The sequence below is a fragment of the Tasmannia lanceolata genome, unplaced genomic scaffold, assembly GCF_043159265.1.
Source record: "Tasmannia lanceolata isolate RefF3 unplaced genomic scaffold, GAP_Taslan_0.1 ptg000003l, whole genome shotgun sequence".
Taxonomy (NCBI): Eukaryota; Viridiplantae; Streptophyta; class Magnoliopsida; order Canellales; family Winteraceae; genus Tasmannia; species Tasmannia lanceolata.
In genome coordinates, this window is record NW_027518680.1 from 9050286 (window position 1) to 9193492 (window position 143207).

The 143207-nt window shown below is 40.0% G+C and overlaps 9 protein-coding genes and 2 long non-coding RNA genes across 20 annotated transcripts; 3 read left to right on the plus strand and 8 right to left on the minus strand.

Moving 5' to 3' along the window:
* Positions 1 to 3269: 3269 nt before the first annotated feature.
* LOC143861011 (uncharacterized) lies at positions 3270 to 4080 on the minus strand. Its single transcript, XR_013239849.1, has 2 exons — positions 3599 to 4080; positions 3270 to 3499 (listed from the first exon to the last, which is right to left on the minus strand). It is a non-coding gene; the product is annotated as an uncharacterized LOC143861011 (long non-coding RNA).
* Positions 4081 to 6589: 2509 nt separating this feature from the next.
* Positions 6590 to 22713, minus strand: LOC143850198 (plant intracellular Ras-group-related LRR protein 4-like). Of its 7 annotated transcripts, XR_013235965.1 has the most exons (9): positions 21251 to 22712; positions 19082 to 19995; positions 18799 to 18992; positions 18584 to 18710; positions 16836 to 16976; positions 16315 to 16602; positions 15398 to 16175; positions 14380 to 15256; positions 12478 to 14054 (listed from the first exon to the last, which is right to left on the minus strand). XR_013235965.1 is itself a non-coding variant. In XM_077359479.1 (4 exons), exons 1-3 carry the CDS (start codon positions 21879 to 21881, stop codon positions 18846 to 18848), a joined length of 1689 nt encoding a protein of 562 aa, XP_077215594.1. In that variant the 5' UTR covers positions 21882 to 22713; the 3' UTR covers positions 18348 to 18710; positions 18799 to 18845. The 7 variants fall into 7 exon arrangements, 2 of the variants coding, with proteins under 2 accessions (XP_077215594.1, XP_077215581.1); XR_013235967.1 differs by lacking the exon at positions 16836 to 16976 and having other exon boundaries at positions 12479 to 14054; XR_013235966.1 differs by lacking the exons at positions 12478 to 14054; positions 14380 to 15256; positions 15398 to 16175 and having other exon boundaries at positions 16188 to 16602.
* A 12161-nt stretch (positions 22714 to 34874) lies between these two features.
* LOC143861016 (uncharacterized) lies at positions 34875 to 36252 on the minus strand. Its single transcript, XM_077371905.1, has 3 exons — positions 36110 to 36252; positions 35585 to 36027; positions 34875 to 35495 (listed from the first exon to the last, which is right to left on the minus strand). The coding sequence occupies exons 1-3, from the start codon at positions 36207 to 36209 to the stop codon at positions 35031 to 35033; spliced, it is 1008 nt and encodes a 335-aa protein (XP_077228020.1). The 5' UTR covers positions 36210 to 36252; the 3' UTR covers positions 34875 to 35030.
* Positions 36253 to 46436: 10184 nt separating this feature from the next.
* LOC143850232 (cysteine protease XCP1-like) lies at positions 46437 to 49464 on the plus strand. The gene is made up of 4 exons (XM_077359500.1): positions 46437 to 46920; positions 47952 to 48187; positions 48452 to 48589; positions 49126 to 49464. Exons 1-4 carry the CDS (start codon positions 46461 to 46463, stop codon positions 49339 to 49341), a joined length of 1050 nt encoding a protein of 349 aa, XP_077215615.1. The 5' UTR covers positions 46437 to 46460; the 3' UTR covers positions 49342 to 49464.
* Positions 49465 to 50269: 805 nt separating this feature from the next.
* LOC143850219 (Tetratricopeptide repeat (TPR)-like superfamily protein) lies at positions 50270 to 54159 on the minus strand. Of its 3 annotated transcripts, XM_077359495.1 has the most exons (6): positions 53455 to 54159; positions 52301 to 53355; positions 51534 to 51975; positions 51243 to 51411; positions 51007 to 51140; positions 50273 to 50919 (listed from the first exon to the last, which is right to left on the minus strand). In XM_077359495.1, the coding sequence occupies exons 1-3, from the start codon at positions 53946 to 53948 to the stop codon at positions 51662 to 51664; spliced, it is 1863 nt and encodes a 620-aa protein (XP_077215610.1). In that variant the 5' UTR covers positions 53949 to 54159; the 3' UTR covers positions 50273 to 50919; positions 51007 to 51140; positions 51243 to 51411; positions 51534 to 51661. The 3 variants fall into 3 exon arrangements, with proteins under 3 accessions (XP_077215604.1, XP_077215610.1, XP_077215598.1); XM_077359489.1 differs by having other exon boundaries at positions 50270 to 50919; positions 51007 to 51155; positions 52301 to 54159; XM_077359483.1 differs by having other exon boundaries at positions 52301 to 54159.
* Positions 54160 to 55177: 1018 nt separating this feature from the next.
* On the minus strand, positions 55178 to 68078 carry LOC143850239 (plant intracellular Ras-group-related LRR protein 9-like). The gene is made up of 3 exons (XM_077359509.1): positions 67099 to 68078; positions 56307 to 56473; positions 55178 to 56215 (listed from the first exon to the last, which is right to left on the minus strand). Exons 1-3 carry the CDS (start codon positions 67825 to 67827, stop codon positions 55567 to 55569), a joined length of 1545 nt encoding a protein of 514 aa, XP_077215624.1. The 5' UTR covers positions 67828 to 68078; the 3' UTR covers positions 55178 to 55566.
* Positions 68079 to 69007: 929 nt separating this feature from the next.
* Positions 69008 to 70442, plus strand: LOC143864886 (uncharacterized). The gene is made up of 2 exons (XM_077375758.1): positions 69008 to 69366; positions 69947 to 70442. Exons 1-2 carry the CDS (start codon positions 69008 to 69010, stop codon positions 70440 to 70442), a joined length of 855 nt encoding a protein of 284 aa, XP_077231873.1.
* Positions 70443 to 72541: 2099 nt separating this feature from the next.
* On the minus strand, positions 72542 to 95141 carry LOC143850245 (damage-control phosphatase At2g17340-like). The gene is made up of 13 exons (XM_077359512.1): positions 94781 to 95141; positions 91373 to 91438; positions 89202 to 89268; positions 89004 to 89072; positions 88775 to 88915; positions 87015 to 87143; positions 85727 to 85813; positions 74033 to 74107; positions 73869 to 73946; positions 73650 to 73727; positions 73473 to 73535; positions 72661 to 72855; positions 72542 to 72630 (listed from the first exon to the last, which is right to left on the minus strand). Exons 1-12 carry the CDS (start codon positions 94948 to 94950, stop codon positions 72772 to 72774), a joined length of 1107 nt encoding a protein of 368 aa, XP_077215627.1. The 5' UTR covers positions 94951 to 95141; the 3' UTR covers positions 72542 to 72630; positions 72661 to 72771.
* Positions 95142 to 97780: 2639 nt separating this feature from the next.
* LOC143850252 (putative inorganic phosphate transporter 1-10) lies at positions 97781 to 100498 on the minus strand. The gene is made up of 2 exons (XM_077359520.1): positions 99629 to 100498; positions 97781 to 98960 (listed from the first exon to the last, which is right to left on the minus strand). The coding sequence occupies exons 1-2, from the start codon at positions 100369 to 100371 to the stop codon at positions 97985 to 97987; spliced, it is 1719 nt and encodes a 572-aa protein (XP_077215635.1). The 5' UTR covers positions 100372 to 100498; the 3' UTR covers positions 97781 to 97984.
* Positions 100499 to 107730: 7232 nt separating this feature from the next.
* On the minus strand, positions 107731 to 118038 carry LOC143850258 (HSP20-like chaperones superfamily protein). Of its 2 annotated transcripts, none has more exons than XM_077359527.1 (3): positions 117852 to 118038; positions 111534 to 112533; positions 107731 to 108201 (listed from the first exon to the last, which is right to left on the minus strand). In XM_077359527.1, exons 2-3 carry the CDS (start codon positions 112459 to 112461, stop codon positions 107942 to 107944), a joined length of 1188 nt encoding a protein of 395 aa, XP_077215642.1. In that variant the 5' UTR covers positions 112462 to 112533; positions 117852 to 118038; the 3' UTR covers positions 107731 to 107941. The 2 variants fall into 2 exon arrangements, with proteins under 2 accessions (XP_077215642.1, XP_077215638.1); XM_077359523.1 differs by having other exon boundaries at positions 117841 to 118038.
* An 8423-nt stretch (positions 118039 to 126461) lies between these two features.
* On the plus strand, positions 126462 to 127642 carry LOC143861025 (uncharacterized). Its single transcript, XR_013239855.1, has 2 exons — positions 126462 to 127078; positions 127381 to 127642. It is a non-coding gene; the product is annotated as an uncharacterized LOC143861025 (long non-coding RNA).
* Positions 127643 to 143207: the final 15565 nt, after the last annotated feature.

Below are 143207 nucleotides of genomic sequence, written 5' to 3' on the forward strand. Positions count from 1 at the left end.
AGGGTGTCCCCATCCTCTTCGGGGGTGAGACTATTTCCCTACGGATGCGCACAATCACCCGGAAACCACGCGCATCGGGTAAGCAAGGGGGGATTCAAACGCTCGTCCTTGGGAGCAAATCCATGACTTTACGCCAAAGAGCCACACCCTTCCGGGTTCATTTTATATGGTGTGTTGCCATATAGTCAAAAGTATTTTTAAAAAAGTACTCTACAGCCCAATTGATAGGATGATCTGAACCGTTCATTTTTTGGGCACAAAGTAAATAATTTGCGCCCCTAAAATCTTTTACATTGGATGATCCTAACCCTCCGATCTATAGAGGGACTGCACGTTACGGAAACGTAAATAGATCAAAGGGTTATGATCATCCTATGAAAATGATTTTTGGGAAACAAACTATTTACGTTGAGGAACAACAAATTAATGGGTGTAGATCATCCCTATGAAGTGGATCTTAAAGTACTTTTAGAAAAATACTGAGACTATAAAGGTACACACCATATAAAGTCTAAGAGGTTTGATATGTTGTCCTCTGAGGGAAGTCTAGTTTTGAAAACACCTCATAGGATGATTCAAACCATTCACTTGTTGGGCCACAGCATAAATAGTTTGCAACGTGTAAATCATCTCCATAGGTGACCCTAACCCTCAGATCTATAGAGATTTCTATAATGTGCAGTCATTTTACCAGCTAGGATCATCCTGTAGAGATAATAAATAATATCATCTGATGAAGTATCCCCGTGGGAGCTTTTTCCATAGAAAAAATTTATTGGAGTTTTTTTTTATTTATTTATGGTGGACTACTTATTTTAGAGTTGATGCCTAGCATGCTGGGCCCCATCATTTTATAATAGATGTTTTGAGAAAGTGAGGCCCATCATTTTACTAGCTAGGTCCCCAAACGGTAGATGGAGACACCACTGGTCAAGACATTGAGTGTAAAATGGCTGGCCCAACATGCTATTTGGAGTAAAATGGTGGGCCCCACCCCATCAAAATGTAAAGTTTAATGGATACCTTCTCTAGTTATTTCTAATAATTTGTTGATTAATAGCTAAAACCTGGATTGTAAAATGTACTAGAACTGATCCAAATGCTAGTTTGAATGTTGTAGTAGAGGACCAATTTTTTATCAAACTGAGTTAGTGCTTAATTAGTACCTTCAAATCCTGTAACCAGAGAAGGAACCAATTTTGGGTCATATGCCTGGACCTGAGTCATGGTAATCTTGGTGGCTCACTCTTCCTCTTAATTAGCTCATCCATCACTAATCTGATTATTGAAAAGGGAGATTTCTAGTGGTCTTTAATTGAGTCTGTATTGGATACTATCAATTTCTAATTGGATGCTACAAGTTTTTACAAGATTAATGCAACAGAAAATCTCTTATAAATGCCTTTTGCAGAAACAATTTTAAATAGAACTCCTAAAAAGTATGAGGGGCTTCCCTTCATATATACTATATAGTTAGGAGGGCTTCCATTTATGTATAGCTTTTATGGTATATAGATATCAGGGAGCCATGTTTTGGTATTTGCACTAATCCTTCATGTCTTTTATAATTTAAAGAGCTGTTAAATGTTATTACAGTTCCCAAAAACCTCTCACAAGCCAGTTAATAAAGAAAAGACAGGCTGGGTTTGTGCAATTATTAAAACATGGTTGTGCTGAAATCATTTCCCAAGATATAAATGTCTTCAATACTGTATAGATATAAGAAGGTCAAATAACACACAGGCGACAAGCTGGGTTTGTGCAATTATTAAAACATGGTTGTGCTGAAATCATTTCCCAAGATATAAATGTCTTCAATATTGTATAGATATAAGAAGGTCAAATAACACACAGGCGACAAGCTGGGTTTGTGCAATTATTACAAATGGTTGTGCTGAAATCATTTCCCAAGATATAAATGTCTTCAATATTGTATAGATATAAGAAGGTCAAATAACACACAGGCGACAAGCTGGGTTTGTGCAATTATTAAAACATGGTTGTGCTGAAATCATTTCCCAAGATATAAATGTCTTCAATACTGTATAGATATAAACCCCCCCCCCCCCCCCTCCCCCCACCCCAAACGTGATTTGAGTACTGCAGGGGTGAAAAATATCATCTCCCTTTGTTTTAACCAAGGTTTTAAATTTTGACAAAAATTTCAGGTTTCGGTCGAGACCGAAACTTGAATTGGGTGAAGTAGAAACGTTACAGAATTTCGACCGAAATTTCAAATTTTCGTTTTCCACGCTGGAATTTAACGGATATCACCAACCAAAAAATCTGCTTTTTATTCATTATTTAATATTATCCCGAAATTTCAGCCGAAATTAATTTCTGTAGTTTCGCTGAAATTTTGTAGGGGATAAAATTTTAAGTTATTTGATTATGTTAGATTTCGCACGAAATTTCAAATTGTGTGAGGACCGAAACGCATTCCAAAACCGAAATTTAAAACCTTGGTTTCAACCCATTTTAACTTGAAGGAAAGCCTTAATGGGAAGCAAAGACATGACACTTAGTCTTGTACCATGGCCCATGATCGCGCATACTTGCATGACTTTAGCATGACGCATAATGAGCATAGATAATGTTTCAAAACTCATACTGACAGATGATCCTAACCGTCCAATTTGAGTTTTTTTTCCATTCACCACAAATTGGAGCCTAATTTAATTTCAATCCGTCCATTTCAAGGAAGTTAATCGAATGGTTGAGAAACGATAGTCAAGCAAGCAGTTGATACATCCTTGATCCTCCCTCACACGGCACCTTCCTCTCTTTCCAATCAAGCAATGTGTAAATTTTTCTTTGACTTGAGATGCCTTTTTTTCCTTCTTTTTAAAACAAGATGGGAAGCATGGTTTCCCTATGTCTAAGGACACCAGATCCCTATCATGGGTTTGGTTAGTATGCTTTGTTGGGGATCCACACCTAAGCAAATATCCCACATGTAAAGAGAGAACCGGCTTATTAGGACTTGGGCACCCTTTCCTTAACGGCTGGCTTTTAAGAGTGAGTTCTACGCGGGTCAGAACATGCTTGAGATCCCGAGGTTAATGATTTTTTCACTAGTCTACTCTGAGATGCTTCTAAATTCTGCCATGCATGTGTCTCCAATAAAAAGAAGAAGAAGAAAATGGAAAGAGAAAATGTGTTGATAGGACCCATATCTCTTCTCTACCAAATCTCTCTAATTCCCGATTATGAACATAGAATTCTTGGACAAAAAGAAGTAGGGATTTTTGCTGAGTAGTCCCTACATGGCAAAATAACTCCAATTGCATACACACAGAACACTTCTACATTTACTCATCTTTGTTCCAAGATTAAAAAATAAATTAACAAATAAAATTTCCCATAAACAAATAGACATACATGTAATATACGTAAACTCATTGCAAACCAATCTTGCTAAGATAAATTTAGACAATCTCCACCCTTGATTTCCATGACCGCATATTGGAGGGCTAGGAAAGGTTGTACCCCTGCCAATCTAAAGAATGATTTCGAATAACATGAATCAAACTCTAATCAACCCTTTTATAGATTCAACATACAACACAATTTAATGTCTTCTGAGCACTGATCTCACCTTATAGAATACATGCCTCCAGCTTCCTTTGCTGTCGAAACCGAGCATTCTCGTTTCCTCTTCATTAAACTCAAGATCTCTAGCAAAAGTGGGCTTTCTAGACAAGATCCAGGCCCATCCCCAGTCCCACCATTTTCTTATAGAGCTCCCTTCAAATTCTCCTATAGAAGGCATGGATTTGGATGTCCTGAAAGCCCATGAACTGGATCCACAAGAGAGGGGTTGGAGCTTAATTGAGAGAGATAAGAGCCTTTTTCTGAGACCTTGGTGTTGTGGGTCTTTTGGGTCCGAAATTGGGAGGGATTCTTCCATGGGTCTGGATGGGAAGAAGCTTGTTTTCTTAAAATTGGAGGTTTTGGTCGTTGTAGAGGCCATGGAAATGAAGGAGAGAGCTTGGCTTGGGAATGTTAGAATGAAGAAGAAAAAGAACTAGAGGGTTGGATGTTATGTTACACAGCTCTAGAACAGGCTGGTTTATTCCTTTTGGGGTTGGTGGGCCATGCACCATTATTAGAGCAACATCTTCTTTTTGTTTTTCTATGGGAAATGATTTAATTGACCAATTTTGTTACTTGGGACAGCCCCTCTAGTCTAAAAGATTAATAAAAAATACACTAGATGGGCTGTCCAGAGCAAAATATGGGGGGAGAATATATCACTTTTTTATTCGGTAGAAGAATGTGCTTGCACCGTAGTCACAGGAGAAAGTTTCGGCAATATCTCCGCTCATGTCATGGATGATTTAAAATTTAAAATCTCGACCTCACAATATAGAAGAGAAGGATAAAAAAAAAAAAATACAAAAAATCAACGGTTTAGATTTTCTTGGCAACACCTTGAAGGAGATTTCATGAATGGAACTTGGGTAGATTGTTTTGTAAGAATAAATGATTTTAGCACTTCCTTTGATAGGGTTTCTATTGCTCCCAATACACGGTTAAGAATCAATTGATAAAATTAATGACCTAGACCATTCATTTTATGGGCCCTACCTTACTTTCCTGTAAGAATCACACTGATCAAATAACCCTAATGCAGTTTAGTCAATTAATAAAAACATTAAGGCCCTGTCCGTTTCAGGTTGTGACCACCGATTGTTCTGCCCAAACCAATTATTGGCCTCAAAATTGAACATGTATTTGAGTCCAGAGGAATTCTAGACTGAAGGGAGCCCTTGAAAAAAAGAGGTGAAACGGCTCTCCCATTGGCTGCAAATCACCATTATGTTTTACCGAAAACATGATGGTGATTTGCAGCCAATGGGAGACCCCTTTCACCTCTTTTTTGCAAGGGCTCCCTTCAGTTTAGACTTCCTCTTGAGTCCAATAATTGGTTTGGGCTTAACAATCGTTGGCCACAATCTGAAACAAACTGCGCCTAAATCTTCATTTAACAACAAAAGATCTTTGGATCAAATGGTCTAAGATCATTTGATCGATTGTAGTTTTCCTCGATTAGGATATGCACAAGCCATCAGCCAGGGCGGTAGTGGAGACATTACTTCATGTGAGCCCATTATAGGACCCATAATTTATAGTAATACCTAGTTTTAAAAACACGGATGCAAGTCAAAAATGAGGCCAAGAAAAATCCTTATCAACAGGGTGCGGACGCGGTAAAGAACGCAGTTGATACGATCATAACTCGAGAGTGAAAGGAGTTTCAAAATGAGGAACATGGCAAAGGGAAAAAGGAGTCGACTTGGGAGGAGTCCACAATAACACGAGGGAGTTTTAAAACCTATGTCCCATCGATTGCACCTATAGAGATGAGTGGGCCCAAAATTCCGAGTGGGACATAATTTCAACCCATAGCTACCCTCCAATGGAGAGTCAAAGTGGGACCCATTAATTGCACCCAATGGAGGTGAGTGGGCCCAGGCTGGTTGTATTTACAAGTAATTGTTTTTTCTTGATTATCATTAAAATATCGCGAGGAAGGGATTTTGGTTCAAAATGTCGAGAAATTGGGAAGTTCCTCATACAGTGTTTAACTCACGAGAAATTGCAGGTACGTTGTGAAGTAGCTGTCGGTTTCAAGGTCCGGATCCGATAACAACTTCTTTTAGTGCTTGTTTTTTTCCTGCCGCATGGCGAAGAGCGTGTACACCGACTCAATGGTGTATAGTCCAGCTGGTATTCATAAATATTTATAAGTAATCAAAATAGTGGGGGCATACACCTTCCTGGCTACCGTATATACACCGACAGAAAAGCTGAAAAGGTATACATTGGGAGAGTTGAGGCATAGGTGCAGCTGAGATCCTCATTGGGACCCACAAGCAACCAACATTGACATGGTTGGGCCCAATTCCGATTCAATCATTTGGAATTGGTAGAATCAGGCGGAATCGGAATACGATTAGGATGCATTTTATTGCAGGAAGACGAGGTAAGGATGAGGAGTTGTACTCATTTTATTGAGGTAAATGACAGAATCAGGTGGAATCGTAATAGGATGGTGATGCCAGGGATTGTTTCTGGCAATCCAATTCCGATTCAATCATTTGGAATAGGCAACCTATTCCAATTCCATTTATTTGGATTGCCGATCAGGAATCAGAATCAGCATCCTATTCTAATTCTGCTTGATTCCAACGCTTGATTCAAATAAATGAATGGAATAGAGAGGCAAAATTGATACTGTGGTGAAATAGATGGGGGAATGAATGGAACCATCTGTTTGATGTTTCCCACCGAAGTAGTGGTATTTTGATTCCAGTGGAATTGAAATAGGAACACCGAAGTAGTGGTATTTTGATTCCAGCGATCCAAACGCACCCATATATTGAAATATTATTTTTAAAGGTAAGTATGATTTATCTGCAAATACTAATTAAAATAGGTTTAGATCTGATACAGTTGATGGCATTTAAAGAGGCCTTAATTTCAATTAAGAACAAGGCAAGATAACCATATTTGCAAATAAAGACCAATTTTGGTGGCGATTAAGCCCTTAATTTCTCCTGTTGTTATGGTAATACTTTATCCAAAAAAAGGCTCCTATGAACAGATGATAACAAGCCTATCTAAAGATAAAATAAATCCTTGGCTTGCAATATCCCCATGGAGATTGATTACATAGCCTTGGACACATTTAAGTTTCTAACCAGAATTTCTAGGTGGTCTGCTAGAAAGTTACCTATCAAACCAATAGTTTTTAAGTAGATAAGTGTTCAATTCATCATAACATTCAGACAAACTAATTCCCTGGTTTCTTCCAAGTTTTGGGTCTGAATGAGAAATAATCACTGAATCTGAAAGTTTCAGTCTCTGCATATCTGCGGTCAAGATCGAAGAGTCAATGGCCGCAATTGTTAATCGCTGTTTCACATAGTAACTTCAATGAGAAGAGACACTGTAATTAACTTGCACAAAAATGGTAATAATTCAATGTGTAACTCAAATGGTAAAGTTCGAGTCAAGCAGTGATTTCTTCCATCTACAGCTTCAAAGAAAGTCTGTGATCGCTTACAAACCCAGGAAATGAAAATGAAGTACTTAGTTCAGAGAAATTATTAGAAATACCTCAAAAATACTATAGAAAGTACCTGAAAAATCCTTTATATTGAAGGACATAGCATTGTTCTTATAAAGTTACATACCACATAAATCACAATCTAAATGTCTGGGAACATAACCAATGAAGGTCTCAGAGCTCAACGTTCTACATGCCCCCCAACCTCCTACAAACTTACAAACTCAAGTAAACAAGACACATATCTCTCAGAAATCCTTCAGATATAGACATGAGGTGTTTAGGCACATTGACTTCATTATACATGAAATAGCCACACATCAAAATAACTGCAATGAAAAGTCATATGGTTCCAGATATAAAACACTAAAACATAAATATAGAGGTACAAAGTGAAAGAAAGGAAACCAAAAAAGAAGAAGAGAAGATTGCTCAAAATTCTAGCCGTGTGTAACGTATAGATAGCTATGCAAGATGTGATTCAGACTAATACATGCCTTTCGTATTTCTATATATTCTGGTTTCAGTTTTGGTTAAACAGTTGAAGCTCTATTTTTCTGTTGGAAGGTAACAAATTTATTGATTAAAATCACAACTTACATATTGCAGGGACGTGGATAGCATTGCTAGAATGTGGTGAATGCATACTGCAGACGCTTATGCATGGGAGGGACTGTTTTATGAAAATTGCACTGGTGGGACAGCTTGCCCCCAAGGATGTAATTCTGGTTACAAATTTATTTATAAAATTTCAGTTACTTTTAAAAAATATATATATATTGTAGGGTCGAGTTGTCCCACAAGTACATACAACAAAAGCCTTTCGTCCAGCCCCTAAGGCTCTGCCCTCCTTTCCTCTAGATTATGATACAACACCGCCGTCTCTTCCTTTTCCGCTACGCCTTTGGCCAATTTGTCTGCCTGTTCATTCGCTGACCTTCCATACGGTTGAAGGTAGGATCAATAGTCGCACGAAGGTCTCTAATTTCTGAAATTATATCAGCTAATTTCCATGGACCAGCCACTTCCACAGTATTCCAACTAGCAAACCACCTCAAACCCCAAAGGGTGCTCTAGCTTCAGCCTCATTTGAGTCACTTCCCTACCGGACCGGAATAGGTGAGTATCGTGCTGCCGCTAATATCTCAAAATATGCCTCCGATGTCATCACGACCCGGTTCCTAAGGATACCTCTCCCAAGCAGTAAGCAGCAAAGTTCTTATTTTTACTTCCCCAAGATGAGGTTGATTTTGATATCAAGTGCTACCCATTTTGTCTCCTTGAATATGCAATTGTTCCTCTCCTTCCAAATGTGCCGAATCACCGTATAGGGAACTAACCTCCGTATGATTTGTCCAACTATTCCAAAAGGCCCAATGCACCATCTAGAGATGATGTTCTTTACCCACAAAATTCCAAAGCTTTTGAATATGATCCGCTATATTTGATGAGCAAAAGAGCAATATAGCATAAGATGGTTCAGTAACTCCTTGTTCTTACAAAGAAAGCATATGCTAGCAAATTGGAATTTTTATTTCCTTTTCATTCTTTTTTGAATGATTGGAACTTCCTTTTCATTAGGCAGTCACATGCATTGATCTTTCTTTTTGCTACTGCCCAAGCAAAAATCGTTACAGGCGGTGGAGCGATCGATTCCATAGCCTTTATAATGCAAATTGTAGGCCAAATAAGTGGCATATTTGCCCATTAGTATTTTTGAGATTTATTTTCCATGTTATTTAGTTTCCAGGATTTTATTTTTCATGTTTTAGTTTTAGGGCTTTTATTTTCCATGGAATTTTATTTCCATTGCCCATATATAGGCCTCATGTATTAGGGATTTTAAGTTTTGATGATTAATTGAATTGATTGAGATTTCTCCGCTCTAATTCTTCTCTTCGCCTTCTTCTAGTTTTCTTCTTCTCTCTTCTCTTCTCCCCTAATTTCTTCTTCTTCCTTTCCACCTTTCTCCTCTTCTTCCCCTATTCCTCTTCTATTCTTCTCCTTCTCTTCTCTTCTCTTCTTCTTTTCTTCTTCCCCTCCCAGCCTATATCACTTTCAAAGCGTGGATCCATCTTGTTCTCCTCAACTAATCTGTGAAAGAATCAGCAAACAGAAAAAATTCCGTGAGTTTCTGGAGTCCAAACCCAGTGGTCCTATAAGTTTGGGGAGCAATACGCTGAACACAAAAAACCAATAAGAGAGGAAAACTATCTAGCTCGGAATCCTTAAGATTTTACCTCAGCCTAATAGCCCGGTCTACCCCCTCGCACCCACCCAACCAACCCCCACCCAAAAAAAAAAAAATCCCATCCTTCCCATGTAGTCGCACACCCTTGCCCCTCTATCAGTTGCTAGAAGGAATAGGTTGGGGAATACATAGCCTAACATTTACTCAAGAGATCTACCCATAACCTTATCCCCTGCCCCCTCGCCACTTTGAATCTGACAGAAGGCTCATATAAAGATCTACACACACTGATGAACTTCCATGCACCCGAACCCTTTTCCTATAGTTAGGTTTTGGTGTGGCTCACGGAGATTGGGGACTAATTTGCGAAGGAAATATGTGAAGAAAACTCGGAAGTAGGATGGATTTCAAACAACAACAATTCGGCTTCTAGAAGACTGTTTTAATTGCGAACTTGAAATGCTACTGTTAGTTAAGTTCAGTGGTGGTAGATCTGATCTAGATTCTTGCTAGATGCAAGAATCAAATTCAGATAAAAATGGAAATGCAATTACTGACACTGGATCTAAAGATTTCAAATGAAATCAAGCTGCCTAAAGATGTTCAAGAAGGAGCTGCTGTCAACAAATGATGCTGGATCAAACACAAGAAAACAGCAGATAACAAAAGATGTTCAAGAAGGAGCTGCTGTTAACGAAAAGAGATTACAATAGAAGCAGAAATGAAATCACCTGATCTAACAAGTGATGGAGAGTGGAAAGGAAGGGCCTTCCATTCAGGAACTTCTCTTCCGGCAACTCTCTTTCCTTCTTCCAACTTAGACTCTCCAAAAGTTACCCCAAACCAGCACAAATTTTTTTTTTTTTTTTAAATCAGAACTCACTCCAGGAAATTCATTCCCTCCTTTGAACCCCTCATCCCTATTTATAAGTGAGGATTGAAGAGGTTTGGACCCCCTTGCCAGCTGGTTGGTTCCCATGTGGCAGTCTACAATTGCTTGTGAAATGATCCCCCATGTGCTAACCACCACGGCTTGCCATGTGTTCTCCAAGTAGGCTGGTCCCCCACTCAAACTCAATGAGAACTTGCCAAGTGTCCATGCCCTTACCCTTACAAGTGTTCCTCACTACAAGAACCCCTCTTTCACACTCAAATTACAATCACGGCCCTACTACAAATGCCACTCATATGTACAAAATTACACTACAAGCACACCACTCTATTTCCTCTCTTGGCTGCCTTGTTCTTTAACCGCTCTGACCGACTTAGGATATTCGGGTGCTCAAGTCCTTGCATCACCATTTCTTCTACATGTTCAGCCTTGTCAAGAGTGGGGTCCACATGAGGTTTCTACTCTCCCAGTCCCCCCCAACCATGCCCATACTTATCCCCAATGACTTTGCGATAAGGCATCTTTCTCCTCCCCAAATCTCCATAGTCATTTCCCCATTAGAGCTTTATTCCCTTTTCTTATGTTATCAATTCTGACTGGGAAGAGTTTGTAAGCTCGCTGTGATCGTTTCTGTACTAGAGTTGAGGAGCGAGTATTGATGGTTTAAGGATGGCAATATTAGACTATCAGAGAGTGCTAGTGGGACATGGGTCCTTAGATGCTTGGGGGTTAATTTTGTCCCTCGGAGTGGAATTTTGTTTTCTTCTTGATCGGCATGACGCCTCAGAAATGAGGATGGGAAGAGATACCTGTAATTGAATCCCGTTTGCTTGAGAGACCTTGGCCTTTCGCTTATCGGGTCATATGCTTCCATTGTTTCCATGTTTGGATATTAAGGCTGGGGCAGAAAAGCATGGGGTTTTTTTTTTTTGGGGGAATCTTTTTTGGCTTTTGTTTTGGTTTTTCCTCATGTAATGGGGTGGGACTACTGGCCCCAATCTCTGTATATATGTTGTTATGAATAGATATGTCAATTTTCAAAAAAAAAAAAAATTCCAAGCCGCCATGTTACTTCCATCTTAGGGGTGCAAGTTTGGCCCTCACCCGCCCTGAGCCCAAACAGGGTCTGGGTTGGATTTTCCAACCCTGAGGGCGGGTCAGAGTTCATTTTTTAGGCCCTGACTTAGGGTCGGGTTAAGGGTTAATACCTCAGGTCGGCCCGACCCGACCCTAAGTTTTCTATTATAGAATTTAACTATCTGTGCATATTTCTTTTGCTAATGTTTTCTATTATCTTGGATTGATATTTCTTTAGATTATTATTATTAATTGTCTCCGTTGCCCGTCATGTTGTTGAATTCATATTGTCTTATTTTGTTCCCTTTCTCAGTTTATTGATCATTTTGTTCTATATGATATGTGCTTGCTTTATTTTTGGCACTCTTAACAGGTATTTGCACTAGGGTCAATCAGGGCCAGCCCGGCCCGACCCGACCCTAAGTTTTCTATTATAGAATTTAACTATCTGTGCATATTTCTTTTGCTAATGTTTTCTATTATCTTGGATTGATATTTCTTTAGATTATTATTATTAATTGTCTCCGTTGCCCGTCATGTTGTTGAATTCATATTGTCTTATTTTGTTCCCTTTCTCAGTTTATTGATCATTTTGTTCTATATGATATGTGCTTGCTTTATTTTTGGCACTCTTAACAGGTATTTGCACTAGGGTCAATCAGGGCCAGCCCGGCCCGGACCGACCCAATCAGGGCCAATCAGGGCGGGCCAGGGCCGCGCTAAGCCCTGTAGGGCGGGCAATGGGTTGAGGTTTTCCGGCCCTGACTCAGGGTCGGGCGGGTCAGGGCCGAGATAATGGGATCCGGGGTTAGGCTAGGGTTTTGAAAAACCCGACCCAACCCAACCCTGTTGCAGCCCTATTCCATCTACTCCTATTTTTTATTTCATGCCTCCTTGAGGGCTGTACATTTTGCTGGTCTTCTTTCTCTTATTTTAACTGTTTTCTTTTATGTATGGCTCTGTTAGCTGTATTACTTGTATTGATCATCTCTGTTGCCACACCTAGTGAATCGATCTATTATTGAGAAAAAAAGAAGAGAAGATACCAATAGATGAATAAATTCACAGATCTAGCCTCAAAAACATCAAATAATAAAACACAAAAAATAATACATCAAAAGATGAAAAATTATATATAAAAAAAAAAAACTATGAAAAAAAACAGAAAAAATGAAAAAATATCTGTAGGTAACCACTAAATATCATAAAATTTAACCAAAGGATGCAAAACAATAAATCATGAAAGATTTGCGCTTCAATTAACATCTTTAATATTAGATTCAAGTAAAGTTTAGTAAGATATGTTCATCTGTCACCTTACACACAGAAAATGGTTGAAATTAGTCAAAGAAAGTGATGAGGAATGAGCTTCAGGTTTCATTTTTATACAACCAAGAAATCGTGAGGTTTTGACACTGATACGGTATCATATGATACATATCAACCTATGCATGCTAATATGGCTGATATGCAACCCAGTATGAGCGGCGGGATTTGTGGAAAATACTGATACGTGGGGTCCAAATCATAAGACCCCCAAAATTCTGATATGGATTGAACATACCAATTTTGGCCAATATTTCAAACCATGGATTGCTTTCCTTGATGTTGTAGACTGGAGTGGATCCCACTGTGGGAGATTCGACACATCTTTTATGAGCTTATGTCCTATGCAACATACCCATTACTCCCAGTCAACAGTGAAGAGTGAAGAGTGAAGAGAGGAGAAGAGAATAGTGAGTTGGGGAAAACTCTCCCTCACTCATATATTTATATAAAGAGAGAACATTACAAATTACCACTATGCCCTTAGGCATTTACATGACATAACACACATCTAACACTCCCCCTCAAGCTGGAATGTAAATATCAAGCATTCCGAGCTTGCTACAAATGTCACTCAATTTAGCTTTGTTTAATGGTTTGGTCAACATATCAGCTAATTGATCCACAGATCAAGTAAACACTGTGAATATCTCCCCTTTCTGAATCCTATGCCGGATAAAGTGGCAATCGACCTCAATGTTTTTGGTCCTCTAATGGAAGACCAGATTTGTGGCAATGTAGATTGCAACCTTGTTGTCACGATATAACTGAGAAGGAGATGATGGAGGAAAACCGATTTCTGACAAAAGAGAGCGTAACCAAATAAGCTATCCACTCATGTGAACCATGGCTTTATATTCGGCTTCTGCACTGGATTTAGATATAACATCCTGCTACTTACTTCGCCATGACATAAGATTACCTCCTACGAAGGTGCAATATCATGTGGTAGATCTCCTATCAGCTGGAGATCCTGCCAAATCTGCATTTGTATACCTTTCTATCTTCTGATGCCCACACTTCTTAAACAACAAACCTCTCCCTGGAGCACTTTTCAAGTATCGAAGAATTTGAAGCACGGCTACCCAGTGTGAAGTGCGAGGTGAGCTCATATATTGGCTGACAGCACCAACAGCAAAGGAGATGTCTGGGCGAGTGACTGTGAGATATATACATGGTTTTAAATTTCGACCAAACCTAAAATGGTATTTTATTTCATCCGAAATTTCGGAATTTCGGTCGAAATTTTGGAATTTCGGTCGAAATTTTGTTTTTTCAGGCCATTTTTTCCATCTCCGGTGGCTTGCTCCATTTTTTTCCCGGCCCGTTTTCTAGAAACAAAGAGAGAGTTGTAATTTCTCACGTAACGTAAGTCCACCTTACGTTACCCATCTCCACGTGACCTAAATCTTGAGGTGTCACCATCAAAACAACAGAGAGTTGTAATTTCTTATAAAGAACCCATCTCCACGTGACTAAGTCTTGAGGTATCACTATCAAAATAAAAGAGAGAGTTGTAATTCTCATAAAGAGAGGAGTGTTGTACACGTAGCTGTTGAGGTGTGACAGATGTCACAATCAAGTTATAAAAGAAGAAAGTGGGTTGTAATCTGAAAAGTTTGTAATATTTTACCGAAATTTCGACCGAATCCGAAATTTCGGTAATTTCGGTCGAAATTTTGTATAGAATAAAATAGTGTTTTCTTTGTTTCACCGGATTTCGGCCGAAATTTTGAATTTCGGTCGAAATTTCAATTTCGGTGGGGTCCGAAACCGGTACCGAAACCGAAATTTAAAACCTTGGATATATAAGCTTACCAACCAATATCTCGTATTTGCCGGGGTCATCTAATAAGTCTCCCTCTTCTGGAAGTAGTCTCACATTAGGGTCCATCGAAACTGCGACGGGTTTCACTCCAAGGTAACCTGTCTTCTCAAGTAAATCCAAGACGTATTTCCTCCGTGAGAGGGATATCCCGCCGATGGGATAGGCTACCTCAATGCCAAGGAAGTACCTAAGACATCCCAAATCTTTGGTAGAAAATTCTTTTTGCAAGAAGGTCTTCAACTTCTGGATCCCAACTGAATCACTGCCAATAATGATAAACATCAACGTAAGGTATCAATAGCACACAACCAGCTGCAGACTGATGACTGAAAATAGAGTGATCAACCGCACTTTGCTTCATGCCCCAAAACACATAATAGCATCGCTAAACCTCCCAAACCATGCTCTAGGGGATTGCTTCAGGCCGTAGATGGACTTCTTCAATCGACATACGAAGGACATCTCCCCCTGAGCAACATATCCTGGAGGTTGCTCCATGTACACCTCCTCCGTGAGTTCACCATGAAGGAATGCATTCTTGACATCTAACTGATGTAGGGGCCCCATCTGTGGTTGACAGCAAGAGATAGGAGAACACGAATAGATGGAATTTTTGCAACTGGAGAAAACGTCTCACCATAAACCACGCCAAAGGTTTGAGTGTACCCTTTTGGCAACCAAGTGCGCCTTAAGGAGCTCAGCAGTCCCATCAGGTAAGTGTTTGACAGTATAAACCCTACAACAGCCAACAGGACAAACCCCAGGAAGAAGATGAACTAAATCCCAGGTCTGATTGGCATGAAGGGCCTCCAACTCAAGATCCATAGCCGCCCGCCACTCGGGGTGATCAAGTGCCGCTCACAATGACTGCGGCAAAGAAACAGAGGACAAGGAAGACACAAAACTATGAAAAATAGGGGTGAGTGAATCATAAGAAATAACAGAAGAAATAGGATGAGCAGTACTAATAGAACAAGTACGAGAGACAATGGGAGAATCTACAAGTACCTCTAAAATTGTGGGCGTGATCTCCTTCTGAGCTGGCGCAGGCAGAGAGGGATGAGCTGCAGATTTTAGCCGTATGGAGGAGGAGCCTCAGGTACCTGTAAGGGAGGAGATGGTTCGCAAACAGGAACACACTCAGAGACCGGTAAGGGAGGAGATGAAGAAGGAGCCATTATAGGGTCTGGAAGAACAGGAACAGGGAGAGGGAGGTTGGAATCAGAAGAGGTGGGAATACCATCCTGGGGGGGTGACAAAGTAAGACTCAGTCTCAAAAAAAGTGACATCCGCCAAGATGAAAGACCGACGCAAGCGAGGGCTGTAGCAACGATAACCTTTTTTGGGTCCATGAGTAATCCAGGAAGATACATCATTCAGATTGAGGGTCCAACTTATCAATCCCAAGACTAACGTTGTGGACAAAGCACACACAACCAAAGATCCTAGGAGTGAGAGGGAAAGGATCATGAGTGGGATGTAACATAGGAACCACCAAGGACCGAGGAAGGAAGCCGATTGTCGAGGTAATTTGCAGTATGCACGACATCACTCCAATAACTCTTAGGAACCCGCAATTGTATAAGAAGAGTGTTGGCGCCATCCAGTAAGGATCTCATCTTCCATTCAGCTACACCATTTTGCTGAGAGGTGTGAGCACAGGAAGATTGATGAAGAATACCTCGAGTAGAAAGAAAAGCATCAAAACCATTGGATTTGGAGAAATACTCTCTTGCATTATCAGTGCGCAAACATTTGAGGGTACAATTAAATTGATTTGTAACCTCTGCATGAAAAGTACGAACACAAAGAAAACTTCAGACCTATCCTCAAGTAAATAAAGCAAGTCATGCGAGAATAATCATCAATAAAGACAACAAAATATTGATGTCCAAAAATGGAGGTAGTTCGTGCAGAACCCATACATCTGAGTGCACTAAATCAAAAGGGTGCAAGGCCCGACTAACAGGCCTAGGAGAAAATGACACACGATAGTGTTTTCCAAGTTCACAAGCCTCGCACTGAAAAGACTGAACAGGTGAAGAAACAATAGAGGTCCGCCGTAAACGCTCGATGCAAGGATGATGAAGGCGACAGTGCCACTGATAGACGTCGATGGAGCTGTGCAAAATGGCATGGGAAGGGCCACAGTCCAGACGACAAAGCCCATCCACCTCACGGCCCAAGCCAATCATCCGCCCAGTCGAGAGATCCTGAAACAAATAGTAAGATGGATAAAATGAGACAGAGCAGTTAAGATGCTTAGTAAGCTGACTAACGAAAAGTAAGCTAAAGGGGGACTTGGGAACGGATAAAATCGAGGTCAATGTGAGGTCAGGGCGAGGGGATATGTTCCCAATATCAGAGATAGGTGTAGAGCTCCCATCAGCAAGGGTAATAGTCAAAAAACAAAGAGGACGAAACGAACTAAGAGAGGAAGAAGCACCTGTCATATGATTGGAGGCTCCGGAATCAATGATCCAGGAGTTGGAGTTAGTAAGAAGAGAGGTAGGGGAGCTACCTGGCTGGGCAAAACCGGCACTCGGGGGGTGGCTGGTCAACCTGGGGCGCTGGAACTCATCACAGTCTGCACGAGAGAGAAATAGAAGAGGGAGAAGTTAGGGTGTTGGGTGGAGGGGAAGGATGGAGGTCAATGGTGATCCCTATGGGTCACAACCCTAAGGCTCTGATACCGTGTCAACAATGAAGAGAGGAGAAGAGAATAGTGAGTTAGGGAAAACTCCCCCTCACTCATATATTTATATAAAGAGAGAACATTACAAATTACCACTATGCCCTTAGGCATTAACATGACATAACACACATCTACCACTCCCAATCAAAGGGAGGAATTATCTAAATGATGATCTTGCTAGTGATGATTAACGTCGCACCTCCATCATAATATGGACCCAGGAAAACCCATCATTCGAGTCCCCTGTTTATTATTCATAACGTTGTTTCTAGGTAACTGTTGCTTTTGTTTACATAGACAGGTTTTAAACATTACTCAACCATCTACTTCTGAAAAGACTTCACATTCAAATTGCATGTGCTACACGTGCCACCAAAGTTTTATCCATAATTACACATTATAGTTAGGGACAGTAATGGTGACAGTTAATCCACATACATAGATATTGAAAATCACATGTTTGGGATTGGTAACAATAATTCTTTTTCGATTGAGCTAGAAGTCTCTTTATCCAATTGAACGAAGTCCTATTCATGTCTGGATCATAGTTGTGGAGAGCTCGGCAGTATCGGAAGATTCCAACTACTATGTTTTCTTTGGAACCTTATTCTGTTGATTGAAAAAGTTCAATGGATCTTCTTTCTTCTTCTTTTTGAATCGAAGTTTAATGGATCTTTTAACGACCACAAGTAAAGTACCTTGCCCAACATTTTAGGGAAGAACTGCACAACTGCCTGATGTTTTGGGAACCAATATTAATCAAATTATTCGAAACTAAACCTTCAACCCTCAAGCTCAATGTGAACTAAACTAAAGATCTTAAACCATTAAACGAATGAAACAAGGATATTCCACTTTAAAACGTAATATTCCATGGCAGTTACATATAACGCACTCATCAACACCGCTATAATGCAAAAGAAAAAAATCTATCTTTTTAGTTAATTTTTTAATGTTTCGATGTATCCAGTGTGTTTCTCTATACATTATACTTTCTGAACTAATATTTATAGAAAATATCGTTCAGCATTACCATATAGTTGCATGGACATCTCTTGTGTTCTTGTCTAAGCTACATTGCTTGGAAGATGGAAAATTTTCAAATTCTATCATTTGATTTAAAAATAAAAGGTCTAGAACCAATATTCTTAGTAACCTGCTCAAACCAAATGCAAGTATTTGGTTTAGCATAACATTAATGAATTCAACAAATATGCAGAGCATTTGTCAAAAATAATAGAATCCAACACTGAAAAATTGAGAGACATAGAACTCCCATGGGACAGAGTATAGATTAGCTCCAATGGGTTACAAGTTCCAATATATAACTATAGCAATGGTAATCTCAGATTTCATTTAACAAAGAAAGGTAGTTGGTACACCATACACCTACAACATCTGTTTTGCCACTTGAAGTTAATGGAACATCTCATTGTAGTTCATGAACATTAGAGATACAGGTAAAGCAACAGATTGAGATAACGTGGAAGAGGATTTACGGATACAGATTCAGTGGTAGAGATTGGAGCCAGATCTTCCAAACACATCATATTCAGAGATTTGGAGAGACATTTGCCCTCATGACCATATATAATATGCTACCAGATTCACAACGGATGTATTTCCCTGGAAATCATTTGGTGTGCACGAGAGTTAGAAAAGAAATAAGAGAAAATGGGGTACTAACAAAGTCAAAAAAATCAAGACAACTTACCCAACCCAAGTGAGTCATGCTCAGATTCTAATCCAAGCTCTCAATAATTAGGCTTTGACATATTCTAAACCATCGTGCTTCCTTTTGTTAGGCCTGAAGAAAAAGCAAAACTGAGCCCAACTCGTTTTTGCCTTAACTGGTTGTGCCTTGACATCCCTCTTTGCAACGAGTTCAGCCATGTACTGTACGACTGCCTGAAAAAAAACATGACACTTATCAGCCCCAAAAAGGAAGTGAATTGTCAACAGTTAATTTAAGAAAAATGCAAAGTGAAAAGAATTACTTGGGCACCCATTTCAGCTACATGCCGCGGCGGCACCTCCAAAGGATTTTCTTGGGCACGGAGTACACGCAACTTTGATAGCAAGTGGAAAGAGTCTGGAAGGACCCTTATCTGATTATTGCTAATATCCAACTCTTCTAGCATCTCAAGGTTCCCAATGCTCCGTGGTAGTGACTGTAAATCAGCGAAATTATTTCCTAGGTTCATCTTGACGAGTGTGGTAGCAAGACACAAGCTCTCTGGCACAGATTCAAGTTCGTTGAAGCTCACATCAAGTTCCTTTAAGTTTGACATGGACGGCATCGTAGTGGGAAGTGCTTTAATATTGTTGTAGCGAACAGACAGGATTTCCAAGCATTCAAGTCTCCCTACAGCTTCTGGCAAGGCCTTGACGCGATTGTAATCTGCTCGGAGCTCACTGAGACAAGAACAATTGCCAATGGTATGTGGGATCTCTTCAATATTATTCGTTTCAATGTTCAACTTCTTCAAGCTAACAAGACTCCCGATAGTATCTGGGAGTGATGATAACCGATTTGAACTCAGATCAAGCTCCACAAGACATGATAATTTGCCAAATGTAGCCGGTAAAGATGTTAGTTGGTTAGCCCTCAAGTCCATATAGACCAGCCCCAAAATATCACCAATGGGATCAGGAAGTTCAACTAGACGATTTGAATGCAGGTCAAGTTTCGTTAAGGAAGAAAGGCCCCCGATCGTGTTTGGAAGGGCAACGATCCGGTTCTCGGACAAATCAAGAGTAATTAGACTAGACAACTTCCCTATTGAGTCAGGTAGCCATTCAATTTGATCCATCAATTTATTCTGTAGGTTGAGATCCTGGGTACCTTTTTTCGCAGACACCTCAATCAAGCTAGCAAGTTTTATCAGAGACAGTTTCTCACCGGCTTCTACTACACAACATACGATGACACAAATTAAAAATACTACTACTAATATCAGACTCAAGTTTCTCACCAACTTCACATGCATAACAGATGATGAGAAAAGTTTAAACTGCTGAAAATTTGTAAATTTGCATATTATAATAAGGCCTTGCAAATGAATGGTTTGGATCACTCCCCAAAATGTGGGACCCATGTGATTGGGCAAGCTAGCTCACCATAAGTTTGGTGAGCTCACCAACAGTTTCCTCATATATATATATATATATATATATATATATATATATATATATATATATATATATATATATATATATATATATATATTTGTGTGTGTGTAGTCATGTACACATATTCAAAATAGAAAATAAAAAAATAACTCGTGTACAATTTTTTTTTGGCAATCATCTGTCCTCATGTACAATAACCGCACTAGAAAATTCTGATGATGAGGAAAAAAAAACAAAAAGATTGTTAAGGGAAAAACATTAAACTTATAAGATGACATTTTCCATTCCTAATGCCAAAGGTCACTAATGACAACAATAAAAAGATAAAACAAAGGTCGTCATTTATTCCTAATAATAGTAGAATCATGATTGCTAATAGTAGAATCATAGTTGCCAGAAACTCCTTGGGGAGGTGGTGTTTCCAAGGAAACAGGTTTCAGAAACGTTTCCGGAACATGAAAAAAAATTGGGAAAACATGTGTGAAACGCATGAGAAACGTTTTGCAGAAATTACACCCAAAAAAAATTAAGAATTACATATTAAAAAGGAAAACAATAGTACATGTAGTAATAAAAATAGAAATAAGTAAAAAATTCTATTAAAAAACAAAATATCTAAGGAACATATATAAGTCACCCATCTATGCCTCTAATTTTAATAAAAATTATGAAAAAAGTTAGGTGCATTCCTCTCACATATTTCTCTCGCTTTTCTTTTGTATTTCATGTGTTTCCCTTGACGTTTTTAACATTTTATCGTTTCTGAAACGTTTTTAATGTGTTTCTAAGATGTTTCTTAATGCGTTTCTAATATGATTTTCTATTGGTTCTATGTTTCTTGTTTCCCCTTTTATTTATCCCGGCATTTCCCAATTCGAGGAATTCATTTCCTAAGCCGGTAACTATGAGTAGAATATTAAAGCAAGACTCCCACCATAAAACACAGTTAGAGAGTTCAAAATGCTCTACAGACGCAGACAGTCGAGAAAAAAATGATACAGCCACCCAAGTAAAAAAAAAACATCAAAGCTTACGAGAATAAGTTGCAGATTTGATGGAGAAACTCGGCAAAAGGCCTTTTGACTTATCAGAGGCAACATCAATTCCATCTACATAAAACTTAGTCTTTGCTTTCAAGTAACTGTCATCTCTAGAAGACAACTCAGTGCTCCTTTGAATCTCTTTGTCAGAATAAACCCCAAATGAAGTTGAAGAAGAATCAAAACCAGTAGTACTAGAAGTACCAGCACTAATGTTAGAATAAACCCCTGAAACCGCAGAAACAGATCCATTCGAATATTCTATCTGATTTGAATTGTTATCAGAAGGAATGCATTTCGACGCCCTCTGTACTAATTCGTCAAACAGCGAATGAATCCTCTCAAGATCAAGCAATTTCAGAGCTTCCCTCTTCTGATCTTTGCTCTGAAACAAAACCAAATTTTTCTGCATCTCTTGCAAAACTAAGAACAGCTCATCAGGGACAATAGCAGCCTTTCTCTGCTTCGAAATTGCCTCAATTCTCACATTTTGTTCCTTGTCAACGTTCTGAATCAAAGCCGTTGAGGCTTCGATCTCGTCGAGACTGGGTCTCGCGGGCAGAGATCTGTGAATTCTCATTAATTCTTCAACAATCCCATCTATAGATTGTAGAAAATGACCCATCTTTTATAAACCCACTAACCCAGATCAGAAAGAAACCCAATTTTTGTATGAATCTAATCCAAAAAGAAAAAACAAAACCCTACTTTCACACTAAAAAAAAGGACCCAAATCAGAGAAACAACTCTAATATGTTCTTAGATTGTAGAAAATGACCCATCTCTATAAACCCACTAACCCAGATCAGAAAGAAAACCCAATTTTATATGAATCTAATCCAAAAAAGAAAAACAAAACCCTACTTTCACACTCCCAAAAAAAAAAAAAAGGAACCCAAATCAGAGAAACAAACTCTAATTTGTAACTCTTCTCTATCACTCAGAAACAAAAACCCAGATCAGAGCAAACGAAAAAAGGCTTACCATTTTATAAAAAGAGAATAATCCAAATCTCCTCTCCCATCTCTGTAGAAATTACGTGTACACATAAACAGTAGTAGAACAGAACAGAACAAGAAACAGACAATCAACTGAAAACAAAAAGACAAAAGGAAATACTTTCCAAATCTAACAACCAAAAACCCAGATTAGAAAAAGACCAAAACGACAAAAAAACATTTAATCTATCTCAGCCCCCTTCCATGGACTCCTCTGTTTCTCTCAAAATTTCCAGTGAATCAATTTTGGGTACACAGAGCTGAGCCATGTAAAGCATCACAGAAAAATCGATTCTTGGTTTCCAATGAATCGATTTTTTTTTTCCAGCTATTTGGATGCTCTGCAACTTCCTTGGCCGAATTGGGATTTGTGTAGATTTTTCTCCCTCTCTTCCTCCTTTTTTTATTCTTCTAAAATTTTGTTTTGATCCTAAAAACCGTGAAAGCTTTTAAGACCTACCAGTTTTAGGAAGACCGACCTCATGCTTTTGTCATAGTTTCCCCAAGGTTCACAACATTGCCCTGAAGTTTCATTAAAATAACCAAATTGCATTCAAGGTCTGCCCCATTTTTAAGAAAAAATTGATGAGGTTAGTTGAAGGTCGAAACAAGGTCTATTAAACTATAAACTCTAATTTGATTTTAGTTCTCCAATTGTAAGTTATTATGCATTGTATCTCTCGTATGGGAATTTAATACAAATATTGAATCTAATGATATGACACTCACAGATGAATATGGACATCTTTTATTAGGATTTTTTTTTTATCAAATTACAATCTCCCCATATGAGCCCATTCACCTTTCCACGAATGAATGAATGAATGAATTAAAAAACCTTCTTTTCAGTTATACTAATCGCAGCCATTCACTTTTGACCCAAAAGTGAATTGGGAGATATGGGGCAACACACTTAGTCATGACAGGGATAAATCAATCCACTCTATTAAATAACCCAAATAGTTGACTAAAAGGGGTATGTTCTAAGAGAAAAGTGTTCATGTGCTGTAGTGCAAAGAGTTCCCTAAGAGTTCCCTGCACTTTAGTTGTTTATAACGCCTCCCATTTGTCACACTTTTTGTGAACCCACAAAGGTGGACCCGCTAAACGAACCAGTAGGAGGCTTTATAACACAACTAAAGCGCAGGGAGCTCCCTGCGCTATAGATCAGGAACACTTTTCTCATGTTCTAATGCATTTGAATATCTTAATCCTAATGAGTTAAGGCCACGTTTGGATACCCACAAGATTTAGATTTGGATTTCTCGCATTTGCAGTTGAGATTTGGATTTGGATCATGTTCTAATGCATCTGAATATCTTAATCCTAATGAGTTAAGGCCACGTTTGGATACCCACAAGATTTAGATTTGGATTTCTCGCATTTGCGGTTGAGATTTGGATTTGGATCGGATCCTTAGATTTGTAAATCAGCTACAACAATGAAAAAATTTGGATTTTCAAATCTGTTCACCAAGACATTATTTGGAAATCAATATTTGTGGCAATTGCTTCACCCTCTCTGCTCCTCGACCTTGCTGCAGGAGTAGTAGCCAGACGCTCTCTCTCTCTCTCTCTCTCTCTCTCTCTCTCTCTCTCAACATGTACATGAGGATGGTTGATGATTTGATGTATTCTGTATCCAAATCCAAATACAAAAACATGAGTTATCCAAACGTGGCCTAATCAACTCTACAAATTTGTATGGATGACATATCACATTTACACAACACTCCTGGCCAAACATATACATGAGTTTTGCCAAATAAATTGCTCATCATTAAGAAAATTTAAGCCATCATCTTATTGTTGAATTTTAACATTGAGTCATAAATATAAAAAAGACTTACATTATCCGATGACTTCTTTCCAATTTGAACATTCATCCTGTTATTACAAAATACTTTCCATGATATCCATTAAAAAAAAAAACCCATTTTATATGATACATGATACCAATAGTGAAAATATTATCTATTTTACGTGATACTCATACTGAAAAGCATTTTATATTGATACCCATATTGAAAGGCATTATCAATTTTATGAGTCAAGGTAAATCATGGTATGAGTTAGGGTTAATCATATGTTATAACTCAGGGTAAGTCATGAAGTTCTCAGCGTAAGAGATATTGTGCGTCAGGGTAAATCATGTTACGTTAGGAAAAAAGTATGTTATGAGCCATGGGAAATCATGTTATATCTTTGGATAAGTTATGCTATTTCTCAGAGTAAGTGATCTTAGGTCTTAGGCTATGTCATGTTAGATCTTGGGTGAGTCGTGTAAGAACTCTAGATAAAGTCATATTAAGTGCCAAGGTAAATCATATTATGACTTGGGATAAATCATGTTAGGTCTCAAGATAAGTCATGGTAATTCTCAAGGTAAGTGGTGTTAGGTCTCAAGGTAAAGTCTGTGTTAGGTAAAACGTATAAGGTATCGATTTAAGTCATGTTAAGTGAGGTATGTATTGGGGTAAGTTGTGTTAGGAATTGGGGTAAGTTATGTTGGGAAAAGGCATGTAAGTTCTTTGGGAAACTCATACTATTGTGGTAAAGTACATTATATTATGTCCCAGGGTAAGTCGTGTTATTTCTCAGGGTAATCCATGTTAGGTATCGGGATAGGTCATGTCAGGTGAGGTTGGGCCTGTAGCTCAATGGTTGAGCACTATGCAAAAGGGCAAAGAGGAATAGAGAGAGAGGGAGGGGAAAAGGAATGAAATTTTTGTCTTTTCACATGTACAAAGATCCTAACTATTTTTAACATCTACCTTATTTAGATATTTTAGCAACCTAAGCTATTAGTTGGTAAAACATCTTTTTTTACTAGGACAAGCATACAAATTTCCCTATATTCTAAGTTGGTATAAATCATCTTATGAAATATATTCTCATCACAAATACAAACAAATCATTTATAGAGTATCAATGTTGTCAAGGAGGGAGGGGGGAATGCTCTTGGAGAGAAGGCGAAAAACCGACAGACATGGGTCAGGGTACCTCTCAAGGAGAGGAGTTAGGGAATTGAACCGACTAAGAGAGGTATTTCCCATTTGCATCCAAACACCAAACACGAAGAACTACATAATGCATTTGCATATCCGTTCCCCGCGCATAACTATAGAAAGTATATTAAAGTTAAGAGGAATGATAGATACAAGGGAGCCCTTGCATAAAGAGCCGAAAAAAGGGCTACTGATTGAATCCGCGTCGTCAATTGTAACTAATTTTTTACTTTTTCAACCGATTTTAAAATGTAACTGAAAAATGACGTGGATCCAATGAAGAGCCCTTTTGCGGCTCTTTATGCAAGGGCTCCCTTGTATCTATCATTGCTCGTTAATTTAATTTTCATTTAATTATTTATATTGACAATTTCCAAAATGTCAAGTGGGTTTTTGGTCATTTTAGATAGAAGGATTTTGATAATTTTCTAGATAACATCATGTGAGTTTCACTATCAAACTTCACATTTCAATTCTTTTCTCTTATCAAAAGAGAGAGAAATCCAACCTCAACATGCTAACCACTTTGACACACTTTAACATGTTGAAATAGTTAGTTGGGGAAGGTGGGTACCACTATTTGAACCAATTGTGACAGTTTGTGACATGCCAAATTGAAAAAGGTGGGTCCTAGTATTTAGACCAATTGTAACATGTTGGTGTATGAGTTAGCATTCTATTTTTTTTTTAAAAGTTAAAATTCCTTTTTCTATAACATATCCAAGTTATCAATTGTAGTTACTAAAAGGAGAAAGATAAGGGAAAAAAGATACAAAAAAAGGAAAAAAAAATAAGCTTTCACGTGAAGGAAGATTTTCCATTAACTATGTTGCTGAGTTGTAAATGAAATGTCAATTTTATAAGATTGTGATCATCCATGTTTGCCTCCATTTAATTATTACTAGCAAAAAGGCGCACAACCATGATTTATTTGCTACCTTTTCTTCCCGAGGGCAGCCCCCTCTAGTGTATTTATGGCTTTTGAACTACAACTCTATAAGTGGCAGTGGGTGACCCAAGTGAGAAAAAGGGGCCAATATTTCTATTTTTTTGTTGTTGGTAAATTGGGATTGAAAGTCCGACCGACCGCAGGGTTGAAGAACATAGTCTTTGTCAATTGAGCTAGAGGCTCAATACCTGGCCAATATTTCATTTCTCAATAAATCTTATAATTTTATTAGGATGGCGAGGATGGTCGGTCCACCTCCCCACCTCCAACTTAGGAAATCGATATTAATTAGACCTCCTAAAAATTAGGAGGGCCCTTCCTTTAGACATAGTATAGATAAGGGGAAAAAAGAAAGATGAACGTGAACAAGAACAGATAAGCATGGAAATGGAAAGAAGATTGAAAACAATTGCTACTGATTGCTACATCTCATCCTAACGAATCAGATATACACACACAACCCTCTTTTTCTTAAAGGAAATCACGAAAATTTGTATTCGATTTTTTTATGTTTTTCTTCTTTTTTTTTACTGATCTTTGACTAATAATCATGGTTTTGGTTACACACAAACCTCTTTTTCTTGAAGGAAATCAGGAAAATTTGTACTTGATGGCGTCTGAATCCGGGTCTGCAATCGCGCGGTCGGTAGAGGGCCTCCGCGGGGTCTGCAATCACAAACAAAGGAGGTCAGGGGGGTCCAGGGTGGGTCCCGGACGACCACTTCGACACCCAAGTCAGATCCTTCGACCAATCAATATAAAGGACAGCGAGAAGACGAGAGGGTTCGATCAAGTTTACCAGGACCAAGGCGCAGGTTCTTTCCTGGGTACACGGATGGATGGGTCGGAGGGGACTAACAGGGAGAGTATGATTAAGTTCCTAGTCTCCTCTGTCGTTGCCTTGCTTCTTTTTCCGGTTGTTTTGTGGGAACTGAGAAAAAATGATCCTTCTCTTCTTCCCCTCTCTTCCTTTTTAAAGGGTGGCGTGCGGACCTTTTCATCATTATGGAGAGAAAACCTTCCTTGGTGGGATTAGGCCGTTTCCCTGCCTGGACGGCGTGCGGACCTTTTCATCATTATGGAGAGAAAACCTTCCTTGGCGGGATTGGGCCGTTCCCCTATCTGGACGGCGCGCGTGGTTTCGCTGGATAATCCCTTTCATAATTTGTGATGATGAGGTTTGGACGGCGAGAAGGTGATACGTGTTGTAATCCCACGGTCTTGCCGTTTCCCCTCGCCTTTCTTTGGTTAGGTTTTATCGGTGCATGGACGACACGTGGCGAGATTTGGGAGTGGCGCCGTATTTATGTCCCATCAGTACTCAATTTTTTTTTATTTATATACCCTTTTTCCTGAATTTTACTAATAATGATGATTTTACAACGTAAGCCCCGCATTTCATTGCAAGTCATACAGACAATCACAGCTAGGAAAAGGAAAAAAAAAATTAAAAATTAAAAGAAGAAGTTATGGTTATTAAGAAGACAATCTCGTAGTGGAGGTGGATTCCCAATAGGATTGAGGGTCATCTGGTTCGTTTTCATCATGTTAGGAGGTCAGTTATCGCCTTGCTCGATCAAGAGTGCGTAGAGCAGCTTTAGAGTTTGATAGGGTGTGAAAACACCAGCCTCTCACAGGCTGCCACCTGTTTAGAGTAGGTGAGATCCAGCCTCTCACAGGCTGCCACCTGTCCCAAAGTAGGTGAGACCCAGCCTCTCACAGGCTGCCACCTGTCCCAGAGTAGGTGAGACTCAGCCTCTCACAGGCTGCCACCTGTTCAGAGTAGGTGAGATCCAGCCTCTCACAGGCTGCCACCTGTCCCAGAGTAGGTGAGACTCAGCCTCTCACAGGCTGCCACCTGTTCAGAGTAGGTGAGATCCAGCCTCTCACAAGCCGCCACCTGTCCTGGACACCTGTCCAGGACACCTCAACAGATCTTCCCTATAAATAGGGGACTAAAGCTCAGACTCATGGGTAATGCGAAAATCCCTTCTCTCCCTAAACTCTTAAGATATCTCCCCTTCACTCCTGCTCATACTGACTTGAGTGTCGAAGGGCCTGTCCGGAGTAAAACCCGGTCTGGTCTTCTGACCTCGCTTGCCTTGTGCAGGACTAAACACTCACCGCAGGATTCATACTCAACCTCCCTTGTCGCTCGCTCTCAGCTCTTACGCCACTGCTGTACCTGTTACCGATTTTTGGTCTAACAGATTGGCGCCATCCGTGGGACCTAGAACTAAAAGCTGTTCTTACATCTCACTTACAAAATGGCAGGGCGCAAGAGTGCGCGGTTAGCTTCTGCGCAGAACGACCAATCCGCGCTACCTCGCAGGACCCGGAGCGGTCGAATCGCCTCGATGGTAGTGGCAGCTTCTGCCGACCAAAGCCTTTCTCGCTCGGAGCACCACAATCCCGTGCCCACCTCGGAGCAAGTCCAAGCCCTCTTCCAGCAGATGACGGCCCTTGTTGGTCAGTACCAACAACTACTTCAAGCACCCCCTCCACCTCCTCCGGAGGCCCCGCGATCTGCCCAAGGAGTCCACAGGGGAGAGTCATCACGTCATGGGGAGGGCAGAACTCATCACTCCGCTAGACAAGTTTATCGCCCCATAGTGAGGCACGCCCAGACAGAACCTCATCACCGCGAAAGATCGCGGTCTCGCTCCACGCAGAGGCACCGGCCTCACGAAGATCGTTTGCCACCGGCAAAATCTCGGCCTCGTCGTAGGAGTCCGGAAAGTCAGTCCGGTTCTGCGGCAAGCCCATTTGCGGGAAGAATCAGGTCCCCAGACCGCAGAACGGATCCGCTGCTACAGAGAATGGAGGAGATGAACCACCGGATAGAGGAATTGGCGAAGGATCAGAGCCGGCCCGCCTCTAGAGCGTTCTCAAGCAGAACGCCCTTCACTAAGGATGTCCTGAGTGCTCCAGCACCCAGAGGATTTAAGATGCCTGCCGTCCCTCAGTACGACGGCACTACCGATCCCGTGGATCATCTGGAGACATTTAGAACAATGATGCTCCTCCACGGCGCCTCCGACGGCTTCATCTGCAGAGCCTTCCCAACGACGCTCACTGGCGCGGCAAGAGACTGGTACTCCAGGATCAAACCAAACTCCATCAACAATTTCGATGATTTTGGAGAGGACCTCGTCCGCCACTTCATGAGCAGCCGCAGGCCAAAGAAAACAACAGCTTCCCTGATGGCCTTGCGACAGGAAGACAATGAGCCCCTGAAGGTGTTCGTCCGCCGCTTCAACAGGGAGGCACTACAGGTGCCCAATTTAGATCCCTCAGCGGCTATGAACGCACTCCTCACCGGTGCAAGATCTGATGATTTCCGTCGAGCGGTGGCTCGGCAAAATCCGCGCTCACTGGCGGATCTCATGGCCGGGGCAGAAGAGTACATAACAGTGGAAGAAACACTGGCAGCTCTTAATTCAAACCGGAGGATAACCTCTGAAGAAAAGAATCTGCCTAAACAGCGTAGGGAGGATAAACCTCCCAGGAAAGAGAAGTCTCCACCCCCTCAGAGAAGAGAAGAGAACTTCACACCTCTCAATACCTCTAGAAAACACATACTGGCGGCGATCAGTGAGGAGGAGTTTGTGAAGTGGCCGCCTAGAATGATCTCCAAAGGAAACAGAAGAGATCCATCAAAGTACTGTCGGTTCCACAAGGACCACGGCCATGACACAGAGGATTGCTGGCAGCTCAAGGGAGAAATTGAGCAGCTAATCAGCCGGGGTTATTTGAAAAAATACATCCAGAATGACGGCCGCACCCAAGGGCGCAAAGGAAAGAGTCCGCAGGGCCGTAGCCCTCGAAGATCACCGCAGCCGCCTCCTCAGGATAAGACTTCTCAGGTCACCAACGCGCAGCCTGAGGCACCCCGATCTCAACCAAGGGGGGTTATCAATACAATCATGGGCGGACCAGCCGCCGGGGGCACCTCCTCTGCTGCTCGAAAAGCATATGCACGGCAAGTTAACGCCGTTCACTCAACCAGCAAAAAGTCAAGAACGGAGAATGAGATCTCCTTCTCAGACGCAGATCTGGACAGCCTTATTTTGCCCCACGACGATGCATTGGTGTTAACCATGCTCGTTGCCAACTGGGAGGTAAAGAAGATTCTTGTGGACAACGGGAGCTCAGCGGATATTCTATACTACCATGCCTTCGAGAAAATGATGATAGGCGACGACCGTCTAAGGCCGGCGAACTCAGACTTGTTCGGCTTCTCCGGAGAGGTCGTAAAAGTGGTAGGGCAGATCGAGCTCCCTGTTCTTGTCGGAGATTCACCATGTCAAGCGTTCGCCATGGTTAACTTCCTGGTAGTGAAGGCCACCTCGGTCTATAATGCTATCTTGGGACGGCCTGGCCAGAATCTGATCCGAGCAGTCGCCTCAGCCTACCACCAAAAAATGAAATTCATAACCCCTAATGGTGTGGGGGAAGTCCGCGGAGATCAGCCTCAATCAAGGGAGTGCTATGCAATGGCACTGAAAGGAAAAAACGCAGTGGAATCACTGCCAATCGAACTGCTTGATGTAAGGGACGAACTCAGGGGTACTCAACCCGCTGAGGACCTACTCTCCATCCCACTGTGCCCGGAGGACGGTGAGAAAGTCGCTCTGATCGGTTCCTCCCTTAGTAGTAGCCTTCAACATCAACTCACCGAGTTTCTCCAGGGCAATGCAGATGTCTTTGCATGGGTTCCTGCCGATATGCCCGGCATCGATCCAGAGATCAGCACTCATAGGCTTGGTGTCGATTCAACCTGCAGACCGGTGAAACAGAAAAGGAGACACTTTGCTTTTGAAAGGCGACAGGCAATAAAAGAAGAAGTGGAGAGGCTTCTGAAGGTTGACTTCATTCGCGAGATTCGATATCCGGACTGGCTAGCAAATGTAGTCCTAGTCAAAAAGACTAATGGAAAGTGGAGAACCTGCGTCGATTTTACTGATCTGAATAAGGCTTGTCCCAAGGACAGTTATCCGCTCCCGAAGATCGATCAGCTCATCGACGCCACAGCGGGTCATGAACTGTTGAGCTTCATGGACGCCTTCTCCGGATATAACCAGATCAGGATGTACGAATCGGATATACCAAAGACCTCATTCGTCACAGATCAAGGGACTTATTGCTACCGAGTCATGCCCTTCGGCCTCAAAAACGCCGGAGCTACTTACCAAAGGCTGGTGAACAGACTTTTTCAGAACCAGATCGGCCGAAATATGGAAGTGTATGTGGATGATATGCTGGTCAAAAGTCGAAGCGCACAGGACCACGTGTCTGATCTCAGAGAAACATTTCAGGTCCTCAAGAAGCACAACATGAAACTCAACCCCACCAAGTGCACCTTTGGTGTCAGTTCGGGGAAGTTCTTGGGATTCATGGTGAGTCAGCGAGGGATAGAAGCAAATCCCGAGAAGATCAGAGCTGTGATAGAGCTTACCGCCCCAAGAACCATCAGAGAAGTTCAGCGGCTCACCGGAATGATAGCGGCGCTGGGTCGCTTCATCTCCAAATCGGCGGAGAGATGCCTGCCTTTTTTCAGTGCGGTTAAGGGCCTCAAAACTGCGCCCTGGACGGAAGAATGCCAGATTGCCTTCGACGAGCTGAAGAGGTATCTGTCCTCCCCGCCTCTATTAACAAAGCCGGAGCCAGGTGAGGAGTTATTTCTATATCTCTCCGTTAGCACCACGGCACTGGCAGCTGTCCTCATCCGCGAGGAGCACCGCCAACAAAAACCAATCTATTATGTCAGCAAGGTTCTTCACGACGCAGAAACAAGGTACCAGCGGGTCGAGAAATTGGCTTACGCGCTGGTAATGGCTGCAAGAAAATTAAGACCGTACTTTCAAGCTCATACTGTAAAGGTCTTGACTGACCAGCCGCTCCGGCAAGTACTCCATCGACCAGATATCTCCGGACGACTTGTGAAATGGGCCGTAGAGCTGAGCGAGTTCGACATCCAGTACGTTCCAAGGCCAGCCATCAAGGCGCAAGTTCTGGCAGATTTCGTAGCAGAGTGCACCGTCCCCCAGCAAGTCGCCGACCCTGAAACGGTACAACTCCCAGTTGCAGAGAAAGCGGTTCCTGACGAATGCATAGCAGAAACTCAGACAGAAATCTTGCAACCGCTGGCAGAGCAGGACTCCATGACCAGCACACCAACTTGGGAAGTATATGTCGACGGTTCTTCAAATAAAAACGGCTGTGGAGCAGGCCTCATCCTCACTGGGCCTGAGGGGTTCACTGCGGATTATGCTCTGAGATTCGGATTCCGCGCGTCTAACAATGAGGCAGAATATGAAGCCCTCCTTGCCGGAATGAACCTAGCAATTCAGACCGGCGCCCGGAAATTAAAAGCATACTGCGACTCACAGCTGGTAGCAAATCAGATCCAAGGGGTCTACGAAGCACGAGATGAGCGTATGGTTAAGTATCTTGCCAAGGTTCATCAGCTCTCCAGTCGGTTTGCCAGTTTCGAGGTCATCAGGGTACCACGGACAGAAAATGCCAAAGCAGATGTACTGTCGAAGCTGGCTGCTTCTGGATACACCACTCTTGGAAGCATACGTATGGAATTTCTACAAAGATCTAGCATCGAAAGAGAAGCCGCAGATATAATGCAGGTGGAGAACGAGCCGTGCTGGATGGATGAGATCGTTCATTACTTACGGGACGCGAAACTTCCCGAAGATAAGAAGGAAGCCCGTAAGGTGATACAGAGAGCCGCCCGATTCTCCCTCAGCGGTGACATTTTGTATAAAAGGTCCTACACTCTCCCGTACCTGAAGTGTCTGGGACCAAGTAACGCCTCGTACGCATTGCAAGAGACTCATGAAGGAATCTGTGGAGAACATCTGGGGGGCAAAGCCCTGGCGATCAAGGTACTCCTCAGAGGATTGTATTGGCCCACCATACGACAAGACGCGCTGAATCTGGTTAAAAAGTGCGAGAGGTGCCAGAAATTCTCCCCCACCATCCACCAGCCTGCTGTGGCGATGGCTCCGATTATCAGTCCACTCCCTTTTGCAGTATGGGGGATGGACATTCTGGGTCCTTTTCCACCGGCTTCCGGAAAGCGCATATTCGTAGTAGTGGCAATCGACTACTTCACCAAGTGGGTGGAGGCAGAACCTCTAGCCCAGATCACTGAGCAGAATATACAGAATTTCTTCTGGAAGGCAGTGGTCTGCAGATTTGGGATTCCCCGTGCCTTAATCACAGATAACGGCAAACAGTTCGACTGCCGGAACTTTCGGAAGTTCTGCTCTGACCTAAAGATTGAACAGAGATTCACTTCGGTAGCTCACCCCCAGACCAATGGGCAAACGGAAGTAACCAATAGGATCTTGCTTCAAGGGATAAAGAAAAGGCTGGATGAAAAGGCTGGCCGGTGGGCAGATGAGCTCTACCATGTTCTGTGGGCTTACCGCACCACTCCTCGCACGACGACTGGTGAATCACCATTCAACCTCTCTTTTGGAACTGAAGCCGTGATACCTGTTGATATAGGCACCCCATCTCCCAGAGTCATCAGTTTCCATGAGCAACTGAACAGCGACGGACTCCGCGCCAACCTCGACTTACTAGAAGAAATCCGGGAGGAATCTCGAATCCGGGTCGCCGCTTATAAGCAGAAGGTGTCGAATTATCACGACTCCAAAATCCGCCCCAGAGAATTCAGGACAGGGGATCTGGTCCTAAGAAAGGCAGCCGTCTCCCAGCCGACGAAAGTAGGGAAACTTTCCCCAACTTGGGAGGGACCCTACCGAGTGAAGGAAGTTATCCGGCCAGGAAGCTACAGGCTAGAGACACTGGAGGAGCACCTATTACCTCATGCATGGAACTCCAAAAACCTCAGGAAATATTATCAGTAGTCGAACTATCCGGCATGAAAAGGTGATCTTGTAAAGTTGTATATTTGTATATTTGTTGTTATGAATAAATAATCTTCTTGCAAATTCAGTGTCATTTTTATATCCGGAAACCCAGTTCACAAAACTTGGGTACGCACTGGAAACCCAGTTCTTAAACTTGGGTACGCACTGGAAACCCAGTTCTTAAACTCGGGTACGCACTGGAAACCCAGTTCTCAAACTCGGGTACGCACTGGAAACCCAGTTCTTAAACTTGGGTACGCACTGGAAACCCAGTTCTTAAACTCGGGTACGCACTGGAAACCCAGTTCTCAAACTCGGGTACGCACTGGAAACCCAGTTCTTAAACTTGGGTACGCACTGGAAACCCAGTTCACAAAACTTGGGTACGCACTGGAAACCCAGTTCACAAAACTTGGGTACGCACTGGAAACCCAGTTCTTAAACTTGGGTACGCACTGGAAACCCAGTTCTTAAACTCGGGTACGCACTGGAAACCCAGTTCTCAAACTCGGGTACGCACTGGAAACCCAGTTCTCAAACTCGGGTACGCACTGGAAACCCAGTTCTCAAACTCGGGTACGCACTGGAAACCCAGTTCTCAAACTCGGGTACGCACTGGAAACCCAGTTCTTAAACTTGGGTACGCACTGGAAACCCAGTTCACAAAACTTGGGTACTTGTTAAAAGACCAGTTTGTCGCAATTCGACCATCAACGGCCTCACTCACAGGTTATCAAAATAAAAGACAAAGTCAAGCAAATTACTCAGCTGAGAAGTATCAGAGACAGACAAATTTCATTGATCAGGATATGTGGGGCCTCGAGGGCCATTACAAAATTCACTTTAAACATGCTGGTAAGAGCTGTAGGGTCTCAAGGACCATTACAAAAAGAGGTCACAACAAAACAAAAAAGAAAAATAAAATCTAAGCATCTGGAAGAGAGGGGATGTCAGCAGGAGTATCAGCAGGAGTATCTGGCTCCTCATCAGTAATCTTCGGCCTGGCAGGGAGAGTCATGTTCTGCATCAACAGATTTGGATTGCAGGCCTGGAGCTCCTGGAGGCAGTCGTAGTATCCAAGACTGTAAGCCTCGCTCGACAGGCTGAAAAGTTCAGCCTCCTTTGCCTCTGTGGCCTCTTTTACTGCCTTCTCCTGTCTGTCAGTGGCCCTTCCTCTTTGAGCCTCCATGGCTTCAGCAGCCTTGGCCAGTTTCCTCTTCTCTGCGGCCAGATCTTCTTTTAACAACTTCCTCTCCTCCTCTATTCGCCCGATGCTCGTTTGAAGCTCCTGCACCTCAACGGCCAACTTTCCGTTCACCTCTTCAGATGAAGTAATGGCTTGAGAGAAGCTCTTACTCTTCTCCTTGAGGTCATTATAGTATAGCAAGATCTGAAGAAAGAACAGAAAGAAACAGGCATCAGTATGGTGAAAGAAAGAAATGAGCAGAAAGTTAGCAAATCGAAGCACTACTTCCTTACCTGGTAAGCGGAGGACAACACGGCCTCCTCTCCTGTAGCTGGCGGCTCGTAAAGGACCTGTTGCTTGTCCTTCTGCAGCAAACACTTGCTCATAAGCTCTGCTGCTACCCGGCTCTCGCCTAAGGCAGTGTCATCCTTCAGAACGGCCCAATTGGGTCGAAAGACTTGCTCACTAATCCCCGCAGGAGGGCGAGCCCCAGAACCGGCTCCGGTAGAAGCACCACCGGACTTAGAAGAGCCACCGCCCTGAGCAAAGGGGCCTATTAGCTTCACCTTAGTCTTGGGCTTCTGGGATGGGGGAGGAATGCCCTGTGACGGGGCCGGACTCCCCAGCACAGTCGCTTTTCTCTTCTGGCGCTCCTGCTGCGCCTGTTGAGCACCTTCTTGTGCCCGCGGCTGAGCTCCCTGCCTGATTTTCTCGACGGTTGATTGTTTCTTCATCTCTGCATGACAAATGAGCAGCCAACGGTCAGAAGCAAGTATATAAAAAATAAACAGATTGCATAGACAAGTCTAGCTACATACGTCCTGGAGTCGCGGCACTCACGCCCAGCCCGACCAGAATCGCCTCTTCAGAAAACTCCTTACAACGGATGAGGCCCGATTGCTCGATCTCCTTCCGCATCAAGGCGAATGTTATCCTGTCCTCACCTTCGAGGAGCGGCTTTCGACTCAGTTTTGAGGTATCTGGAGTGTCCCATACTAGAGGGACGGACCAGGGCTCACTGGCCTCCTGATCCACAACATAGAAGAATCTATTCTTCCACGAGTGAATCGACGAAGGAATGCCAGTGATTATCTTCCGTTCAGGGCGCTGGCTAATGTAGATCCAGCCCCCTTCTTTATGCTTCTTCAGGTGTGCACAAGCACGGAACAGTGACAAAGTCACACTCCTCTCTAACCGACCGTGGACGAGGTATAAAAACCCAACTAATAATCTCCATGAGTTCGGAGCTACCTGGGCCGGGGCTAGTCCGTAGTAACGTAGCACCGCTGAGAAAAAGGGGTGCAACGGAAATCGGAGTCCTGCCCTCAGTGACTCCTCATAAATACAGAGATCCTGGCTCTCGTTGCAGGCTCTGTCTCCCTCTATAGCTGCCCTCAATTCAAATCTCGGGGGCACGCAGTATTTATCCCTGATATCTCCCAGCATAGACCTGGTGAGGTAGTTCTCCTCGACTAGAGCTCGCAAGTTGTATTTTGGATCGGCATCCATCCGCGCTCTAGCGATCACCTCCACCGCCCGGCCAGGACGGAATGTTGTGGACGCTTCATTAACGTCGCTCTCAACACTCCCTCCTGCTTGCGGGAGACTGCCAGTCAAGGGAGGAGTGGCATTCAGGTCTAAGATCACTTCATCCCTATCCCCTCCATCGTCACTATCTACAAGGTCTATCCTATCAGACGGACTAGCCAAAAAAGGCTCCTGAGGCATCCTAAACTCCGAAATACTGCTAGTGGAGGACCCCGTACCGGACTCGGAATTGGAAGTACTACCAGACATAGTAAAAGGAAGGGCTGAGAGGAATACCGGTGAGTGGAGCCCTTAACAGATCTTGGAACGCGACTGCGAGCTACGAACTGCGACTACGAACTGCGAACTGCGATCTGCAATCTGTGGACTGCGATCTGCGAACTGCGAACTGAGAAGTGGAAACTCCCAGAGCAAGAAGAGGAAAAAGATGAAAGGTAAAAAGTAAAAAATGAAGGGGGGTAAACCTCCTTATATAGTTTTTCAGAGGCGGTGGGGTAATAAATGCGATGCACGCATCTCGAGGCCACCCGGATTGCGCCACGTGTCCCCTATTTATGACGGACACATTCTCCCACCATCAATACGATCAAGCACGCGCGTAAACATTTACGTCCCAAAGATGAATCTCCGCACTCCGCACTCCGCACTCCGCACTCCGCACTCCGCACTCCGCACTCCGCACTCCGCACTCCGCACTCCGCCCTCCGCACTCCGCACTCGGCATTCAGTCCGGAAAAAACCGTACTGGATATAACGCGTTCTCACAAGACGACAAAAATCAGTCCGGTCCGCACCGAACTGGCCGCTAGAAGACAAAATTCAGTCCGGAGAAAACCGTACTGGATATAACGCGTTCTCACAAGACGACAAAAATCAGTCCGGTCCGCACCGAACTGGCCGCTAGAAGACAAAATTCAGTCCGGAAAAAACCGTACTGGATATAACGCGTTCTCACAAGACGACAAAAACCAGTCCGGTTGAAGCCGTACTCCGGACTGCGAACTCCCAACTCCGGACTCCGGACTGCGAACTCCGGACTGGATATTTGACTCTGTGTTGCGCCAGGAGCCAGTCCGGTTGAAGCCGTACTCCGGACTGCGAACTCCCAACTCCGGACTCCGGACTGCGAACTCCGGACTGGATATTTGACTCTGTGTTGCGCCAGGAGCCAGTCCGGTTGAAGCCGTACTCCGGACGCCGGACTGCGAACTCCGAACTCCTAAATCCGGACTGCGAACTCCGGACTCCGTGCTAAATTCTTCGATTCACCCCCGAACGTCTCCCCATCCAGAAAAGCGAGTGATCACACTTTCCCAAGTCCTTCAATGACTTGGAAAACTGGGGGGCAACTGATAGGGTGTGAAAACACCAGCCTCTCACAGGCTGCCACCTGTTTAGAGTAGGTGAGATCCAGCCTCTCACAGGCTGCCACCTGTCCCAAAGTAGGTGAGACCCAGCCTCTCACAGGCTGCCACCTGTCCCAGAGTAGGTGAGACTCAGCCTCTCACAGGCTGCCACCTGTTCAGAGTAGGTGAGATCCAGCCTCTCACAGGCTGCCACCTGTCCCAGAGTAGGTGAGACTCAGCCTCTCACAGGCTGCCACCTGTTCAGAGTAGGTGAGATCCAGCCTCTCACAAGCCGCCACCTGTCCTGGACACCTGTCCAGGACACCTCAACAGATCTTCCCTATAAATAGGGGACTAAAGCTCAGACTCATGGGTAATGCGAAAATCCCTTCTCTCCCTAAACTCTTAAGATATCTCCCCTTCACTCCTGCTCATACTGACTTGAGTGTCGAAGGGCCTGTCCGGAGTAAAACCCGGTCTGGTCTTCTGACCTCGCTTGCCTTGTGCAGGACTAAACACTCACCGCAGGATTCATACTCAACCTCCCTTGTCGCTCGCTCTCAGCTCTTACGCCACTGCTGTACCTGTTACCGATTTTTGGTCTAACAGAGTTCATGAATTATCCACCCCCTTGAGCAGTTCTTCATCTTCTTCATTTGCTTTTTATGTTCTTTACTCCTTCCCCGATCACCCAAAATGGGGCTGTTCTACAAGGGATAGAAATTCTTTGATAAGCCGTTCTTAGGATCAGTGACGCTGTTTGTATAATTTTATCTTGAATAAATCTTTGGGATATCCTAAACATGAAAGAAGAATCAGGAGCATATTCAAGGATAAAATAGACCCGACTTGCTATCTCTATGGAGAATGGCCTCCGTATGTTAATAAACGTAACAAAGTTTGGAATTGATGGATGTGTGTTTGTCACCTAATGTGTTGTTAACCTTAATACTAGTAGAGGAATGCTAAACTGAGGGGTTGCCCTTGCAAAAAACCAACAAAAAGGGTGACCTCATTGGACCATCTATACGAAGTTCATTTATTGTTCATTTAATTTTATATTTTTTCTGTGCTAGTATAAATGCAATTTGATGAGATGGTCCAATGGGGGTGCCCTTGTACCTGGTTTTTGCAAAGGTGCACTTCAGCTTAGCATTCCTCATATTCATATTAATGGAGGAAGTTTAGGGGTTCATATAGAAATGGGAAGATAAGAAAAAGATTGCAAGATCACATCCAATTATGTCCTTTTGGATATGCACTAATGAGATTTTATATGGTGTAAGCCCTTATGTTCCCTTATTTTTCAAAAAAGTATTGTACCGACCATAAGGGTGTCAAATTTGGCTCGGGCTCGGAAGCTCGCTCGAGCTCGGCTCGAATCTTTAACGAGCCGAGCCGAGCCGGCTGGCCAGGCTCGTTAAGCTTAACGAGCCGAGGCCGAGTTAGGCTCGGCTCGGCTCGTTAAGAATTTAATATATTTAAATATATATTATATATTAATATATACACTGAAAGGGTTGTCCAGGGAGTGAAACGGAGAGGCAAAATATGTCACTTCTTTTTTGGAACCCCATTTGTTACTTGGACCACGCCCCGTAGTGTAAAAAGAGTAGTAAAAAAACACTAGATAGGGTTGTGCAGGGAAGATGAGGGGTGTGAAATTAATATAATTCGAGCTCGATAAGGCTCGCGAGCCTGACTGAGCCGAGCGTGGTTCGAGCCCAAGCAGAGCTTTTGAGCTTAACGAGCCGAGCAGAGCCTAGCCAAGCTAGGCTCGGCTCGGCTCTTTTACACCCCTAACCGACCACACTATAGGCTGATCCAAACTGTTCATGTGATGGGCCATAACATAAATAGGTCATGCCCCAAAAATCATCTCTACATGAGGATCCTAGCCCTCCTTGTATACGGACCACACTATAGGATGATCCAAACCGTCCATGTGATGGGCCATAACGTAAATAGGTTGTACCCCAAAAATCATCTCTATATGATGATCCTAGCCCCCAGATCTATAATGAATTGCATATTACGGAAACCTATATAGATCGGTGGGTCAGGATCATTCTATAGAAATGATTTTTGGGGCACAACCTATTTACGCTATGGCCCATCACATGGACGGTTTGGATCATCCTATAGTGTGGTCGGTACAAATTTTTTTGAAAAGTATGGGACTACAAGGGCTAACACCATATAAAAACTCTGCATTAAGCGATAGCCATTCCCTCCAAACAATTAGACCAGGTCATAAGCCGCACTTTTCAAGTTTTCAGTGAATCACTTTTTGCAATTAATCTCAATTGCATGGTGATCTCACCATCCATGTTTGGGGGATTTGGTTGTGATTCTGACTGCTTGAATAGTCCCATTTTAGTTGCCTAAAGGCTCATGCTAATGTGTAAATAAACAAAAGGGGGACCTCTAACACTCAAGCTTATCTTGGAGTTTATTGTCTTTTAATAATAATTAGTGGAGATCATTATTCAATTAAATTTCATTATCGCATTGATCTTCTACTTAACTTTTGATTGTCTGGGGCCCTTAAAATTGGATCAAGATTACTGCATTTCTTAAGCTTAATCTATAATTCGCATCATGCCTTCTGTATTAGCTAATCTTAAGGCCATGTTTGGCAACCTAGAATTTTTTTTTTTTTTTTTCATGGAATATTAGCTTATCCAATGGCTGAGGGAGGGTGGGAGAGTGAGACATCTGAGAGGTAGGAGAGAGAAAACACAGAAAAAAAATTCATGGTTGCCAAACATGGTCCGAACTGGGAATTCCTTTCTCCGTCCTTACGCTGTTTGGATGTAGGGTAAATTTATCTTGAAAATTTTCTTATATGGAAAATGATTTTTGCACTGGTTAACTCAATTCTAACGAAATTATTTTTCCAAATTCAAAAACTTCTCCAGTTTTCAAGGCGCAAGGAAAATTTTTATCAGAATTTTCTAATGGAAAATAAAATTTTCAGTATTTGGTTTAACTCAACTCTTTTTCCATAGAATTTTTTTTTTACCAAAATTGAAAATCTTCCCTGTTTACCAGGAAAATTGCAAACCTTGCTTTCCCTAGTTCCATAGGGCTATTTTTTATTTTTATTTTCCGAAATGATGGAATTTTTATCCAAACGGCTATTAGACCCTAGAATTCTTTTTTCATGGATTTTTTTTTAAATAACTTAGTTTTCCCTCGATAATGGCATGTCAATACTTCCCTTGATTTTCCCTTTATATTGAAAAATATATTAAAGTTCATAGAGATTATGCTCGTGGCCCTTTTTCCAAAAGAAGATTCTTGTAATTTTATAAAACAAAGTCCCACATGAAAAAAGGCCAAGGTCATTAAAGTGATCTGCACACTACCTTTGTAAGCTAATAGGGTCAAACCATAATCTTGTGACAAATGAACATGATTTGTTTCTCACCTTATTGTAACATGTCATGTGTTGTGGTGATTGAACATGATACAAAAGAAATAAATGAATGAATAAATCAAAGAAGAGAAGCAGCATGTGGGGCAACAAGGGGACCTCATGTTTTACAGTCATGAAGCAGAGTTCCAATGAGGTTGACATTGCCAACCTTAGTGGCTTGAAGCAAGAGATTGTGATTGAGACCCCAAAACTACTAGCACTTGCTAACTAGGGTTTGGCTCCAATTTATAACTGTAGCAACTCATTTAACATTCATCATCATAGTAGCACTAGTTAGGGTTTGCCTCCAATCTATATCTTTAGCATCTCATTTAACACCCATCATCATGCCAACAAAATTTATATGGAGAAATGAGGTTTACACCCCGCTGTTTTAATAATGGCACTCTATTCGATAGTTACACTTCTCAAATTAGCCTTGTAGAGCGACAAGGGGCCCACATGTTCTGTGAAACGACTAATCACTCCAAAAGCTTAAGCTGTTGGAGAAGGTGTTATTTAATCTTTTATACTTTAACACTCCCCCTTAAGTCTGGCCCCTCTTTTAGGGTGGGCCTATGCGTGGCACATGTGGCCCCTCTTTTGTGTTGGCCATTAGATGTGGATTTTTAATATCGAGGAGGTTTGAACTCATTACCTTTTTTGCTCTGATACTATGTGGAACCACCAATCACACCAAAAGCCCAATCTGTTGGAGAAGGCGTTATATATTCTTTTATACTTTAACATGTTTTACAGTCATGAGACAGTTCCATTAAGGTTGACATTGCCAACCTTAGTGGCTTGAACCAAGAGGGTATGATTGAGATCCAAAAACTACTAGCAGTAATTAGGGTTTGCCACCAATTTATATAGTCTACTCATATTGGGACTATCATGTTTTAACAATTGCATTAACTCATCTTGCCTTTCATTGTTAAACATCTGCCAAAGATTATTACAATTACCAAAATGCTCTAAGGTGCCTATTAAAAAAGAGACGACAAGCAGAGTTTGTGCAATTGTTAAAACATGGTAGTGCCAATATCAGTCGCCTTTATATATTTAGCAACTCATTTAACACCCATCATTAGGCCAATAATATTTATGTTGGCAAATAAAATCCACACCTCCTTGTTTTTTTAGCGACACTCCAGTCTATAGTTTCACTTTTCAAATTAGCTGCTATAGACTATTACAAATTGAAAGAGAAAAAAAATCTCACTTGCCAATTAGAAAAGTTTTTATTAGGGCATCTTTTGGTGCCTCACAAATTATTTGCTTGTAATCTTATATGAAAATGGAAACTTAGGGCATGATACTAATTTATGTTATGAGAAATTCCTAATGATCATGGTCATCAATGGGTACATAACAACTGTTTCAGTACAACCAAAGTGTTTCTTTTTCTCTTTTCTTTTTCTGGAAAACCAACAAAGGCATATGAACTGTTCATATTTTGTTAGAAGCATATATACCGCAATGTTGGGGTTCCATGCAAAAGCAAAAGATCCCACATCGGAAAAGTTGAAGGATTGGATGTGCTTATAAGGATCTGGGCACCCGCCCCTTAACGGCTAGCTTTTAAGGGTGAGTTCTACCTAGGTCTCAACAGGTGGTATTAGAGCTGGGGCTCGGTAACCCCGGTGTGCCTCCAAGTACGGAAAAGTCACTTGGGGAAGATCTAGTAATCCCCGTGTGCCCTTGAGGATGGAGAAAATCCGTCGGGGAAGATCTCGTATTTCCTACATCGCTCCCACGTGGTGGGGCGAGATTGCCCACGTTGCTTCTGTGTGGAGGGGAATATTGTTGGGGGTTCCACGGATTTGGGCACCCTCTCCTTAATGGCTAGCTTTTAAGGGTGAGTTCTACCCTGGTCCCCACACACAAGTTTGTATCCATTCAAAGCATTGCAGATAAGCTCTTGGGAAAAATACACTTAGACCCTCCTGTGGTTTCAATTTGTGTAAGGTAGACCCGCTCAGTTGACGGTTCGTCCACAGATTGAAGGGTTAGGATGATCCTATGGAGCTGATTTTTTGGGCACACCCTATCTATGTCAGGACCCATCAAATGAACGCTTTGGATCATCTAAACAATGCGGGCTCACTGTGTTTTTCGTAGTGTTTGGATTCGGGTTTGGGGTTTGGGCCCACTACCCACAAAAGAATCCTCCTCAGTCACATTCTTGCAACATCAAGAACCCGAATTCTTCATTTAAAGCTCTCAGATAATCCTTCGGATCATAACCTCAAGATTGCATCAAACCTCTGCCTGCTGCTCTATCACTCAGCTAAGCCTTCGAAGTTCTGTTGTTGGATCCCTCCAGACGAGCCATTGAAATTTTCAAACTGAATGCAGATGCTTCCTTAGCAAATCAACAGGGATCCTTGGGAGGTTTAATCCGTAATCATGAGGGTGAATCTCTAGCCTACTACTCTATTAACACAAATCCAGAAGAGATTTATGAGCTGGAAATTGAAGCAATTCTTCAAGACATCATTTTTGCTGAGAAGTTGAAACTTCAGAACCTGTGGATAGAATCTGATAACATCCATGCCGTTAGAGTCATCCAAAGAACCCAACGTTGCCCATGGACAAAATTAACCTCTGTGGGAGAAGATTAATGCAATGCTCAGCAACTTCTCATCATGGAAAATATCACATAACTGGAGAGAAGCTAATGGTGCCGCCGACATTCTTTCAAAACATGATTATCAGTTCAAGGGTGATCAAATTCTGCCTAATTTTCGCTCTCTTTTTGATGTAATGCTTACGGACTCTTCTGGGGTCCTATACGAAAGATTGTAATTCTCTTTTTTTTCCATTTAATGAATCTGGTCAGGGTCTGCCTAACCCCAGCTCACCAATCAAAAAAAAATTAAGGGAAATGATACATGCGCCCCTTTTCATCACCAAGGACACCCAACTGCAGTGTACTGGGAAATCAAATCCGTTGAATCCTTCTGACGTGAAGCACATCAGCCCCTTGCCTGGTGATGAAAAGGGGGCGCATTTGTCATTTCCCCCAAATTAATTACATAGTGTTTTATGTACTCAACAGCTTCATAATTTTATATGGAAACATGGGGTGGGAGCTGGGGCAGAGCAAGGAATTTACACCTTTGGGCACTAATTTACACTTGCCTACATTGGTCATTGGGGGGCCATGGCCACTAAACTAGCTATGTGTGCCTCCGCCCTTGGGTGGGAGGTTTGGTCAGGGAGGGTGAAACCAAATGGGCATTCTCGGGAGGTTAAAGATTCCGATGGCGGTATACATAGAGATTCACAGATTTGATCGATGAGATCCGTGACCATGTGGATGGTCACCCTATCTGTTTTCATGTTCATCGTTCGGTTAATAGCGAGGCGGATCGTTTAGCCAGGGAAGGGGTGAATCAGACGTCTTTGGAGATATTCGATATCGGACGTCCTTGGAGATTTTCGCACATGTAACTAATTTCATTCTTACCTCAACCCTTAGTAAATATGATATCACTGTATATCAAATATACTCTTGGGCAATGTGACAATTCAATCTATGGCCCAGCTATGTAATACACTCTTGGGCAATATGACAGTCAAGATGGGTCCCATTAGATCAAATCCACACTTCTCGACAGGTGTACTAACATATCCTCTCTCTCACCCCTAATAAAATGGCATAAAAATCTCTGCACGGTCGCTCTTTCCCGTAATAAAATTCTAAAAATGGACCATCTCACCCTCCTAATAAAATCCTAAGTACCTGTCTATGACAGGCCCTCCCTCTCATCGCACCTCTCTCTAGAAATATCAGTAAATGTCTTTTCAGAAGAAGCGTTATACTGACTTTCTTCTTATGATATTTCATACAAGGGATTTGCTAGAGTCCATAGCAGAAGGCATTTTAGCAGATAATCTGTTACCTGTCAAGTGCCTTCTGCGATGGACGCTAGCAAATCCCTTCGCACCCCTGTAGGATAATTCGCACCCCTTTGACGTGAATTGACTTTAGAAAGTGTTAATCAGCCGCATACACTCCTTTAAATGGGTGTGGGTGCGAATTATCCTACAGGGGGTGCGAATTTATCATCGCCCAACAAATTTTATGCACATTTTAAGCAGAAATATGGGCATTTTGTTTCTATTTTACGCAGAAAGAAAGGAAGCCTTAGGCTATAAGTACTTTAAAAATAATTCTTCGGGCTCCACATCTTTCCCTATTGAACTTGTGTTCTTCACGTTGGATTGACCATGGCCCAACTTTTTTTGAAGATCCTAACCATCCACAATCAGCTGTTGAGTGTTGAACATCAACATCACCCAGTATTTTTTTTCATTTAATCATCCATTTGTAAGCTCTTAATTTTTTTCTGACAGATCTGCTGATGGGCTTTGGCCTGCAGCTCCCATGTTGTATTACATTTCTTTCCTCATTTTCTAATAAATTCTTGCTTACCCAGATGTTAGATAATAAAATAAGAATGGTTGATCACTCGATCGCCTCCTTAATCAGATGGTTAGGATTGCTTAGCAGACAATTTGGGACATGGGCTTTACAAGGTGGACTCAAAGTCAATATCGATCAAAGGTGGGCCCAATCTATTTTAGCAATGCAGAGGTCCACATGCAATTCAACCTCTTTCTATTTATTTCAGCCAAGTCTGTGATTTATTAATAACATGACAACATGCTTGAAGCTAAAGCTCTTACAAGAACCAAGCTTAAAGACTCCGTTTTGGCAGAGGCAAAGATTTCAAATTCTTTGCTTTCAAGTAACATACGAATAAAAATCCTATATAAATGCCCCTCATCAGCTCTTTTCTATACATCTCTTAGCTCTGAAAAATCCGAACATAAACAACAAATATGGCTCTCCTCTCTGCTAAGCTCTATCTCTTCTCCTTTTCCATGTTCCTCATTGTCTGTTTGGCGCCCGCAAGAGATTTTTCTATAGTTGGTTATTCGGAAGACGATCTCACATCGCAAGACCGACTCATCGATCTCTTCGAGTCATGGTTGGCGAAACACAGCAAATCGTATGCGAGCATCGAAGAGAAATTGCACCGATTCGAATTGTTTAAGGATAATTTGAATCATATCGATGAGACGAATAAGAAGATGAGTAGTTATTGGCTAGGGTTGAATGAGTTTGCAGACTTGAGCCATGAAGAGTTCAAGGCCAAGTATTTTGGATTGGAGCCTAACATGTCAAGGAGGAGAGGTTCCTCTGAGGCTTTCAGATATAGAAATGCTGGAAATCTTCCCAAGTCTGTAGATTGGAGAAAGAAAGGAGCTGTTACTCCTGTCAAGAACCAAGGCCAGTGTGGTGAGGATTAACTCTCCCTCCCTCCCTCTCTCTCTTTTCCCCACTTCGTTTTGTTATTTAGATTGACTTATATATAACCATAAAGGAGAGAATAAGAAAAACATGGAAGAGAAAATCCGAAAAAAAAAAACACTTACAGGAACTGATTCACCTCTTATATTAATCCCAAATGTCTTTTCCTAGAACTGTCCTTTATAATTCTTATTTTTTTTATTTTTTTTGGAATGGTTGTTCTTTATGATCTAAGGAAGATTTAAACAATAATTTTTTTGGTTGGAAGGTTATCGTTAATAATCATGCATAAGGTTGTTAATTAGAGAAAATAAATAGGACACTTATCTTTAATAACTCATCTGCGTAAGGTGTAATCTCTTGTGTAATCTCTTGTTGGCTCAGTGCTGCTCATAGGAACTTGTAACCATAGTCACAGATATCTCCAATATTTTTGGGAAATGATAAATGCGCTCCTTTTTATCACATGGGACACCCAACTGCAGTGTCCATGGCTATCAAATCCGTTGAATCCTTCAAACGTGAAGTACATCAGCCCCTCTGCAGTCATTGATTCACTGCTGCTGGGTGTCCCAAGTGATGAAAAGGGGCGCATTTATCATTTCCCACATTTTTTTTAAAAAAATCATGATATTTTGATATTTTTGATAAAACAACAAAATCCTGAAATTTTGCCGATAGTCTAAAAAATACCTAGATATCTTCATATTTTATTTTTTATCACAAAAATACTACAAAAATAACCTGATAAATCCATGATATTATTTATTTTATTGTTTATATTCAAAAAAAAATATTTTATTGTATTGATTTTGTTCTTAATTTTTTTTTTAATAGTTTCTGTCCCAAGATAAACTAGAAAATAACAAACAAATTTAAAATATACAAAGATAAACCAGTCCGAAGAAATTCCCAAGACACATATTTAAGTATGTAACAACCAATGACAGAAGTTTAAAATATAGAGAAGGGTGTCATTGTGTCATCCGTATTAAGGTATATCAGTGGTAAACATGCAGGTAGTTGCTGGGCTTTCTCGACCGTGGCGGCGGTAGAAGGCATTAACCAGATTGTGACCGGAAACCTGACCTCCCTCTCAGAACAAGAGCTAATAGACTGTGACAACACATTCAACAATGGGTGCCATGGAGGACTCATGGATTATGCTTTCTCCTTCATCATGGACAATGGTGGTCTACATAGCGAAGACGACTACCCCTATCTCATGGAAGAAGGAGCATGCGAGGATAAGAAGGTCCAGAATAGTATAATACCCTCATTATTGATATTTCCACCCCATTTTGTTGTCTTTTTTATTTATTTTAAGACTGCATTTCTGTTGGGACCCAGGTAGAACTCACCCTTAAAAGCTAGCCGTTAAGGGGATTATGCCCAAGTCCTTCCAAGCCCATCCCGATCCATTCACTTTTGTGATGTGGGATCTTTGCTTTTGCGTGGAACACCCAAAAAACTCTAATATTTTATTGTTTGTACTGTTTTTTTTTTTTTTTTTTTTCAGGATTTGGGACTTGTAACCATTACTGGGTACCAAGATGTGCCAGCGAATAATGAAGAGAGCCTGTTGAAAGCACTAGCCCACCAACCTTTGAGTGTTGCTATTGAGGCTTCCGGTAGAGACTTCCAATTCTATAGTGGGGTACGATTTCCTTTTACTCATTTATTACTTGTGTAAATTTGAGTCAACTCGACCGAGTCATTTAAGACTCAATAAAAGCTCATGGGAAGGCATTTCAATATTGAAACCAAAAGGAAAAATCCACTAATTTATATTTGGGAGATGATATTTCCATCCCTTTTCTTAGCATTTTTATACCCCTTTTTTATCTATTTCAAAAAATTAATGCATTTCCTCCTCTGTTTTGTGTTTTCCTAAATAAAGTTATTTCAAGAAAATAAGGCCAATTCAAATTTACACTTTCATTGTTCAATGGCTCAATTCAAATTTTTATCCAGTTGAATTGACTAGACGAGTTTCGAGTTGGCTTGTTGAGTGTAACTATACATAGTATACATGCACGCGCGCGCGTGAAAATGTTGAATTGACAAATGCATTCTTTATCTTCTTCTTTTTCTGAATGGTAATGTATTCTTTATCTATAATATCAAAATTTTCTGTATTGATGAGAATGCCTCAAAGACGTATTAATTTTGACAAGAGATGTTGGTTTACAGGGAGTTTTTGATGGACATTGCGGAAGTGATCTAGATCATGGAGTGACGGCTGTTGGATATGGATCATCCAAGGGCATGGATTACATCATAGTGAAGAACTCATGGGGGCAACAATGGGGAGAAAAAGGGTATATAAGGATGAAGAGAAACACAGGGAAACCTGATGGGCTATGTGGAATTAACAAAATGGTTTCTTATCCCACCAAAAACAAGTAATGACTGATGCAGATTTATTTGCTTAATCTATACTTTTTATCCTGGGTTTGGGAGGTGTAAATGATCTATTCTCCTCGTTGAATAAAAATGATCAGAACCGTACTCTGTTGGGATTTTATGGCAGTTATGTGTCTTTGCAAGATCATTTGATTGTCAATAAGCTAATTCTCTCTTATCCAAATCCAATAAGCTAATTCTTCCCTTGAAGTTCTTAAGCTTACCGTTTCTACACAAAGACTCCATATTTATAGACTAAAGAGACACCTAAAAATAGCAAATACATTAACCACAAAGTTGTAGTTCCCACGAGTCATCTAGGAATCCTAAGCAACAAGATAGGAACTCACCATTTGACTCTTTGTTTAATCCAACTAGACTTAGAGACTCTAGAAAACACAAAAGACTTTATATTTTCCACACGGTAACTACCTAGAAGACCAAAATGATTTTTCACAACCCCATGCACTTTCATTTTGATTTACAATTTCCAACAAGTAGCACATAAATCTCACAAAACCACTGTGTTACTAGCCACTGCACTGAATTCCCTTTCGAACTTCCTTAGTTGCAGATTGCTGTCTGCTAATCCTTTGATTTCTGTTTTCAAGCTGTTAACATAGTAAGATTCTCTCCCAACAAGCCAATTTAATGAAGAATGGCTGCTCTGTTCCCGACAATGTGTGTAAAGAGAAGCATGGTTCTTCCACTATTTCACATACTAGATATAAGTCTAAAGTTGCAACCCCATTTGCATACCACAAGTTTTTCTATTGAAGATGGGCAGTCAGTGACATAACTAAGGACTCTGAAATATGAGATTGAAGAACATGCTTCTACAAATAGCGGAATCACATGCAGAAATATCCAGTTGACCTAACATACATCTCAATTAAGAAAAAAAGAAATAGCAGAAAAAGAGGAAACCTTGTTCTGGTGGAAACCATGGCAACTAGAAAAGGAGGAAGTATCACTGATTTATTTTACCTGGCTTCGATTTAGAAAGCTAAAACAATAACAAAGTTCATTTCAAAGTGTACTTAGAATAGTGACACCAAAATGTGAAGTTTCAATGCTATAGCTACAAATTGCAAGAATATAACACCATTCTAAACAGCCGACTCTGACTGCACTTAAGGAGAGGCTTACATTGGGGGTTGAAACTACTACCTAGCCAATGTGAAGCTGATTGCCCACTAATTTCGACATAAAAAAAGCAATTATAACTTGTAGAGAACTGCTGTTTATTGGCTAATTGACATTATTGCTCTGGCTTAAGAGGGTGTTGCAAAAAGTATTCATGATACTTTGATATACAGTTGGAAAATAGTACGACTGCTGAGTCCTGAATATGTATGTGCTTGCACGATAATTTTAATGCACACTCCTGCCTTCTTCCTTAGGGAAAAAAGACAGGAAATGAATCCCTAAGTATTTCTGTTGCATACCAGACATTGTAAGCTGTTGGCTCCATGAAGTTGCCCAAGTATGTTTGTTCTGACCCTTTAATCAACAGATCAAATGATTTGGAACTCCAAATAATCCATTGAATTCATCTCCATGTGAACTCATTAATAAAGTCTGCAAGGCATAAATCTACAAATTACTCATCACTAAGCAAATGCTGAAGACACAAGGAAGCAATCCCTAAGTATTTATGTTGCATACCAGACATTGTAAGTTGTTGGCTCCATAAGGTTGCCCAAGTATGTTTGTTCTGCCCTTTGATCAGCAGACCCAAATGATTTGTGACTCTAAATAATCCATCAAATTCATATCCAAGTGAACCCATCAAATGAAGTCTGCAATACATAAATCTACAAATTATTCATCACTAAGCAAATGCTGAAGACACAAGGAAGCAGTAATCACTTAAAATATGGGGTTGAGACAAAAATAGTTACCGTGCTTGCCGATGTTGAAAGATGCACCATGCGATCATCACCAAAAATGAACTCTAGCAGCACATGTGCTTCCAAATGTCACTACTTACTCTGAAATCCACTGCCATTTTTACTTCCCTAAAAATGATAAAGAAGAAAACATCCTCCCGTGGCAGCCTAAAACTCCATACTGCAAGTAGCATGAAAATATTATTGTTGCACATCCTTTACCAAGTAAATAATTTCCTGAGAAACACGTATGTCTGTCTAAATGAGTTCTTCAGAACAAGTAAGAAGTTAGTAGAGAGTCACCTGCAAGTAATTTGTATGCTAAGTTTTGTTTATCCTTCTGTGATCTGAAAATAGGCACCCGGAAACTATGTCTACTATTGAAACTCAGAATGCAGTGTGTGGAATAACACACTTTGTGTGATTAGCTATCATCCATCAAATGACTGTTCGCATAAATTAAACCAAGGATCATTCTTGGAGACTAGACCCCTTTCGCGCATTGCATGAAACAACTGTAGAATGGGCTTTGGGTTCAAAGAAAGAGCAAGAGAAGAAATAAGCTCAGTCGATATTGCTTGAAACTTTGAAAGGGACCCATCTCTGACCCATTTGATGTGATCAACAGCCATCTCAACCTCTCCAGCATCTACTAAACCCTTTAGTAGAACGACGTGTGAACCCGTATTGTCAACTTCAGAAAGGGGTAAACCACGCATAACTTTTGAAGCCGTGCTGAAATTACCTGTATGGAACATATGAACGCCAATAACTAGTAAACTTAAAAGAGGTTCAAAAATCAAATAACAGCAATAACAAAGTTACAAAACAGATAGCTCTATACCCCATGCCTTAAGACATTCTAAGACAGCCACTATTGCAAGTTAAGAAGATTTATCTGTTTGCCCCATAACAACCAAAAGCCATTAAAACAATAATCAAAAGCCAAATATCCCCAACAGACTGACATATATAAGAACATGTACCAATATAGAAATCTATTTAAACGAACTAACAAATATGGATATTATTACTATCAGAATAAATGGTCACTTTTGTACAGATCATACCTTCCTTGCATAGTGAAAGAATTAAAGTACTCAAGGTCGATCCAGCAAGAATAACATCTTGTTCCAAAGACTTCTTAAAGATCTCATACGCGGTGTCTATCTTTGCTTCTCGAGAAAAGCCTTTAATGAGTGATGTGTAGGTAACAGTATCAGGAAGAACTCCTTTCTCCAACATGTGATGAAAGAGACGTTGGGCCTCTTCAACTTCCCCTGATTCTGACAATTTCCGTATAAGGGTATTGTAAGTTTGTAAATTCCCGCGACAACCATTTGCAAACATCTCATCCCATAGCCTTTTCGCAGGGCGCAATAGATCTTCCCTGCATAAAGCTTCCAACAAAGAGTTATAAGACAAAACATCAGGTCCAAACCCTTTCTTTCTCATTTCCCTAAGAACAACATAAGCTTCTTTCACTCTCCCCGCCTTGCACAAGAATGAAACCATCACATTGTAACTCTCTAAATCAGAAAAATATCCCTTCAAAGACAGGACCTGAAAAATGTCCCACATTTGATCTGTTTTGTTATTCTTACAAAGATTTCTACTCAAATTACTTAATGTAAAAAGACTTGGGAATCTATCTTTCTCTATCATGGATTTGCAAAACGAAGCCGCTGAATCAGGATCAACGCCTGAAACTGATCCTATCAATGCATTGAGAACATCATCCTCGATTGGGAAATCCCCACTTATAATTGCTTCACCCAATTCTTTTGCTTCTCGAATCCGTCTTTCTGTGATCAACCCAAAGATAAATTCCCTATAATCGTTCGCCCTCGGTGCAACCCCCAATTTTCTTTTCTGTTTCAACACCTTATCAGCATCTTCAAATCTATGCATTGCCCGAAATGATTCAGCAACAATCCGATATGCGATAAAATCAGGTTTACAGTCTCTAACCCTAAGCTCCTCCAAAATCCACCAAGCCTCTGAAACCCTAGACGCCCGACAAAGCCCGTCGACAATCAAAATAGCTATAATTGACCCATTAATCTCATGAATTGTCTGCTTAATTCTATCTAACAAACCCAAAGTTTTATCCAATTGGGAAGTTCTACAAAACCCACCAACAAAAACACCAAATCCAACACTACTCAAAGCAATAACTCTACAAAGCATAAAATCAAAAACCCTTTGAGATAAATCAACATACCCATCTGAGGCAAGAGCTGCAAGAAGAGAATTACAGATAATTGGGTTGATATCGCAATCCAATTCCATCAATTTGGCAAAGGCGGCAAAGGCGTTGGTGGGTTTTCCGGAGAGAAGGCGAGAAGTGATTATGGAGAGGTAGGCATTGGAATTGAGAGGGATTTTGTGGGTTTTCATTTGTTTGAGGAGTTTTTCAAGGGTTTGGGATTGGTGAGAGAGGGAGAGAGATTTAAGGAGGGAATTGTAGGTTTGAGGAGTGTGGGAGAAAGAGGGTTGTTGAGAAGCCCAGTTGAAAAGGGCAAGGGAGAGAGATGGGTGAGAGAGGAGAAAAGGGTCGATTGTGTTGGAGATGAGAGATGGAGTTAGGGTTTTGGGGGATGTGAAGAGGTGGTGGAGGGTTTGTTCGAGAGAATGAGGAGAGCGAGAGGTAGTTGATGCAGAGATTAGAGCTCTGCTTAGCTTTGCAGCCGTTGAAGAAATTGAAGAGGAATGCATTGTGTATGTGTTTCTTTAAGGGCGTAATATCATTTCCCTTTCTTCTTTTCAAGTTCTTTTGAACAGTACTAAATTGCAGACATGAAGAAAGATCAAAGACGAGATGAAGATTGGGGCTTTCATGGAAATTGTTGAGGCACTCATAAATTCGCCCCCTACAAAACACCCATTCGCCCCCCTTTAACTTTTTTACGGATCTTGAGTCCTGACAACCTTCTCTCTTTCTTTGGTTTTGCCCAAAAATTATCTCCATAAGTAAGAGTTTTCTACGCTGTGCCATCTAAACTTATTTACACTTAGGGCAAACAATGGTTCGAAACTTAGAATAAGGTGAGTTAGTGTATTTTCAGAAAAATATGATGGACACACCTCGTTCGAAGATCCAAACCATTCGATTGTTGAGCACCAACGTAAATAGGCCCTACCCGAAATCGGTTCTTAAAATCCGAAACAAATGACCAAGTTGCAATCCTACCATGCAAGCTTACTTACGTACTAAAAAGTGAAAATATAGCTTTGATAAACTTTACCAATTCTACTTTGAAAGCTTACCTACATACTATAAAGTAAAAATATAGCTTTGATAATCCCAATCAATACTTTGAATCATATGATGCTCAGTGCTTTCCAACATGAAACCATGTAACTTTTGCATTTCAAATGGAAGGTTAAAATTAAGCCCTTTGAAAGGTTGCCTACATACTATAAAGTGAAAATATAGCTTTGATAAACCCAATCAATACTTCAAATCATATGATGCTCCAGTGTTTTCCAATTTGAAACCGTTTAAATTTTGCATTTTAAATTGAAGGTTTAAATGAAGTATTGAATGCAATGTATCAAAGCTACTAAATCTCGAAAAAGAAAAAATGAAGGGGGCACGGTTCGTGAGTTAGAGCTCAGCCTGCGCTAGAGCCTACAATACCCCATCTCCCATCTCCCATCTCCCATCCAACCCATTCATTTTATAGCACCTCACATAATAGGATGTTCCTAAGAAACCATCTCCATACCATAATCCTAACCATCCGATCTATAGGAGCGTAATTTCGAGCCATCCATTTTAAACCTCCACAAATCATAACCCTAACCATAAACCATAACCATAACTATAACCTATAAAACTAACGGGTTGGATGACTAAACCATGGGATATATGGTTTGTGAGCTCTAGCTCAGGCTGAGTTCTAGCTCACAAACCATATATCCAAAAAGGAATCACATGCAAATTACAACACAAGTTCTTGTTTTATTTATTGTCCCAGAAAATTCTATGAACATTTCAAAGAGGGATTTGTTAGGGACCATCGCAGAAGGCATTTCGCGGAACGGCTGTTGCATGATACTACAACCACATAGGCTCAGATTTTGTCTAATTCATTTAATTCATACGAGGTGGCTGCTCTCTCATGCACCAGCCCGCCCGCGAAATGCCTTCTGTAATGTCCCTAGCAAATCCCTCTCAAAGAACATCAACATGAAAAAAAAAAAAAAAAAAAACCAGTGTTTGCCTGGATCCAGCATGGACAAGTTCCCCAAGCACATCAACAGTGCTCTATCATCAGCTGTACAAAATATGAAAACTGAAGAAACAGAAACAGACTTAATGAAAGACAAATCAGAGCTGCTGATCAAGAACTGGGTCTCTGTAAGTTTTGTCTCCAGTTCCCAAATATCCGGCAACACTCCCAGAAACTCCAGCAACCCAATTATTCAACCATGAGGTGCTACGTGTAAGCCAACCGATTTGGGCTGGGTTGTTCTCTTGGAGCACGCTCTTCTGTTCTTCCTCCAATAAAATGTCAAGCCACCTCTTTGCCATATACTCCTTTACAGCTTCAACCCCATTGTTCACAATCTCCATGGGAGGAATGACTAATGGGTTCTGGTCCAAATTAAGCTTAGTCAGATTATCGAGCCGGCCAAATGTATCAGGAAGAGCATGGATCTGATTGTTGCTGAGATCGAGCTCCTTGAGATTGGTTAGATTACCAATTGTCAAAGGAAGCTCCGTCAAGTCGCTGAAATTACTGCTAAGATTTAGGGTTTCAAGATTTGTCAAGTTCCCGAAACCATAGGGCAGACCCCGGAGCTCATTGAAGTGGACGTCCAGATGGCGCAAAGACCTCATCTCGCAAACGGAGGTGGGGAGAGATCGGATCTTATTGAGTTGGACAAAGAGCTTTTCTAGATTCACTAACTCATATCCAATGTTTGTTGGCAAATATGTTAGAGCATTGAAGCTCGCATCTAGCTCCACAAGTGATCTGGATTGAAATAAAATTTGATTCAGAGCACTGGAAAGATTCTTCTAACTTTTGGAAATAAAGTTAAGGGAAAGCTCAATTATGGCATTACCTGCAATGGGAAATGCTGTCTGGTAAGGCCTTAAGCTTGTTTCCTGACACATCTAGGATCTTTAGATTAAGCAGCAGTCCAATGGAGTCTGGTAGTGTGAGTAAAAGGTTGGAAGAAAGATGGAGCTCCTGTAGATTTTCCAGTCCTGCTATTGAATCAGGAATAACCTGTTTTCTTGGACCCAACCACAGAAAATTAGACACTATGAAATTAAATCCCAATAAACATTGATTCAATCAAGTAATTGCCTATGTCATAATATGTATATGCATTAGGCAGTGCGAAATCCCAGTGAGAAAAGTACTTTTAAGTATTTTAATTAAATAGCAAGTATACTTGCAACATGGTTTTCAGTTCCAATCACTTCTAGAACGGTTGACCTGATATTATGCAAAACTGTGTTTTAGAGGAAAAAAGACGTAGCACATCAACTTAAAAAACATACCTTCAGTGCAGGACTAGAAATTTCATTCTCTGAGACTGTCTAATGGTGAAAACTAAGTTTAATAATACCCAATGCAAATCATGTTCATGCTGAAGACTACAAAAAATTTTAGAAAGTGAGACCCTGCAAAATAAGAGAGGGTTGCACTTATTCAGATTTAGATTTCATCTGGTAGAAATGGGTAACAATCTGTGTCTCCAAGTAAAGTGAGAGCAGCCACTCTGCAAAACCAGATCCGAGTAACTTAACAGTTTATTTAGGTCAGACTCATGGAACCACCCAACTCAACTCAACTCAACTAAGCCTTTGTCCCAAACTAGTTGGGTCGGCTAATGAATCCTTTAGAAAATTTTCATGAAGAAAGTGAAAGGATCTACGTGGCTCAAACTGACTAAGTCTAATCCTGACACTAGTTGGGTTCGTCTACATGGATCATTTTCTTCCATTCTATCCTATCCAAGGTCATGTTCTATGTTATGTTCCTAGCCCTCAAGTCTTTCTTCACTGTTTCTACCCAAGTTGTTTTCGGTCTGACCTGCCTATTTTTACTCCATCAACTTGGCACGAGTCACTTCTTCTCACTGGAGCATCCAAAGGCCTACGTTGGATATACCCAAACCATCTTAAGCGGTGCTCTCGCATCTTCTCCTCAATTGGTGCCACCCCTACCTTTTCACGAATGTCTTAATTTTTAATTCTATCTAACCTTGTGTGGCCGCACATCCATCTAAGCATTCGCATCTCCGCTACATTCATCTTATGCACATGCTGCTTCTTGGTGGCCAAACATTCTGAGCCGTACAGCATGGCTGGCCTCACAGCTATCTTATAAAACTTTCCTTTCAACTTGGTAGGTATTTTACGGTCGCACAGAACTCCTGAAGCAAGCTTTCACCTCCACCAACCTGCTCTTATTTTGTGGTTAACATCCTCTTCAATCTCTCCTTATGTAGGATGGAACCACCAAGGAGCAGAATATCAATTCTTTCAGCTCAGGCCACCACTGAACAACTACAAAAGCTTAATAAAAAAACCAGAGACAGAAATCTTTGCCAGGATAATGTAATGAACTGGCATCACGACAATTGAAAGAAAGTGGAGTGAGCCTTCTTACCAACTTAAGCCCACACATCTGCAAGTGTATAACCATCACCGGTCTTAAAACCCATTAACTAACGCTTGAACCTTTCCTCCTTATTTGGAAAGCAGAAGCATTTTTTCTACCAGTATGAAAAGAAATTCCAAGGGAAGAAGAAACACCATAAATTGAACCTCTAGATATGGCAGAAAAATATCACAAAAACAGTTGCTTAGACAAAGAAGCCAAATTGTAGGAACGCAGCACCTAATCCAGTCTGACATATCACAAAACATCATTTTATAAAGCATACCAAAGCAAAAAAGGGCCACGTACCTTTACTTTTTCCTCGGTGACAATCCCATGTGGCTCTCTAACACACCGTATGCTAGGCCGGACTTTCCTGATGCAAGGCCTTAAAGGCCCTTGCACGGCTGGCACCTCTAGTTGCTTCATATATAATCACAAGCTACAAGCCACTCGAGCCCACCCGTGCTACAAGCCACTCGAGCCCACCCGTGCTACAAGCTTGCCCTTATCGTGCACCACTTTAACCCGCTTCTCGTGATCTACCTTCAACACGAGTAACCAAACACAAGGCCTACAAGCCATGTGCAAATCTCTCGCCAAAGTGCGGGGCATGTCCCATGCCACACACGAGTCTGGCAAGTCTCACAACCCAACTCTCTAAGGCCTAGATTCATTCAACAAACCAATCAGCAGGAGACTAGAGCCATATGGGAAAGAGGCTAGGTCTAGCCACGCTCTGCCAAGTCCTCAGACTCGGGAGCTCAAGTTACGTGGCCACATCAAGGCGTGGTTCTCAAGACTGTAGCACAAGTCCACACATCCTACTCGGATAGTTGAGGCTCACCAGGGAATGAGGCATTGACTTGACCACGTCTCAATCCACCAAATCCAGAGGTTTGGTCATCCAAGACGCACAGCATGCACTATGAACCATTCTGCAAGACCTTGGTCTTGCTAGGGCAATCGAAACCACCCTGGCACGAACTCATGGAAATCTCAATTGACATATCCACAAGACTTGCCGTGGTGCTAAGGATGCAACACAGCAAAGCCTCACTACTGGTCTGTATGCCCAGTGTAAGTGGCAGCCGAACACACCTACGTTGTCTTTGGCACGCATCCATGACAAAAGAACTTGGAACATCCCTCTGGATAACTCGCAACATTCGTATGCAAAGCTCCCTTAGGGTACCTATGAGCTGCAAGATGATTCCCCGATGTGCCTCACGTACATGCCAGGTCCTCACGTAGCTCTTCAGCCATCGCCAATATTCCAACCCACAACCTGCTGGGCCCAAGGGGATGAAGCAACCACTCGTGCTCCTCTAGGCCCTTGCCAACTGCCTTCAATGCCCCTCAACTTTCCATCTCAGCCCACACAATGCCCCTATCCTTGGACCTAACATGGCTCTCAATGGCACGACGGCACACTCATGCACCTATCACGGGAAGCCAACCAGTTTCCCCATGACACTAGGCATGACTTTGTGCCTTGTCCACATCAAATTCAAGGGCAAAAATCACACACAAAAAAAAAAAACTGGCTAGTTGGTAAAAAGAAACAACAGTACTAACAGTCTAATCAAATCAACAAGTGTTGTAGCTGCAGCAAGTGTTGCACAACATCATTGCATGTTCGACACTAGCTATGTGCAAGAATTGATATGACAAAAGCAAGAGGAGTCAGTTAATCTCAAAAAGTCTCGAGGTCATTTTATAATAATCATCTTTAAGGTTCTGGATAAACATCACATAGAAAATTTACGCTTTCATGAGAGAGAGAGAGAGAGAGAGAGAGAATATCGTCCGATTCATAATTTACTCAAGATGAAAAAGATTCTATGAGACTGCCTGGTCTGTTTGGATGCGCGATAAGAAGTAGAAAGAAAGTACCATAATGTCATTTCCATGTAAGAATAAAATAGCAGTAAAAATCTAGTTTACTTTCCCTGGGAAAGTAAACTGAATTGTTTACCAAGTGGCCTGCTTAAAGGAAACTCAAAAGGCTATTATGTGGAAAATTCCTACAAACAAGGAAAGAAAATGATGCCATTTTATGTTCCTTTCCTAGACAAACACTGTTTCAGCGGTAACCAAATGGAACCTTACACATGCCCTGCTTAAAGAAAACTTCCCGCGTAAAAGAAGATCCGTTCCTAGATATATTGATAGAGCAGCCAATTGATGTTTGCATGCCCGTCATGTTGTCACATGATATTCAAATATGTTGTCAGCTCATCCCTCTCTAAACTAATTCTCTTTGGAGCCCTTCAATTCTATTTGCCACCTCCTTAGGAAGTTTAAAATTTAAACAGTGACAAGTACATTAGAAGAATACTTAGTGATGCTTTGATAAGGGTGATTATTCCACGGAAAGATAAATAGTTCCTTTCCATGTGGTGCGCTTCCTTTTTCTGAATGATACAGTTGCTGAGCTTCTTCTCCATCGTATGGGCCTATCCAGCACTAGTGCCCACAAAATTTAAATGGGCTTCCTCCTCAAGAAGGAACTTAAGGTATATGATTGGAAAATGGTCTGTCAGTGTTACACCCCCAACAAATCCGTGATATACATCAATTACTACAAATTAACTACCACCATCGACGTTTTTGCCAAGTTCATTCTTGGTGCTGAATCTGCCTCAAACCACCTTAATTTTTAGTCAAGATTCCTTGCTTGTTCAACCATTACAATGTGGGACCAAAACCCACAATGTAGCGAATATACTAACCTAGAAACATTATATATATATATATATATATATATATATATATATATAGAGAGAGAGAGAGAGAGAGAGAGAGAGAGAGAGAAAACAGTTCCTGCACAAGTGTGCGGGTAAGTTACCTGCACACGAGTGCAGAAACAAGGTGAGGGCCCACATTTTTGGGGGGATCAAAACCATTCATTTGGAAGACCCTTCCATGGATAGGGTGTGGCCCAAAAATCAGCCCCATTGGGTTAGGACGATCCAATGGGGCTGATTTTTGGGCCACACCCTATCCATGGAAGGGCCTTCCAAGTGAATGCTTTGGACCCCCCAAAAATGTGGGCCCCCACCTTGTTTCTGCACTCGTGTGCAGGTAAGCTTACCAGCACACTTGTGCAGGAACAACAACCTCATATATATATATATATATATATATATATATATATATATATATATATATATAGAGAGAGAGAGAGAGAGAGAAAATAAAGTATGTGCAGTTGCACATATAAGCTTATCTGTGCATGGCTCACAAACCAAAGGGCAGGGGAGGGGGGGGGGGGCACATTTTTGTGGGGATCCAAAGCCTTCATTTGGAAGGCCCTTCCATGGATAGGGAGTGTACCGAAAATCACCCCTATAGGATCATCCTAACCCTGCCATTTATGGAGGGAAAAAATGGGCAGAAACAGTGTCTGTCCATTTTCCCCTCCACCTTTGATTGGGTTAGGATGATCCTATAGGGCTGATTTTTGGTACACACCCTATCCATGGAAGGTCCTTCCAAATGAATGCTTTGGATCCCCCCAAAAATGTAGCCCCCCCATGGTTTGTGAGCCATGCACAGATAGCTTATCTATGCAGCTGCACATGCTTTATTTTCTCATATATATATATATATATATATATGAGAAAAGAGAAGGTACTCCCTGGAGTAGATAACTTATCTACTCCCTACCTTAAAATAACAGTTGGGGCCACATTGTTTGGGTGATCCAAAGCATTCATTTGATGCGCCCTCGCATAGATAGGGTGTGCCCAAAAAATCAGCTCGATAGGATCATCCTAACCATATGAACTGTGGAGGCAAAAATGGACGTGTATAAGCTTGCACAAATCTGTCCATTTTTTGCCTCCACAGTTCATAGGGTTAGGATGATCCTATCGAGCTGATTTTTTGGGCACACCCTATCTATGTGAGGGCGCATCAAATGAATGCTTTGGATCACCCAAACAAGGTGGCCCCAACTGTTATTTAAGGTAGGGAGTAGATAAGTTATCTACTCCAGGGAGTACCTTCTCTCTCTCTCTCTCTCTCTCTCTCTCTCTCTCTCTATATATATATATATATATATATATATATATATATATATATATATATATATATTGTTAACTTACCAACTTCTCCAAAAGCTTAAGCTGTTGGAGAAAGGCATTATTTATCTTTTATACTTTTAACACTCCCCCGCACGTGTGGCCCACTTGGCATATGGTCCCACTTTGGGCCGACCATCGCATGTGGATTTTTGCTATCCGGGAGGTTTGAACTCGAGACCTTTGGCTCTGATACCATGTTAACTTACCAACTTCTCCAAAAGCTTAAGCTGTTGGAGAAAGGCGTTATTTATCTTTTATACTTTAACATATATATGGGGAAAAGGATTGTACGCTCGAGCGTACCAAGCTTATGGTACGCTCGAGTGCCCAATCACATGTGGGCCCACTTTGTTAGGATGATCCAAAGCATTCATTTGAAAGGCCCTTACATAGATGGGATGTGTACCAAAAATTAGCTCCATAGGATCATCCTAACCCATCCATTTGTGGAGGGCAAAATGGACAGACCACAAATCTGCCCATTTTTGCCCTCCACTTTTGGACGGGTTAGGATGATTCAATGGAGCTGATTTTTGGTACACACCCTATCTATGATAGGGCCTTGCAAATGAATGCTTTGGATCACCACAAAAAATGTGGGACCCATGTGATTGGAGCACTCGAGCGTACCATAAGCTTGGTACGCTCGAGCGTACAATCCTTTTCCTCTATATATATATATATATATATATATATATATATATATATATATATATATATATATATATATATATATATATATATATATATATATATATATATATATATATATATATATATAAAGTTCATAATCTTCCAAGTTTTTATTTTTTCTTCCCTAGTGGGTAATGAGATTCAACCCATGACCTCAATTGTTTAGCACTTGGATCATAACCACTGGATCAATGACCCAACCATCGAGTTTGCAATGATCTTACGATCATGTCATGTGATCTCATTCGTCTGTGTGGGTGTGGTAAGAGTTGGGCTGGTCACCTGTGTGCATTTCCGAAAAGTATGATTTCAAATTTCTACCAAAACTGACATAAAACAACTGAAATATTTTTGTTTCCATCCCCACTGAAACAATACCTAAACTGAAATGCATACCAAAACCAAAACCATAAGTGAATTAGTAGTATATTATATCAATTGGTATTACATAATTATATTTATATGAATTTCATGTGAAATGTGGTGTGTATTATGTAAAATACATGAATTACCTATGAAATGTGGTATGTATTGAATTATCATAAATACGCGACAGCACATTTCACTAGGTGTTCAATGTTATTAAACTATTATCGATGATTGTGTTACTTATGTAATGGTTTTGAAGTGTGTATTTACCTTTATTCCAGCATTTTCTAAAGTTTCATCTTAAAATTCTATCATTTGCATATCTTTCCATAGGTTTTAGTATTTTACAGGATTTTCACTGAAATTTCCAATTGAAACCGAAATGGTTCCATTTCTGTGGCGACCAAAACCGAAATTTAAAACCTTGCCGTATTTCTCAAGGCATTTGAGCAGCACCAAGGAAACCAGAATAAAACTGTCAACTACAGACCATCAAGAAGACGATGATTTCAAGCAAATGCCAAAAGATGTTCTCCCAAGAGTTCGGCAGAAGAAATTAATATAAATAGGACCCAGATTTAGTTTTACTGGTGGCAAATAGTTTGTCTAATTTAAAAAAGTGTGAGCATCATTAACATAAGTATGACCAAAATAATAATTATGTTTGTGTGTTTCCTTTGTCATGGCTAGGACTTGTAATTCTCCTAAAGATACATCAGTCTGAATGGATTAAGTGTGCTCGGAAATGAGTTCTGGATTCTGAGATGAATACATAACGATGGTCATACATTTATTATTGGATCCCAAGATGACATTCTACAGGACCCTATCTTATTGAGATCATGTCAAAGTTTTGTGTATTGCAAGGAACACTTTTTTATGGGACAACAAACTCTTACCAAGGCAAGCCTCTCAAACATGAGATTAAACGTCCATGTTCTGAAATACTTCTACTTGCAAATGATTGAGAATTTTAGAATGAATTCCTAGTTCCTTCAGGTATGCTGGGATAAGGGGGCTGAAATTGTCAAATGGAGTAATGTTTGTTATTCTAAGCACAGATAGGGGTCAGACATCAAATGAATTAAAATTTCCAATCAAGAGATTCTCACAAATCCCAATTGAGCACTTCCCAAGTTTCAAACTTGATATGTTCGTCTCGAAAAGATTGGCCTCTCAACAGGACAAATCAACTTTTAGGTGATCCCCACTCTAGAAGGGATTCTTTTACTGAAATAGCAACAAAAATATGACTATACTAAAATCAAGAAAGGATTATAAAAGTGGTAGAAATGGTCCCAATACAACCATGAGAGAGAGAGAGAGAGAGAGAGAGAAAGATGGCCACAATACAAAATTGACCTTACCAGCTCCCTCTTTAGCAAGATGATCTACCAATAAATTAGCCTCTTTATATAGCATGAGCAACGGAAATATTTTGAATATCTATGCTAGAAGGTATTCTAGAAGAAATTGGAGTTCTTTTTTCATCAAATATAATGTTCACTATAATTGTCATCTTTCACATATACTTTTGCTTGATAATTGCTGCATGCATTTCCATCTTAGATGGTATGATCTTCTTAGCCAAACTATACCACATATGTACTGGTCCTTCACTTTTATAATCAAATTGTTACAAAGAGGTATATAAAAAAATTTATGACTGCATCCTGTGCTTCTTCACATTTTCCTAAAGGTAGTTGAATCCAAGGACATTCCATTTCTAGTTTGCTTCACAATTTCAGGGTTCCTTTGATTTCATCAAAGTCAATTGGCAAGTCCTTCGAGTGCTTCTAGGGTGGTGTGCCAAGTGTTCATGTTTGTTCTCTTATCTTAGAAACCTAGTTTTCCCTTAATTTGGTTCATTTGGAGAGAAATGACGACACATTCAAAACAGTTCTCATTTTACATGCAAATTAGTAATGGTGAGCAATCTAAGAGGTGGCTTTCCTCTCATCTCTCACGAGTCACGACTGTGTGCCTTAGTAAATTCAGGCCACCATGGTCAAATCAAGGTTGCCAGAGTGGGAATCAAAAGCGGGAATCGAAGGCTCCCGGGATGGTCGGAGGCGGGAGTCGTGAAGTCGCCGGAGACTCGCCGGGGAATCGCTGGGAAGTTGGGCATTGCCAGGGAATCTTCGGGGAATCGCCGGAAAATTGTGTTTCACATAACATTAAACCGCGGTTCCCAAAAGCAGGAATCGGGTTTCCGGCGAATCCGAACCGGGATTCCCAGTTTTTTGGGATTCAAGAAGATTACCGTTTCGGATTTGAGAACCTGGGAATCGAGGTTCCCCACTCCCAGGGAAGAATCATGCTTCCTTGGTTCAAATTAGTAACGAACATGTGAGCAATATAAGAGGTGGTTTGCCCCTCATCTCTCAAGATGTGTGCCTCAATAAATTCAAGACATCATCTCCGATGAATATTTGACTCCATCCTCTAGATGAACACATTTGAAATGGCATCACTTGAGCATGTTGGATTGAACAATATGGAAGCTTGATTCAGTGCTAAGTGTCACGAAGGCATCAGAGGGAGCCTGTCTAAGAGAAATGGATTCAAGGACCAATAAGATTGCATCCCTTATTGCAGTGCTCTAGACATCTGATTAATAAGTATCATGATAGCTATCATTGGCACTTTTGCATAGTGCTCTGCAGTTACCGTAAGTTTCAAGATGATAAATCAGACAGGATTTTTTTTTTTTTTACAAATAAAAAAGGATATTTCACAACAGATTCCATTTAGCTAGCTTTGGAATCAAATGCTTTAGCCTTATTCACCTTTAAAAAAAACTGTTTTACATTTAAATTGGACTACCCTTCCTTTTGTTATCCCTGTATCAACAATAATGACAAAATAGTGGTTTCTAGTCATCCATTCGTTCTGTTACTCAATATATTATTTTCTTTTGGTAACTAAACTAGCATTAATACATCAATATAGAAGAAAGGGAGTATAAATGAATATAAAGAGGAAAGAGAAAAACATTGGCAAATAAGGCTCAAGGTATAGAAAGCACATTTTCTATTCATAATAAGAACCAATCAAGTAACTTATAAAAAAAATAATAGGCTATACAGTCATCAAAAACTCAAGGTAAGCAAAACACTGACTTGTCCACTTAGATTATGTCTAACCAATTAGTACGTAAGGACTACATCATTGCAGAATATCCAGAATACCACGGTACATAAAATACATAGAAAATATGGTAGACATATCTACATACGCAGGTAACTATCATATTCCAAAGTACAAGTACCCAAACACGTATATACATACACAGGTAACTATCATATTCCAAAGTACAAGTACCCAAACACGTAGTATATATCTAAACAATCCTAGGCCCCAAAACCATTTTAAAACAATGCAGAATAGCCTTAACAAATGTGTCAAGCAATCCCAAGTCAATTACATAAACTTGTGCATATTGACACGTCCTAGTAAGAGAGAAAGAGGAGAAGAGCAACTTGTAGAACAACAATCAAGTACCACATATGCAACAGTCACTGCATTGTTTCTGAGATTCATTGAAGAGATTGGTGACTTGATCGGAGGTGGCAATTTATTTTTCTCATATTCATAGTAGTGCTAATGATCTAGCCGATAGATTCGCCAAGACAGGTGAAGCTAGTTGACTCTATGCATTTTGGGTCTCCAATGCCCAACGATGTTCTATTGTATTTGTAGGTTTCTTCTACTTCTAATAAATTCTTGTTATCTTCATCAAAAACCAAAAGAAAAAAAAGGATTGTTTCTGAGACATACACCGACAAAATCAAGCGAAACCCTCAACTGTATCAAAAAAAATTGCAAGTTCTTGTTACCTATATGGAATTATTCCATTTCAGTACAAATTCATTCTTTAATTTCTCTATACGCATGCTAATTTTAATGAGTTGTTGTTTATATTCACGTTCTAGTCAACATACATACATGTCCCTCCTACCTTCAAAACCAAAACAATTGATCCAAACCAATAACACGCATAACTACAATATCTCGAAAACAGGCAATTAAAGAGAGTAGTAACCTCTCAAATTGAATGCACCATATAAAATGAGATTAAGAAAAGACCTCTAACTGATTATTCGAAAGATTGAGCAAAACCAAGCCTCTAAGCGACCCAAACGCCTCAGGTAAAAACCTCAACAAACGCCCCGAAAGATCCACCATTTCCAAACTCTTCACAGACGATTCTCGCAAAATCCCAACCACTTCTTCATTCAATTCATCCTTCTCAACAAAATCCTCACAACTCCCCTTCCCAACCACACACCCATAAATCCTAACTAACCTATTTTCGGCGTCTCTCAAAAGCCTCTCATACTCCTCATGCATCTCATCCATTGCAATAATAGCCTTAAAAACACTCTTCTCTTTTTCAGCCTCCTCTCTCTTCTCTCTCTCCTTCTCCCCTTGCCATGTCCTCCACTCCAACCGATCTGTACCTTCCGGCCTCGGCGCGAGCACGATCTCTTCCAACTGTTTTGACAGCCTGGAATCTATGTCTGAGATTTTGACACGTGCCTTATCGACGGTCTCGTGATCTGGTCTTTCGCCTAGGGTTTGGAGGATTGATCGTGTTTGGGAAATTTCGTGTACGGCAGAGGTCATTGAAGAGAGGATTTCAGGATTTTTTAAGTGAGGCATTTGGATTACTAATTCGCACTCTTCTTGTTCTTCTTGATTTGGATTTGTTGGTGGTTGTTCGATGTCGATTTCTGAATCGTGGAATAGTTTTGGGGGTTTGATTCGTGAGAGTACGTATGAGAGGATTGGGAAATTTCTAGGGTTTGGTTCCATTTTCTTTTCTTTTTTCTTTTTTTTTCTTTTTTTTTTGGGGGGGGGAGTAACAGAGGATAGAGATGAGAGAGCTTTCCAGAGAAACTTAGAAATAGGCTTTCTGTTTTATAGTTTTGGAGTTGGGTTATGATAAAATTCGCACACCCTGTAGGATAATTCGCACCACTTGAAAAGGATGAAGAGAGGAGAGAGCCTGCCAGAGAAAATGAGAAAATAGGGTCTCTGTTTTTTAGTTTTGGAGTTGGGTCATGATAAAATTCGCCCCACTTTAAAAGGAGGGTGTGTGGCAGACTTTAATGCTTTTTCACGTTATGGGGGTGTGATTTATCCTATACTGGGTGCGAATTTACCACTGCTCTATGGAGTTTTCATTACGTAGGGAGGGAGAGAGACGCGGGCGAAGTGACCGATGTTAACGGACATGATGACACACTCCACTAACGACAAAGGCGACGGCAAAGTTCGGATATACGATAGAGGGGGTATCGAGATCAACAGGGGCTTTTTATTTGTTGGGTCCCACAAGGATACTTATATGAGAAATCTCGATCGTTGATCTTATACAGCATTTGGATGGACTAGTGGACATGTGGGGCCAAGTGTCTTTTCAGCGAGTTTTTAAATGGCGGAAGAAAGAATCATATTCCATTCCAATTCCTATTCTCTCCGTAATCAAATCCATTCTAATGTTTGGATAAGCATTAGAAACAAGAACGATTGGAACCCTACGACGTTTTTTTCCAAAGAAAAGCAGTAACGATTGTTTAGAGGTTACCATAAGATGCATTTCATCCCAGATCGGAGGGTTGGGATCATCCAATAGAAATGATTTTTTTGGGCACAGCCTATTTACGTTGTGGCCTATCATATGGACCGTTTGGATCATCCTATATAGTGTGGTCCACTATAGGATGATAATGCCACTACTCACTTTGTTTCGTATTTTACACCTCTTATAGTGCTCAAGATTCTATCAATATTTAATCAGAAAAATATAAAACAAAGTAATAGTGCCATGATCAAAATATGGAAATCTGAAGGGGGCTTGGGGATTCGAAGACTCCATGATATTAACTCTGCATGCCAGATGAAAAACCTGTGGAATGTTATTAATGGCAGAAACTCCTTATGGTCGGATTGGTTTAATCACAAATACTTGAAAAGAAAGAACTTCTGGACTATGAATATGCCATCCAGGCCTTCCTGGGGAGCCAGAAGCATCTTCAAAGCTAGAGAAGAAGCTAACCAGCTCATTTGCTGTGTCATTGGAGACGGTAAAGGAATTGACTTTTGGAAACAGCCTTGGCACCCTGATGGTTTCATCTCTCACTTATACCCAGAAGGAAGAATTCTGAACACTCTCCCTCAATCTACCACAGTTGATAACCTCCTCAGTAACGGCGAATGGATCCCAACTAACCAGCGCACTCTTCCTGGCCTTCACCCCATTCTAAACTCCGCTCTTATCATCCCTGGGAACCATAACCAAGTAATTTGGAAACCTCACGTAAATGGAAACTTCACTCTGACAAGTGCCTGGCAAAGTATCAGAACCCACCATCCCAAAATTCAATAGTCTTCTTCTATCTGGTTCAAGGGCCACATCCCCAGACATAGCTTGGTTGCTTGGCAAGCGCTCCATTGTAAACTTAGCACCAAAGCTAAACTCCTATCCATAGGGATCATTACTGAAACCTCATGCCCCCTATGCTCTGCGGGAAGAGAAGACTTGGACCACCTTTTCTTCAACCGCTCTTTTACTTCCTGGATATGGAGATCCTTATTATGGAGGTTCTCGATTAGAAGGAAACCAAAAAAAAACATTGCTTGAAGAAGAATCATGGATTAGAAATAACATAAATTCTAGAGGCAGATATTTGGTTGCTCTCTGCCTTGCCTTTTGTGTTGCTATCTACTGCATCTAGATCGAAAGGAACAGAAGGATCTTCGACAAATGCAATCGCCACAAGCAGAGCATCCTCTAGGATATCATCCATATTATACGATCTAAAATTCTTTTCCTCAGATTGGATGGAAACCTTGATCCCAAAGACGATTTCTTGGCTGCTAAGCTAAAACTCCCCAAGTTCAACAAACCTGAATTGATAAAAACTTGCAGCTGGATTCCCCCGGATGAGGGTAGATTCAAACTGAATTCTGACACATCTCTCTGTCAAACTGAAGTAGCCATTGGAGGGCTAGTCAGAGACTCCAACAGCAGCAACATTACAGCTTTCTCCATTAATATGCCTCCAAAATCCATCCAGGAGCTGGAAATGCAAGCGATTCTTGTTGGTCCCGCCTCAGCAAGGAAGTTAGGCCTCAATCACCTTTGGATTGAATCTGACTCCCTGTTCGCCATTAATGCTATCAATGGGAAAATCAAATGCCTATGGAAGCAAATTCCAATTCTCTTCAACCTCAAAGCTCTCCTTAGTGAATTTCAGAGTTGGAAGATTACTCATATCTGGCGGGAAGCCAACTCAGCACCAGATCTTGTATCCAAAACTAATTGTTGCATCAAAGTAGAAGATCTTCCTCCCTCAAACCTGCCCCCTGATCTAATGGCCCTTGTCTTAGATGACTCATCTGGAACTTTGTATACTAGATTGTAGTTCCCATGTCTATTTTATTCTCATTTGCTGTGTTGCTAGGGATGCTCTTGAGGAGCCCTTTTCTCGTCTGTCTCTTTATCTGTTCAATGGTTTCTTTCATTGTTTGCTGTTGGTTTTGTTGGAGCCTGCTCGACAAACTGTTGGCCTTTGAGCCCCCCTTGATTGTACTTTTTCTCTTTTTAATGATATCTGGTAGGGGTCTTGCCTAACCTCAGCTTACCCAACAAAAATAAAATAAAATCAATTTCTATTCATTAAAACAAAGCCAATAATGCCATTATCAAATTACGGTAGTGAGAATATCAGTCCCATAAATTAACTAGTGTCATTCTATATTCCCGGAATTTTTATTTTAGATATATGCGAAATATTTGTGCATGTGAAACAATGAATTGGGCCTAAGATGAATATGATTTCATTCCATGGTTTTAAATATAAGCACCTCTCTGATGGTGATTTATATATTGATTTATAAATTCTGGTCGGGGGTCAGCTTAACTCCAGCTTACCCATCAAAAAAACAAAAATATCTCACCTATTAATGAAATATTAGTGGTCTGATCAATGGACAAACAATTGTCAACCAAAATATTATTCAATGTCTTCGCTCGCACACGTCTTCCATCTATAGATGAGATTTTTGGGTCATTGATATGTTGTGGTTCCACACGAAAGCAACGTATAAAGTTTCCATTTCAACATGGCAAGCAAATCTCGAGAAGGAGCTATAGAAGGAATGGCACTGTAAAGAGAAAAGTTATTGAAGGGCAAAATGAAGAGTAACTAAGGCCGCGTTTGGATGCCCGCAAGATTTAGATTTGGATTTCTCACATTCGCAGTTGAGATTTGGAGCTGCAGTGAAAAAAAAAACTGATTTTCTTGTCTCTCTGCAAGACATTATTTGGAAATCAATATTTGTGGCAAATTAGAAGCAGATACTTTAGGAAATAAGTTTCTTTCAAAACCAAAGCAGATACTATAAAATTTATGGTGTAATATTTAGGAGGAACTAAGATTTTCCAGAGCAAATTTTACTCAAAAATTAATTTTAGATTGTTTGTTTGACATAAATGTAAATTCTGCTAGGTAATTACGCGGAAAGGGATGTCACGGTTGGCTTTGCATGATAGATCGGCCACCCCAGATGAATTAAATGAGTAGTACAAAATCTGATGAAAAGTGAGGCTGTGTGGCTGTTATTTCATGAAAAAGACAAACCACGAAATTCCCTAGCAAATCCCCATCTTTTTCATACCAAATACATCTTACGGTTAGGGGTCAGGTCACAATAATATCCCCCATGTAAAAATTTTCAAGAGAAGTGTCCTTTTCTTGCTCAAACTATCCTGAAAATTTGTACTTCATCGCATGTTGTGGCTCATATTTTATGGCTCTAGTCTTCAATTTAATTAATGTTGCCTTGAAATAGATTTTGAAAAAACGAAATTTCTACCTGTAACATGACGAAAATGCCAGAACACAATCTCTTCTCCCTTGCCTCTAATCTTTTCCTCAGCCTTACCTGTTCCTATAAAATGACAACAAATCCCCCTAACATATCCTAGGTTAGGAAAGAGCGGTCTGAGGTCCTACCATTTTACACCTCATGTTTTGATGATGGTAACCCTTGCCACACCATCACAATCTCCACCCAAACCCATCACCCATGCATAATACCATGATCATGCATAGAGTGGGGCCCGCCATTTTGCACCTCATGGTTTGATTATGGCACCCTTGCCACACCATCACAATCTCCCCACAGACCCACGTATAATAGCATGGACCATGCACCATTTTACACCTCGTGTTTCAATGATGCACGCTGGCCACACCATAACAATCTCCATAGGGCGGGGCCCACCATTTTACACTTCATGCTGTGATTATGGCACCCTTGCCGCACCAACACAATCTCCACCCAAACCCACGCTCGCATAATATCATGGACCATGCATAGAGTGGGGGCCACCATTTGTTTCTTTTTTTTTCTTGAAATGGTGGGGTCCCACTCTGCCCATAATCACCACCCACATTTTAAAGGAGCATAAAGTAAAAAAAAAAAATCAATCATCCTCACTATATCTTCATTTTCAGTACCTCCAAACTTCAATCATATGTGATTTCCCGTTGATTATTGACAGTACTTTGAGACATTTTTCACGGTAGCTTTCATGTGGAAGTTACAGTGGACTTTTACATGAAACCCACATCTCATGTAAAAAAAAGCCTTGACTAAGATAAGAGAATTACAAAGTTCATGGTAGAAGCGTTTACATAATGAATGTGAAGTAGAAAACAATAAATAGACAGAAAAAACAAGGCTGCCTTACCCATTTGAAGCTTCATTATACTTGAAAACACAGTCATAAAGCCTCCCTCCTAAGAACTGGGCAACCTCTGGATGCTTCACCTGGCAATAACAACACATAAATAGATGGATAACTAAATAAAAAACATAACTTTCAATATAGCGATAAAAAAAGAGGAAGCCTCAAGCACATAAAAAAGAAAGATGGATTCATTTCACATCATCACCATCTACATATGTTATAAATGGTTCTTGCCACACTTAATGCAGACGGTCAGCCTCCAAATGCGTGCTTAAAACCAAAATGGGTAACAGTCAATAAGGAATGGACAAATTTCAGCAATTAAAATTAGGATTAACAAAAGGGTATGGTTTATGCAAGGTGGTTCATCCAAAATAGAACTTGCTTAGATCAACAAATAGGTATGATTTATACCATGTAGTTCATCACTTCATCCAGAATCAAATCGCTACATGGATCATCTAATACTAAAACAACTTTTATGGTGGGGATGCAAAATAAAGCCAAATGAAGCCATTTGATTCATTGTAATATGCATGCCATATACAGATCTGGAAACTGAGATTGATAACAATGATTTAATTAATCGATAATCACCAATTAAATGAGGCTATAAGGTTCGGCAATCTATATTGGCTAGCACGCATTTAATGAAATTTAATTGAAAAACAAAAGATAACTGCAAGAAGGTACTTACCATTCCAATCTTGATTGAGTCACATTTTAGATGAGCATGAAGATTAGTTTCTATTCCACGTCCCTGCAATTGGAAAATGGGTCAAATACAAATAATTATTAATTAAAACCAAAACCATGAATCCCGCTACATTCCTTTTTCCATTTGATTGGATCTATTCTACTAGATATGCATTACCATTCCCTCCAAGATAACTAGGTCTGCATCACTAGCCAGGTATGCGAGCTCCTGAGATACATTTGAGAGATCGATAACCTGTAGATGAGGCAAAAAGCTTGAGAATACACATCTGCACGAATTACGAGCCTCCATTTCCCATAAGACTGCTACCATAAAAGCCATTGGAATTCATCACACTGAAAAAATCAAGAACAAGAGTGGCTGTCATCTTCTTACCGGGAGATCATTACCGGAATTGGCTATCAGAAGTCCAGATGTATCAACGCCCATTAGCTGCCCATTTTCATCCTTCAACTGAGAGACAGAGGCAAAAGGAACATGGGGATCAATACCTAAAAAAGTAGGCAATTTCATATATATTCATGAAATCTCAGCATCACCTTCGAAACAATCTCAAGCAGTTCAGGATATGTCACGTCATTGATTGATGGCAAGTCGTTAGCAGCTAGAACTACCTGCATCAACCCGAGATTTCAGCAAATGAGAATGCTAAACTTCAGCCTTGTGGCATTGATTTGGTCCAAGCTTAGATTAGATAAAGTTCCCAAGAATCCCAAAAGATAACCTAATAGAAACTTTATATGATAATGCATATGGAAGCAAATTTTGGAGAGAGAGAGAGAGAGAGAGAGAGAGAGAGAGGCAAAGCATTAACATTGATTGGCGGCAAAAGCACAAAAAATAGGATGGCCCCAGTTAAGCTCAACATTCAAATCTGGAATTGCACACGTCTACTAAATTGCACCTGACAAACGGCTACACATACAAGGGACCCAGTAACAAACAAAATTCATTAAACTACAGTTGGGTGTATATTTACATCGCCCCAACCCCCTCCCTCATTCAAGCTAGTGTATAGATTGATAGAGTTGGACAAAATCAATCGTAGTGGTGTTTTGGTCATTCGACCATATCCATATATACCAATGAACTGTCATTACGTGACATAAATGAAGAAACTGAGTTTGGACTCTCTGGTTGTCTAGACGTATTTATTATTGCCATCGTATTAGAGCGGAATAATCAAGATCAAGATCAAGATCAATGGGCGATCCTCCTCTCATCTTTCTAAAGCTATGTCTTTCTTCCTCAATCTCCACAAAATCCCAACCTTTCTTCTTCCTCTTCCCTTCTTTTGAATTGTACTTCTCTTTGTTTCTGCCTCTTTCTTGAAATCCATAATACATCATTCATCATTCGTTTTCATCTACTTTCCTTCACTTCATGAACTTTTAAAAATTGAAATAATAAAAAATCAGTTATCTTCCCCATTCAGCAAAGGCCTTCTTCCATTCAAAACCTAGGTTTTCCAATTACTACTCGACTTTTATCCTTTTTTTTTCATTTTTTTTCCCTCTCTTGGTAACGTAAGTTTCACTAAAGTGAGGTGCGCTCTCTCTCTCTCTCTCTCTCTCTCTCTCTCTCTCTCTCTCTCTCTCTCTATTATCTTCTCACTTAAAATCACTTTTACTTTAACCTAAGATTTAGCAGACAATTTGAACGTGTCCGACACGACACGCATGTCCTCCCGTGTCAACACTTATTTGTACACTTTTAAATGTATTGCTAGGAGTGTTAGAGTTAATGTGAGTGTGTGGACACATATTTGTGTAATAATCAATAATTTTATGTGCATGTATCTGTCACCATTTCAAGATTTTTAGATGTTTCCATGTCGGACAACTCATATCCGCGTCGAAACTCGACACACGTATCCATATCGACTAATTATAATTATATATACTTTCTATTTTAGCCGTGTCCCCGTTTCTAAATTTTGGGTGTTTGCCATGTCCAACACTCCGTGTCAGTGTCGACACGCGACACTCGTGTCCATGTCCACAAATCATAGACTTCTAACACACAAATTTTAAAATAGGTACATTTTAGCACCATCTTAAGAATATCATAAACCATGGTTTCTCCCTTCCCCCTTCAAAATTTTCACACACCAAATCTTCATTTGTTCTCTCATCCCTCCATTCCAGCCCAATGCACCCCTTCCATTCTCTTTCACTTGCCCTTCTCTCTCTTTTCCTATCACTTTTTTTAAAGGATTTTCCTACAACTTTTTGCCTTTAAGTACCCTTTCTCCCCATCTGTAATGGACTCTTTTGCCTCCTTTCATCATCACCCTGTTGGTTTCCTCTTCCATCCAAACTAGTAACTATTAAGCTATTCCATGATAACTTTCTCCTTTGGAAGGCCAAATTCTCCCATTTTTATGTGCCCAATGCACCTATGAATGTAGAGGGGAGTGATGGTGATAATAGAGGAGATCTGAGTTAGGGCTGGGAGCAATGGTTGATCGTCTTGAGGGCTTGGTTATATTACCCCCACCTCTCTCTCTTCCTAACATGCTTACGATGGTAGAGGGAAGCGATGTTGATACTAGAAGAGATTTGGAGTAGGGTTGGGAGCGTAACCCAGAATATGATTATTGGTAATCCAAATGATCAATTGACTCTCTCTCTCTCTCTCTCTCTCCTGTGATAGTTGCTCGAGTCCTAAAATGTGACTGCTGCTCATGATTTGTAGATGGTTTCTCATGCCTTCTACTCAAAGCAATCTGAATCTCATATCATGAAGCTATGGATTGCCCTCCCTAGGTCGACAGAATCCCTAGGGGGGACGCAGTTTTAATCTCTCTCTCTCTCTCTCTCTCTCTCTCTCTCTCTCTCTGATCCCTCTCTTTCTGATCTCTCTCTCTCCCTCTCTCTCTTTCTCTCTCTCTCTCTGATCTATCTCTCTTTTTCTGATCTCTCTCTTTCTACTCTCTCTGATCTCTCTCTCTCTCTCTCTCTCTCTCTCTCTCTATGGGCAAGGGAGAAAATGGTGGCCAGATGTTGCCCGGAGATGGGCAGATCTCGCAAGAATTGCAAAGATGGTGGCTGGAGGTGCAGAAAGGCCGGATGTGGGCTCGAGAAGGCCGGATTTAATGGTGAAAAAAAGGCCGGAACTGGTTAGGGTTGATGGAGAAAGTAGGTTGGGGAGTCGTCGGAGGCTGTGGAAGTGGCCTAAGTAAGGAAAAGGGTGGTCGGATCCAAGGGAAAAGTAGGAGGTTGGATGTGGAGGTGAGGGAGGTTGCGGTCGGCGACAATGAAACACATTAGTAGCCATGTAGGGTTAGGGTTTGAAGGAGGAGGAGGGGGGAGTATTATGATTGTTAGGGTTAGGGTTGAAGAGGGAAGGAGGAGGGGAGTATTATAGTCGTTAGGGTTACGGTTTGGAGATTAGGATTTGAAGGGGGAAGGATGAGGGGAGTATCATAGTCGTTAGGGTTAGGGTGTGGAGATTAGAGATTGGAGATGTAAGAACCGGTAAAAAAATATATATATATAAATATAAAAATGGCCTCATAGGTGGGTAATCATCGGCCATTACTCATTTTCCCCAAGTTAATCGGGCATGAGGACATCTGGCATAATGGGGCGTACACGATTCGAACCCAAGTCTAAGCTAAGATTGAACGGCTTCCTACCACTAAGCCACCGCCCCAGATGTCAACAAAAACGGAATAGATATATATATATGTTAAAAATTTCCAATAGTCACTATTCACAATTACTATTCACAATAGTCACTATGCGAGATTACTATGCAGAAATACTATGCAAGTTCACTATTGAGATACACTATTTAAAAGTATTATTCACAGTAGGACCCACCGAGTACTATTCATAAGCGGGTCCCACATCAGCGGGCCCCATACAAGCAGGCCCCACATAAGCGGATCCAACACCAGTGGGTCCCACATCAGCGGGTCCCACACGAGCGGGCCCCACGACCAGCGGGTCCTACCACCAGCGGGACCCATCCCTAGTGGAAACGAAAATATCATCGCACCGACGAAAATAATAATAAAAAAATGCAAAAATACTATTGACCGACAAAATTAATAATAAAAAAATATTATTAACTATGCAAAATACTGTTAACCGACGAAAATAATAATTTAAAATAGTAAATAGTTTTTACTATGCAAAAGTACTATGCAAAAATACTATTGACCGACAGAAATAATAATTTAAAATAGTAAATAGTCTTTACTATGCAAAAAGTACTATGCAAAAAAATGTCTATAAATAGAGGAGGAGGAGGAGAAGAAAAGGAGAAGAGAAGAGAAGAGAAGAGAAGAGAAGAGAAGAGAGAGAGAGAGAGGAAGAGAAGAGAAGAAAGAGAAAGAGGAAGAGAGAGAGAGAAGAAGGAAAAAGAAAATCCACTACCAAGTAAGTCTTTTATAATAGTCTCTCTTTCATGGTTGGTTCTACCACCTAAAATTATTTGAAAGCAATGATCTCTTTCAATGGTTGGTTCTACCACCTAAATTATTTAATGATCTCTTTCATGGTTGGTTCTACCACCTACCTATATTTTATTTGAAGTAATGGTTGGTTTTACCACCTATATGGATAAAGTAATGGTTGGTTCTACCACCTATATACTTAACGGTGAAATACTAGCATAGTAACCGTAAAGTAAACTTTATCAACTTATGGTGAAATGAATAGTGACATGATGGGGCCCACATAAATAGTGACATGATGGGGCCCACATAAATAGTGACATGCGGGGCCCACATAAATAGTGACATGATGGGGCCCACATGAATAGTAGCATGTGGGGCCCACATGAATAGTGAACACAGGGAACCTTATTTTAGGACATAAATGGACACAGAAAGGACAAGTGTTGTCTGTGTGATATTAAAAGGACCTAGACTAAAATAAGTTGACCTATTTCACTTATTTGCCTACAGGAGCCATCTCGTCCTACTGCGACTATAAGAAAAGGCAGGTGACAGCTAGACCTTGTCTTGTAATGGTGTTCAATATAATTGTCTATGCAATGTAGCTCTGCTTATAAATTGCCTGATAAATACCTGCTTAGTGAATTTATACTCGCTTGCCTGGAATCAAATGAATTGAAATGAATGCTGGAATCAAATGAATTGAAATGAATGCAGGAAGAAAGGCAAAAGGTAAGTAATTGCATACATGTTGCATACATGGGGGAAAGTGAAGGGGAACTTAAGGGTGTGGTGGAATCATCCTGGGACCTAAGGTCCAAAGGCCAACGCGAGAAGCGTGTACTGCCTTTCGTTGGCAAACCAACCAAAAAGGGAAAGTATCCCCGAGGGATAGTATCCCCGGCTCGGCAAATGCGAGACCGTAATCCAAGTCCATAACGTCACTACCTTCAGACAGGGGTAGTGGTTAGCCGTGCGGCAAGGACACCGGCAGAAAAAAAATAAAAGAAAATGAAAAAGTCAGAAAAGAACTGACAGAAAAATAAATGGGGGAAAAGCCGGATGTACCTGGGGAATGTGCTGTCTCATTTTATAAAATTGTTGCATACATGCATACATAGCATACATTGAAATTATTGTCACTCCTTTGATTTATATTGCCATGGGCATTGTAATCTTTATTCTAGACATTATTGAAATGTGGATTTTATTGTATGCACTGTTATTATTGTCTCTTTTACTTTGCTCGGTCTTTGGATGACCCTGCTTTGACGTTGATTCCTCCACCACAGGGGTTGAGGCATTAGATGGCGGAGCATTTGCAAATGAAGGAACCATGGGATAAGGGACTGTGTGATCAGAGAGTTCGTTCCTGGAGTCCTTGCATTTTGACGTCTTACGTCATGTATCATTTTTAAGTTGTAATAAGATTCTATCGGGATCGTCGTTGATGCTTATATAAAAAAAAAAATATTTCCATGATTTTTACTTTCTTTTGCTCGTAGCGACACGACGGAAATCGGGTCGTTACAGTTGTGGTATCAGAGCCCGGGTTTACGGAAACCCTGGTGCTTGTGGGTTGTGTCGTTAAGTAGGGTTAGATAGCTAATAGGTGACATATGATGTGTCACATTTCAAGGGTAAACTGGAAAAAAAAAAAAAAAAAATTGATAGTGGTCCACCATCAAAGAACTTGTGCCCCCACTGTGGAAGGATTCACGTTGGGCAATGCTGGAGAAGAAGGGATTGCCCTAAGGCACCAGCCTTCATCCAAAACCGCCCACCTCCGCCACAATATCAACCGGTGCAAACAATCAGCAGAACCAGGGAAGAAGAAATCAGTACCGCCCTCTGACCCAAGATAAGAACGCACAGCCAGGAACTGAAAAGCGTTTCTTCGCCCTAATCAACGAGGTACAGGATGGGGCCTAATCAACGATGACAACGAGGTACAGGATGGGGCAACAGAAGGTCAGAAAACTTATTTATAAATTATGGATTATGGGAAACAAGGGAATTCATAGGAGTAAAATGTCTGCCTAGAATAGAAGATTAGTAGTATTTAAGAGGCAGTGCAGATTATAATGGATTTCACAAGACGTTGATTTCTAATCAAAATTAAGATTTACAAAGTAAAGGAGATGATCTTAAATTATCATGTGTCGAGATTCTGATTATCAAGATATCTAGGTTATGGGCGTAGGAATTTCGGGGACGAAATTTTTTTTAAGGGGGGTAGAATGTAAGAACCGGTAAAAAAATATATATATATAAATATAAAAATGGCCTCATAGGTGGGTAATCATCGGCCATTACTCATTTTCCCCAAGTTAATCGGGCATGAGGACATCTGGCATAATGGGGCGTACACGATTCGAACCCAAGTCTAAGCTAAGATTGAACGGCTTCCTACCACTAAGCCACCGCCCCAGATGTCAACAAAAACGGAATAGATATATATATATGTTAAAAATTTCCAATAGTCACTATTCACAATTACTATTCACAATAGTCACTATGCGAGATTACTATGCAGAAATACTATGCAAGTTCACTATTGAGATACACTATTTAAAAGTATTATTCACAGTAGGACCCACCGAGTACTATTCATAAGCGGGTCCCACATCAGCGGGCCCCATACAAGCAGGCCCCACATAAGCGGATCCAACACCAGTGGGTCCCACATCAGCGGGTCCCACACGAGCGGGCCCCACGACCAGCGGGTCCTACCACCAGCGGGACCCATCCCTAGTGGAAACGAAAATATCATCGCACCGACGAAAATAATAATAAAAAAATGCAAAAATACTATTGACCGACAAAATTAATAATAAAAAAATATTATTAACTATGCAAAATACTGTTAACCGACGAAAATAATAATTTAAAATAGTAAATAGTTTTTACTATGCAAAAGTACTATGCAAAAATACTATTGACCGACAGAAATAATAATTTAAAATAGTAAATAGTCTTTACTATGCAAAAAGTACTATGCAAAAAAATGTCTATAAATAGAGGAGGAGGAGGAGAAGAAAAGGAGAAGAGAAGAGAAGAGAAGAGAGAGAGAGAGAGGAAGAGAAGAGAAGAAAGAGAAAGAGGAAGAGAGAGAGAGAAGAAGGAAAAAGAAAATCCACTACCAAGTAAGTCTTTTATAATAGTCTCTCTTTCATGGTTGGTTCTACCACCTAAAATTATTTGAAAGCAATGATCTCTTTCAATGGTTGGTTCTACCACCTAAATTATTTAATGATCTCTTTCATGGTTGGTTCTACCACCTACCTATATTTTATTTGAAGTAATGGTTGGTTTTACCACCTATATGGATAAAGTAATGGTTGGTTCTACCACCTATATACTTAACGGTGAAATACTAGCATAGTAACCGTAAAGTAAACTTTATCAACTTATGGTGAAATGAATAGTGACATGATGGGGCCCACATAAATAGTGACATGATGGGGCCCACATAAATAGTGACATGCGGGGCCCACATAAATAGTGACATGATGGGGCCCACATGAATAGTAGCATGTGGGGCCCACATGAATAGTGAACACAGGGAACCTTATTTTAGGACATAAATGGACACAGAAAGGACAAGTGTTGTCTGTGTGATATTAAAAGGACCTAGACTAAAATAAGTTGACCTATTTCACTTATTTGCCTACAGGAGCCATCTCGTCCTACTGCGACTATAAGAAAAGGCAGGTGACAGCTAGACCTTGTCTTGTAATGGTGTTCAATATAATTGTCTATGCAATGTAGCTCTGCTTATAAATTGCCTGATAAATACCTGCTTAGTGAATTTATACTCGCTTGCCTGGAATCAAATGAATTGAAATGAATGCTGGAATCAAATGAATTGAAATGAATGCAGGAAGAAAGGCAAAAGGTAAGTAATTGCATACATGTTGCATACATGGGGGAAAGTGAAGGGGAACTTAAGGGTGTGGTGGAATCATCCTGGGACCTAAGGTCCAAAGGCCAACGCGAGAAGCGTGTACTGCCTTTCGTTGGCAAACCAACCAAAAAGGGAAAGTATCCCCGAGGGATAGTATCCCCGGCTCGGCAAATGCGAGACCGTAATCCAAGTCCATAACGTCACTACCTTCAGACAGGGGTAGTGGTTAGCCGTGCGGCAAGGACACCGGCAGAAAAAAAATAAAAGAAAATGAAAAAGTCAGAAAAGAACTGACAGAAAAATAAATGGGGGAAAAGCCGGATGTACCTGGGGAATGTGCTGTCTCATTTTATAAAATTGTTGCATACATGCATACATAGCATACATTGAAATTATTGTCACTCCTTTGATTTATATTGCCATGGGCATTGTAATCTTTATTCTAGACATTATTGAAATGTGGATTTTATTGTATGCACTGTTATTATTGTCTCTTTTACTTTGCTCGGTCTTTGGATGACCCTGCTTTGACGTTGATTCCTCCACCACAGGGGTTGAGGCATTAGATGGCGGAGCATTTGCAAATGAAGGAACCATGGGATAAGGGACTGTGTGATCAGAGAGTTCGTTCCTGGAGTCCTTGCATTTTGACGTCTTACGTCATGTATCATTTTTAAGTTGTAATAAGATTCTATCGGGATCGTCGTTGATGCTTATATAAAAAAAAAAATATTTCCATGATTTTTACTTTCTTTTGCTCGTAGCGACACGACGGAAATCGGGTCGTTACAGGAGATTAGGCTTTGAAGGGGGGAGGATGATGGGAGTATTAAAGTCGTTAGGGTTAGGGTTTGAAGGGGGAAGGATGAAGGTAGTATTACAGTTCTTTAAAGTTAGAGCTTGGAGTATACTTTCGGATGGGAACTGAATGATTTGATTCTAGTGGGGAGGAGGATTCTGATTTTTGGGTTAGTGGAAGTAGGAAATAGAGAGGACGGTGGATGGAACAGATATAATTTTAATGGGGATCCGCCGGTGTTTGGTGGTGGTACAAGGTGGAGGCCGCCGGAGATTCTGATTTCATACAGTTGCCTCTTGATGACCCCGCAATGGCGGGAGCCTCGTGCACTGGGCCGCCCTTTTTAGTTGCCTCTTGATGAGCGTGGTTACACTCCACAAGGGCTTTGTGATGAGGATTGCGCTATGCATACTACCTCTGTTCTCACTCAATTTCCCCGCCATTTCTTTGAGTTTTGAGTGTTTACTTATTTATCATGATAGCCTAATGTCTGCACATAAGGTCAATCCTAAGCCTTCCAAGCCTTCTACTGACACCTTTGGGGTGTTGTACTCGTTCAACACCCCACCAGCAGGATGCGGACATGGACGTGACCAAGGTTGTGGACGCAGGTTTCAACAGTATCAACAATCACTTTATTCTTAAGGCCTTGTTTGTTTTGGATTTTTAGACCGATTGTGAGTCCAGAACTAATTATTGGACTCAAATTTACGTTTAATTTCGAGTCCAATGATCAGTTTTGGACTCACAATCGGTTCTCAAATCCAAAACAAACAGCGCCAAAGGCACACGTCCAAGTACCTATCATGTTAGACCAACTCAGGCTAGGCCACAACATGCCCATGGAGGTGGTCTTCCCACATTGCCAACTCACCCAGGACTTGCCTAGCACTAGCATTTCTCCCGAGCCCCAGCACACATGCTCCTTATCATGCTAGCCCCATGGCTCACGGATTCTACGAATGCCAAATTTGCAGATGTTGTAATCATACAATGGTGGGTCACTACTATCAATATGATTCCCAGCCTTGAGGAGTCTCGCCTATAGCCCTGACTCATCACATGGATCACCTTTCTCCCACCACGAGTGCCAAAGCTTCGTGACTTATAGATATGGGCATCATGCACCATATTCCTAACGATTTAGTCACTCTAGTAACATGACCTTCATTAATCCTTACTCAAGTTCTTCTCTTATTATTATTGTTGATGGCCCTTCCCTTCCCATCACACATGTTGGTTTTGCCTTGGCTTCCTCTCATTATGTTTCTTTTATTATTCCAGATGTAAATCTTGTGCCTAGTATTCAGCATAAACTTCTATCGATTTCTTATAGTTTCGTTGTTACTTTGTTTTTACCCTAACGAGTTTTCTTGCAAAGATCAGCAAACAAAGAACACCTAACTATAGGAGTATCCTGTGAAAATTGATATTTTTTGACGGACACCTCAGATTCACCGCTTTCACATTCTCCTTCCAACATTGAGGTCTTTTCAGCATTTGTTTTTCTCCATCATTGCCAACGTGGCATCCTGCCTGGCTCACACCAAATCCATTGTTTTATGGGCCCAAGGTTGATGGGACTACTTTCTGAAGGATCGTTTTATACTTTTATTCTGGCCAGCAGGAGGTCCCCTGATCTATCAGTAGAGGGAGCAAAAAAAGGGGCTTTGCTTCCCTTTACAATATGAAGAAAGAAATAAGAGTCGAAGTTTAGACCCCTCACAGTACTACCTGTAGAAAGGATCATGAAAGATGTGTTCAGAGTGGTACACGAATTTAGTGTCTAAACTCTACAGTATATTATTTCTTCATGTAATAAGTCCATTGAGTTCCCATTATGTCACAATTGTCAACTTGAGAAACACAGTGAACTCAGTGATGGTTTTTTTTTTGGTAGTTAAGCTGGGATTGAACCTCCGACCTACAGGTTGAAGAAAATAGCCTTGACCATTAAGGTAGAGGCTCAATCCCAATTTGAGCTTATAATAACAATATTAAGAAATCACTTCAGTTTGAGTTTATTCACACTAATGCTTGGGTTCTTGCACATGTTCCTTGTCATCCTAGTTCTTGTTTCTATATAATATTTTTTATGACTATTCCAGGTTAACTTGGATTTATTTCCATAGGCATAAGTCAAATGTGTTTTTGTATTTTCCACTTTCTACACTCCTGTTAATCGGTACTATGACGCATGTATCTTGTACCTAAGAAGTGATGGGTAAGTATATGGAATGTGCACATTCCTTCATCTTTTTTCTCTTTTTTAAATGATGAGTTTTATTAAGTATATGCAATGCTTAGATGGATGTGCGGCCACACAAGGTTAGATCGAATTAAAAATGAAGACATCCGTAAAAAGGTGGGGGGTGGCACCAATTGAGGAGAAGATGAGAGAGCACCGCTTAAGATGGTTTGGGCATATCCAAGGTAGGCCTTTGGAATTTGGATGCTCCAGTGAGAAGAAGTTACTCGTGCCAAGTTGATGGAGTAAAAAGAGGTAGGGGTAGACCGAAAACAACTTGGGTAGAAACAGTGAGGAAATACTTGAGGGCTAGGAACATAACAGAGAACATGACCTTGGATAGGATAGAATGGAAGAAAATGATCCATGTAGACGAACCCAACTAGTGTTAGGATTAGACTTAGTCAATTTGAATGGGGCAGATTCTTTCACCTTCTTCATGAAAATTTTCTAAAGGATTCATTAGCCAACCCCAACTAGTTTGGGACAAAGGCTTAGTTGAGTTGAGTTGAGTTGTTTTTGAGTTTTATTAAGGAGGTCATGCACGCACGAATGCACACTATTTAAGTTATCTCTTGATTACCAAGTCCAGATATTAAAGTTAGCTTGATTAACATGCCAAGATTCATATGAACATGTACAACATAAACGAATCAAGTGCGTGTTCTGATAAATAAGGATAAATAGTGTTTTGCTAACTTGGATGGGAAGTAGAAGCATTGCATGTCCTAAATATTGAAGGCATCATCCATATTGTTCATAAAAGAAGAGAACACAGAGCTTCTTCAAGCTTTGGAGTTCAAGCCAAAACAATTATTATGAATTTACATAATTCCATTATGTCATATAAAATGATTGGTGTGAGCAGAACCTGTGTGCCACGTCGGAGCAACTCCCTTGCAAATGGCAATATACCCAATATGATATCTGCACCAGAATTGTCGACAAATATGACAGCCTATCATAAAAATGAAAGGGTACAAGTTAGTGCATGTCGAAAAAACGACACATAATAACAAGTGCCTTTAAAATACTAGCAAAGAAAGGCACAACTGCATGAAAAGTGACAGATACTGACTCGAGCAAAAAAAAAGGGGAAAAGAAAATATATGCATGATTAGAACAATAGAGCCAAGCAAAAATGAAGAATTATATACTGACTCACCAGACATGCTCCAAAATCCTTCCCCACCAGACACTCCTAACCTCCAATTTGTGGGCATTTCCCTCCTAAATGTCGATCATTGTCTTATAAAACTTTAAATCATAACGCAAGCCTTCAAGGGACAGAATTGTCCGGCGGAGGAGATTTTTGGGCATGTCCATCCATAGTAGGACCCAGAAGATGAAAATTTTGTATCATCAAAAGGTGGCGCCACATGTACTTTTAACTACTCATACTATTCTTTGGATTTTGAACTGATAGAACAACATGGGTGGCGCCAAATGTACTTTTAACTACTCATACTATTCTGTGGATTTTGAACTAATAGAACCAGTGTTTCAAAAGGTGAATGTGAATGCAGGTCAAAACGCAGCCACAGAAAACCCTAGTCAACTCAGCACGACACGGTCATGTACTCGGTTGACGCGGCTGAGTACTCAGTTGACGCGGTCATAACTTGGGAGAGTCAAAGGAGTTTTGATCGACTTTGTAGGGTAAAACGCAGACTCGGACAAGGACGCGGCCAAGGTAAAAGGGAGTCGACTTGGGGGAGTCCACACGATGCGGGGGAGTTTTAAAAATTAAAACCATGAATAGAAAAACATGGCTGGCCACCATATAAACTCCAAGTAAAATTATGTGCAACAATTTTGGCATTTTTTTAGCAATAGAAGCACAAATACATCGTAGAAACATGTTTTACAGAGAAAATGTAGACTTGCTTTCTACTGATCAATATAAACAATAAGTAGGCTAAGTCACAAGAATGAGAGGAAGGATAAATAAAATGTACGTAAAAACACAAAGTGTCGGACGGAGTTCAACATGCACAGCTGTTCTGTCAAAATAAACTGTCTTTAGTCGGTAAAACCTTAGATTCAATAAACATTTGACCAAATTCAATCCCTCGAAGGCTTACAATGAAACCCACTCCGAGGTAAAAGTACCATGTGAGATTAAAAGGAAGGGCAGAGAGAAAGGACAGGAGTCTTGCCTTCTTCCAAGACTTTCTACCCCATTTCAGTTTAAATAAGTCCAAATCATCAATAACCCAAGGTCGAGGCATGAGAGTTTGACAACTTGCTAAAAAGGACATTCCATCCCTTGCAAAGACCTCTGAAAGCTACAAGAAGAAGAAAAAATAAGACATATTAAAGTTATTTTTTAGCAAAACCAAAGCTATGAAAATATAAAAAAGTCACAGAATTTTGAAGATGCTTCATGTTACATGCAAAGACTAAAAAGCTCCGAATTACCAAGGAGCTTTTCATATGCTTAAAATGATGAAACGGCACACTATAATTCAGCAAATTATACATATCTTTTTTTTTCCTGAAAGACTGATTCAGAAATTATGCATATCATCAACTGGATTCAAAGCAAAAGGTTAAGGCTCAATGCTTTGGTTCGCATTTTTTGTACATGATTCACTCGACCAATATGTTACAAACATTTGCAATTACACTACAAATATCTGTAACATACAATTTTCTTCATATGTTTTTTTTTCCTATCGAAAGAATATTAAACAGACAGAAAAGTATAAAAAAGCTACAAAATATGTGGAAATGGGTTAAGCAACAAACAACTATAGATTAACAGGAAGTTCTTATAGGTCCTAATAAATTGACATTATTGCGTTAAATATTCCCGATGTCTACAGATAAGGAATTAAATTGCATAAAATTGTCCAAAGGGTCATCGCTTCAATTAATAAATCTGAGGATCAAAAACAAAGTTTCCAAAACTGGGGTTTGGGAACTGTACTTTCTTGCACATGACAATATGACATGTCATCCTATCTATTATGGGATGAGAAGGTTCACCTCGGACGGCAATCAATCTTGGTTTGGGAGACATACTGCCAAATAAATCTTGGTATGGGAGAAATAGCAATTCATGGTTGGGAACCACTTTCTATCGATGTCAAATTTTGGCCACATCGTGATAAGAAACTCCTAAATGGTTGTATAGTGTACGATTTGTACACCAGGACCCTTTCCAAAAAATAAAATAAAGGGAGAATCTAAGAGATACAACTTACAACGAAATATCACTTCATGCTAGCTTATATTACCTACACTTATTTTTCTGTTTCTTTAGAGGGCGAGCCTTGGCGCAACGGTAAGGTTGCTCCATTGTGACCTGGTGGTCACGTGTTTGAGTCACGGAAACAGCCTCTGTGCAAACCAGGGGTAAGGCTGCGTACATCTAGCCCTCCCCAGACCTCGCAATGGCGGGAGCCTCGTGCACTGGGCCACCCTTTTTTTATTAGATTTCCAAAACAAGTAGGAACCATGCGAACTTTCTACCAATTCAAATCATTCAACCCTCCTATAACAAAAAAAAAATCTTAAGTAATATTTCATCAAGCAACCAACTTAGAGATGGCCTTTCCCTAGCCTTCCAGTCTGTGGGGGATTTCCGGCTGACTGTGGACTGCTGGCATTTGCTCTTTTTTTCTTGCTTTTACCACCCACTTACAGGCCACCAATCTCAGGGTTACGATGGTATGAAGGGGGGGAGGTTCTCGGGCATGTTCAAATTCATGGTAGGTCCCAGCAAATTAATGAGTTGGGGCATAGAACAAGTGGTCTCCACCTATACCTCTCATCCATATTCTGGGAAAATATGGTCACACATCATATACCACCTCATTTCATGAATCATTAGCCTTCAGATGAAGAAAACTCAAAAATAAAATACAACCTTGGATGTGATGCTAAACATGCCTCCTGTCAAGAATTTATTTACCTGAGCAGATCCCAAATCAAATATGTTGCCAGCAAGTATTCCTCTAATCAAGTTTTCCACACGCTTGCCTCCATCTTCAATAGCATCGTTAAGCTGAATAACCCCGCCAAATAACGAGATGGCTTTAGCATTTTCATCATCCTGTTCAAATTTAAAACATTTCAATGAAGCAAATAGAAAGCATGATGCAGATTAACATGGAATACCATGCGCTAAAGTTAACATTTACCTTAACTTTCTTGAATATATCTCTGAATCCCAATTCTCTTAGGATTTGCTCACGCAGCCTACAAAGAAGCTAGAATTATCACAGAGACGGTCAAAGTTCAGTCTCAGTGATATAAAATGCTCTTAGCCACCTATAAGAACATTTTCACCGTGGTGACATGGTAGAACTGTAGAAGCACAATAGCCATAGTTGACTTACAATGCAATCTGGTGGCCCACCGTGACTTTGGGGATCTTTTTTGAAGTCCTCGAGTATCTCCGTGTACCTTCTCAAGCCAATATCAGAGATTAACCAAATTAGAGATGTGACCCTAAGCAACACTGAAAATTGAGGCATGGCTAACATAGGAGCACAGCATCAATCCTCCTCGGCATGACATTTGGGGTCCTCTCATCGTTCCCATTAGTGGGATCAACATAACCTTAAAAAACAAGGGTGACATCCTATTTCGTGTCAATTGGTCCCATCAATCCCACCAGTGAAAAAGGTGTATGGCAACCATTGGCAGGATAAACAACTTTTTCTATGACATAACCATAAGATATCATGCTTTTACTGCCACATATTGAACCTAATAACAGATACATATTATACAAATCCCAAGTTCGGCAACTAAGAAATCTGTTTTAATGAGTGTGCAAGCATGTATACAGGTACAAGTATGGTCATGCAACTAGGAATATAAATGCTAAAATTACTGATCACAAACATCATTGGATTGAAAGTTTAAAATATTCACGAGAAAATTTCAAGATAAAGATTCAATGAATAACCAGAAATGAACCAAGAAACTGAGGGATGAAAGCACACTGCAAAGCAAATGTCACGAAAGCTGTATGCTTTCAAGGCATTATGCAATCATTCATTGAACCACAAAATAGAAGGTCATCGAAGAGAACTTATATGGTGCAGGCTTGATGCATTATCATTTACGGCACCTTGAAAAGGTGGCATGCAAAAACTAACATAATTCAATAAATAAGCCGATACATGCATTTATTTCGGTTAATTAACCATTGTGATAGCCTTTTACAGTTAGGAGGCTGCCAATAATGTGCTAGGTGGGAGACTAATTAAAAGGCAATGTCTTGCCAAAGCAGCCTTTCAGATGCTAAAACATTGGCTCTTTTAACACAGAATAATTAAAATTGTTCGAGTACAAAAGATTGTTGACCCAGTTCAAACTGATCAAGAGGTGCCCTCAAATATTATAAAAGCTTGGAAATAACAAAGGAATATACATGCAATGTTTTAAATTTCGATTTAGATTTAGGTTTGGTCATAAGAGAAATGGAAACATTTCGGTTTCGGTTCGAAATTTCAGCCGAAATCTTGTAAAATATGGAAACATTTCGATGCAAAATCACGGCAGAAATCCAGGTACGATTATTCACCACTGGTTTTTCTTTTATTTTTATTTTATCATTTTTTAGAAATATCTTAAAGGAATATTGTTGCTCTTCTCTTTTCTGCGACTTAAGTTGACTTTCGTCTAGGTTTTTTTTTTTGAAGTGGGACTTTTGTCTAGGTTTCTGTCGAAATGTCGACATTTCGACAGAAACTTTGCTTTTTTATCTGAATAATTGCATGTTTTGCATATTTCAAGCGAACTAATAACAAAGTCCCGAAATTTCGGGCAAAATCTAGTATTTTTCTGAATCCAAGTGGATTTTGTTTCGGTAGCAGCCAAAATTGAAATATTTCTGCTGAAACGTTTCAGATGAAATTTAAGACCATGATATCAAGAACACAAAAACCTTCATCAAGACTTAGGAACTCTTGAAAAAAACTAGAGTAAGATTTTTAACGACAAAACAGAGCAGAAATTAGACAACATTGACAAAATAATTGTGACTAAGCTCAACACTTAGCCAGCCAAAAGCATAGACTGGCAAGGTAAACTTATTACATTCTATGTTTCTTCTAACCAATCAATTCAAGCCAAAAATAATTCAATGAAATCAAAAGCATAAGAAGCATGAGCATAAATCAACACATAGTAACTCACACTACGGCACACAACCCAACCTAGACAAAACATGTATGGGGCAACATACTTTATTCTTCAATTGGCATGAACGTAAGCAGAATTTTAAGATATGACGCCGCTCATATTGGCATAAATAGTACTTGCTTATGTTAAAGTATAAAAGATTAAATAAACGCCTTCTTCAATAGCTTAAGCTTTTGGAGTAACTGGTAAGTTCACACCTTAATCTGAAGGAATAAAATCAAATAACTTTGAGGCTGTGGAGTAATAAACAGTAGAGCTATGCAATTTCCAATAGTAAGATCAAAACCATTCCAAATGGTGACAGCATATAATCACGATTATGCATTACTAGCAAGCAGAAAAAGAAAAGAAGCACCTCTGAGCAAACTTTTCGGCTTTAATATGAGCATCTTCAACTGTTGTATCACTCTCTGCTCGTTTCCTGCATCAAAACCAATATCGTTAAACTAACCGGTATCCTTTGATTCTCTGTTTACCGCTGGATGGAACAAAGAATCAAACTTTTTTGCATAGAAAATCAAAAAGAATTTGTCAAAGACGGACTCCCTAAAAAATGCAGGTAGAGAGACAACATAAGGGACAACAGACATGTCAGTGAAAAGAAACAGAGCACACCATCCACCATTTAAAAAACCTTTTGGATGCAGCGAGAGAAAAAGAAAATAATGGCAGAATAACAACAAGAACAGAAATAAAAAACAAACACAAAGCACAGCAGCAATTTTAAGGAAGAAGAAGATGAAAATGAGAAAAAGAACAAGTAAAAGCATCACGTCCAAGGTTCCATGTTATGGCTTCGGTATGGTTTCGATCGTGAGAAAAAAAAGGAAGCATGTCGGTTTCAATTGAAATTTTTGGTGGAAATCTTGTAAAATCACGAAAGCATATGGAAACATATGCAAATTATGGACATTTATGATGAAACTTCAGATTTAATTTTGGATATAAACTACGTTCTTCTCCGTTTTTGTAATCATTGAAATTTCCTGGAATGACATCATCTTAATATTCATTGTAATTCCAATCATCTTGCATGATGTGTTTAAAACTTATATTGATCTTCAGATTGAAAATCATTCCACCTGTAGTATGTATGTTTAGAACCACATTAATCCTACATAAACTTTGAGGGTACAATTTCTAACCTCTAAGGACATGATTTAGTGGTTGCGACATGTGTTGGCCCTTGAGATCTCCTCTTTGATTATGATAGATGACAAAAGCTTTGCATTTCTATAAATGCTATGAGCCTCTTAAGCTTTCTATTGAGGGAAAAACCAATGTCGGTAAACAAAGTACAATACCATTTCATCACTTGGATTTGTGGTTACTCAAAGACAATTTAAACATTATAATAAAATCACTTCTCAAAAAAAGGAGAATTTGATTTCAATATTTTTTGTGTGTAGTCTTCCCATTCATGCATAAAGTTTTTTTGCAAATAGCAATAGAAGCTAACTTGCACCAAACTTAAATTAGATTATGTTTTTTTTTATATAGGTTTAAATTAGATATATGTTTTTTTTCTTCTTTGCAACAAACTTAAATTAGATGTATGTTACCAGCATAATATAAGAGAATTGTATTTTCAGCCAAAAGGGGATGGGCTTTGATAGAACGAAGACAGAATGAATAAAAGTAAAGTGAGAAGAAAAGAGAGATGTAAATAAATAATGGAAGACAATGGAAACTAGAGAAGGAAAGAACAATGAATTAAATCGAGGAGAGAAAAGAGGATACAGTGTTTTGGAGGAAGAGAAAGATGGGTTTTTTTTTCGAAAGGAGAAAGATGGGTTTCATAGATGATGATGATTGGAAAAGTGGATTTAGGGTTTTGGAGGAGGAACAGAAAGATGGGCTCCAGAGATGATGTTGATGGTAAGAAAGGGAAAATGTATGGGTAAGATAAGACCTCTGTACTGTATCTACTAAAGAATTGTGGTACAAGAATCATATAAACTAAAATGATCACAATTCATAACCATCTTATGCTTCAGACTTAGGCAATTGCAAACTTAAAAGGAGGATACTTTTTTATTAAAGAAACAAAAACATTAGTGTCTTACACATGGAAGACTCAAATCCACAACACCAAGCCCAAGTAATAAGGCAATCTAAACATTTGCAATATGCACTCACATTAAATTAAACGATATTCCACTAAAGGTTAATAAACCATTGAAAGACTTCTATGTTTCTCATTCTACTAGTAATTGTGAAGAACCATAAATTTCGAGAAAGAAGAAATATTTAAATTCTAAAAGCATTACAGAATTGAGAATCATTGCATACTTAAGAATCGTGAGTCATTTAGTAATAGGACTCATCATACCTGGAATCTATGTCACAAATATCTCCAATATTTTCAAAATATCGGGTTTTTATCGCGATATTTTGATAAAACAACAAAATCCCGAACAAATCCTGAGATTTTAAAAATATAGCGAGATTTTTGTTTTTATCATAAAATCTCCCGATAATATCACAATATAATCACGATATTTTTACGATTTTTTATTTTATATTTTTTCTAAAATTTAATATTTTTATATATTTTTTAACTAATTTTATTTGTACCGTTTTTTCCCAATATAAACTATAAAAAATAAAAAAAAATAATATACCCCGAAATTTTCCCTTGCAAAGAAATTCCCGAGAATGGCATTTGTGACGTAGCCTGGAATTAAGTTGATCTAGGGAACCAGGTTGTTGTTTTCTTGAGTGGTTAGGGAACCAGGTTGCTCTTATTTGCAGAAGGACTAGGATTTTAAATCGATTCGGAACAATAAACATGGTCAGGAGTAATATCCTTGCCTAGGAACAATGGCAGAAGCTATGGGTTTGAGTTAAAATAAGAAAATTAGCAAGTTTCAAAGTCATGAGGCCAAGTAATGAAATAAATAGAGATCGTAAATTGAATTAAGATTTTGAGCATGAGAACGATTATGGGACAGAATTTGAGGTATAAATCAAAGTTCAAAATATCAGTATTGACAAGCTCGTATAGAGCCCAAATCAGTATCTTTTCTTTTTCCTTTTTTTTTTTCTTAAGGTACCAAAAATACACTGATATGCTAAGTTTCCATCACATATCGCTGCTTTTTCATGTTCCTTAATGCACTTTCTTAAGGTCACAAGTCATTAACTGGGAAAAAACTAGCCTCTAATGATATTAACAAAAAACAAGTAAATACTGGCAGCGCAAATGTATGATAGCGATGACAAGGTACAGTGAGTGGATGATCAGAGAAGCGCTAAAATTATATACATCAGCTAAGATGGCACTTAGGGCTGTTTAGTCCCATAGAGCAGCACATTACCAACTTGAACTTACCAATGAGGGAGACCGCAAAGTATCATTGTCATTAGAAATGAATTCCATGGCTCAAAATGGCAACATAAAAACCCTAACACCACAACAGAATCCACAAAATTACACGAATTTTCACATCACTATCATACTCAATTAAAATATTTTCTTTTGAGTTGATCAAGAAATGCAGTTTCAGGAATAGAACCAATTCCCAAATTTCAACAGCTATTGGATAGAAACAAACCCTAACTAGCTCAAAAATCCAAAAAAACACAATAAGATGCTTCTAAAACCCTAAATAACCTAAAACACCAAAACAGATCTCTTGAATCAACGAAATCGAGCAGAGAAACAGCGAGATCTCAATAAATCAGCGAAATGGATATAAAATTAATTCATTAAAAAAAAAAAAAAACAAAACAAAACAAAGAGATAGATCGAGAAAAAAACCTGAAGGATTGAACTGAGTTAAGGAAGAGATCGATCCAAGCAATCTCAGTAGGTGTAGCCTTGCGCGGATTATCAGAATCGAATCTGTAAGGTATAGTGCAAGCTCTGTAATTTGATTCGATTGGAGTCATCAGCAATGGAAAAGGCACCATTGCCGAAGAACTTTCCATGCTCTCTCAATCCTTTCTTAGCTTTCTTTCTGCTTTGTCTCTCAAAATGTGAGTTTTCACTCTCTCTCTCTCTCTTTTCCCTCTGGTTCTGCTTTTTCCTTCTTTGGATTGGGAAAAAACTGCGATTTTTCTCCAAATGCTCGAAGAAAAAGAGGCAAATGACGAGACGAGAAAAGTCTGAGAAGTCACAATTCACAACTCTCAGCACAAGTTATATGGAGTGCGCGCACAGTGGGGCCCACATGCATGGATGGTCTATAAACCGTTCAATTTTTTTTAGATATTATGTGGCTGAAAAATGAGGACCGTTGGATGATCTAAACTTTATTTGAGGAGATTTTGGAACTCATTTTTTTGGACTTTACTAATGAAAATCACTTCAAATTCGAAGGGTTTCGATCATCCAACGACAGGGGCCAAAAGATTTGAATGGTTTAGATCATCCATTCATGTGGGCCCTGCTGTCCTTTTTGGGCTGGGCTAGTAGTGGGTTGTACCGGCCCTCGCAAACTTGGAGAAATTATAGGATGAAAGGCGTCATAAACAATTAATTGTACGGCACAGGGTTGCTAGGAAAACTGGATTCCCTTCTGGAAAAAGGTACGGTGACATGTGCTCAAGAAACATATTAGACAGTTCGAATCTCAATGTATAAAGACCAAGGTTTTAAATTTCGGTTTCAGAATGCGTTTCGGTCCTCGCTGAAATTTCATACGAAATCTATCGAAATCAAATGAAGTAATAAGGGCAGGACAAGATTCCGATTTGGATTTCTAACATTTGCAGCACTTTTGTGTTGTGATTTGGATCCGGATCAAATCCTTTGATCTCCAAATCAGCAACTGACAATGAAAAAAAATCAGATTTCCAAATATGCCTTGCAAATAAGTAATTGAAAAACCAGAAATCTAGCAATTTCCTACACCCTCTTTGCTCCTCAACCTCTCTCCTCCAGTAGGAACTACCCGCTTTCCTTTTTGTCTCCCTCAACATGAACCGGCGGATCTACTCATTTTGTATTCAAAACTCAATTCCAAATCCAAATACAAAATATGAGGTATCCAAACGGGCCCTAATATTTTATCCTGTATCAAATTTCGACGAAGTCCCCGAAATTTCGGAAATTTCAATAATTTCGGCAGAAATCTTGGGATAATATTAAATAATAAATAAAATCCAGATTTTTTTTATTCTCTAAATTTCGACCGAAATTTCAGTCGATGTTTTGTAACGTTTCTACTTTAAGCAATTTCTGTTTCGGTCTCGACCGAAACCCGAAATTTCCGATTTCTGTTGAAATTTAAAACCTTGATAAAGACGTACTTCTATGCATTTGGAAACAATGTATGGAAACATATTGGCCCCCACTTCTTCCCCGGGCTATTATTTGTAGTGTAAAAAGAGTGGTAATAAACGCACCAGAAGGGTTGGGGCAGGGAAGAAAAAGGGGTGAATATATCACTTCCTCTACTTACAATATATTCATAAGTGCAAAATTGTTTTCGCCCCTTGTTTTTTGTTTTTGTTTTGTGCACATGTGACAATAGAGGACTCTCTCTTTTTACAAAACGGATTTCTAATAAGAATAGCTTGGGCCCGTTTGGATGCCGAGAAGATTTTGATTTCGAATTCTCACATTTGCAGCCCTTTTTGCATTGACATTTGGATCCCGATCAAATCCTGAATTTCCAATTCAGCGATTGTCGAGGCTTTATTTCTCAACCTTTGGAAGGTTCGATCACAGCTTACCTACCAAAATAAAGGGTTTAAGATGAGAATGTTTCTCATTTATTAAAAAATATAAGAGCCCGTTTGGATACCTCAGATTTTGTATTTGGATTTGGATTTGAGTTTTCAGTACAAAATGAATAGATATGTCAGCTCATGTTGAGGGAGACAGAGAGGGAAGGGGGTAATTCCTACTGCAGGGGAAAGGTTGAGGAGCCAAGAGGGTGAAGGAAACTGGCGGATGTGTGGATTTCCAATTTCTTATTTCCACAGCTTATTTGGAAATTCAAGGATTTTTTTCAATGACAGCACATATCTCTACTCGCATGCTGTCCCCACTTCTATCGAGTGTGCCAGCCTGGCATATAACTCCATTGACTCAGTCCAAACTAATCTTCATCTGGTAATTCGGTTTCTTATGACAGATGGTGCCCAAATATGGGTGTAAACACCTTTCAAGCTCGAACTGAGTTAAATCCACGTCATCATTTTTTCTAACATTTTGTCAAGGGAGAAATTATAGCTCTAGAAAATTTATCAAGAAGGAAATTAATTTTTTTCTTGCCCCAATACTATTTTTTTTATTCCCATATTAAGGGTATTTTTTCCCATTTGAGAAAATTGAAGGTAAAAAATAAATAAAAGGGAAATGATAATTCCACCCTCCTTTCTATCATTTACATCCCCTTTTATTTGTATTTTTATATAAATGACTGCATAACTATCCCTGCCCCCTTTTCTCTTTTTTGGAAAGGACTCATTTTTTTATTTTTTTTTAAAGACAAACAAGGAGAGTTGAAAATGCTGGAAAAGGGTAGAAATAGCATTTCCCAAAATAAAAATGAAAAAAAATAAAAAATAGAGGTCATTAACCGCGGATTAGTAAGATGCAATGTCAATAATATTACAGGGGCGGAGGCACATATAGCTTGAGGGGGGCCCTGGCGCCCCCATGACTTGGAAAATTCCTTTATATGATGCATGGCTATACATGCATGCCAAGCTAGTTTAGTGGCCGTGGCCCCCCATTGACCAATGTAGACAAGTGTAAATTAATCCCCCCCCCCCCCCCAACTATAAATTCCTCGGTTCGCCCTGGATATGTCATAGTGAGCAAAATTACATTCCCTTGAATTAATAAAACAAAACAAAAAATTAACATTGCTACTATTTGTATCTTGTTTTCAACAATGCAATATACATTGACACATGCCTACCAAAAAAATATATACATTGATACCTAGAGAGAGAGAGAGAGAGATAGTACTTGCAAACTTTGGTTCATTCTTCTAGCTTTTGTTCTTTCCTATAACTTCCGAGCCTCAGCTGGATAGATAGTTGGCCCATGACCAAGTTCACTTGCATTAGTAGTAGATCTCCTAAAAACCACCTCACTTATCTCATTTTCCTTTTCATTCTCCTCTAATGACCTTCCTTTGGTTTCTGGGGTAAAAAAATAGGTAATAACCATTCCTAAAACACAAATTACACCTAGAATTATTAAGGAAGTTGACATGCCAATCCCTGGGTGATAACCGTTATCTATGTGACAACCCTTATCTATGTGACAAGCATCTATCTCAACCTGTTTGTTATGACTCTTACGACACTGAGAAGCCCACAGAAACCCAATTGACCCTATAATAGCCCCTACCTTTCCTGCTGCGCCAGATATCCCATGACACGACGATCGGAACCTCGCCGGAAAGAGCTCTGCTGGCACAATGAATGTCGTGGCGTTTGGTCCAAAATTGGAGAAAAAGAAAGTGAGGCCATAGAGAAGGAAAAAAAATGGATTGGCGTGCTTGTCCCAATACGTGTCGTAAGGAATTCCGATCGCGAAGAGGCATATGGACATGAAGAAGAAGCCCATGAATTGAATTTTCACCCTTCCGATTCGATCTATGAAATAGATGGTAGCCCAATATCCGGGAATTGTAGAACAAATTGCGATGATCGCTTGGAGTTTCGCGACTTTGAAGGCCTCCTGATAGATATTCATGTGTTCGCTACATGGAAGCTTGGCCTTGTAAATTTGTGACTGGAAGAGCGTGCTACTATAAAAGACGATATCGACTAGAAACCATGCTGTCGCACAGGCGAAGAGATTTTGCCCGTGATGACGGAAAAATTGCTTTGAGAAAAGGCCATAAGATGGCGAGTCTGGCACCACCTCTGTCTCCTCCTCAATTTTATCTAACGACACATCGAACACCTTATCCATCACCATATCCATGTCCTTCACCGCTTGTCGGATATTATGCTCTACCAAAGCTGTATACCTACACGGATGATTAACGGGTTTTTGTTCTAATCACATAGGCAATAATAGTAAATGCCCTCGATCAAGGGTCCGTTTGGATGCAAGAACCTTTTCAGTAGAGTAGAAGAAAAATAAAAGAGAGGTGATAAATGCGTCCCTATTCATTACTTGGAACACCCAGCTGCACTGTATCTATGACTGCAGAGTGGCTGATGTACTTCAGAGGGGAAGGATTCAACCGACCTGATTGCCATGTACACTGCATGCATCCGGGTGTCCCAAGTAATGAAAAGGGGCATTTATCATTTCCCAAATAAAAGTATAGTATTAAAGTAAAAGTAAACTTTACTTTATATGTAGCATTTGGTTGTAGTGGAACCTTAACTTAATCCCATTTTTAAGTGAATATACTTTGAATTATAGTTTCAATTTGATCTAGTACAATTTAACGGGTAGAGCCCAAGGAAAAATATGAGACATCGCAAAAGGCATTTCGTGGAAGAAGACAGACCGTTGATTTTTTGTTTTCTCACCATCGATTTAGTCCCCACAAATTGTGATTTTACTCCATGGGGCAAAATCATTGAACAAGTACACCACACTTGTAATTTGATCCTCATATTTTTCCTTGTGCATCTAAATTATATGGGCCAATACATATTCATATATTGAGTAGATGTCTCTTACCTTGCGGTTTCGGGCATCATCATCCGCCAGTAATATGTCAACACCGCCGGTAAAGCTCCGAACATCAAGATCAACCTCCACACTAGATCCGCCTCGGCTGGAATCCTCATAGAACCCAGCGGTGATCCTGAGGAGACTAGATCCTTAGCATTTGTATAACCCGATGGCAATCTCGAGCCATATTCAAACGCCTTAGAGAAGATCATAGTCACCGCCGAGCCCGCAAGGATCCCAAATCCCTGCATGGAAAACACACCGGCAACGAACGATCCTCGCGTCCTCTTATTGGCGAATTCTGACATGATCGTGGCCGAAAGTGGGTAATCGCCGCCTATACCCACACCTAGCAAAAATCGAAAGAAGGAAAGACTAGTGAGGACGCATTTCCTCGTCCTACAAATCGAGAAACCGCACCCGATTGAGCTACAGACCATTAGCATGAGTGAGATCCCATAGACTCGCCGACGTCCGATACGGTCCCCGAGCCATCCGAAGACTAGCTGGCCGATGACCGTGCCCAAGAGTGCAATAGCGACGGTTGCCGAGACAACTGACGGAGGAGTCACGCCGGGTTTTCCGTCGGTTCCCTCGTAGTAAAGTCGTCCTATTAATTTCATGACGGGAAGAATGCAGAAGAGATCATAGGCATCAGTGAACAAACCCATGCCAGCTATTACAATTGCTTTGAAGTGATAGTATTGAGTTTTTGCTGAATCAAGTGCTGAGAGAACTTTGAGAGCCATTTCTAACAAGAAACAGGATGCTTGTTTTTCCCCTCCCCCTCTCTATATTTCAAGGCTCAAGGGGTCAACGAGTGCTTACTTAGACTGCTTCAAGGTGGCTGTGAGCTGTACAAGGAAAGACTATGAAAGTCTTTGGTGCTATGCATATACAAGTCTTTGATTGTAAACCTATCAAGGGTCTTGGTTCTTCCACATGGCTCTTATTTGTTCCTTTGTTTCTTTTTCAATGACGAATATCAATAAAGCGTGTAAAACCAGAAAAACGAGGAAGTTGATATGTAACCACCCTAGATTCGGCACCATCGTTCGTCTAGCGCATAGTTAGCAAAAATAGCGGGTTTTTTTGGTAAATTTTATCAGCACTACTGTATTTTGATAAGGGCACTCCTCACTTTATTAAAAGTACGGTATGGACCGCACCATAGGATGATCTAAACCGTCCATTAGATTGGCCACAGCCTAAAAGTTTTATAGCAAAAAAATAAAATATTAAACACGCTTTTTTTGACCAAATTTTCAACTTTACCCCTACTATATTTTGTAAATTAGAAAATTTTAAATGCGGTTTTTTTTTTGTGTTTCCGGTTTTTTTACTACATTTTTTTTTGAACCAAAATTGTATTAAACTTGAATTTTTGCCGTCCCATTTTATTGCCGAATCACGTTTTGCTAACTATATTCTAGAGCCACACATGCTGGATCCCAAATTTGTGACCGTCGATCAACTCAAGATTTTTCTAAAAAATATCTACAAACCTCCAAGGATAAATACACCACCTCATGTATAAATTATCTAATAACATTAAAGAGTCTCCCTCAATACATCTCTAAATTATCTAATAACGTTAAAGAGTCTCCCTCAACAGTCAATAGCCTGTCCTTTTTGTTTATCTAATGGGTCTTGAGTCTCGACTCTTGAGAAGGACCCTCTTTTTATTTTATTTTTTTCTAACTTGGGTTTGCCCAAAGACTGAGGTTGGAGTTAACCCAATGGTCTGTTTTGGACATCATGTAGAAACTTAAAGTAAGAAAAGAATTTGGACTTTTATTACTATCTTTTATGGGATCATACCCAAGACTCATTGTTGTTCTTGTTCTGCCATGTGTCTCTTATCCATTGGAAGATGGATTTGGAATGCCAAGGTGGTGGGTCCTATGTAGATCAGCTCATACATCACATTGATTGAATGAGATTGTCTGTACATGTTTGGTCTAAGTTATCAATTAGTATGATTGTAACATTGATGGCTGCCCAAAGTTTTGATGTACATGGAAAATTCAATGTGGGCCTCTTTGGCCTGCACTTTAGGATCATGAGAGATTGGACCTTAATATAAACTTCTGTAATCCAATATTAAAAACCTAGTTAAATATTATGTGTACTAATACTAAAAGACAACGGTGGGGAGGGTGACATTTTTACATATCATTGTATGGATTAAATAATGGTTATAAGTCATTTAAAACAGTCCACTGAGATCAACCCTAACGATCAAAGTTAGGTCCAAAACATGGGACATGTTTGTGTAATTGAGAATGTTGATCTGTGGAACATCATGAGGTGAACCATGTAGTCCTAGTCCCATGTAAAATATACTATCTAAAAGAGGGGTGTCAACGGATCCACTTATATAGGATTGGACCCGTATAATTCTCGTACTTGGTTTACTCATAGTGGAAGATCATGTTCTCATCCGTGGACATAGGCAACTCGGCCGAAACACGTAAAATCTTGGTGTGTGAATCATAGATTTGCTCCGACTTGTTTCCCTGTGCTTGATCAGATTCGGATTTCTTAACAGAAAGGATATACTCACTCTCATGCTTAGATAAAGGCACTCCTTTGATAAGCACTTTTCACTTTTCAGGAAAGATATTGACTACTTTGTAGAAATTTAACATCCGAGTGTAAATGAAGAAAGGAGTTTAATTATGAAATGTGGGAGTGTAAATATCATTCTCATTTTAAAACAATATAAATGTAATCTTCAGTTTAGCTATTGAATGTCTTATAAATGTAAATTTACTTATAGATATTAAATATCTTGTTTTAGTTTATTTTTTTAATTTCTAATTTTATTGCTAAAATTTAAACTTTACAAAAGTATATTATTATTAGGGGAATGATGTTTCCACCTTTCATTTTCAAGCTTTCCACCCCTCTTTCAATTAAAACTGGTCAAAGCAGTTACAATTTAACAAATTTTCATATGGTTGCGGCCGTATAGTCCATTATTTTTCAAAAAAAATAAAATTCTACAGCCCAAATCGTCCATTTGTTGGGCCACAGGTAGGGGTGCAACTCGGGTCGGGTTGAGGCCAACCCAACGAGATCCAACCTGACCCAACCTGAGGAACCCTTTTTTCCAACCCGACCCAATCCGAGAAACCCTTTTTTCCAACTTGAACTCGACCCGATCCAAGTTCAACCTGAACCCGACTTTTTTTTGGGCGTGAACCCGACCCGAGTTGCACCCCTAGCCACAGGTAAAAAGGTTGTGCCCCAAAAATCACTTCCATAGGGCATAGGATGATCATGGAAACCTCTGTAGATCGGAATGTTATGATCTCCTGTGGAAATGATTTTTGGGGCACAACCTATTTACGTCACAGCTCAACAAATGAACGGTTAGGATCATCCTATGTAGTGGGCCGTACATTACTTGACTATAAGACCACACACACCATATAAAAACTCTATTTTTATTTTTTAAATGGGGATTTGCTAGCGTCCGTCACATAGCGTCTGTTGCAGGTCAGATCAGCCACACAGGCTCACTTTACAACAGCCTGTATTCATTCATGAGGTGGCTCAGCTGACATGCAACAGACCATCTGCGATGGATACTATGCGAGGGACGCTAGCAAATCCCTTTAAAATGACATGGCTGACATTATATTCTGTATTTTAAGGTTCAAAGGGCCCATGAGCGTGTATGATGCTTCAAAGTGGCTATGAGCTGTGCAAAGGGAAGACTTTCAAAGTCATGGATACTAAGTATATATGAACATCAAAGGGTTCATTACGCCTCTTATTCATTAAATTCATTTGAGGTGGTTGTTCTCTATTGAGGCGTCAAATGTTTTCCACTAAATTGCCTAGTAAATCCCAGCATACATTGGGTTTTTCAGTCAATGAGGGATGGATGTGGTAATAATATGGATTTGGATTTGACCAGAGACTGAAATTAACCATTGGTTTGTTGTGGCCTTTTGGATACACGGATTTTAGAATCTCGGATTTCTTCAAAATTGTAGCTAAGAGCCCAACAGAGTCAACAGACCGACGTTTTTGACTTGTTTTTACTTCTCGCCCTTCATTCCGTCAGCAAGAGAGTAGCATATCCTCTCATATTTTCAGGTTTTAGAAATCTCAGGATGTGGGAGAGATTTTTAAAACCTGAATTTCTCACTTAAAATCCAAGAAACGCTACCAGAACAGCATACTGCGACTTGATCATGAACCCTCTTTTACACTGTTTTCAAGCTAAAAACTTGGACTCTAAAATCCGCGTATCCAAACGGCCCCACATTTTCAGGAAATGTATCATGTTGTAAAGCAACTTTGGCCACGGGCGTGTAAATGGGGGGCCATATCACATGGAATTTACATTTGGAATTTCTGCACATAACACTACTAATAAAAGAGATTTTGCAAGTCAATGGGGCCACGGCCCCATGCATCTGTCATCTGTGCCTTTGCCCTTGACTTTGGCAAAAGTAGCTATTAAAGATGGGTTTAAGCGAAAAAAAAAAAGTCTTGTGGTTTGCCAATTTGCAATATCAATGGTGACGTTTGACATTACTTTGCAAAACGTCATGTTGTCTAGGATAAATGCACGGGGAAAGATGATCTTAAATTACGAAAGAGAGAGAAAAAAGTACTCTTTTATGTGTGGAAAAAACTTAAATAATCTTCTATGCTGAAATTAGGGAAATGATATCACCACGTATTTTGATGATGATCGCACTCCTCACTTTGTTAAAAAGTACCGTATGGCCCGCACCATAAGATGATCCAAGCTGTCCATTAGATGAGCCACAGCCTGAATAGGTTGTGCCGAAAAAATCATTTCCATAGGTTGATCCTAACCCTCCGATCTATAGAGGGTTAGGATCAGCCTTCTAATATTCATCCCTCTATAGATCGGAGGGTTAGGATCAACCTATGGAAATGATTTTTGGGGCACAACCTATTTAGGCTGTGGCCCATCTAATGGACAGTGTGGATCATCCTATGGTGTGGGCCATAAAGTACTTTTTAATAATGTGAGGAGTGCCATCATCAAAATACGGTAGTGTTGATATCATTTCCCTGAAATTCTTCTAATAATATTCGGTGACTTATTCTTTGCAAACTGTTTTAATTTAGGCTATAATCTGTCTGATTGTTTGACATTTGTTTACTCAATGAAATCTTTTTTTTTAAGGATTGATGAGATATTTAGGACTGTTTGATCAATGGATTCTTGCCTTTGGAGTTAGCTCGTAATGATAAGTAGTGTTTGGCTGTCAACTTAATAAAGCAGTGGTAGGGGATATCATTGCCAATGTAGAGATATTCCAAGAAAATTCAAGCAAAATATCACCTTTTTGTTGGGAGTTTGCTGGCATGCCACGTCACCGGGAGACATCCCGGTGGTATTCGGGGATTTTAGCCCTCTGATGGCAACCAAACAACGGATTTTGATGATGTGGCACCCAAAACCCAAGTAAAACCCTTAGGAAAGCCCGGCTTTTGTTCAATCAAACATTCAGCAAGTTAAAGTAGACTGCAGTGGCAGCAATGTGAAGAAATGGGCCCTCCTCGATGTTTCAACAAATAAGCCATTTGGTCTTGATACAAATAGGCAAATAAGCCCCCAAAAAATCTTGGTATTTATACAATTTCATACAGTAGAAACCCTAACATTTTCTTCTATTAAAATGGACTCAGATTCTATCATTGATGTCAACTCGTCTAGTTAAGTTTGCCCCTTCACTTTGTGGAACTTTGAAGGAGGTATAATGGCTCAAGGGTGTAGATCATCTGATCAAGGTGGGGCCAATGAAGACGTGACCGAGTTATGGTTTAATGGGCCTGATTGCGTCCGAGTCCACATAGGACGTATAGAGCCCGTTAGTGCAATACCATTAGTACATTACTTCCCTCCTCGGCCTGCAATACCTTTACTCCCCTCTCCCAACATGTGGTGGGGGGAGATTTTAGAGGACTGATTGAGATGAGGGTGAGAAATGGCAAAAAATCAGGAAAAAGTTTTGAGAGTTTTTTATTTCTTGATTATTAACCACTTCAATGCTAGTTTCTTATATTTTGTTTCTTGATTTTTATCACTTCACCCACTTAACCCCTTTGTCACCTCTTCGAGACACAGATTCATCATTGGAAAAAAAAAAAAAAATCATGGTATCCAAACGTGCCCTAAAAGACAACATGGGTTAGTGAAAATATCAAAACATCCCCGTGCTGATAACATTTCCCTTTGTTTTTGTGTACAAACCATGTGACAATAATGTTTGGGCGCTGATAAATTCGCCCCCTACGAGACCCTCTTCGCCCCTTGTTACAGGCTTGTATGCTTTCAACCGGTGTAGCCAGTAAAGATGTATTTTTTTCATTTTCTCTTTATCCGCTGAGGCACTTAGACATCTCTCTCGGGAATATAGATTGGTAAATGATATATTTGTCTCCTTTTAGCTTAGGACAGCCCCTTTAGAGTAATACTAGAGGGGGTGTCCCAAGTAAAATAGGGGTAAACATATCACTTCCATTTTTAGATATTTGAAAAGGTGGCCACATAGTAGTTTTAAAAAAAGTACTTGCATCTACATGACGAGATCATATACTCGGGCCTACTTTATTTGGAATCCAAACCATTCATTAGTTGGGCCCAATATAACTAGGCCTTGCCCAAATAATGTTCTCCATAGGAGGATCCTAACCCTCCAATTAAGGATGGCACCATATATAAACCCCTACTAGGATCATCCTATGGAGATGATTTTATCGGAAAGGCCTATTTGCACCGGGCCCAAGAAATGAACGTTTGGATATTCGAACAAGGTGGGTCCCAAAGAATTCTATAATAAATATGCATCATGGGACGACTTAAATGATGGGTGGCCCACTCCATAGGATGATCTAAGCCATGATATATATATATATATATATATATATATATATATATATATATATATATATATATATATATATATATATATATATGAGGAAACTGTTGGTGAGCTTAAGCTCACCAAACTTATGGTGAGCTAGCTTGCCCAATCACATGGGGGCCCACTTTGTTAGGATGATCCATACCATTCATTTGCAAGGCCTTATCATAGATGGGGGGTGTACCAAAAATCAGCTCCATAGGATCATCCTAACCCCTCCATTTGTGGAGGACAAAAATGGACAGACACAAGTTTGTCCATTTTTGTCCTTCACAAATGGAGGGGTTAGGATGATCCTATGGAGCTGATTTTTGGTACACACCCTATCTATGATAAGGCCTTGCAAATGAATGGTTTGGATCACTCCCCAAAATGTGGGACCCATGTGATTGGGCAAGCTAGCTCACCATAAGTTTGGTGAGCTTAAGCTCACCAACAGTTTCCTCTATATATATATATATATATATATATATATATATATTTTAAATATGCTTTATGTGGAGTCTGCACATAGGTTACATTTTAAAGAGAAATTATATGATGGGCAGCTGTACAAACTTGTATTTTTCAAAATGTAAGGTACGGCCCACTCCATCGGATGATCTAAACCGTCCATTTGTTGGGCCAAAACGTAAATAGGTTGTGCCCCAAAAATCATTTACATAGTATGATCCAAACCCTCCGATCTATTGAATGGTTAAGATCATCCTACGGCAATGATTTTTGGCGCACAACCTATTCACGTTGTGGCTCAACAAATTGACGGTTTGGATCATCCTATGTAGCAGGCCGTTCCCTACTTTTAAAAACATATGGGTTTGTATGACCACCCATCATATGATTTCTCATACTTGAAAAACATCTATACACGTGCTCATCATCTTTTTGGGGAGAGTGAGAGATGTATGAGGAGAAATAGTGACTGTGCCTGTAAAAAGGGGCGAATACGTTGTTGCAGGGGGCGAATTTATCAGCGCATGTTTTAGCTGAACCAAAATGCCAAGACATTGACAAAGGTCTTTCAAAAAGGCATTGGTGAGAAGTTCTTTCAAAACATTTGCCAGGAGAGTGGGGCGCCCTTTTTGGGTGGGGGAATTTCCTTTCAAAGGACGCCCCTTTTCTCTTTAGCATTTACCCTCCAACAAAAACGAAGAAGTGCTTTTTTAAAGAACCAAATCCTCTCTCCCACAAAAATAAAGAACCAAGTTTGTTATTACCAACAAAACAGAGAACCAAGTTTGTAATACAAAGGGTCCAAAGAAACACAAAAACACAGCACATAAAAGAAGAAAAGGTTGAACTGTCCTCTTCTAGGAAGGATTTACCTGAAATCCAAGCCTTTCTGTTTCCATGGACCCTCATTTCTTCAAAAGAGAAGTTTCTAAGAGCTTCCTGTCTACCTTCCATGTGGAATAGGTTCCTTGTATTTCATCACAATGGCTTCGAGGATGCCATCAGAATAGAAGTTTGCTTTAAACAGCCTTGGATCTACTGGTCCTGGTAGGAAGAAAGAAACCATGAACGGGCCAGGTGGGCATAGTTGTTGAGTTTTCATCTCAAACACCTGGGCCTCTTTCAGAACATATCTTTCACCAGTTAGTGTCATCCCCCGGAGTTGAACCTTCCCGTCACTTTCGACCTCACAACTGAACTGACCTGCATGAATAAAACTATATATTAGTCGCAGAATTATCTACAACCATCAGCATCATTAACGAATGTAAATGTGCGAGGAAGACTTGAGATAATAACCATACCTTCGTATGTGATACTGATTGAAAATAGCAAACACTCAACCATTCACAAAGTCTACAAAAGTTTCATTTGCCTATTGAAGGGAGAATGTTTCTGTTTTTAGTTTTCCTTGGTTATAAAGATAAAATCAATAAAATCAGGCAAGCAAAAAGTCCCAACAGTCAACCTATACACTGTATAGGTTGAACCATCATGTGGAAGAGTGATTATAAGCTTCCCTATTTGTTCTCAACATTCAGCACAAGGGTGAAATAACAAAAGCCAGGAAGGGGGCACTTCCCTATAAGATAAAGGTGAAAACTGAAAACAACTAAAACAAGATGAACAGGATCTGAATTCTGAAATAGCCAGAACACAAATAGAACTTGAAAACTAGTATTCATTTAATTAAAGGAACCAAATTTTTGGAATATAAATGACCTGGATTGTGATCTGGTAAAAAAATTTTGGAATATAAATGACCTGGATTGTGATCGGATTAAACATTTTAGATACAAACAAAATACATCAATGAAATAATAAACGAAAACAAAACCAGAAGGGAAACAAGGTTTAGATCTTCCCCACTTACTGTAATTTGCCATTCTAATAATTGACATAGTAGATGTGGATGGATGAAATTGGCTGCAGAGCCATTGTGTGGAAATTATAAATGGATTTCAGCAATGTGATGTTGCTGTAGTGGTGAGGTGAAATTTCACCAATGTGAGGTTGTGGAAGTGGTGTGGCGAACTCGCGACCAGATAGAGAGGATGATGCATGTATATTGGAGAAGACGACCCTCATTGTGAAATAATAGATCATTTTGTAGAAGATAGAAGACCCTCATGTTGGAGAAGAAGTACACATATTTAGCAAACGTGGGTGGTCGTTCGTGAGTGAGGGCAGAAGTATTGAACATCACATACTCATCTCCAAGATTAGAGTGTAGCGAATCTTATCAGGGTGCCTTTTCTTCATCAATGATGGAATCACTTCTCCCTAGTTTAATGTATTCAAAATCTGCGAAAGATATCCCATTCAAGTGATCTAAATTTCATTGGGCACAACCAATCAGAATGATTTGACCTGCTGAAAATCTAGAGATCACGACCCTCAAAATAGCGTCAAACTCAATGTGCAGCCAATGAAAAGACGAGATACAAGAAACATAAACACGCAAAAAAGAAAACACAAGATTTGCGTGGTGTGCCTACATCCACAGGAGAAAGGAGTACCCATTATTTTGATTAGGTTACATAATCTACACCTTGGCCTGAATTCTGGAAACACATGAAGATCAACACCACTGAAGACTCTCAAGAACACAGCTCTGCACCTCCTGCACATGGGGCACCCCACACTCCATGGTGTATGGCGTACCCCCGTCAATTATCAACATCTGCTGATATTGGCCAAGTATAAGAAATGCTTGAACTTAGTCGATGTAATTGACTTGGTCAATATATCTGCTGCATTATCATCAATACATATTTTCTTCAAGCGAATGATTCCATCTGTTACCAACTCTCTTATCTTTTGATGACTCGCAAGAATATGTTTAGTCCTAGCATGATAAACTTGATTCTTTGCTAAATTTATAGCACTCTAATTGTCACAATACAACAAGACATCTCCCATCTTCAGTCCCATATCGCAAACCAATCTAGCTAGACCCGGAAGTGCATCGCGCGCATTCATCGCCAAAATACAAGACATCTGCACAACATGACCTTCCAAAAAAGGAAGCTAACATGAGACATATTTATAGATGGGAAAGAGAAGTTGGGGCAGTTGGGATTGGAAGAAGTCACTTGGAAGGCATAGGGTCCCTCACCCCCATCCTCTTTTTTGTGGTATTAGATCGTGGAAGAAGGAAATAGGGTTTCTAGAATGTGAAATAGAGGGAAATTGGAACTGGGGGTTTCAAAAGTTTTTTTTTGAAAGATAAAAGGAACTGGGGGTTTCAAAAGTTAGAATGAGAGAATTTTGGGTTTTAAAAGAATAATGGGTGAAAATTAGGGTTTTTAATGAGATGGTTGGAATTTCGAAACGGAATTGGAAAATGAGTGTTTTGAGTGGGTGATTTGGGAAAATCGGTAAATTTGGGTTTCAAATGGAATATGTTGGAAAATTAGGGTTTCAAGGGGTAGGAATTAGGGTTTGGGGATTTTGAATGAAAGGACTTAGGGTTTGGAGTTACAAGAGATAGTAATTAGGTTTTTGGTGATTTGAATGATTGGACTAGGATTTGGGATTGAGAGAGTTAGGAATTAGTGTTTTGGATTTGCGAATGAGAAGACCTAAGTTTTTAATATTTGAAAGGTGGGGAATGGGGTTTTGGTTTTTCAAACGAAGGGAATTGGGGTTTAGTGATTTTTATTAGACGAAATTGGGGATTTGGGTCTTCAAAAGATAGGAGTTGGGTTTTAGGATTTTCAAATGAAAATAAGTGGGGTTTAGAGATTTTTAAATGGTAGAACATAGGGGTTAGGATTTTCAATGGTTTGGAAGGTGGAGCTTAGGGTGTTCGAAGGGTTTTGGACACTAGGATTTGGTGAAAAAAGAGGGTGGGATTGGGGTTTGAATGGTGGAAGTTGGGTTTAGGGTTTTTTATGGTTGAGAAAAAAAAGAAAGAGTTGGGGTTTCAAATGGTCTAGATGAAAGGTTTTGTCAAGTATATGATCTCAATGACTCCAATAGTGGAGAAGGTAATACTTGTAGGTAGGTGAAGGTCTCAACAACTCTAACAGCGGAGACAAAGACTTCAGTGCAGGATTCAAGGAAAGTTAGAATAAGAAAAATTAAAGAGAAAAGATCAATGTTTGCTTCAATCCTGGATCACCATGTTCGTGGAAATGGAGGATCACTTCTTAAATGCTTGATCTCCTAGCTATGATACCTAGTAAACTATCTCATAAGAATATAACAGAAATGGAGGAAAACCCAAACAATTCCTCGGGCTGAAATCTCTATTCTCTTGTATATTACAGCCCGATTACTTATATATATGAGTGCTTAAGTAACATAATAACAAAATCTTCCATTAATGAAGTGACACACTATTACCTTAGTGTATGCAGCATATTGAGTTATGTGTCATTTCTAACAATGTTTTCTAAAAGTAGCAAGATACTAAAGTGATAAAGCATACTCCTCGTACTTCAAAAGATATGTAAATATAAATATTATATGTATATATTAGCAGTTTAGCACAGACAGAGGGTCACAAAAGAAACGGAAAACCAACTTACACTGATCTTTTGTTACGCCGGGTAAAGCGACTCGGAAAATATATGCATCTTTACTGATGCCAATGTCAACTAATCCAACTGGTGGTCCAGCTCTCCCATCTTTTGCTGTCCCAGTTAAAACGAAAGATGGCTTGGAATCCCATCGCTCAATTTTGGTCGGAGTAGCAAGCACCACCACGGATGGTCCAGCAAAATCAAGAGTCCTCACAGGAGGTACTGCCGATACATATGGAGGAGCAATGAATTGAGATGGCATTAGCACTTGAAGTGGCTCTTCAAGGTGTCTTCTTTTAAGGGATTTTCTGCGCTCTTTGGTTGAGGTTTCCAAGCGAGGTCTCATATAGCTTGGTACTCGCTGGCTTTCATCTCTGTCAGTTCGACATCCGTGACGATAATATTGGGTGTCATTTCTATCAATCTTCAAATCATTTGCACCACTTAAACACTTGAACCGTTCAAGATCTTCTGGATTCATAAAAGAGGTATCGGGTTCATCAATAATAACAATTCCCTTGAAAATTTTGAAACTCCCTCGGTATTTACACTGAGCATGAAGATTTAGGGGAAAGAAGCTAGTAAACTGGCGCTTATCTTCAAGAAGGCCCAAGTTGGGTGGAGGAAGATTACCCTTAAAATAGAGGTAAAGTGATTGTGATTTCAAGATCGCGCTGGGATGCGCATTTCTCAAAAGATAATAATAAAGGCTCTCAACGTCTGACAACTTAAGAAATGTTGTACCCAAATCAGTGATAGAGTATTCAGGAAGACCTTCGGCTATTCTTTGAGAGGCTGACCGCCTTGGGAGGTCAGTTTTGACATCAGGGCCCAAGTAAGTGCCCATAATAAAGTTAAGCAGGAAGCATTGATCGTTTGTGGATGCTTCAACCAAAGGTCTGGGTGCATTATTATCCAAATCCATATTATTCATTTAGCCGCTTTCACATTGTTTGACTTTCTGGCTTAAAGGAGTAAAAGTCAATCTTTCACCAAGTTCGATAACCTGCGAATAAATAAATATACAAGGAGATTCTGAGCCTTAACGGACAGAATATTGAAAAACATTGTTGAGAAAATAGAAATTCATTGCAAACTCCCCAAGCTTTGGATCACTAAATTTATGTAGCTGTTTGGTAGCTTTAAAATATTCTTTTGTTGAAAAAAGGAAAAAAAATACAAAAAGAGAAATTCAGCAGATTTACAAAAAGAAAGAAAAAAAAGAAAAGAATGCTGCAACTACAATCCGAAACATGCACAAATTGTGGAACAGAAATCCATGGTACAAGCAGAACAATCGGGCCCAATATGAGATGGAAAAATAAAAAGGGAGGTGATAAATTCACCCCCTTCTAGGATGAATTCACCTGTATTTTTCAAAATGGACTGTACAGCCCACACCATAGGATAATCCAAACCGTCCATTTCATGGACCACAGCGTAAATAGGTTGTGCCCCAAAAATCATTTCCATAAAATGATCCCAACCGCCCGATCTATAGAAGTGTCTACGATGTGAGTCCCTCTTTAGATTGGAGGGTTAGAATCATCCTATGGAATTGATTTTTGGGGCACAACCTATTTACATTGTTATGGAGGAAACGCTTGCACCACCTACGCCCTTCCAGTGACTTGGCTTCAGTTTAAAGGACAGCAGATCTATGAGATTTCTTTTTTTTTTTATGGAGCCAATCGAATCAATCTCTTATCTCGGGGATGCTCAGAAAATGTAAGGGCACTACCGCCCCGTATAGTAAAGGGAAAACCTAAGTGTGCTAACGCGCCCTTGTTCGCTAGCGCCATTACTAGTAAAGGGGCTTGAAAGCCTACGTTTGCTGCTTGAAAGCCGTAGCTAAACCTTGGAAAGATTAATGCAATAATGCCTTTCAAATCCTCCTAGCCATTATCCGACTGCAATAATTCTTGCTAAGAAGAATGCCCATGTTGTGGCAATTCCACCAAGAAGGTAATGGGTGACCTCCTACAACGCGTCCTTGTACAATGCTTAAGGCTCTAGGCTTGAAGCTTCTATAGATCGGGCGGTTGGCATCATCCTAGGGAAATGATTTTTGGGACACCACCTATTTACGACGTGGCCCATCAAATGGGTGGTTTGGATCATTCTATGGAGTGGGTTGTACAGTCCATTTTGAAAAATACGGGTTGAATTCATCCTAGAAGGGGGTGAATTTATCACTGCCCAATAAAAATATGGCAAGCAATTTGACGTTCATCACCTGCCCATAGAAATTTCATGATATTGGCATGATCCAAAAATAGAAGATCCAACAGTAGAAATATTAAATTCAGCACACACAAGCTGCTTCACTGAGGGTTCCTAAAGAAGAAGAAGAAGAGAGGGTTCTCTTTTTGGGTTTCTCTTGGTGTTTTCTCTCGGGTTTCTCTCGGTGTACGATCTTGGGTTTGAGAAGCAAGGAAAGGGTTGCGGGTTTGTGGGTTTGAGATTAAATCCATTGTAATCCTTGTATATTGTTTTTCTCATAGTGGAAGATAGTGTTTCTCGCCCGTGGAGTAGGCTTGGCCGAACCACTCAAATCTTGGTGTTCATCTTGTGGCTTGCTTGTTTATTTTATCTTCTCCGTCTAATTTGTGCACGATCAGATCGGATTCCCTTGCGGGTTTTCTCAACAAGTGGTATCAGAGCTCAGGTGGAGCGATCGTCGAGGCCGGGTGGAGTGATCGTGGGTGATCGTGGGCGTTGTGGTTGGATCGTGGTTAGAGCGATCGTAAGGAGTAGAAAGATTGTCCAAGAAAGATTCTCGTTCGAGGTGGAGCGCTGCACCCTGAAGAGCGGGGTAATCTGAGATGGCGGTAAAATCAAGTTCTAATCAGTTCAACATCGACAGATTTGACGGAAACGGCAGTTTCACCCTATGACAAACGAGGGTGAAGGACATCCTAGTTCAACAGGCTAAAGCGTTGAAAGGAAAGGATGGGAAGCCAAAGAAGATGACAGGTGCCGAGTGGGAAGACATTGAGTCGAAGGTGGTCAGCACGATTCGACTATGTCTGGCAGATAGCGTTATGTTTAACGTTATGGAAGAAGAAGATGCGCCTAAATTATGGGATAAGTTGGAAAAGCTTTATATGTCAAAAAGCTTGGCCAACCGGTTGTATCTGAAGCGGCAATTGTACGGGCTGAAGATGCAGGAAGGCGGGGATCTTCTGGAACACATTACGGTGTTCAATGGGTTTGTGGATCAGCTCCACAAGGTTGACGAAAAGTTGAAGGAAGAAGATAAGGCCCTATTACTTTTTACTTGACTTCCTGATTCGTATGACAACCTGCTGACGACTTTATTGTATGGTAAGGATACGATAAAGTTGGAGGAAGTCACGGCGTCGCTTTTATCGAATGGGATGTGGAAGAAACATTTTCTTGGTGTAAGTGAAGAACAAGGGTTGGTTGTTCATGGTGGGAAACAAAGAGGAAGGTCGTCTGACAGGGGATCAGGGATAGGCAGGTCAAGATCCAAGGTCGGCAGAAAGGGCGTGCAATGTTACCGTTGCAAAGAATATGGCCACATCAAGCGGGATTGTCCAAGGAAAGCTGACCATATGGACAATGGTGCTACAAATACTGTGGTGGCGGTAACGGATGAACAGAGCGAAGTGTTTGGAGACGTTCTCGCAGTCTCCACAGGTAATCAAACTTCTTCTCATGATGAGTAGATTCTAGATTCAGGGTGCTCTGTTCATGTATGCTCTAGGAGAGAATATTTTGATACGTACCAAGAGACAAGGGCAGGTGTAGTGTCCTTGGGTGACGGGTCTACTTGTGACGTAACAGGAGTTGGGACAGTGAAGATCAAGATGTTTGATGGAGTGGTTTGTACTTTGGGTGGTGTGGCTTATGTCCCAAAAATGCGAAGGAATCTAGTGTCTCTTGGCCGGTTGGACTCTAGAGGTTGCAGGATTTCAGCTGCAGGTGGAGCCATGAAAATCACTCGCGGTTGTATGGTTCTGATGAAAAGAGAGGAGTGTGGTGGATTATATCGTCTGGTCGGGGACACGGTGGCTAGTGTTTCTAAGATCTCGATGGCTAGTTGGAAACAGGGTAATTCTGTGCGCACACGTAGGGTCTCTTTCGCAGTTGGTGCAGAGACGAGTTTGCAGGTTGCAGACGATGGTGAGAAGATGACAATACCTGCGTTGGGGAGGATGGATCGAGATCCCTCTCCAAGGTTGACCGGGTGAGTCAACGGGTTCGCAGCTACACATGTGCATTGGCCGTGTTGATCAAATCGGAACGAGTCAAAACCAGGATGATTCAAGGGTGTGTAGCTGGTACTTCGAAAGGCCAATGGTGGTTTGCGGTGATAGCGAAATCAACGGAAAATCTTCAGGTGGCTGGGAAACAAGCCAAGGTGGAGATTGTTGGGAATGTTGCCCTGTTTCCCACGGCAACGGTGGGAATGTTGCCTTATTTCCCACCGTGCATAGGAAGGCAATTAAGGCAAACTTAGAAATCCTTTTTTTGGTTTTGGGAAATAAACCTAAGGTGTAGAAGATTGCTATCCTGGTCACACGGTCATTGTGTTGAGGCAAGGGTTGTGGCTAGAGAAAGAGAGTGAGGACTCTTTGGTGTGTCGGCTGCCAAAGGAAGAGAGAGAGAAGAAGAAGAAGAAGAAGAGAGGGTTTTCTCTTTGGGTTTTCTTCTTGGGTTATTCTCTTGGGTTTCTCTTAGTGTTTTCTCTCGGGTTTCTCTCGGTGTACGGTCTTGGGTTTGAGAAGCGAGGAAAGGGTTGCGGGTTTGTGGGTTTGAGATTAAATCCACTGTCATCCTTGTATATTGTTTTTCTCATAGTGGAAGATAATGTTTCTCCCCCGTTGAGTAGGCTTGGCTGGACCACGTAAATCTTGGTGTTCATTTTGTGGCTTGGTTTATTTTACTTTTCGTTTAATTTGTGCACGATCGGATCGGATTGCCGAGTGGATTTTCTCAATACCATAGAATGATCCAAAACACCCATTTGATGAATTCACCCCCTTTGATTAGCGTGATTCTTCTGCCTAGAGAAAGGAGTCCTTTTTTTTTCTAAAAAGAGAGTCCTTTTCACACGATCAATCACTAGGTCCCATAGATTTTTTTGACAGTTTGCCTATACATAGGGGAAGGCCTAAATATGTATTAGATAAAGCACCCATTTTACTCTGCCTATACAAAGAGGAGAAATTATATGGTGCAAGGCCTTACAACAATAAGGCCCTTGTACGGTGGAAGTACCAACCTTGATATTTGATCCAACAGCAGCTTCTCAAAAAGTAAGCTGTTGTTGGATCAAATATCAAGGGTGGTACCAATACCGTATCGTTGTAAGGCCTTACACCATATAAAAACTCTAAAGAGAAGCAAATTAGCTACACGAAAACTATTAAGCAAATGAGTTGCTATAAATATCATGCAGACTCATGAGCAAATGAGCTCACTTGAGGAACAGTTAGCCGCATGCATCATTAATCTACACATACCAAGCAGAAATTGCATGGTGCCAAGGAGAATACCATCAATGTTGCATAGATACAATCATTAAAACAAATTAACTTTACTCAAACCTCTACAATCATCCCCAAAAGATTTTTTCTTTCTTTCTAGAATTAGAAAACTCCCAGCTTCTCTTTAATGCATGATTGCCTTTTAAAATACAAATAACAGAGAAAATAGTGATTACAACAGCTCATTAGGACTAAAAAATTTCTCATGTTTGTCTACAAATATCCCATCAATGAATAGTGTCTAAGTCATGGAGACTCGAAAAAGAATCAAACACAAAAAAGATAAAAGGGTAAATAAATAAAAAAATGGATTCATTCCACAATTACTTGTAATGAACAGTATTCAAATAAGCCATACAAACAAGAAAGACCATCAAACAAAATGAAAAAAATGAAAAATAAAAAATAAAATAAAATGAAGAGGATACAAAATAAAATAAAACAAATGTATCAGATTGTTATTTCAAGTTTTCAACCCTAATAACCTCAAAACAACACTTCTAAAACACGTCATCCAAACTCGAACCAACATAAAATTTAGAAAGAAGAAAAAAAGAAAACAAATCCTACTCCACATGCAAATGCTGCAAACCCTAGAATTCGAAGTCAAACGAATCAAAACCTTGAAAAAAAAAAATGTCAATGTAGTAAGAAACTGATCTTTTTTTTGAAATAGAGTAAGAAACTGATCTTGAGATGTTCTTCTTAAAAACTAAGATTTCTCAGCTCTCATAACACAAAACCCTAACCCTCCTCCTCTTCGCAAGAAGATTTGAGACAACAGATAGATAAATTACCGGGAAATTACCGCTTTTCACAAGAATCTCGTAAAAGGACGGAAATTATAAAACTTCAGAGGGTTTGGAATGGAATCCAGGCCGTATTTGATCTCTTACTCCCTCTCCCTCTCCCTCTCGAACAAATCTCTCTCCCGTTTAGATTTGAGTCTGATTTTTTCCATTTTGTCTCCATCTCCTTATTCGTTATAAAAAGAACAAACACTTTCAGTGGAAAGCTTGTATAAAAACTCTAGGACAATGATAAATTCACCTCACTGTAGGATGATTTCACCCCTTATTATATCCAAACCGTCCATTTGATGGCCCACAATGTAAATAGATCATTTCCATAGGATGATCCCAACCGTTCGACAATCGTCCTATGGTGTGGGCTGTATAGTTCATTTTGAAAAAATACGGGGTGAATTCATCCTAGAAGAGGGTGAATTTTTGAGTTGGGAGGCAATTGATATGAGGTCCGGCCTATGCTCCTACCAAATTTGGGATTGGCTGGCGACTATAGCAGAAGGCATTTGTGGCATAAATAAGACAAAATTTGTTGAAAAGTGAGCCTATGTGGCTGCTCTCTACTGCAAAAGCCGGTCTGCATGAACTTCTGTACGAACTTGGAACTTACGAGCTTGTGTACAAATGTGCCAACATGTGCATGTGTAAGAACTTGTGAAGGAACTTCCGATTTTTTTATTTTTATGGGTAAGCTGACCCTGACCAGATTCATTAAAAAAAAAAAAAAAGATTTACTTTTACCTCTCCCTTCTCCGGTTTGATCCACCTGCATTCTTTCATGATGCTCTGTTTTGGGGTAAATTTATATCTGAAATCTGCAGCCGTTTGCCTATTTCGATCAGTGGCGACATCTTCCAGCTCTTGCAACTTAACCTTTATCTTTATATCAGAAAGAAGTTCTTTCAAAATTTCTTTCTTTGGAGTCGAAATCCCATCAAATATACGTCTGTTTCTTTCCACCCAGATTCTATAAATCGGCTGATGTAAAGCCAAATTTGATTGTTATTGTGATGCCTGGTCAATATTCAGAAAACAAGAAATACATGGGAAGTGAAAGAGAAGGAAAAGAAGAAGAAGAAGAAGAAGAAGAAGAAGAGAAATACTGAAGAGAGAAAAATTCATTTGCTATCTTTTTCTTTCTTTTACAGCTACATATATGGGATTACAATCTTGCATTCAACCAATCACTAACCTGAGTTAACCACAGATTCTAGCTAACTAACTATAGTTCTAACTGTCCTTAACTGTTCCAACTGTCCTTAACTGTTTCATTTACCACTCAGATTTATCCTCTTTTCTACCTTGACACATATTCAGACATCCAATGTGGTTGTTTCTTAATTCTCTGCACTCTAACTTGAGATGGGACATTCGTTTCATGAAGCTCTGTTTCTGTTTCTGCATTTGAAGATGTATCATTGCCACCCCCATTGAGAACCACCTTGTCCTCAAGGTGAAGGGAAGGATACAAATGATGAAATTCCAATCCTCAGCGCTGCTTTAACATGTTTCGTTCACTGACAAGAGCTAAAGGTTCAATGACAGGCTGATTGTTGAGGCTAATCAAAGGCAAATCAAGCGGAACTATTAGTGAATTAGGATCCCCTTGAAATGGTTTCAAAACAGAGATGTGAAGCTCCGGGTGAATTTGTGAGCCCTCTGGTAATCTGAGCTTGTAAGCAACGGATCCAATCTTTTTAATTACCTGAAAAGGGGCAAAAAATTTCTTCCCGAGTTTGTGATTGGGCTGATGACCCACTGTTATTTGTCTATAAGGTTGCAACTTCAATAAAACCCAATCATCCTCTTGAAATTGTAAATCTGTTCTATGAATATCAGCCTTAGCTTTCATTCGTGTTTGAGCTGAAAGAAGGCATTGTTTGAGATTGCGCAATAGCTCATTTCTAGTTCCCAAATCTTGATCTAAATCTTCCAATTTGGTACTTCCTCTGCAATAAGCTGGAATGTTAGGAGGGAGTCGTCCAAATACCGCTTCAAAAGGGGATCTTCCCAAAGAAGAGTGAAAAGCTGTGTTATAGTGATATTCTGCCCAACCCAAGAAATTATACCATTTTGTAGGATATTCAGAAGTAAAGGCCCTCAAATATTGTTCTAAACAACGATTCACTACTTCAGTTTGACCATCGGTTTGCGGATGGTATGAAGAACTCATCCTTAGTTCAGTACCTTGTAGTTGAAACAGAGTTTTCCAAAATTTACTCAAGAACACAGGGTCCATATCACTGACCAATGATCTGGGTATGCCGTGATGCTTACATACGATGTGCATAAACAAAGAAGCAACCTTGGTAGCATCATAATGTTTGGGCAAAGCTCCAAAATGAACACTCTCAGAAGATCTATCAACTACCACTAAAATGATAGAAAATCCTTTAGAAGTAGGTAGATGAGTGATAAAATCCAAACTTAAATCTTCCCATACCTGTTCGGGAACAGTCAAAGGTTGTAAAAGACCATAAGAAGGAACTGTAGGGCTTTTAATTTGCTGACATGTCACACAATGGAGAACAAACCAGTGCACATCTGATTTCATGGACTTCCAAAAATTTTTTGTGGCTAGACGAATATACGTTCTGTGAATGCCAGCATGCCCTCCACTTGGAGTGGAGTGAAATTCACGAATCATCTGTTCCTTTAGTGTAGATTTAGCAGGCAAATACAGCTTCCCTTTAAAATATAGTACCCCATCCTTCGCTGACCAGTGAAGCAAATCCTCATTATGCTGTTGTAATTTCGGAAACACTCGTTGAGACTTAGTATCTGCTTCTAATTCGTGCTTCAGAATATTCAAAAATTCAAATTGAGGAGTGGAGATAGCCATCATTTGCAGGGGCGTCCGATGGTAATCTTGATAAAGCATCTGCAGCAGCAGCAGCAGCATTCTCTTTCCCTGGTTTATATTGAATTTCAAAATGATATCCCAAGAGTTTGGCAAGGTAATGTTGCTGTTCAGGGGTTTGAATCACTTGATCCATAAGTCCTCTTAAACTTTTCTGATCTGTATGAATATAAAATTTGCTGCCCAATAAGTATTGTTGCCACTTTGCCACTGCCGAGGTAATGGCATATAATTCTCTTATAAATGTAGACACTCTTTGCATTCGAGGGCATAACTTACAGAAATAGGCAATAGGATGACCCTGTTGCATCAGTACAGCTCCAATTCTTACCCCTGAAGCATCCGTTTCCAAACTGAATGGTAGTGAAAAATTCGGTAATGCTAACACTAGGGCTTTTGCCATTGCTTGTTTTAAGTTGTCAAAAGCTAACTGGGCTGAATTGGTCCATGAGAAAGCATCTGTTTTAAGTAATTCAGTTACAGGAGCTGCAATGGTGGTGTAACCATTTATAAATTTTCGGTAACAACTTGTTAAACCCAAAAAGCCTCGCAGTTGTTTCAAATTCGAAGGTCTTGGCCACGACAACATAGATTCAATCTTCTTATAATCCGGTTGAACTCCTTTGTCTGATACGAAGTAACCCAAGTATTCAATTGAATGTTTTTCAAAGGAACACTTACTGAGTTTTGCGTATAATTGATGAGTTTTGAGTGTTTGCAAAACATGAGAAAAATGGATAACATGATCAGCAAGAGTCTGACTAAACGCCAAATTGTCATCGAAAAAGATAATGACAAATTTTCGCAGAAAGGGCTTAAAAATTTGATTCATGGTAGCTTGGAAAGTAGATGGAGCATTCGTTAAGCCGAAGGGCATAACAAGAAACTCAAAATGTCCATCGTGTGTTCGAAAAGCGGTTTTTTGAATATCAGATGGATGCATTCGAATTTGGTGATAACCTGCCCTTAATCCAACTTCGAAAAACTGTAGCTCCATGTAATTCATCGAGCAACTCATCCACCGTTGGAATAGGAAACTTGTCCTTAGTAGTGATAGCATTCAAACCTCTATAATCAACACAAAACCTCCAGCTATTGTCTCGTTTTTTTGCCAATAAAACAGGGGAGCTAAAAGGACTGGTACTAGGCTGAATAATTCCTGAATCCAACATTTCTTTTACCAATTTTTCAATATCGGATTTCTGAAAATGCGGGTATCTATACGGTTTAATATTCACGGGCTTTGAATTTGGTTCTAACAAAATTCTATGATCCGTAGGCCTGGAAGGAGGTAAAGAGGAAGGTTCAGTAAATACCTCTGTGAATTGATGTAAAACTGCTTGTAAGTCAGGAAGCATTTGTTGAGCTGAATTCTTAGCCAATTGTTCCTCTGATGGATTGGTTGTGGATGAAAACAACATGAAACAGATGATAAACCCCCATTACCAGCCAATTTGTGCAACTGTGTTGATGAGATAAAATCCGATTGACTTTCTTGAATTCCTTGGAAATGAACTGGTTCTCCTTGCCAAACAAAATCCATTGTTAAGGACTTATAATCGGTGGTGATAGGACCCAATCCTTGTAACCATTGAACTCCCAGAATAACATCAGCTCCTTGTAATGAAATTATGAAGAAATCTGTGACAAAGGAATGATTTTGGATGTCTAGTTGAATATTAGAACACATGCCTTGGCAGGTTAAGAATTGTCCATTACCCACTTGGACTTTAAAATGAGGAGAAGGGGTAATAGGCAAACCCAAGAATTTTGCAACCCTTTCCTGTATAAAATTATGGGTACTGCCGTCATCTACTAGTACTTGAAGAAGCTGATTTTCAATGATACCTGCTAGTCTGAGTGTTTTTGATACATTGAGAGCCATTAGTGCATAAAAAGTGATAGTTGGTTCAGCCAAAGAATCTGATGGTATCTCGGAATCCCCTGAAGCAAATTCTTCAGTGTCGTCATTGTCACATTCTAAGAGCAAAAAGTGATATTGATTCTTGCATTTGTGTCCAGTGTGAAAGCGTTCATTGCAATTAAAACAAAGGCCTTTTTCCCGCCTTTGTTGCATTTCAGCAAAAGACAGTTTCTTGATTGGAATTTTTGTAGTAATTGGGTTAGTGGAAAAAGTAGATGTTTTTGATGTGGAAGCATTTGTATTATAGAACTGGGTAGGATGATTGTGTATGGTTTTCTGATTGGAGAAACTTGCAGTTGGTCCTAAAAGAGAAGGTTGAGTAACATTTCTGGAATTCCATGGTCTGCCATTCATGCGTGTTTCTGCGATTTATTCTTCCTGTAAACGTGCTAGACCAATAGCCTGATGCAATCCAATTGGTTGATGGGCCAACACTTCTCGTTTAATTTCAGGTTTTAACCCAGAAATGAAACAGCTTTTCAAGAAATCATCCGAAAGACCATAGACTTTATTTGACCTTTCCTTAAATTGAGCTTGATAGTCAAGAACAGAGCCTTCTTGAAATAATTTGACAAATATACCTTGTGGATCTTCAAAAGGCGAAGGACCAAAACGATATTTGAGTGCTGTTTCAAATTCTTGCGAAGATCTCAATTGATTGCTGTTCGACATCCATTGAAACCAACTTGCAGCAGATCCTTCCATGTGAAAGGAAACCAGTGGGAGTTTTTTATTTTGTGGAGTGCGATGAAAAGCAACGAATTGAGCAGCTTTGAAGAGCCATGCCGAAGGATCTCCACCACTAAATTTCGGAAAATCAAGCTTAAGATGTTTAGTTGGGATCGTAGAAATACCATTGGGCTGAAACTCTTCTTGATTTGAGAAAGAATTGGAGTTGAATTGTGTTGAATAAGTTTTGCTGTCTTCAAAATCCGAAGAACGCTTGTCCAGTTTCTGTTGCATCGGAAGAAGGATAGCCATAAAATCATCACGCATTTGTTTCTGGAATTGAGTCAGTTGAGCCGTGAATTTATCTGATGCAGCCTCATTTTGGGAGTTTTGTCGAGACCGAGTGTTGTCCGCCATGGAGACAGAACAATGAAAGCACCAATGGTGCCTGGTCAATATTCAGAAAACAAGAAATACAGGGGAAGTGAAAGAGAAGGAAAAGAAGAAGAGAAATACTGAAGAGAAAAATTCATTTGCTATCTTTTACTTTCTTTTACAGCTACATATATGGGATTACAATCTTGCATTCAATAAATCACTAACCTGAGTTAACCACAGATTCTAACTAACTAACTATAGTTCTAACTGTCCGTAACTGTTCCAACTGTCCTTAACTGTTTCATTTGCCACTCAGATTTATCCTCTTTTCTACCTAGACACATATTCAGAAATCCAATGTGGTTGTTTCTTAATTCTCTGAACTCTAACTTGAGATGGGACATTCATTTCATGAAGCTCTGTTTCTGTTTCTGCATTCGAAGATGTATCATATTGCACTCTGACCATAGCCAGAGTAATTTTTCCTTATCCAGTGCTCTTCATCCTTCAGGGAGTTCAAACATTTCCTTCTAGTTCCCATTATCCATAATAATGATCTCCAAATCCACGTTGAAAAGCCACATTTGAAGAATAATTGGTCTATTGATTCTGAACTTGCATTGCAAAGGTAACAACTGGCATTTCTGGCGCGATCCAGGAACCACAGTCTGTCATTTGTACTCAATCTGTTCAAGAATGCTTTCCAAGCAACAAGAGAATATCTCGGATTGAAACCTTTATGCGAAATGGTGTTATCCCAATGACAATCCAGGTTTTTTTTTTCTGCATAGTGTTCCACCCGCTGCTTGCTGAGAACTCTCCATTAGACTCAAGCATCCATACAGGCTCGTTTTTTCCTCCCACAATGAAAATTGACTCCAGCATCAACTCTTGAAGATGAGAATTTAGAGAAGCCAGTGAGGAATCAGTGCAACTTCTTTGTAGTAACTTTTTTAGGACTCCTTTGGGGTGCCAAGGTTGCTCCCACAAATCAATGCTACATTCATCTCCCACTACATAACAGACATGTTTTTTTGGCGATTTCTCTTGCATTGAGGATATTTCTAAAACCCCACGAAGGTGGGGTTTTGATGGCATCGAAATTGTCCAGATGTTTCTTTTCTTAACATATTTCTAATTTATCCAATCAATCCAAGGTGATTTTTTGTGCTGGAGGAGGTTCCATAGGAGCTTTAGTTTGAAAGCCTTCTCTATGTCCACCAGCTTTCTAAGACCAAGGCTCCCTCCCCATTTAGGCCAGCAGAAAATCACTCCAACCAACAGTTATGAAGAGTTTTGACTAACTCCACCCTCCCTGCTTGGGAGTCTTGCTGCTCCAAGTATGTATTCTTTTCCTAACTTTTGAAATCAGGGGTTGGCAATCCATGGAGAACAATCTCGCTGTGGACAGGGGAAGCCCAAGGAACTTCCGATTTGTAAACGGACTACACATGAAAATGCTCTAGATCGGAGGGTTAGGATCATCTCATTGGAGATGGTTTGTGGGCTACAACCTATTGGCCCAACAAATGAACAGTTTGGATCATCAGCCCCACTGCATACCGGACACAACAACTCTAGTTTAAGTTGTTATTATATGGTGTACCGTGTACGGACGTATAGTGAAGCACAAAAAGCTTAGTGGAGCCCGAATGAATGGATGATCTAAACCATTCAAGTTTTGGGCCATGCCCAAAAGGGGGATCATTGGATGATTCTAAACCCTACGATTTGTGGAGTTTTCATTATCGTGGCACCTAAAACCTAAAATGGGGGCTACAAATCAATGGGTCAGGATCATCCACGGGCACCATCAAAACGTAATAACGTATCAGTAAGTAAGTGTCAAGGTTATTTTAGTCTTTTCACATATAAGGACATTTGTTCACAAATTATAATAGTAAAGGATTTGCAAAATTCACTCACAAATATAGGGAAATGTTATCAGCACTACTCTATTTTGATGAGGGCAGGGTAATGTTATCAGCACTATATATGTTATCAGCACTATATCTGCAAATAAAGCAAACTTGAGAACTTTTTTGCAAAAACCGTTTGCAAACCCTATGTCACGGGAAACAGTTCAGGACACAACCGGTATTAAAATCCAAACCTATCTCGTCTCGTTGCGTCTTGAGAAGTCGTTATTTACAGCACATTTGGTTGCCACCGGTGGTTAGAGGGTTGGTTGGCCAAACTCTATAGGAGGAGTTGACCCCGTGACTTGTTGACTCCTCCCTTGTTAGGCCCAGCAGGTGTGGGTAGGAACCTTGGCGGCTTGCTCATGGGTTGCAAGAGGACTTGATTGTGCATCTGTCGCACACAGCAGGAAATCATACTTCAACTTGTAGGCGTGCTCTAAGAGAGCTTTGGGTGCGGACTGCGAGCTATCCATAGGGATGCTCCAGTTTCTTTGGTCGATGATGGGGGTCAAAGACAGTGCATGTTGGGTTGGGTTCCCACATGCATTGAGCGTACGGACCGGTGCAGGGGGCTACAGATATTGTTTGCCCTTCAGCACCGCGGTACGTCTGGTGGGTAGGCCATTCTCTAGGTCTTCCATGGGTTCGTGCCGGGGCGACTTCGGTTGCCCTCGCGAGGTGTACACCTTGCGGATCAGTCCATGGGGCATCTTGCTCCTTGGATAACCAAGCCCCAGCGCTTTGCATTAGGCCCCAAGGCCTTATGTTCGATGTACTCGTGATACAGGCTGATCATGAGTATGGGTATCTAGAAGCGCATGTCAAGATCTGAGCCAAGTAGCCTGTTGAACAACTTAGAGTTTGTGTGCACATTCGAAGCATCAAGAGGTGTTGGCGTGTAGGGCCTTTAAAGCCATGCACGATTGAAAGCTTGCCCTAGCATTTGCGCATGTTGGTGTTGGGCGCCGCACGGGTTATTCCGTTGCTCAAATATTTGGCCCGCGACACCTGGCTTGCAAACCTTTCCTCTCAGCATTCTCATCGGTAACACGGCGAAGACAACAGACCCATCCAAACCCTAGATTCGAAGAGATGAATGTCCTGCAAAAGAAAGAAGTCCTCTTCTCTTTTCCAATCTGGTCCGTAATCTGCCTGATAATGGTCGGCCTCATAAAAGATCAAGTGGACTATCCCATTCTCAATCAGATGGTCGTTATCCCCATCTGGTTCTTCACTATCTGTTCTGCTTCCTCTGCTTCTTATCTGATCCAGAGCAAAGATACTTTTTCTCGTATCGTCGGGAAAATCGTTCTCTTTCTCACTTTCTTCTTCATATGTTCGAGGCTGGCCTCCTCTTACTTAATGCGAGACCGAACTTGGCCATGGCTTCTGATGGCTTACTGTCCGTCTACTATCCCTATACTGTCTTTGGGCGTTGAGCTGTTTTCCCTCGTTTCTTCCAGAAGAAATGAGAAGGTAATGGAAAAGGTGCAATTATCACTCATCCTCTTAATTTGTATATGGAAAAAGGTGCAATCCAAATTTTTATATGGAAAAGATGCAATTATCACTCACCCTCCTAATTTCTATAGATTTTTACAGTGAGTGATCTCCCCCTTTTATGCACATATAGTTTTTAGTGTTTCTTATTCCTGGTATTTTTTTAATATATGAATCTCCTTCTTTTTTGTCTGCTGCCCTTGATGTTCTTGTAGATTTCGGTTTTCTAATTTGGATGGTTGGTTTATGGATTTCCCTTTCTTACTGGTTTATTTCAGATGAAGAAACGCTGACCCTTCGCAGAGAAAGAGTGCAGAACAAGATGGTGGTTTGGGAAGTGGTGTGATTGTAGAAGGGAAAAGGGAGTTCCTAATAGTAAATATGACATGGTTTAATATAGGTTGAGAACTCAGTGTATGGCATTACTGTTATCTTGTTAAGCAATGCAGTGTTATCTTATTAACTAGTGTTCTCAACTGTTATCTTGTTAAGCAATTTCTTAGAAATTTTAATGTAGTTGTTTCTGTTTTTTCCCTTGAATCTTTGGTTGGGTGTTTGTTTTTGTCTACTTTTTCTTCATCCTTTGCATCGCACGGGATTTCTCAGCATTATATAGAGTGTAGACTGCTATAGATAGAGGTCAGGTCTGTTATCAAAGGCGAGTGTTAAGGAGACGGCAACAACTCCAATATGGTAAGTGTTTAATATTTTCTATGGTCTCCGTTTTGCTCTTAAATATTTTTTTTGAAATGGTAACAGAATATATTGAAAAAACGCGAACGTGAAGAAACACTCACACATACAATGATAAATCACAGAAATAGTCAGGGGGGGAGGAAGTCAAACCACTCCAAACTCAATCTACACCCCCCGGACTTAGCTAGAGTATCTGCTCCACTGTTTCCAGATATCCTTACATGATTAAAAACAATGGAAGAACCATCCGTTAAGTCTGAAATCTCCTCAAAATAAGATAAAAATCTCCATGGAGGGGCAGCCGAGCTAGATAACCACATAATCACATTTTTAGAGTCACCCTCCACAATCACCTTATCGAAGAGGTCTTTATCTAGACGCTTGATGTCTTGATAGGCCGCCCTAACATCGGCTTCACCTGAATCACTTAGCGAGAATAAAAATCAATCAAATTTTCTTCTCTCATGATCTCTGCAATTTTCTTCAATGCTTGATTTTTGAGAGCGAGTATGGGTGACTTTGATATAAAATTTAATGTATCGCTACGTGGATAGTTTAGGATGGGCGGTGAGGGAAATTAAATTAAAATGTTTGCATCACTTTTGGTCTTTTTGCATGTTCATGATTTGAAATTTCTGTAACCCATCTCTTCTATTTTGTTACCAAATCCACCTTTTACTACCATGGTTGACATTTTATGGTCTCAGAGGATATCATCGTGTTTGTGCCTCCCAAATTAGAGTCTTAAGTATTTATTTACAATAACAATTAATCGAGTTCAGAGCATATATCAATTTTACAGATATTACTCGCCATGAAGGAATATCAGTAGTCAGTTAAAGGGAATCTCCATCAATAGCAGTAACATCAAAATGGCCATACTTCTCTATTTAAATTGGCAAAATTGTTAGAACCCGATGCTTCTTGTGACAAGGGGCTTATTTATTCAATGATTTCCAACGAGGATACATCACCATCTAGGCACATAAATAGACTACCAGGAATCACCTTTTTGCATGTGAGTTTTTTGGTCCCCATTGAATTTACTCATATTTTTGGGTAGAAAGTGTCTAATTATGAAAAATCTCAACTCAACTCAACTAAGCCTTTGTCCCAAACTAGTTGGGGACGGTTAATGAATCTTTTAGAAAATTTTCATGAAGAAGGTGAAAGAATCTACCCGGCTCAAATTGACCAAGTCTAATCATGAGGCTAGTTGGGTTCATCTACATGGATCATTTTCTTCCATTCTCTCATATCCAAGGTCATGTTCTCTTTTATGTTCCTAGCCATCAAGTCTTTCCTCATTGTTTCTACCCAAGTTGTTTTTGCCTGCCCTTACCTCTTTTTACTCCATCAACTGGGCATAAGTCACTTTTTCTCATTGGAGCATCCAAAGGCCTACGTTGGATATGTCTAAACCATCTTAAGCGGTGCTCTCTTATCTTCTCCTCAATTGGTGTCACCCCCACCTTTTTACGAAGGTTTTCATTTTTAATTCTGTCTAGCCTTGTGTGGCCGCACTTCCATCTAAGCATTCGCATCTCCGCTACACTCCTATTATGCACATGCTGCTTCTTGGTGGCCCAACATTCTGAGCTGTACAACATGACTGGCCACACAGTTGTCTTATAAAACTTTCCCTTCAACTTAGTAGGGATTTTATGGTCGCACAGGACTCTTGAAGCAAGCTTCCACTTCAACCACCCTACTCGCATCCATCTAAGCATTCGCATCTCCGCTACACTCCTATTATGCACATGCTGCTTCTTGGTGGCCCAACATTCTGAGCTGTACAACATGACTGGCCACACAGCTGTCTTATAAAACTTTCCCTTCAACTTAGTAGGGATTTTATGGTCGCACAGGACTCTTGAAGCAAGCTTCCACTTCAACCATCCTACTCTTATCCTGTGGTTCACATCCTCTTCAATCTCCCCTTCCTTATGTAAGATTGAACCAAGATAGCGAAAGATATCCCTCTTAGATACCTCATGTCCGCTCCGCCTCCTTACATTACTAAAATGGCATTCCATATACTTTGTCTTAATCCTACCTAGTCTAAAACCTTTGGATTCCAAAGTGGTTCTCCATAACTCTAACTTAGCATTTACTCCTGCTTTAGTTTCGTCATTTAATACGCAGATAACATACACCACGGTATCTCATCCTGGATACCCTCCGTAAGTTAAGTTCCTGTGTGGATTATTATTGTTTAACATTCTCCAATTGCACTAAAATTATCATTTCTTTCCTGCTTCTTTTTCCAAATGTATGCTACAAGAGATGGATCAAATTTTATGTAGTTGATGATTACTAGTCCTGTAGTTGTTCAAGAAGATTACTAGTCTTGTAGCTGTTCAAAAAGATTACTAGTCTTGTGGTTGATGATGGGTTGAACTTGTCCATCACATTACAAAGAAGATCTTCTGTTCAACTTTTATGTAGATGGGTCTAGTTGGCTGAAAAAAGCCATCGAGTTTGTGAATTTTGATGATACAGCCACCTTAACCTAAATGAATATGTGCAATGCTTTATGAATTGTTACTTCTTCCAAAATCACCTTGAATCGTATGCAGGATTTATTGCTTCCATCCATCTAACTGGGTTAATGGCAGGATGGGCAGATGGAAACAGCTTTGAAGATGCACAAAACTCTCAGATCTATTCCTTTTGGCAAGCACAATGAGTTGGACAGATCACTATGTAATTCGTACACATCTGATAGGACCACATTTCGATCCAAGGATTTGAAAATAACCACTAATTCTAGTTTGGATACATCTTAGAGAATGACTTGTACATACTTTTTGTTTATTAGACTGTAGTTCCCTCGAGATTATTTATGCTCTTAAGGTGTGTATGCTGTGCTGGTGGGTGAGAAACATTTCTATCTATCTAAGAGGAGGAAAATGTTGATGCGATATTACATTGCAGTGTAGCGGTGAACTCTGTCAGTCTAATTCGTGTTGGTGCTGAAAACTAACTAGGGAAAGACCTATGAAAGATTGGCTAGCTTATGAAGGAAATGGATTCCAATGAGAGACAAATATCTCACTTATGAAGACATGGCCGTGGATAGATTATATGACAATATGGTGGGACTTAATTCGTGTTGGCGCTGAAAAATAACTTGGGAAAGACCTATGAAAGATTGGCTAGAATGCTAGATTATCAAGGAAATGGATTCCAATGAGACACAAATATCTCACTAATGAAAATATGGTGGGGGATAGGTTATATGGCACTATGGTGGGACTTAAACTCCTTTCCCAATCCAGTTCTAATTGTTAGATATAGATGTGGCCTTTCAATCAATTTTACATACATATGTAGAATGTATGTTGTTTTGTGCATAACAACACAGTTGAGTGAATAAGCTACACTGATTTCTTACTAGATCATGATGAATGTATGCCTATTCAAATGCAAAGATGGTATGTCTAAGATGAGTCATATAACCCAAGTCAGTGAACATGTTCTCTTGGTGTAATTAGGAAACACCTAGTTCGAGATTGCTTTAAGTATTCTAGAATCACATAATGATGTGTGTATCACCACATGTGCTGTAGACCATTACCTTTAGGTACTTAATTGATCTCTACTTCTATTACTGTTCTAGAAACCGGTCTTTAAAGTGATCCTTCCGTCCTTAGTAACCCTTCACCTTGTTAAAATTGAAGTTTGGTGATCACTACTTTGATAAGCTTACCTATGGTTGTGATTGATTAGACTGGTTGGGGTAGTGTTGAGGAAGTTGCTAAACTGATATCTGATATGGAATGGCATGCATGCTTGGAAAAATTTCCATGAATCGTTAGTTAGGGTTCTTGGTTGTGCTCAGGTGATTATGATTTAAACTTCTGTTTCTTATCTGTTGATAGTGTCAAGTGTTTTATTGTAGATTTACAAACTATTTTCTTAATTGGTGATTGTAAAGCCCATCAATACTTTATACCTATCATGCATTGACCCATAACCCTCAGCCTATTAACCAATTCAATTTTACCGTAATTTTCTACTTTTAAACTTTTCTTCGACATAAAGATGGATTTGATATTATGGGGTAGAGGAGACAAACTTAAAACCACCTACTGTGTTGGTGAAATTCTAAGCGACTGGCGAACAATCGTCATTGAAAGGGGGTTGAAGATCAATGTTATCTGAAAGTGGATCCTTCCTCCGTCCAGATCGGTGTAACTCAACTTTGATTTCAGCTCTAAAGGGAATCCAGACAGGGTGGGAATTGGAGGCATATTTCGTAATTTAATTGGCCAGAAAATCTTATCTCTTTCAAGATCTATTGGTGTCTAGGATGCAAATGAGGCAGAAGCTCGGGCCTTGTTATGGGATTTTAAGATGGTATAGAAGTACTAGATCGGATCCTTTAATTATAGAAGGGGACTCCTCTAATGTCATTGCTTGGGCTTGCAATAAGACATCCAGACCATGGAAAATAGCGGGCATTATTGACGAAACTAGAGATTTAATCTCAAACATTAATCCTTCGTTGCAACATAAGCTGAGATCCGCAAACGAGGAAACCAACAAGCTCACAAACGAAGGATCGCCCAGGGAGGGGTCCTGGTCATCTTGGGCTGATCTCGAGTTCCTATCCTTTATGTATTGGACGTCTGTGTGTTCTTAGCTGTTCTGTTTTCAAGTTGTAGTGCTTTTCAGGTTGACGTAGTGGTCATCTGTTTCAGGGTAACCTACGACAAAGTAGGTCGTTATGTGGGACTCCTTGACGTATTGGACATCTGTGTGTTCTTAGCTGTTATGTTTTAAAGTTGTAGTACTCTATTTGGTTGATTTTGACGAGATTTAGTGGTTACCTGTAGATATTTTTTTCATTTTTTTTTTTTAATATTTTTTCATTTTTGATGCATTTTTTTTGTTTTTTATTATTTGATGTTTTTGAGGCTAGATCTATGAATTTATTCATCTATTGTTTATCTTCTCTTCTTTTTTTCTCAACAGTAGATCTATTCATTAAAATAAAAGGAGTGACAGTAGAGATGGTCAATACAGCTAACAGAGCCATACATAAAAGGAAACAGATAAAAGAAGAAAAAGAAGACCAGCAAAATGTACTGCCCTTAGGGAGGCATGGACTCAAAATAGTGAGGCTATCCCTTTATATAGCTGCATGAGCTAACTGATCAACATCTGAGTTAACCGCCCTCCGCACAGGCTATCTTCTCTTCTTTTTGTTTACTTCTATTTTTTTTTTTTTTTATATTTACGTGATTATTTTCGTATTTTCATTTAACATTAGTTAATACTTCATTTTAATTGAGCTAGATCTACATAACTCTGAGCTCGCATGCATATATGGGTCTGTGAGATTTTTTTTTTGTTTCAATTTTTTTTAATTTTTTCACATGCATACAGATATTCCACATGTGTGTGGAATATCCATCTTCTAATACTACTGTCCATAATACTGTAGTACTTTTTTGGGAAGGTAAGCAGGCTAATATTTTTTTAGATCCTGCATTTGTACAACCATAAAGCTTGAAACAAAAAGTTAAAAAAAAAATCATATATTTGAAACTGAAGGCGCTATTAATTTAGAGCTTCAACGGTTCAACAAAAACAGAATGCAGACTATTTAGAAATGTGAGAGACATGTATTAGTCTGATTTACATCTTGTGTAGCTATCTATATGTTACTGAAGTTCTTTTTATCTACCTTTGCTCTCCTTTTTTATGGTTTTCCATATTTTCACTATGTACCTCTATTTTTTCACTATGGTTTTAATATTTTATATATGGAGCCGTATGAGTTTTCATTGTAGTCATGTTGATGTATGGCTACTTCTTGTTTTATGGAGTCATGTGCCAAACACCTGATGCCCATATCTGAAGGGTTTCTAAGATATATGATTTTTGGTTTCTTGTTTATTTAAGTTTGTAAGTTAGTAAGAGGTGGGTGCTATGGATAATGTTGAGCTCTGAGACCTTCATTGGTAATGTTCCTAGACATAGATTGTGATTTATGTGACTAAAAATCTTGTAACTTTGTAAGAACAATGTTAATATATTATGTCCATCGATATGCATGGATTTTCAGCCACTTTCTATAGTACTTTGGGGTATTTGTATTATTTCTCTGAACTACTTCATTTTCATTTCCGTGGTTTGTAAGCGATCACAGTTTGTAGATGGAAGAAATCACGGCTTGATTCAGAACTTTCCCATTTGAGTTACACATTGAATTATTACTATTTTATGCAAGTTCTCATAGTAATATTTTGGGTGTAATCTGCTTATGTTGATGATTTATTTTTGCATTGATAGAAATAGGGAGATGATAAATTCACACCCCATGTAGGATAATTCGCACCCCTTTAAAGGAGGGTATGTGGCAGACTTTAACGCTTTTCGACATCAATTCAAGTTAAAGGATGCGAATTATCTCACAGGGTGTGCGAATTTATCATCGCCCTAGAAATAATTTAGTTGACCACCAAGAAATTCTGGTTAGAAACTTAAATGTGTCCAAGGCTATGCAATCAATGTTCAAGCCAAGGATTTTTTTAAAAATCTTTGGGTAGGTTTGTTATGCTCTGTTCACATAAACCTTTCATTTTTTTGATAAAATATTTCCAGAACAAGAAGAGGAGAGCATGGAAGGGAATTGAAGGGGGAGGACCTTCCAGAGATAGCCAATCGATCTCCGGTTCCAATTCCACTGGAATCAAAATAACACCACTTGGGTGGGAAACAGATTGTGACCTGTATTTGTGTTCCTTTTCCAATTCCACTGGAATCAAAATTCCACAACTTGGGTGGGAAACGGATGGTGCCATACATTCCCCCTCTATTTCACCACTCTCAATTTTGCCTCTCTATTCCATTCATTTATTTCAGTCTAGTGTTGGAATCAAGCAGAGTTAGAATAGGATGCTGATTCTAGTTCTTGATCGGAAGTCCAAATAAATAGAATCGGAATAGGATGCCGATTCGAATTCATAATTGGCAATTCCAAATGATTGAATTGATATTGGATTGCCAGAATCAGTCACTGAAATCAGCATCCTATTCTGGCTCCACATGATTCTGGCATTTTGTTCAATAAAATGAATCCGACTCCTCATCGGTACCTCTTTTTCCTGCAATAAAATGCATCCTAAAACTTTCTATTCCGATTCCGCCTGATTCGAGAATTCCAAATGATTGAATCCGAATTGGGACCAACCATGTCATTGTCAGTTTGTCCCAATCCGAGTTGTTTCTGTTTTTCCCCTTGGATCTTTGGTTGGGTGTTTGTTTTTGTCTAGTTTTCTTCTACAATTGTGTGAATCAAGAGTACCTATCAAAACATTACAGACCCAAAAACTGACCCGAGTTGCACCCCTAGGACTCCTTAGTCACCCTTCACCTTGTTAAAATTGAAGTTTAGTGATCACTACTTTGATAAGCTTAAATTACCTATGGTTGTGATTGATTAGACTGGTTGGGGTAGTGTTTAGGAAGTTGCTAAACTGATATCTGATATGGAATGGCATGCATGCTTGGAAAAACTTCCATGATATTACATCGTGGCCTTTGCCAATCTAATCGTGACTTAAGGTTCTTGGTTTTGCTCAGATGGTTATGATGCTAACTTATGTTTCTTATCTGTTGACAGTGTCAAGTGTTTAATTGTAGATTTACAAACTATTTTCTAAATATATTTATATTGGAAATGAGAGTTTGTGAAATATCTCTTCTCAATAAATTGATAAGTCCCAGTAAATTATCTCCTATGGCTAGATGAGACAAACTTGACCTGACTCTGCCAGGATAATAGGGAGCCCAAGGAAAGCCTGTTTGCCAGAGTCATATAGCTGTACAAAATTGTGCTGTAAAATAATCTAAAAATATGATGCCACATAAGTAGTTTAGATCTTCTGGAGCAATACCATTATTCAACAAGCACAACATTCTGATGGATCAGAGACATTCACCGACTTGTATTTCTGGTCTTGATCCTGACATGTTATGGGAAGGGTCTTACCCTCCTTCCTATATTTTATAACACCCAAGCTGTGGGAAATGGCAATTCTCCTTCTGCTCTTACAACTCGTCTTTGGAATCTTCAACTGCTGCTTGTTCAACATAGGAGGCATAGGCTTCGATGATTGATTCATACATCTTAATTCCTTTCAAGTATTCCGCTTGGTTCAAAAACTGCACCCAGATAAAAACAGAATTTCAGATCTAGAAACGATATAAATGTTTGTTTTAAATGGTAACTAGAATAAGATTGCAACAAAAAACGGAGGACAAGATATCCAAGTACAAGAAAGGACGGAGTTTTAACCAATTGGGAAGTGATCACTAATAACTAAGTCACTTCTATCAACGCCTTCCCTTCCTAACATATCTGCTTCCACGTTTGCTGATCCACAGAAAGCGGGACGAGTTCGAGCAAACTAACTTCAGATGTATGGAGGTTTCAGTCCACGTTACTGTTCAGCTGGGATTCAATTGCAATTTTCCTTTCAAGAACACCAGTCCGTGTTGGTCTCCAGTCATTTTGCCCAAAACAATAGTTCTCACAATTTGCTCTAACAAACACATTGTGCCGTGTACATGCGTACATTACATTCGACATGGATATACAATGCAAACAATGAAATCTATTCAAATCATATAGTGTTTCGTATGAGATGGGATATCAGGTAGGAGTGTGGAAAATTTATTTACATCAGCTAATAACTGAGAGTTGCAATAGTTTATAAATACATAAATACAAAAGACTCAATACCCTTAATGAAGGCACCAAAGCATGTGTAGATAGCGCACACACGCACGCACACACGTGCACCCGCACTATGACTTCCCCTTCAAGCTGATGTGTTCCTTAAGTAATCAGCTTGTCAACAGACTCACATTATGAACCTTGGTGAGACCCTTCGGAAAAATTTGGCCAGATCATGACCTGAAGAGGAAGGACTTCAAAGCTTTTTACTTTTTTTTTTGAAAGTTGACAATTTTATTGATTGGTTGGAACAAGTTGTCCCCTTGATATTACATCAATGGATCCAAGTACACTCCTTTAAAGGATTACAAAGGTCTAAGAACTATAGGTCCCTCCCTTAAGACTCCTTAGCTAAACCATCCGCCTCCTCATCTGCCGATCTTCGCCAGTGCTTATTTATAGGCTTCAACAACCTTATAAGATCAAGAATTTCCACTATCACGTCCTGAAGACCCCAGGGCCCTTTTGAAGTACCCGAAGCCCAGCCCACTGCATTTGTCGAGTCCCCTTCTACTATTAAAGATCCCAGGTTATTCTCGTATGCCCATCGCAGTCCAAAAAGAAGAGCCATGAATTCCGCCTCATTCGCATCACAAATTCCGGCTGGACCCGAGAAAGACATAATGGTAGATTGTTTGTCATCCCTGATTAAACCCCCAATCCCTACCCTCCCCAAATTTCCTACCAAACTTCCGTCAAAATTGAGTTTGAGCCACCCATTTGGTGGAGCCATCTATTTGGGTTTGGTTTAATTCGGATTGCTCTATCCCAAATGATAGCCCACCAATTTCTTATCAAGTCGCCCACACCATACAATCTGTTCAAGATTGCTTTCCAAGCAACAAGAGAATATCTCGGATTGAAACCTTTATGCGAAATGGTGTTATCCCAATGACAATCCAGGTTTTTTTCTGCATAGTGTTCCACCCGCTTCTTGCTGAGAACTCTCCATTAGACTCAAGCATCCATACAGGCTCGTTTTTTCCTCCCGCAATGAAAATTGACTCCAGCATCAACTCTTGAAGATGAGAATTTAGAGAAGCCAGTGAGGAATCAGTGCAACTTCTTTGTAGTAACTTTTTAAGGACTCCTTTGGGGTGCCAAGGTTGCTCCCAGAAATCAATGCTACATTCATCTCCCACTGCATAACAGACATGTTTTTTTGGCGATTTCTCTTGCATTGAGGACATTTCTAGGACCCCACGAAGGTTTTGATGGCATCGAAATTGTCCAGATGTTTCTTTTCTTAACATATTTCTAATTTATCCAATCAATCCAAGGTGATTTTTTTGTGCTGGAGGAGGTTCCATAGGAGCTTTAGTTTGAAAGCCTTGTCTATGTCCACCAGCTTTCTAAGACCAGGGCTCCCTTCCCTTTTAGGCCAACCAACAGCTATGAAGAGTTTTGACTAACTCCACCCTCCCTGCTTGGGAGTCTTGCTGCTCCAAGTATTTATTCTCTTCCTAACTTTTGAAATCAGGGGTTGGCAATCCATGGAGAACAATCTCGATGTGAACAGGGGAAGCCCAAGGAACTTCCGATTTGTAAACGGACTACACATGAAAATGCTCTAGATCGAAGGGTTAGGATCATCTCATTGGAGAAGATGCAATTATCACTCTTACAATTTTTCAAAACTGTGTCCCCCGTTGGCAATTCTCGTATTTTGATGTCCCCCATTGGCAATTTTCCCTAGAACCTATCTAGAGGGCGAGCCTTGGTACAACGGTAAGGTTGCCCCATTGTGACCTGGTGGTCAAGGGTTCGAGTAACGGAAACAGCCTCTCTGCAAAGCAGGGGTAAGGCTGCGTACATCTAGCCCTACCCAGACCCCGCAATGGCGGGAGTGTCGTGCACTGGGCCGCCCTTTTTTTTTCTAGATTTGTGAGGTGCTCTTCTAGTTGGGATTTACCTTTTGCCAAGTTGGAATGACGACGCAAGACAGTAGGATTTCCACTAGAGGATTGATTAAAATTCAAAAAGGATGAATCATTGCCTAAGACTACAAAGAAGATGGATTTGATTTTTCACTTAGACGGAGCCAAATTCTTTTCAAGCGGGGAAGAAGGATGGGGGACCATCAATCACGAAAATGATTTCTTTTTATTTTATTTTATTGTGTTTATATATTGAGGAAAGATAGATACAAGGGTGCCCTTGCATAAAAGGGCTCTTAATTGGATCCATGTCATCAAATGTAACTGATTTTACTTTTTTCAACCGATTTTAAAATGTAACTGAAACGACGTGGATCCAATGAAGAGCCCTTTTGCGGCTCTTTATGCAAGGGCTCCCTTGTATCTATCATTGCTCTTATTAATTTTGTACGTTTATAATATTATATTGGAACAATTATGCGATGCCATGTGTCGGTCTTTATTTTAGAGAGAGTCCTAAGTAATGTCTGTAAGTCTCTCTTTTAAAGACAGAGCCCCAAGTAGTTATGTAACTACTAGAACCTCCCATTTCTTAAAGGAAAAAATGTTGTGCGTTTTTGAATGGATGAATGATTGGATCTTTTGAGAGTTTCTGTCTATAATAACTTGCACTCGGAAGTGTGAAGTCTTCTCAAGTATGATGCTTTGTCGCTAGGTGTGAAGCCTTGAACAAACTAGAGTAATTGTAGTATATTTATGTCTTGTAATTCTTTGATTAAGGTATTTATTTGCTATGAAATCCATTGAATAACCCTCTCTTTTATTATTACCATTCTTCATTTTAAATCCTAACAAAATCCTCTCAACAGTCCTAAATCAACCTTAAATCCTCATAATAGTCCCTTCCCTTTATTTCTTAATTATCCCCCAAGCCATCCCACATCATTTGGTATCAGAGCAAAACCTAGGTTTGACATGTTGCAATAGGATTTCTATAGGGAGGATGACATCTGTTCAAAAGAATGAAACTTTGTTTATCATTCGGTTATAACTCTAATCTGTCGTTTCTCGAAAAGTGCGTCTTTTCAACCTTGGTGACTTGACTCTGTCGAGATCCTAGCGAGATTGGTGTGATACTCTTTTAGTTAGGATTTATCTTGAGCTAAGTTGGGCTGCTGCTGCTGCAAGATAGTAGGATTTCCATAGGAGGATTGATTAAAGCTAAAAAAGGATGGGCTATTGCCCAAGACTGCAAAGGAACTTTGTATTTGGAGAATTATAGGGTGTCATGTGTCAGTCTTTCTTTTAAAGAGGGAGTCCCAGGTAGTTACGTTTTACCAAAACCCCCCATTACCATATGTAAGTCTCTTTTATGGGGACCATCCTAAGATCCAATTTTTAAATTTTAGGTGTCTTTGAAGTCCCATAAGTTATAGTAAGGGTGCCAGAGTCTCTTCCCACTAATATCACTTGGTTTTGTTGAGTTATGAGTGTTTTAAATAAGCCCTACATATGTATTAATGGAATTTAAGTGGGGAGAGAGTTTTTAAGTCATTAGAGGGTTTATGTCGAAAAGTGTTAGGTTTTTTTTTATGGTTTTAGAAATTTCAAGCTCTCTTCTTTTTTATTACATATTGTAAACCTCAAGGTATTTTTCTTTTAGCTATGATGAAATGAATGCTGAGATTGATGATTGAACAAAGATTTTGAAAGCCTTCTTTCTTCTGTGGATGTGATGTCTACTCCTTGCCAAGGTGTGATACCTTGATCTTCCGTAAGTTGTGATCCCTAGGAAACCCTTGGTGCGATGCCTTGGGTTTTGGTTGGTGAGATTTAAACATTGCTATTTACGTCTTTCATGTTTCCTTTTTTTCATTATAATCAACATTCCTGGAACCCCCAAACCCTCCATTAATCCCAACCAAAATCTGTCTTGCATTATTTTTCTCCCATCTTCTATAGAACCCCTAAAATACCTTCTATGTTAGAAACATCATCCAAATCCACCCTTATCCCGCGTCTCTCTCATTTTGCCCCAAGACTCATTTTACACTCTCATGGTACCATTCGACAGAGCTTCCTGGCATATGTCGGCACCACTTCAAACCTACCTTCGACTTAGAAATATTTCTCCAATCTCGTGACAAACTTTAGGAACCAAGACTCCTAATTTTCACCCATCCTTTGCACCCCCACCTCCACCTTCTATCTCCCACCCCCGTGACCCTATCCATGGTACGCCTCACCCCCGCGACCCTCTCCCTTGTACTTCCCACCGTCATGTGCCAGCAATGTCTTAGCGAGTCTACGTTGAGGCTCCCTGCTGACAGTTCTGCTCTAGCTGCATATGATGGTGGTAGTCGCTCTATTCGGAGCGGTGGTTCATTTATTGAGCTAAATGTAACAGATGAACAAGTCTTTCTATTGAGCTAAATGTAACAGATGAACAAGTCTTTCTATTGAGCTAAATGAACAGGTCTTTCTAGTCAATTCCATGTTTGAACTCTTTATTGAGCTAATGTAACAGATGAACAGATCTTTCTATCAGTGTAACAGATGAACAGGTCTTTCTATCAGTGTATCTTGCTGCCACTTCGTGCTTTCTTTGGTTTCTTGCTTGTAGCCTAGATCTAGAATACTAATTGTCCATACCTCATTGTTATGGTGAATGAAGATCTCATTAGTCAATATATGTGTGACAAATGTTGTATGCACTAAGTATCTTCCTTGTCGAAGTATGGGCGTAGTTTCTTTGCAATGGTTAACATGCATCTGTTGAAGATGATGCCCCAGTAAAAGAAACTGGATTTCAATTTGATTGGAAAGTTATTTGCTCCATTTCCCTCTTAATGTCAAATATCCTTGTTACCTGTATTTAATGCAGATTGCCACTTTAGAGGTACAAGAAGAATACATGGGACCTGAGGGCAAATGTTTGATATGCAGGGGACTTGGTCTGTTTCCTCTATGCTTGTCTATTGTTTCTCGTATTCAACTTCTGTTTGAAATCATTAAAGTTATTTTGTAAATCAGTACATAAAGCAAGTGAATAAGTTCCCAATATTCTTTCTGTATGTAAATTTTTGCCCTGCCTTTCTACAAAGTCTGAGCTGCAATCTGCATCTGACTTGAAAAGATTGACTTGAGTTAAAGGATCAGCCAAACTCTTTTCATGGAATGAAAATCTGTAAGTTACCTTTTTTTTAATGTAAAATTCTGTTAGATACCTTAAAATATGTAGGTCTTATTTGCCTCTGCTGATGCATTTTGTCAGGCATACATGTAGCATTCTAAACCCTTCGATTTGTGGAGTTTTCACTATCGTGGCACCCACAATGGGGGGCTACAAATCAATGGGTTAGGATCATCCACGGGCCACCATCAAAACATATCACCAAGTGTGGAGGTTATTTTAGTTATTTCACATCTAATGACATTTGGTCTTTATATGAGTCAAAAATATCTACCGCAGGTATTTTGGTCACAAATTATAATAGGACAGGATTTGCAAAATTCACTCGCAAATATAACCTAACTCTATTTATAAAGGGAAATGATAAATGCGCTCCTTTTAATCACTTGGGACACCCAGCTGCAGAGTATCAATGACTGCAGAGGGGCTGATGTACTTCACGTCAGAAGGATTCAACAGATTTGATTGCCACGTACACTGGAGTCGGGTGTCCCATGAGATGAAAGGGAGCACACTTATCATATTGTTTCAAAACGCCCCATGTGAGTAGTGTGTTTGCACCCATTTTTTGAATTTCCATTTGAAGTCGAAGCAATTACATGCCACATGCCAACATTTATTCTCCAACAAGAGGATTAGAGGACATGTGGAAGTTCAAAACTAAAGTGGATAGTTATCACAAGTCCTTCTCACATGACATGGAGTGGTGGTGAGCAGGTAGAGCAAATCTCCACTCAAGGACATGGAGTAGTGGCAGACAAAGTGACAAGAGCCTCAGAAGAAGAGGCCCCAAAACCAAATTTAACATTTGTGAGTCCAAAACTGATTATTGGATTCAAATTTACATTAAGCACATTTTTTATTCTGGATTTTGAATTTCATAACTAAGAAATCCAAATCCAAATCCAAATCCAAATGGAAAATGGGGTGTAGGGATCAAATGGAGCACGTGTAAGCATCAAAGCATGGATACACATGTAACGATTATCACCGTTGATCTCCCAGACTTGTAACTGTATCAGCCATTGGTTATGAGGCAGATACATGACTAAGTCTGGTTTTGGTATTGCAAGAATTTTCTGGAAAAGTTTGAAAAGGAAAAAATTTCCTAAATTCCTAAAGCCTTTGTTCCAGATTGGGTAGGCTACCAGGCTAAAATGAATCCTTTAGAAAAATTCCATGAAGAAGACAAAAGAAAATTGAAAACAAAAGAAAGGAAAACTTAAAACAGGAAACCACAGATTTTCTAATTCTGGAAGCTAAGAGATGTCTCAGCCGTGGCAAGGATGATAATGATAAAACACAACAGACAAAACCATCGGGTAGGGTTAAGCTGAGGGTTTTAATTTGCTGGATTTGGGAGGCGCACAGAAACCCTAGAATTCTCAAACACCACATCTCCAGCATTTTATTCAAAATTGAAGAAAGCCCACATGGCTAAACCAAAAATCGGCCTTGTGGAGAGAAAGAGAGAGTTAGGGTTAGGGTTAGATATTTCAGAGACAATGGAGGATGGGGTTTTTGTAAGGAAGGAAAATAGTTCAAAGAAGGGATTTTATAGCGAGAAAGAGCTGAAAGATAGCCCGG

Coding starts and splice junctions, on each gene's coding strand:
- LOC143850198 (XM_077359466.1), bottom strand. CDS start 21,881: ATGGGTCATTTTCTACAATCTATAGATGGGATTGTTGAAGAATTAATG. Junction 19,996..21,250: donor CAAATCTGCAACTTATTCTC/GTAAGCTTTGAT, acceptor TATGTTGTGTAG/TAGAAGCCGGTGAGAAACTG. Junction 18,993..19,081: donor TAGCTGAAATGGGTGCCCAA/GTAATTCTTTTC, acceptor GTTTTTTTTCAG/GCAGTCGTACAGTACATGGC.
- LOC143861016 (XM_077371905.1), bottom strand. CDS start 36,209: ATGCGGAAGGAGATCGAGCAATCGGGCCTCATCCGTTGTAAGGAGTTT. Junction 36,028..36,109: donor GAGTGCCGCGACTCCAGGAC/GTATGTAGCTAG, acceptor TTTGTCATGCAG/AGATGAAGAAACAATCAACC. Junction 35,496..35,584: donor TGTTGTCCTCCGCTTACCAG/GTAAGGAAGTAG, acceptor TTCTTTCTTCAG/ATCTTGCTATACTATAATGA.
- LOC143850219 (XM_077359489.1), bottom strand. CDS start 53,948: ATGCATTCCTCTTCAATTTCTTCAACGGCTGCAAAGCTAAGCAGAGCT. Junction 51,976..52,300: donor TCTTTCACTATGCAAGGAAG/GTATGATCTGTA, acceptor TGTTCCATACAG/GTAATTTCAGCACGGCTTCA.
- LOC143850252 (XM_077359520.1), bottom strand. CDS start 100,371: ATGGCTCTCAAAGTTCTCTCAGCACTTGATTCAGCAAAAACTCAATAC. Junction 98,961..99,628: donor ATGATGCCCGAAACCGCAAG/GTAAGAGACATC, acceptor TCATCCGTGTAG/GTATACAGCTTTGGTAGAGC.
- LOC143850232 (XM_077359500.1), top strand. CDS start 46,461: ATGGCTCTCCTCTCTGCTAAGCTCTATCTCTTCTCCTTTTCCATGTTC. Junction 46,921..47,951: donor CAAGAACCAAGGCCAGTGTG/GTGAGGATTAAC, acceptor GTAAACATGCAG/GTAGTTGCTGGGCTTTCTCG. Junction 48,188..48,451: donor GAGCATGCGAGGATAAGAAG/GTCCAGAATAGT, acceptor TTTTTTTTTCAG/GATTTGGGACTTGTAACCAT.
- LOC143850258 (XM_077359527.1), bottom strand. CDS start 112,461: ATGAATAATATGGATTTGGATAATAATGCACCCAGACCTTTGGTTGAA. Junction 108,202..111,533: donor CGGCGTAACAAAAGATCAGT/GTAAGTTGGTTT, acceptor TTATTCATGCAG/GTCAGTTCAGTTGTGAGGTC.
- LOC143850239 (XM_077359509.1), bottom strand. CDS start 67,827: ATGGAACCAAACCCTAGAAATTTCCCAATCCTCTCATACGTACTCTCA. Junction 56,474..67,098: donor TTTCGAATAATCAGTTAGAG/GTCTTTTCTTAA, acceptor CCAAGAAAACAG/GTTATTCCTGATTCAATAGC. Junction 56,216..56,306: donor GACAGCATTTCCCATTGCAG/GTAATGCCATAA, acceptor ATTTCAATCCAG/ATCACTTGTGGAGCTAGATG.
- LOC143864886 (XM_077375758.1), top strand. CDS start 69,008: ATGAATATGCCATCCAGGCCTTCCTGGGGAGCCAGAAGCATCTTCAAA. Junction 69,367..69,946: donor TTCACTCTGACAAGTGCCTG/GCAAAGTATCAG, acceptor AAAAACTTGCAG/CTGGATTCCCCCGGATGAGG.
- LOC143850245 (XM_077359512.1), bottom strand. CDS start 94,950: ATGGAAAGTTCTTCGGCAATGGTGCCTTTTCCATTGCTGATGACTCCA. Junction 88,916..89,003: donor ATATATTCAAGAAAGTTAAG/GTAAATGTTAAC, acceptor AAATTTGAACAG/GATGATGAAAATGCTAAAGC. Junction 73,728..73,868: donor ATTCCGGTAATGATCTCCCG/GTAAGAAGATGA, acceptor CCTCATCTACAG/GTTATCGATCTCTCAAATGT.